Source organism: Haliotis rubra, unplaced genomic scaffold (genome assembly GCF_003918875.1).
Source record: "Haliotis rubra isolate DU_JTF1 unplaced genomic scaffold, ASM391887v1 Scf50, whole genome shotgun sequence".
Taxonomy (NCBI): Eukaryota; Metazoa; Mollusca; class Gastropoda; order Lepetellida; family Haliotidae; genus Haliotis; species Haliotis rubra.
In genome coordinates this window covers 691,958-836,136 of record NW_025767191.1, presented here as the reverse complement: position 1 = coordinate 836,136, position 144,179 = coordinate 691,958, and the positions used below count along the sequence as shown (strand labels likewise).

General features: G+C 41.5%; 2 protein-coding genes and 1 long non-coding RNA gene across 4 annotated transcripts in view; 2 read left to right on the top strand and 1 right to left on the bottom strand.

The window, feature by feature from the left end:
• LOC124291860 (sialidase-like) overlaps positions 1–8,536 on the top strand; it is an 8,618-nt gene extending 82 nt beyond the window's left edge. The window contains exons 1-4 of the mRNA XM_046728927.1: positions 1–69; positions 6,207–7,009; positions 7,253–7,766; positions 7,968–8,536. The exon at positions 1–69 is cut by the window's left edge and continues 82 nt beyond it. Coding sequence (XP_046584883.1) covers positions 1–69; positions 6,207–7,009; positions 7,253–7,766; positions 7,968–8,536 — 1,955 coding nt within the window. The remainder of the gene's footprint in view (positions 70–6,206; positions 7,010–7,252; positions 7,767–7,967) is intronic.
• Positions 8,537–53,791: 45,255 nt separating this feature from the next.
• LOC124291854 (hemicentin-2-like) lies at positions 53,792–81,917 on the top strand. Of its 2 annotated transcripts, XM_046728923.1 has the most exons (8): positions 53,792–54,215; positions 69,674–69,807; positions 76,099–76,312; positions 76,734–76,763; positions 77,258–77,299; positions 78,450–78,740; positions 79,115–79,138; positions 79,411–81,917. In XM_046728923.1, exons 1-8 carry the CDS (start codon positions 54,158–54,160, stop codon positions 79,524–79,526), a joined length of 909 nt encoding a protein of 302 aa, XP_046584879.1. In that variant the 5' UTR covers positions 53,792–54,157; the 3' UTR covers positions 79,527–81,917. The 2 variants fall into 2 exon arrangements, with proteins under 2 accessions (XP_046584879.1, XP_046584880.1); XM_046728924.1 differs by lacking the exon at positions 77,258–77,299.
• A 22,475-nt stretch (positions 81,918–104,392) lies between these two features.
• On the bottom strand, positions 104,393–116,343 carry LOC124291835. The gene is made up of 3 exons (XR_006902291.1): positions 116,332–116,343; positions 108,768–108,774; positions 104,393–104,483 (listed from the first exon to the last, which is right to left on the bottom strand). It is a non-coding gene; the product is annotated as an uncharacterized LOC124291835 (long non-coding RNA).
• Between the last annotated feature and the right edge of the window lie 27,836 nt (positions 116,344–144,179).

Here is a 144,179-nt window from a genome sequence, read left to right as displayed (position 1 = left end):
TATGGACGACGGTGATTGTGAGGATCAAACTGGATGAAATAGTTCCCGAAAAGGAGAGGAATGAAGATTGTATGTGTCCGCTAACTGTTTCACAAGCTTTTATAAGTGGCATTCTCAGAAGTTGGAGAGCCGGATGAGGACCAACTTTATGAATAAACAACTTCTTTATTCAGGTAATGCCACGTTTCGATACATATCCTTGTGTCACTGATAATTGTTTTCAACGATGCAAGAATCTGTATCGAAACGTCGCATCACCTGAATACAGAAGTTGCTCATCCATAACGTTTGTCCTCATCTATTAATTTTCTGTAAGACGTCTGTTGACGTTCCGTTAAAACAAATGTTCACTGGAATACTGTCATTAGATGATAGGTCATGTCAATAACCTAACTACCTTGGCCACAACGACATAATTATACATCCGGTACAAGACGTCACGAGGAACATATCGGGGGAGACAACGATATCCGACGACTATCTAGAGATGAAGACTAGCAGTTACACGAATTAGTCCTTAAACATCATTTGTTCGGTCATTTACAGGTGGTTGAAAGATCCCAAACTTTGTGTAGGTATTGCCAAAACACTCCAAAGATCGTGTCTAGAAGTTAGGTCCGCGTTGACAGGGTAATGTCATGCCCCGAGATGGTCCACAGGCCCTGATTCCGACAACAGGCAGTCGTCTCATCCCTGTGTTCCTCCTGAGCCAACGCTGTTGATACTGACGTCACTGTGTGGATCCGCAGGTGTGGTCATCTTGGGTGGTCACTCTCGGTCTTCCTGGTCTGGGACGGTCAGATGTCTAACCAGTGTAGCTGACACGTTTCATTAGGCTGAGCATGGCCTGCTTTGTACAGCTGAACGTGCTGCCAATATGACTGTTCTAAACCCTCATCTTCGACATTCCATGACTCGTTCTCGCTCCGGTGCTGATAGTCATGGCATTTTGATGTATGCCTTCAACGGGTATACCTCTAACCGTAGGAGTATATCATGTACGTGCGATTCAACAAAATCACCATTGTCAAGATATCGCAAGCACAACACCGTAATTGATATCAGTGATATAACGTTTGTGTCGTGTAAGTGACAACAAAATCATTTCGAAAATATTTACTTTGCTGTTCATTGAACAGCATGTAGAAGTGATACAGATAAAGAAGAGAGTTTGTATTTCACCTGATGGATGATTAAGGATATTCTCCGAAACGTTGTGTTCCTCACAATAAAGAAGTTGAGATCCATAAAACTCTTTTCCTTATTTACTTTGCTCTGTGTAAAATAACCCACCCACCCCCTAAACAGCTATGTTTGCATTGTATTTTGTACAATATTCATACAAAGGGCACACCTGCAAGTTATGCATGCAGTTTACATTCAATAGATTAACATTTAGAACTACATGTATTTTGCAACATCAAACATTTAAACAAGTCACGTTATACATTGTATGTTCCTGGAAGATAACACAAGTGCTGATTGAATATCACTACAAAGTAATTCTATTATTTAAACCGGTTCATGCATTTTATATCAGTTTGCGAATATTGCCTATAAAAATGAGATACAATCGAACATGCCCTTTCTGCCAACATTAAACAGATCGCAACTCGACACTTACTCAGCGGAGCTACTGCTGTCAGGGCCTTTGTACAGATTTCAAAACGTTGTAATGGTAGACGTGGGGAGGACATTTCCCAACTTGATACGTCAAGGGCGAAAATGATACCGCCTGATATCATTTATGGTTTACTTGTACTTGTGTGTTGACGGGGACCAATTGACTTGCCTTTGCACGTGTCTGTGTCGGCTGCGACAGGTCGGGTAGATTATGCTTAATCTTCGCTAACACCAGTAACTGACCTGGATTAATTAATATACACGACATTGTGAGTAACGTACAACAAAGTATTTTGTGGATTATGGAAATGGTTCAGATGTGTGGTGGTTGATATACTGAACACCTGCATTGTGTGGTGGTTAGTATACTGGACACCTGCATTATTCTTACTCTGATGTGTTGGGGTTAATATACTGGACACCTGCATTATTCTTACTCTGATGTGTGGTGGGTAATATTCTGGACACCTGTATTATTCTTACTCTGATGTGTGGTGGTTAATATACTGGACACCTGCATTACTCTTACTCCGATGTTTGGTGGTTAATATACTGGACACCTGCATTATTCTTACTCTGATGTGTGGTGGTTAATATACTGGACACCTGCATTATTCTTACTCTGATGTGTGGTGGTTAATATACTGGACACCTGCATTATTCGTATCTCTGGACACCTGCATTATTCTTACTCCGATGTGTGGTGGTTAATATACTGGACACCTGCATTATTCTTACTCTGATGTGTGGTGGTTAATATACTGGACACCTGCATTATTCTTACTCCGATGTGTTGGTGGTTAATATACTGGACACCTGCATTATTCGTAATCTAATGTGTGGTGGGTAATATACTGGACACCTGTATTATTCTTACTCTGATGTGTGGTGGTGGTAATATACTGGACACCTGCATTATTCTTACTCTGATGTGTGGTGGTTAATATACTGGACACCTGCATTATTCTTACTCTGATGTGTGGTGGTTAATATACTGGACACCTGCATTATTCTTACTCCGATGTGTGGTGGTTAATATACTGGACACCTGCATTATTCTTACTCCGATGTGTTGTGGTTAATATACTGGACACCTGCATTATTCTTACTCCGATGTGTTGTGGTTAATATACTGGACACCTGCATTATTCTTACTCCGATGTGTTGTGGTTAATATACTGGACACCTGCATTATTCTTACTCCGATGTGTGGTGGTTAATATACTGGACACCTGCATTATTCTTACTCTGATGTGTGGTGGTTAATATTTATGTTTAGTGGTCTGCTGCATGCAGGTTTTTCCATATTCCGTGGCACGTTGCACTGGTGTGATTGCTAATGCGTTAGAATCTCAATTTCCTTAGTGATTTCAATATCAGATTGAAGAAACAATAATTTATTCATGAAGTGATAGGTTGATATGTACATATGCTTTGATGAGGTTTTCGTGCAGTTGGTTGGTACAGTTGGTTGGTTATAATGGAAAGGGTTTTGTCACCTTTGATTAATGGTTCAGTATATGGTCCTCAAAACAATTAGCAGTTTCAATTCCCATTTGATATGCGCCCTGTAATACTCTGATTCAGTTCTATATCTAGGATAGTGGCGCTGATCTCGTCACACCAACGTGCGTGGGTTAGCATCAGGAAGTATAGGTGGACCTCACTGCTGTGACCATCAGCTGGGATACACTGACCACGGAACGACTGCCACGTGTTGAGGTGTTTTCTGGTGACACCTCCAGGTGTCGTGATGAAGTCACTTGATAGCAATGGGACATAGAAGCTGCATCATCGTGTGAATTACACAAAGTGCTGCCTAACTAGCGGTTAATATTTCGTTGTAACATATTTCAACCACAAGATAATAATTTTATCTTGACCAGCAATGCGGCCTTATCAGGTGTTATCCATTAAAGAAAACCATGTTGTCTCACTATACAAATACAGACTAAATTAAGTAGTATAGAAGAAGTATAAAACTGGCAAGCACACGCATGCACGCACATGCACGCACATGCACGCCAGCACGTACACACACGCTAGCGCGTAAACACACGCCAGCACGGGCTCACCCAATGAAAGGAGCTGCCTGCGCGTCCCTATTCAAGTGCAATAATGTTTAAGGTACATTACACCTCCTCTCGCCTCACTTCACCTGACATATACATTACCATGAACGAGACATTCTGAATGCAATTATTTTAAACAAAACTATATTTATTTTTTTAATTTCTGAATCAATCAACTAAATGCACCTACATGTTCTATGTAGGATTACTGTCGGCAGTTTTATGTTTATAACGTTGACATTAAAAGCGTAAAATGCCTACAACTTAACTTTATTTCCATAGACGTTTTGGCTACTTTTGAAGAAGTATATTCATTTAAGAGCAAAGAATTCCGGCTTGTGCACGGCGGCTGATGCGTAAATTATTTTCCCATACAATTTATCAGTGAACGGGAAGCATACCATCTCACATAAACCCTCATATTTGAAGGCTTTATAATATAATAAGTTGTAGAGGAAGCGGTTTTCCACGGTGAGTGTGGGCACGAGACAGCTAGACTGGAGTACTGTTGCCCAAACCGTACACCAACAATCACATGTCCGACTCGACAACCAAGACAAAGACGTCAGTACTTCATGTTCCCCCGAGGATTACCAGTTACTCTACAACCGCTCAATCTTTGCAATAACTAGTGTTAAATCGCCACAAGCAACCCAACTACGGAAATAAATGCTCAAATCAGATGACTGGCGGGAGAATATTTCTCAAATCATTTCCATAGCGAACCTTATCTGTACAAAGAGAAATTACATAAAGTGGGTCTGAGATTTATGTGTTTTATCGAACGTTTGGATGCAGGGCTTGAATAATGACCATCTCCACACAGTGTGGCTATACCAGTGCTAACGGACTCTATTGTCGGGTACCAAACATAACCGCCATTACTGACATGTCCCGTGATGGATGCTGGCACCAACGATCTCCTTATGGATTTCCTATACCAAGTTCCTCAGCTCGACTCGTCTGAAATACGTAACGGTTGTATACATCTTAATACTCCATATAGACTGATTTGAGCTAGACTGAAAATAATTGGGTGACAATATCTACACGATAGAGAGAAACACGTTTAAAGTACGCCGTGCGATGATTTAAATTGTACCCGAGATGGACTCAACATTCTGGTAATAGCTGTACTACAACCAATCACGTCCTAAAGTGCGTTTTGTGAGGAGACGTTTTAAATCAAGGATTGCCTGACAATACGTGGGTGATACCATCTAGACTTTAAACACAACAAATACTGCACTGTGTGACCCTCAGGAGCTTCCTGCTTATGGGCATGGTGTGTGTCCTGGCATCTTCCGATACAGACAGGCTGACTATTTTATCGAACACCTGGTGTCGTTTTCATGTAATCCATTCATTTTAATTTTCAACACTGTTTTGCCTTTACCCTACAGAATCGGACAGAATTATTTATACTACAGACTCTTCAGGGCCGGATACAGCTTTTTGAGAGAGGGTGTGTGCACAGTTCAGAAAGGAGAGGTGCACAGTTCATTTTCACCCGTTTTCATGAGAGTTTCAATGGTCATTTAATTAACTTTCAGAACAAAATGGGGTAGGGGTGGGTTGGCGCACCCCTGCACCACCCCTCTGGATCCGCCTATGCTCTTGGAACAATGTGTCACTCAGACAGGACATATGAAACATGTAGTGATCCCGTGCCTAGCCTGATCTAAACTTATTATAACTATCTGTTTACATATCCTTGGAAAAGTCCATATCAGTTATGTACAAGTCATATATCCAGGTGGTCCCTGTATCAACACTTCCTGTAAGGATACACCCCGTGAAATCTATGAACGGCGCGACTTACAGCGCTTGTCAGTATGTGTGAAAGCTGCATACGGTTCTGAAAGGACATCTTGAGATATTTTTGAAAGTATACCACTTAAGGCTTGTGATCACCACAAATAATGTGTATGATCTGAAATAGCCAATAACTATGCTGTGTGTAAACGTGGCATGTGACACACATGCTGGAAGATGATAATAAATAAATACTTACACTACAAGTAGACATTACTGAATGTAAGTTCTGGTCCATAAATGCATTATGGCCCAATAATTTCCGGAATGTAATTTAGTGAGTACTAATTTATTAGCTACGATATATATATTGACAGCAGCGTGTGATCTCCCCTAGATGAACGCTATCTAGCCAGCTGTCGTTCTTTTCCCTGATCAACATCAGTATGTAGCGTGATTACATATCATGAGATACTACTTTGTCAATCGAGCGGAGAGTTACAGAAATACACTCGAGGAATTCCGAAATGTCTCATAATAACGTCCCATCGGGACGGTATCATCCAACCACATTTAGACCGATCGTGTATGAATCACCAAACTGTTAAGCGTGTATTTATGGTTACACAGTTTACTCTTTTCACCAAACCTAATCACACATCTACACACTGTCGTGGGGCATCGGGATATGCACCCGCACCGCCTCAAGTAGAACCTCCGTCCTCGCCAGCTCATCTCGACCCCCGTCCTCACCAGCTAATCTAGACAAACGTCCTCACCAGCCCATCTCGACCCACGTCCTCACCAGCTCATCTCCCGTTCTCACCAGCTCATCTCGACCCCCGTCCTCACCAGCTCATCTCGACCCCCGTCCTCACCAGCCCATCTCGACCCCCGTCCTCCTCATCAGATCATCTCGACCCCCGTCCTCATCAGATCATATCGACCCCCGTTCTCACCAGATCATCTATACCCCCGTCCTCACCAGCTCATCTAGACCCCGTCCTCACCAGCTCATCTCGAGCCCCGTCCTCACCAGATCATCTAGATCCCCGTCCTCACCAGCTCATCTCTACACCCCCGTCCTCACCACATCATCTCCCCCCGTCCTCATCAGATCATCTCGACCCCCGTCCTCGACCATCTCGAGCCCCGTCCTCACCAGCTCATCTCGAGCCCCGTCCTCACCAGATCATCTCGACCCCCGTCCTCATCAGATCATCTCGACCCCCGTCCTCACCAGCTCATCTCGAGCCCCGTCCTCACCAGCTCATCTCGACCCCCGTCCTCACCAGATCATCTCGACCCCCGTCCTCACCAGCTCATCTCTCGAGCCCCGTCCTCACCAGCTCATCTCGACCCCCCTCACCAGCTCACCTCACCAGCTCATCTCGACCCCTGTCCTCACCAGATCTCGACCCCCGTCCTCACCAGATCAGATCATCTCTGACCCACGTCCTCACCATCTCATCTCGACCCCCGTCCTCACCAGATCATCTCGACCCCCGTCCTCATCAGATCATATCGACCCCCGTCCTCACCAGATCATCTATACCCCCGTCCTCACCAGCTCATCTAGACCCCGTCCTCACCAGCTCATCTAGACCCCCGTCCTCACCAGCTCATCTCGAGCCCCGTCCTCACCAGCTCATCTCGACCCCCGTCCTCACCAGCTCATCTCGACTCCGTCCTCACCAGTCCTCACCAGCTCATCTCGAGCCCCGTCCTCACCAGCTCATCTCGAGGACCCCGTCCTCACCAGCTCATCCTCACCAGCTCATCCTAGACCCTGTCCTCACCAGCTCATCTCGACCCCCGTCCTCACCAGTCTCGACCCCCGTCCTCACCATCATCTCTCGACCCCCCCCAGTCCTCACCAGATCATCTCGACCCCCGTCCTCACCAGATCATCTATACCCCTGTCCTCACCAGCTCATCTCAGACCCCGTCCTCACCCCTCATCTAGACCCTCACCAGCTCATCTCGACCCCGTCCTCACCAGCTCATCTCGACCCCCGTCCTCACCAGCTCATCTCCTCAGACCCCCGTCCTCACCAGCTCATCTCGACCCCCAGCTCCTCACCAGCTCATCTCGACCCCCGTCCTCACCAGCTCATCTAGACCCCTGTCCCCCAGCATCTCATCTCGATCCCCGTCCTCACCAGCTCATCTATCCTCACCCCTCACCAGTCCTCACCAGCTCACCCCGTCCTCACCAGCTCATCTCTACCCCCGTCCTCACCAGCTCATCTCGACCCCCGTCCTCACCAGATCCCTCGTCCTCCTCCCAGCTCATCTCGACCCCCGTCCTCACCAGCTCATCTATCCCCGTCCTCACCAGCTCATCTCGACCCCGTCCTCACCAGCTCATCTCGACCCCCCGTCCTCACCAGTCCTCACCAGCTCATCTCGACCCCCGTCCTCATCTCAGCTCCTCACCATCATCTACCCCCGTCCTCACCAGCTCATCTCGACCCCCGTCCTCACCAGCTCATCTCGATCCCCCGTCCTCACCAGCTCATCTCGACCCCGTCCTCACCAGCATCTCGATCCCCGTCCTCACCAGATCATCTCGACCCCGTCCTCAGATCCCTGTCCTCACCTCAGCTCATCTCGACCCCCGTCCTCACCAGCTCATCTCGACCCCCGTCCTCACCAGCTCATCTAGACCCCCGTCCTCACCAGATCATCTCGACCCCCGTCCTCACCAGATCATCATCTCAGATCATCTCGACCTAGACCCCCGTCCTCACCAGCTCATCTCGACCCCCGTCCTCATCCAGATCATCTCGACCACCGTCCTCACCAGATCATCTCGAGCCCCGTCCTCACCAGCTCATCTAGACTCCCCGTCATCACCAGCTCATCCTGACCCCCGTCCTCACCAGATCATCTCGACCCCCGTCCTCACCAGCTCATCTAGATTCCCGTCCTCACCAGCTCATCTCAAGCCCCGTCCTCACCAGATCATCTCGACCCCCGTCCTCACCAGCTCATCTCTCATCTCGACCCCCGTCCTCACCAGATCATCTCGACCACCGTCCTCACCAGATCATCTCGAGCCCCGTCCTCACCAGCTCATCTAGACCCCGTCCTCACCAGCTCATCTCGACCCCCGTCCTCACCAGATCATCTCGACCCCCGTCCTCACCAGCTCATCTAGATTCCCGTCCTCACCAGCTCATCTCAAGCCCCGTCCTCACCAGATCATCTCGACCCCCGTCCTCACCAGCTCATTTAGACCCCCGTCCTCACCAGCTCATCTAGACCCCCGTATGACTACACCACGCACCAACGTTCACAGACCGTTTTCAGTTTCAACCGGGTCTATAATTGAACCTTTCCATTCCAGTTAAAAACTGTACTGGGTGTAATTGGAATTTCAGGAAAATGAGGTAACGTTTGTAAGACCAAGGAAGGTAACTCCGACTATTGGGGACGCCGAGATAAAAGTAACACTCCACGTTTATATAGTATATATCTATATTTACGTTTGGTGCATGAATGGAAGGATTTGTAATCATTCACGTATCAATATATGCTCAGAAGGTGTATTTATTGACGTTCACCAGCTGAAGACAACAGTGCCTCACGTGAGCAAATAATATGTTTCAATAGCTAAGAGTACATTAAATGCCGATACTTATGTTCCATTAACCTACATAGCCAACATACGTACACACTGTAGGAAGCACACATCGTGATATCGCTTGAAATATGCAAGGAACGGCGAAAAATGATAGTCATTCTTGTATAACCTTATACACGATTACACGAAACACCCCCTGCAATGTGTGCCTGGCACCCAACACAGAGGAATGCCTCTGAGAAAACAGTCAGCCGCGGCAGTATATTTCTGTCTTTACGGTTGATTTGTGGTTTACAGTTTACATAATTAGACTTCTCTGCTGGTAACGAGTTAACTGTTAGTGTAATATGCTATCAGATATTAACATGACGCATATTCCACAGCGACCGTTACTGCCAAGATTCTTCTTCCAGAATAGGAAGTTCCCCAGCCATCACTCTCTGGAGATGAGTGCGAGAGTAAGCAGGGATCCCTATCTTCACGATATACATCCGTCAGTCCGACATTTGTAATACATTCTGCATCACACGGTCAAACGTGGGCCGGGGGAATTAATCCTTGTTCGGAACTGGGCTGATTTATCAAGTTATGTTCCTCCTTCATCACGTCAAAGTTGATGTCGTTAACACACACTACGCAGCGTTGGAACAGATGGCGGAATGTCGAACAAGTCCCTGATGCTGTGTCGTCGTCGTACAAACACTGCTGCCAGTCAGGTGGGCGTGAGACAGCTCCACCCGCAATCATAATTTCCCCACCCACAAAGGTACGCGTGAACTTCATAAAGCGACGGTCGTGATGTTACTACTTTTTCATTTATCATGATTGTATCCTTGACTGAGGCGTTGCATCTGATAAAGAAGACGAGACATTATATCAAACCGGCTGTCCTATACGGTTGTATTATAATCCTCACGTGTGAACGCTTTGAGTTATGAATCAGATGTGGCAGACAGATTGTATGGACGGGTCTGTACAACAAGGGAAAAAGCAAGTGTGTTGATGTGCCTGAAACATCAATCTTTCTTCATCGTTTAAGATTTTGAATATTTTTTTTAAATGAAGAGTATCGCCATTCTGTAGAGACTAGACTGTTCCTGTCCAACTTCTTTGAGTGGCATTTAGAAGTTGGTGTGATGAACAACAAGGAGAGTTCTATGGATATGCAACTTCTTTAATATAACATGAGCGACGTTGCGGTGTAGCTTCTAACACCGTTATCAAGCAAGTGTTCCCATATAACGGTGTTAGAAGCTACACCGAAACGTCGCTCATATTAAGAAGTTGTATATCCATAGAACTCTCTTCTTTGTTGTCCCTGTCCAGTAACATGTGTGTTTCTGGAACGTCAATGTCAGCAATATCCCAGCCATATGTCGCTGGTCTGGATAAAGTCGAGTCTGGACCAGACAACCCAATGATTGACATCATGATGAGACGACGACCATCAGCCAAGTCAGCAAGTGTGTACGTGGTGTGGCAATGAGTCTAACATTTTCACCAAACTGAGGAAATCTGGAAATAATTCTAATTGTCGTATGTATTTACACATGAGGAAATCTGGAAATAATTCTAATTGTCGTATGCATTTACACATATACTGATTACCACAATGACATTTAAATAAAAAAATAGAATCATATCGAACCCGTAGATCACCCTTACCCCAAGAAAAAGCGAGCTTTACTACGTGTAGTTGTAAAATACTTCACGTCATAGTGTTCTACAATTCGCTGACCAAATAGCTTTAAAAACATCATCAGACAAAAACTCCTGTCATGTACACGTTTATTACGTACAATTCAGTATCTGCCTCCCTGTCAAGTAAACAACGACGGGCTTCAAATTTCCATCAGTTGTAAACAGATATCAACAAAGGGCTTGACTCGATGCCGCCTGCAGCAGACAAGTCAGAAGGCAGGGTTGTGTTATACTTTTGGTATAGTGCAGTCGACATTTTCCTATTTTTTAAAGTATTGATTCCTATTTATTGTTCTCGACTGAAAAATATACCATTTGAGACATACATTTTTACAATAAGATATTTCATGCTGATAACATGCTCATGACTGTGTAACTGCACAATACATACTATGTAAAGGTGAGGTGAGGTGAGGTGAGATTGGGTTTAACGTCGTGCTGGAGAATATTTCGCTCATATGACGACGTGCATGCGTGTGTATGTGTATGTGCGGCTGCTTGTACTAGCCCAGACTTAAGCTGGTTTTATAGTGCTAGCTCACTGAGATGCCATACCGCAGTGAAGCATGAATACCCCACTCAGACACAGTATACTGACTCGGAGCCGACCAGTCCTTGTTGTACCCATTAATGCCGAGCGCCAGGCAGGGACCAACAAGTACCATATTGTAACGTCCTTTGGCATGTCGCGGTCGGGGATCGAACCCGCGACCTTCCGCTCTCCGGGCGGACGCTCTAACCACTACACCACGGAGGCGGTCTACTATGTAAAGAATGTGTAGAGACGTTCTATTAGGATCAGTTAAAACGTTTACGTGTCGTATAGCTCTTTGCACAAATAACTATCAGCAATCGTACTGCAATATTATTCCCAATTCCAAACTCAAAGGATATCATTTATGTTATTCTGTATAAAGTAAATTAAATATTTCTCAAGTTGCGCTATTTCCCTGGCTACGTAAGTTGTTTAGTTGAACACAGCTGGAATTACATCGGGACAGCGATTGCACACATAGATCGACATAATCTATGTTTTTACCACACAACGGCTGCTCTCAAGCCTGAGTCATAAAACCCTGCGATATGATTTGTGAGAGTGATTTCCGATTATGTCTTAGACTCCAAATTATGACAATAGTTGGTTAAGATATAATGAGAGTTTTGAATAAACAGCCTGGTAAACTGAAGGTTTTTATTTGATCGTCGGTGATTGTGATGTCTCGCAGGTGTACTCCCCAATGCAAGTGTATTCAACAACATCAGTGGTAATCATATACAGTGGTGCAAAATGCATCTCCCGAAACAGGAACGAGCACTTAGTTCATCACACTGAAAAATCTAACGCTTTAGAAACAGCTGTTGAAACAAATCTGAACTGCTCGGTAAATGTTATTGGAAACGGGTTTTAAAATTCCACAAAAGTGTTCAACATGCCTCGGGATAATATCGGCAAAAAGTGTTGAAATCCTCTGATACCGGTCATGAGTTTGAAGCCGGAATTACCCTTGTGAAGAAATATATCACGTAAAAAGCATAAAACATGAAGGAAATGGTAGCAATTAGCAGTGATCAATATCACATTATGAAGGGAGTCAGCTGACTCAATCGACCTGCGCTACGACAGACAAAGACATGTGTCTGTTCCAATGGACAATCTTGGCCATAAAAAGAAAACTTGATTACTTTTCTCACTATGGTGTAACAAAACCCTGGAACCCCTTTGACTCCATGTCGTGGGCTAATTACAGTGGTATTGTCTGCAATCAAATAGTGTCTATCTGTTATCAGCAATAGAACGCAGACTTTAATCCCGGTCGCAGTCATACAATATACATGAGCCGACAGGGTGCAATGTGGGACGTTTTACGCCATGCTGTTTTGCAGGTGGACGAGATCCGCCGATATTGGAACACTCTCAAATTTAAAAGTGAATGTGTCGTTTTAATTAGTTTAATTTTACTTAATTTAGATGCGAGAGGTCATGTTATCTACCTTTCACTGAATGGTTCAGATAACTCCAGTATAACACAACCTATCACAGCGTTATGGAAGAATATGTTATAGGTCATGGTGATTCACTGAATTACGTTAATCGTCGCTGTTACCAGTGTTTTACCAGTATCGCGAAGTGGGGTCAATTCATCAGCAGATGGAGTGATAAAACCCGCATCACTGGGGGCTAGAAATTCACTTCAGCACATTGCTTTTTTAGAATCATGACTACAGTGTTAAAGATCACATCAGCAGATCGAATGTTAGGCAGTCACGACTAAGTTGAGACTGCCGATTAAAGCGAGTTGTACGGCGAAGTCAGCCAGTCTCATATTGTTTCACCCACTCGCCTGGTTTGTTGGATTGGCGTTGTAGGCCCACGTTTCTACAATCTTACCGCATTAATTCATATGACTTATTTAAGCAGCGTGGTGGCTGTCAGCGTCTTAACGAATATTTCGCACGATCGTTACAAATCAACACGACCTGGCTGAAAGAAGTTTAATACGGTGGGCACAGACGGGAAGAGACACGAGATCTTCTGTCAGACATTACATGTACATCCAGCCCATATTTACAACCTTTTCTTTGTAGCAGTTGATTCCACTCTCCATATGGTATCTCTTATAGATTCAGTGTGTTAAGGCTTATCTCAGCTACATATGGCGAAATCACACGCTTCTAATTGAGAGACCAACTAGATTTGAAGTTAATTATTCATCAGTTATTTAACGACAACGGTTGACGAATAAATTTATAAAGCTTAATCCATTGGGGATATTTCCAGCACGTTTTGTAATTGCATGTCTCAGTATTAGAAACCGGTGCACTTACTGGACAATGGTCAATCAGGAAACCAAGCAAACACGTTGTTGACCCCAGGTCGCCTTCATCTTCGGACAAATATCAAGATCTGTCATTGATTCGAAATTAGCGGTGTAGTTCACAATTCCAGCAGACCCATCTCCCCTTACATCCCCGCCCATCTCCAACCTTTAATTAGAATATTGTGGTCACAATATCACTGGGGGCTCTTTTGACCGATAGAAATGACTTGGATGTTGAGAGTTCTCCCAAGCCACCCGTGGTCAGCGAGATTAGGCCTGAATGTTTCGCGCCGAGTCCAGTCTGCGACGTCATTGACAAGTTTCGTTAATCACAGCTACAGCAGGGATGTCTGAGAAGCAGAGTCCCCTGTTTCATCGTTAACGCTTTAAAAAAACGGCTAAATTCGCCATGGAAATGATTGCCGATTTGATCCATATCTCAAAAAACTTCGTACAACGTGTGTCAGCCAAAGGTGGTCACGACACAAACTGGGATGTTGATATAACACGATACCATGTATAGAAGTTGTGCGTTATGTTTTGTCCAGCTTTGCCATGTCTTGTTTCTTTTGTAAATGTCAACTAGACAGTTTTTCAACTAGAGTTTCAGTTTCAAGCTTACACGCAATGCTATCTAGGCCAATACCGTTGTTGTGGAAGTCAGTTACGCATTAACATGTTCTGAAGTAAACAAACCCGCTTCCCCCCCCCCCTCCCCCCTCTCTCGCCTGCTGCCACTCTTAGGTCGTCAGAGGAATTTAGGTATAGGTAAAGGTACATATGCCTTGATTTCTTGACCTCTGGGATTGAAACACTATTCATTACTGTCTTTCCTTCTGTCTGTCTATCCGTCTGTATGTCTCCCTGTAAGGTCGATGAGGTTGGCAGGGTGGATTTTGTAGTATGATGCTGGCGAGACAAGGTTTGTGGTGGGGTGTTGAGGTTTGTGGTGGGTGGCCGCACTCCCCGGAACGTGGGGTGAATGTCGTCGCTGCGTGGAAATAGATCTATAATTAATTGTGAAGTCACATCACACCTCCGAGAGGGAAGGGAATTTATAACGCCGATGCAGGTATTTTCATCACACCATATGTTTCTCTTATTACCGCTTTGCGACTGAAGATTGTAAACCTGACTGCTTTTCTAAATAATGTACAAACTAAATACACCAACACATATATACCGTAAAATATTGAATAAACAATCAAGCCAAGATGCCCAGTTATGAGACAGGTTACTTTCCCCCAAATATCCCATCCAAACACCCGGTGTCAATGGGAATACAGGCTTTCAGGCACTCCAAACAAACTGTCAGTACAACCACACAAACAGTACAAACAAACTATCAGTACAGCCACACAAACAGTACAAACAAACTGTCAATACAGCCACACAAACAGTTCAAACAAACTGTCAGAACAGCCACACAAACATTACAAACTGTCAGTACAGACACACAAACAGTATAAACTGTCAATACAGCCACACAAACAGTACAAACAAACTGTCAATACAGCCACACAAACATTGCAAACAAACTGTCAGTACAGCCACAAAAACAGTATAAACTGTCAGTACAGCCACACAAACAGTTCAAACAAACTGTCAGTACAGCCACACAAACATTGCAGACAAACTGTCAGTACAGCCACACAACTGTCAGTACAGCCACACAAACAGTTCAAACAAACTGTCAGTACAGACACACAAACAGTTCAAACAAACTGTCAGTACAGCCACACAAACAGTACAAACAAACTGTCAGTACAACCACACAAACAGTACAAACTGTCAATACAGCCACACAAACAGTTCAAACAAACTGTCAGTACAGACACACAAACATTGCAGACAAACTGTCAGTACAGCCACGTAAACAGTACAAACAAACTGTCAGTACAGCCACACAAACAGTATAAACAAACTGTCAGTACAGCCACACAAACAGTATAAACAAACTGTCAGTACAGCCACACAAACATTGCAGACAAACTGTCAGTACAGCCACACAAACAGTACAAACAAACTGCCAGTACAGCCACACAAACAGTACAAACAAACTGTCAGTACAGCCACACAAACATTGCAGACAAACTGTCAGTACAGCCACACAAACAGTACAAACAAACTGTCAGTACAGCCACACAAACATTACAAACAAACTGTCAATACAGCCACACAAACACTACAAACAAACTGCCTGTACAGCCACACAAACAGTACAAACAAACTGTCAGTACAGCCACACAAACATTACAAGCTGTCAGTACAACCACACAAACATTACAAACAAATTGTGAAAACAGCCACAGACATATTGTAGATAACCTGTCTACACGGTAGCACAACATTCCTAAGAAACTGTCGACAAGCTGCTACTATAGTCCTACCAACATTACATACAAACTGCATTTGTCAGTAGCATGACAAGTGAAAGTAATTGTGATACTGATGTATCTATGGTTCTCCGTGAACTAACGATGGACTGGCTATTGAGTTAATGTCTAGTACCCTCTCCGTATCCGTATCTGCAGTGTCAAACACGGCATTACAGAGCTACCAACAAAACTGCCAACAGAACTGCCAACTTTCATTTCACTGTCTACCCCGATATCACCGGTTATACAATGCTTTTCTCCACACTCATCACAGGAATCAAAAAACTGTAATAGAGATTTTTGCGATTGAACGAGACAAAACTGCAATCTGGATTGTTTTCACAACACTTGTATAATAATGGCTCTAAAAGAGTAACCAGGGTACAGTAGGAAGAGGCGACTGATAGACACAGTCACCGAGGATCTTCTATCACCGTATGTTGCTATGTGCTAACTGTTTGCTGACAACACCAAGGAACTGCTCATACAAGCGCAATGTAAACTTTGATATACAACCGAGTCTGTGAATTCACTCACCTTGGCATCAGCGGGCCAGGTGGCAGCTCAACACATCAACAAATGTAAGATGAGTAGGCGTGGTTAAATGGTCTTTATTATCTACATATTGACATTTAATTTGCGTTTATTCTAATGCTTTGTGTAAGACGAATTACTATAGATTGGCTCCTTGAATGTAACGTGTTCTGAAGAGTCAATGTACTGAGAAACTAACACCAGGAAGCCCCCCGACGTGCAGCCCAATATAAATATCTGCATTGCGTCACATATATGTTGTGACATGCGCACTGGGCAACGGAAATAGCTGCAAAGGAAGTTAATCCTCCATCTTTGGTGTTTCCTGTGATCTTAACAAATCAATGCGTCGACTTCGTTGACATTTTACTTCACAAAAGATGGTATTTTTAGATATAATTACACAACTAGGTCTAGCTACTCAGGGAGACATCCCGAGAATGTGTGGTTTCTGACTTTCTGACCTCACTATTCACGGCACACAAAAAGCCCCAGATAAGCATTCTTCAATCGGTTCTCTGTGTATCAACCATTAAACTCGTTTCATTTGGAACTGTCATATTCACCTCACTGGTAAGGTGATCTAAAGTAGGGCAGTTTATGTACCAATAATACGTCCAAAACTGCTAAGATATTATCTGTCCACACGAGGCTGAAGTTTTCAATCTCTATCTACACAAATATGTATTTTAACTAGCAACTACTCTTATATCTACTGTTTCCCGATGGGTAGATGCTCCAGACCAAAACAAAGCTTACCTTCAACAGATGCAAACCGAAACAGACAGACAGACAGAGTTTATTTGCAGTAAAAGGCCATAGGCCCAAAATACATTCAAAGGAAATTTCAGTGTAGTCAGGGGCACAATGTGCATTCATGTGTGTTTATAATAATCCTTTTAACATAAAATAGATACAAGGCAACATATTTTACAGTGTCTACATTAGTATTCTTGAAAAGATTTGCTAAAGAATATACAGTATGAGGCTTTTTAACACATTTTGTAATAAACCTCTCTCTTAGGTGTGAATAGGACTCACAAATGAACAGTACATGGAATTCATCTTCAATATAGGTAAGACCTTTAGATTTGCATGATATACAAAATCTTTGATTATAATCAGTGTTGTTATAACGCCCAGTTTCTACAGCTATTTTAAAATTACTACACCTAAATTGTGCTAAAACAGCTCTTAAATGTGATGAAAGGTTAAACGATAAATAACATTCAACATTTAACGCTGATTTAAAATACTGATGATAGTTGCATTTGGAAGAATTACTCATGGAAGAGTACCAGGACTGTTTTAAATTATCTGATAGTCTTTGTTTAAATAAGCTTATAAACATCCTTACATCACCAACATCTTGGCTCAACCAAACATATCCAAAACCAAAATTAAACAGAAGATTTTTAACTTTTGATGCCCATGTAGTTCTACCACTATCATCTAAAGACTTGAGCATAAGGTAGCTTTGAAAAGGTAATCTGTCATGAGGAAGTTGTAACAATCTACACCAATATTTGATTACACGGGTCATATAATTAAGCTGCAGGGGCAATCTGCCACATTCACCCAGGGCCATGGAATTACAAGATGACCTATTTATTTTCAGATACTTTTTACAAAAATCAAGCTGTACCGATTCAATACTTTTACAATAGGAAGTTCCCCATATTTCTGATCCATAGCATAATATTGGTGTGATCAGTGCATCAAAAATTTTGAATAGATCTGTACAGTTAATGTTTCCGAAGGGCATTTATCTTTTTCTGCAGTTGAATACAAGTGTCCGAAAGAGCCGAAACATCATCAGCAAACATAAGGGCATACACATTATTGAAAACAGCATTGACAACTATTCCCTTTCCACCTTCATTTTGCATAATTGTGCATAAATGATTAATAAATATTATAAATATCTGAGGGCTTAAAATGCATCCCTGGCGGGTACCCACATTACAAGAAAATTGCTTAGAAAGTCCCTCAGGGGTTCTAACGCAGGCACAGAGTGAATTATACATACATGTGATAATATCTAAGAACTTCCCATCTAATCCAACCTTATGAAGAGAATCTATAAGTATATCATGTTTAAGAGTATCGAAAGCTTTTGAAAAATCGATAAAAAGACAATAAAATCTGCCCCGTTTTTTACATGAATATTTCTGTATGACAGCCTGAAGTGTAAAAATGTGGTCTGTTGTAGAATAGTTTTCCCTAAAGCCAGCCTGATATTCACAAATGACATTATTTAAATCACACCAGATTTTTAATCTTTTATTTAGAATTGATGTAAATAATTTACAAAGGGAATCAATGGGGGATATACCACGATAATTATCGGGGTCGTACTTGTCGCCGGATTTCAACAAAGGGCAAATAATGCTCTTACCCCAACTGGGAGGGAAATAGCCAGAGTCATAAATTCTGTTGAAATAGTTAACTTCATCAGGTGTAGACTAAAACAACAGTTACCATAATCAGGTGCAGATTAAAACAAGTTACTTTCATCTGGTGTAGACTAAAACAACAGTTACCTCGATCAGGTGTAGACCGAAAAAACAGTTACCTTCATCAGGTGTAGACTAAAACTACAGTTACCTCCACCAAATGTAGACCGAAACAACAGTTACCTTCATCAGGTGTAGACAGAAGCGATACTTACCTTAATCAGGTGTAGACCGAAACAACAGTTACCATAATCAGGTGCAGATTAAAACAAGCTACCTCCATCAGGTGCAGACTAAAACAACAGTTACCTTCATCAGATGCAGATTGAAACAACAGTTACCTCCATCAGATGCAGACTGAAACAACAGTTACCTTCATCAGGTGCAGAATGAAACAACAGTTACCTCAATCAGATGCTGACTGAAACAACAGTTACCTCCATCAGGTGCAGACTGAAACAAAAGTTACCTCCATCAGATGCAGACTGAAACAACAGTTACCTCCATCAGATGCAGACTTACACAACAGTTACCTCCATCAGATGCAGACTGAAACAACAGTTACCTCCATCAGATGCAGACTGAAACAACAGTTACCTCCATCAGACGCAGACCGGAGCAGTAGTTACCCCCATCAGGTGCAGACTGAAACAACAGTTACCTCCATTAGGTACAGACCGAAACAACAATTACCTTCATCAGGTGCAGATTGAAACAACAGTTACCTTCATCAGGTCCAGGCCGAAGCAATAATTAGCTTCACCATGTGCAGATCAATGCGTGGTCACATTTTTGTTTACAACTGACACAAATATCAGAATATAACTTTGTGTATAAGAGGCCCACAGTATTTGCAATAAGGGCACATTATATAGCTGTCCCAATTGGTGCTTCACTCTTTTGTCTGAGGAAACCGGGCGACCAGTCACCGTCGACATGTAGCAGTCTTACCTTGGAAGGTACCACTTTGGCCTATCAAGTATTGGGCGTAATAAATAATAATTCCGTGCACAACCAACACCGGAAATCCAAGGTGAATCCAACCCGTTGAGGAAGGTCGATATGCTTGTACTTGCCCCTCCCAGGGAGATAGATTAATTGGACGGGATAACACCCACGGAACATGTGATTAATATTATGTTATCAACATGTCAGCGTGTGTATCATAACAATCGCATACCTCTGTTTTAACTTCATAACTAAATAGTATCTTCACTGAAATATCCGACCGGAAAGATATGATCAAATCTCTATCCGTCATACAGTCTCTATGAATCCCGTCTGACACATTTCAAATTAAACTTCGTGTGGTGGGATAAACCGTTATTATACCGGGTCCCAGGGTGCTGGTGGTGGAGTAGAGGCCAGGAATAAACGATATGGTAATAACACTCTCGCGCTTGGCTACATGGAATACATTATAGTTCTCATGCAAACATTAGGATTCCATAACCGTCCCATGTTCTGTCAGAGATGATTTGTGTCTAAGATACAATATCAGCAGTAAGCCGTGTAGTAACTAGTCATTCTCTCCAAGCGCTAAATATTGCTAGTTGTGATAATGAACGCGTGCAGTAAAGTAAAATGGAATCTTTCTTGTTCTTAACATTAGAGATGAAGTGGCAGATCATAGAGTGAAATATGTGAACGCTCCAATCAATAGTTGAACCGTGCAGCATGCAGTAAACAGATTGTAACATTACCACGACTATGACAAGCATGGTGTTATAACATTACCACGACTATGACAAGCACGATGTTATAACATTACCATGACTATGACAAGCATTACCACGACTATGACAAGCACGACTGTTATAACATTACCACGACTATGACAGCACGATGCACGATGTTATAACATTACCACGACTATAAAGATGGTGTTATAACATTACCACGACTTATAACATTACATTACATGACTATAACAAGCATGGTGTTATAACATTACCATGACTATAACAATCATGGTGTTATAACATTACGACGCCTATAACAAGCATGGTTACCATGTATATGATAACATTACGCCGCGGCTATAACAGGCATGGTATACGCCTATAACAAGCATGGTGTAATGACATTGCCGCGGCTATAACAAGCATGGTGTTATAACATTACCGGCTATAACAAGCATGGTGTTTTATTACCACGACTATAACAAGCATGACGTTATAACATAACAATAACTATAACAAGCATGATGTTATAACATAACAATAACTATAACAAGCATGATGTTATATCATAACATGACTATAGCAAGGATGGTGTTATAACAGCAGCACGACTTTAACAAGCGTGATGTTATAACATAACAACAACTATAACAAGCATGGTGTTATAACGACTATAACAAATGTAACAAATGTAGGATTTTAACAAATGCAACACTGAAACATTACTACAAGTATAGCATCGCATTATTATGGCCAGTACAAAGTCCCAACATTTGAACAAACAGAATGAAAGAGAGAGAGAGAGGGGGGGGGGGGGGCAAGAGCGAGAGAGATAGAGAGAAAGAGAGAGAGTGTGTGTTTAAACATGTACGGTTGTCGTTGAGTATATTTAATTGTATTTATTTATTTCATTATTTAAGTATACGACAGGAGTACCTTGTTCAATGCGATAACAACAGTCGTGTTTAGAGTACAACAGTTACCTTCTTCAGGTGTGGACCTGTTCCACTGACATACGTCATAATGAAAGTCATGTATTATATGTTTGGCAGGAACCAAAGTGTATTACAAGTGTAAGTAAGTAACACTTTACAACGGAAGTTTACAGTTCAGACCTCATTAGCATAAATATACTCCGCAAAAAGAAAAGCAAAAGTGGTTTTCAGACTTATATTTATGTATTGTACAAGTATTCGATCATAAGTTGTTCACATTTGCACACATGCAACAATCAAATGTCAAGTTGAAGGTGTTCTGTTTTCAATATCGTGCATGGCCCCCATGAGAATCCAGAACTGTCTGGCATCGTCGCGAACTTTGCCTTTGGGGAATGTTCACCCACCCTGCCTGCAGTGCTTGTGCCAACTGTTGGAGATTGGAGGAGACCTTGAGGGCCATGGCGTACTTGGAGGTTGCGGTTCCTCCCAAAGGCCGTTTGCCACGTGAGGTCGGGCGTTGTCGTGTGGAAATATGACGTTAGCTGGTTGCATAACTGGAAGGACGTGCGGCCGAAGACTTTCATCTGTGTAATATTGTGAACTTAAACTGCCCTGGTTGTGTCTCAAGTCTGTTCAGTGGGAGATGGCGGCCCACATCATTGCACTCCGCAACCAACACGTCCACTTCCTATATGCAGTTTCGAGCATAACCATCCCCATGACATCTGTAAACACAGCGTCTTCCGAACCAAACACGTCTCAATCTCTGGTGTGGCCATAATCTGTGTGCTTGACACCATTGACGACACAGCCCAAGATGCTGGTCAGTCAGAATTACGTCTCGAATTGGTCGTCTCGGGCGAATACCTGCGGCACGTATACTGTCTGGACCGAAATCCTACGCAATCATTGTATTCCTGTAGCTGAAGAGTGGCCGTGCCGAGTCTATCACGTAAGTGACGCACCCGTATGCACCCGTCCTGCGCTGCAGTTGTGGCACGTGGTAGAACGGTTCTGGGTAGGTCAGGTGTTGACGCATGCGTGATCTTGTAATGGTGCTTGGCGATACATGGAAAAACCTAGCAACGGTCAAAGCCGAGTCTCCAGTCTACAGTAGGTCGACGGCGTTGTGGCTTCGTGGCGTTGTGGCGATGTGGCGTTGTGACGTTGTGGCGTTGTGGCGTTGAGCTTCTGTCAGTTTTGGCTTGTTTCCACTTTCACTCTGCTGTACAATATTGCTGACAGACAAATGAAAACGATTGTTTTCATATCCCAACAATTCATGTTGCACACTCATTTCATAACGGTGTGTTTGAAACAACGGTCCTACGTGGCTGCGTTTTTGCGGTTCCCCCACTTGTTCGATATATTTTGGCCATTAATGTACTCTACCCGCACAAATCACTCATGACATATGAAGTATGTTGTATGTATATCAGCAAAACTCTGCCAGATGTTTCCAATGTCTATACTTGGCGTTTCTTGTCGTGTAAATGACCTGCAAAAAAGAAACAATAGTCCATAATACTATCCCAACTGTATCAGAGGCACGTTTTGCGTTACATATACTGTACAGCAAAAGAAACGCAAGTTTCGAAAAAATGAAATCTCATGAAGGTAAGCGTTTATGTTTATGGAACGTTCATGGTAAAGTGACGTAATGATCCCAGATGAGATGATGTCATGCAATTTGACGTCGATACGAAACATTCGCTCCAACAGACCAACAGTGCAGCAAAACCATAATTTTAGCACGTGCATCGATGGTTATGGATGAAAAGCATGCATTTCACTCTGAGGTATCCTTTATAAAGGTTTGTGTCAAAAAACAGTTAAGTATTGACGCTAGAAGGTGTACACGCCACACAAACGATGCCTAGACTAACGACTGAGCAGAGGGGAATGGCCACTGGAAAGTTACACGGAGGTAGCACTGCAACCGCTGTAGCTAGACAATTGTGCTGTCACCTTACCACCATTACACGACTTGCTCAACGTCATCAGCAGTGCGGGTTGCTGCTGATCGTCCCCGTACCGGACGGCAACGAGTGGCATCTCATGCGCAAGAACTGTTCATCCGGGTCACTCATCTAAGGCAACGAACTCAAGCAGCAACAGTAACAGCAGTCTTTGTTCTTGGGTCAAGGGTAGCAGTGCCAAGCGATACGATTAGGAGTCGTCTTCGGGCTGCTGGAATCCACTGCCGAAGGCCATATGTGGGGCCAATTTTGGCACGTCAACAACGCCAGCGACGTTTGCAGCCCTCACACAGCAGGGGTGTCGATGGATTATCTGGCTCAGAACAACATTAACGTCTCTTTCCCCGGATATGGCTCCCATTGAACATTCTGGGACGAAATTGGACGGAGGATTGCTGCAGGTAGACAGCCACTCACACTTGCACAGCTGGAATAGAGATTGGTGTTTGAGCGGAACCAGTTGCCTCAGGCATTCTTTCAGACTCTAGTGAACTCAATGAGGCCACGTTGCACGGCCTGTGTGCAAGCTCAAGGTGGCTATATGCGCTACTAAAGAGATTGTCACTTTTCGCATTCAGGGGTATCTCCATTTGTCGGACTGTGATCAATTTGAACTTATTGCAATTCAATGTCAACAGCAACTTTTAGCTGTTACATTGACAGTGTTTTCTATACAATAAATGATTAGACATAATTTGGGTTGTTTTCTATTCAAAAACTTGACAAAAAGCCAGACTTGCGTTTCTTTTGCTGTTCAGTATATATTTCCCAGGAGGTTGAGAATTAAACTCGAGTATACACGGGTACTGTCTGACATCATCCAACATGTACTGGGTACTGTTTGACATATACTTGGTACTGTTTGACATATACTGGGTACTGTTTGACATGCAGTCGTTACAGTAATTGAGAATAGCAGAGCTAATTTCGCAATTCCGTGGTCGTATGTCACAGCCTGCATGAACGTGAAGGCTTGTATGTGTTGCTGTAATCATGAGCACTTGCTAATATCTGCGGCAATCACAGACTCCAGAGAAGTCGGAACCAGCTGGATGATGTTGAGTTGATGGTATTTTCTATGTCCCCATCCCCACGACCACTCCATGTGTAACCATGTGCAAAGATTCCAATAATGTTTAGGTCTTAGATAAATGTTATTCTGGGAGAGGGGTTAAAATTCTATTCAAGTCTGGGAACGTTTCCTGGCTAAAGAGTGATATTGTCTTGTGCAGTGTCTCCGGTGTTTGATCAGCGTTAGAGGAAAGCCTGGTTCTATTTCCGATATGAATCTGATCAATCCATGAGCATGAGGTCTATTACAGACCATAAAAAAACATCATCACAGATTTATGAATTCTCGATGAAAGACCCTTTTGTGTGCCGGTATTGCCGTTCAGCATATATGTTTTCTCATAACATCTCAAAGCTTACCCAAGTCTTAGTGTTGTGTTATAGTTTTATGCTCCTCCATCCCTACATTCAATCTCCACCGGTGCAGTGTTCATAAAGATCATATATCCCACACATTGTGCATCTAGAGCATCCATATCGCCTCAAATGTCTGAAACATTTTGTAATAACACCATCAGACGCCACAGCTCGTAGTAAAGTACACGATTCCCAATACACTACAATAAAAGAACCATAAAAGAAAAGCTTATTGCTGTGTAGTTATTGTCCATTATGGATACTCTCATTTCCAGCTTCAGCGATTTATCAATATGACATTGTTCCCAGCAATTTAAACGTCAAACTTTTATTACAATCTCCAAAGTAGGTGGTCTCCATCAGCGTAACACTGACGTCGAATTGTTAGGAGGAAACATTCATCCTTCATCCCGACCTGATTGTGACAGCAATAGATATGAACTTCCGTTACTTATCCAGAGTACTGCCGTCTGGGAAGCAGAAAAGGTCCTTGTTTTGGATGTTGCTTCCACTATATCTTAGATGCTGTCCTTAGTTGCCTTCTGCTCTGTCTCACTTACTGACTCCATAGGTTAGTACATGCTTTCCATAGGTTACTACATGCTACTCCGCAACGAGTCACAGTAAACCCTGGTTACTACTCCATCTAGGCTGCGCCTAGTCCTAGTTTCTACATTACGTTAACGATTCCCTAACCACTAGATGATATAATTAGTGTTTGAGATAACATCCTTTAAAGGTCACATGCAACGTAAAACACAACTTTGCAGATTCTGATACCTTTCGGTATGGACGTACCGAAACAAATCATCAAAATGCAAATTCAAGTTATAAAGTTGAAAAATAACGCGATGAAAAAAAACGCGCGAAATCAGAGTTCAAACGTTTCACTAAATTTCCCCCGACTTTTCTGGGGAAAACGGGTTTCAACAGCTGGGCTGCGCTCAAAGCATGTGCGCAGTGAAATAGGTTCGCGCAACTTGGAAGCGGGCTGTCTGGTGAATACTCGGTGAAGGCTTTGGTGTGAGCTATTTTCATAATGTTTTGTTGATATCTCACAGGCGCGAGCTTTTTATATGTTATGACAGTAAATAAACTGTTTATATAATTTCATTTGACTATTTCACCACAGGTTCTTCTTACCGAGTCACTTTCTCAGTTCGATACTTAAAAGCAATGTCATTATTTAGCGTTGACGAAATTTCTAACTGTGATATAGATATGTCGTTGTCACAATCAAAACTCAATGTCTTGTTTTATTGACACCTGTGTGTCTGCCTGCCTGTCTGCTAATGACAATATTCAATACACAACTGCGATCACTGACCACATGCAATTTGAACTTAACACCAATCAGGCTATACACCATAAACAAAACGCATTGATTTATAGCCTGAGTTCGGTCTCTGTCACATTATGTAATTACACAGACAGGCAGGTGTGATACTTGAACACATGACATGTTATGATGTCTGTTGATTGCAAAATGTTACACACAAAAAATGAGCATGTATTTACAAAACCCAACATCTCTATATATACACACACAATGAGCTGTGAGGGCGGCATCTGCAAATGAACCAGCCGTTACACTTGAGTGCACACCCACCCGCTCTGACTGGGTTCGGTATCCCGGCTGCTTCGTTTCGAGGGAGGTAAACCCAAGTAGAAAATATTGCACTTTTGATTGGCGATTATACGCTTATAATTTTGTTTATATGTTTTTTCATAACCAGCAATGTATATTATATGTCATGAATAAGTGATAATTGTGTTTTAATTATGTTTGATGTTTTGGTTGCATGTGACCTTTAAAGTATCAAGTTCATGTTACTACCCCTCTAACCCCTTGCTATTGCAGGATCTAAACATTAACATGGCAGTAATAAAGCCATGGTACGACATCATCTACTTCCTGTGGGATGTAAACAGTCCAGTCAAATGTACTGTCTTATCATTTCAAGGTACACCAGGCTGAATACTTTCGATGTGTGTGTGTACAGATCTGAGTATGCTTACAAACGCTGAGTATTGAAGATAATTCTATAGTTCTTTGATTGAGTAAGATTAAAATGAGTAAGATGAACGAGATACAACAGACATACTGTCCAACATGTTCATGGCGGCTGCCATCCCTCCCACTCGCTTGACCGTGCACATTGTTTGGGTTCAACACTAACCGTCATTTTACACCACTTCTCCACAGCCTCTGATGTCTGGCTCGTCGAACTCTGAAGAACAAATAACATGAGCCGTTAGATTTTCCATCAGATGTATTCCTCGCTTATCCACACAAATGTAAATGTTAGGAAGCGAAAACGTTCTGCCCCTTTACACAGAGACACCAAGCTTGGACAGAATGAATATTTCTTAAATCTGGTACGTCTTTGTTGTATTCTTTATATGTGTGAAAGGATATGTACCTCGTAAAGGGCTGGAATATCGGTTGCATTACAAAAGCAAATTTGAAGGCCAAATCAGGTCTTATAGCGAGATTGTGATCAGATACCCTTTGATGAGTATAATTGATCACAAAAATACACAGAGGAACGTTTTGTGAATTCACGCAGAAAGCTTACTGGCGCAGCATAATACCAAAAACCATTTGAATGCAGGCACCAGTGAACATACTCCTTTTATTCATTTCCTAGGCTATTTTCAGCTTATTATTGTGTGATACTGCTCACTTCCAGACGATACCCTGACGTGTTTTAGATATGTTTCTCCACGATAACTGTTCTTTGGTGTTGCGGATTTCGACACTTACCGATCAATGAAACAATACCATTACACTACTGTAAAAGTTGCACTGTGTGTTTTCAGGGTTCAATACTAGGTATGGTGACACTCTACAGAGTGACATAGATTGTCATTGAGATGAATTGCCGTCAAGCATCTTGGCCAACACGTGTTTCAGACATGCGGAATATGGGACAGCTCTAATTGTCAGATGTTTGACAGAATTACCACATGATTTATAGCACTCTACCAGTGCTTGGCATCGCCAACTTGTCAGTCACTGTCATATTAGCGTGCTCAGCCGATCAAATGGGATTTCAAACCTTGTCTAAGCAGGAAGTAGCTTTTACCCAAATTGGCTGCCATATTCCCACCGTGCATCGGGCGGCGTGTCGACTTCCGGTGGACTACTTTGGTTATCCCAGCACCCGCGAGCGACATAAGTCATAACATTTGTCCACTATCAACTGTATTTTGTTTATAACTAGCCATGAAGTTTGGTAACAATATATCAACGGCGGAACTGTTTGTACGTGTTTCTGGTTATTAGGGACCTTATCATATCGCACAGGACGGAAGTACTGAGTGCCACCAGGCAAAACAATGGTACATGGTGAGGTGATTGAAGGTTTGGACAGCCAGGTCTGACACAGACATCCTAGCTTAATCTCGGGAAATCTTGATATGTCAAAGAGGTAGTACGCTGACTTAGGTCAAATATAAGTCTAGTTTCGATGTTACCTTGACAGATTCAGTAGTCTTCACATATAAGAACTTAATGACCTGATGGGCAGTGACCTTTGATAGGAATGAAAGAAGTACTGTGTAATCTTTGATCCACCATACACGCCAGTTGCGTGACAGTCACCTGGCAACCCACTAACGTATGTACATTGCAATAGGGACCTGTTTACCGTCAGAGGTCATCTTAGCTTTCAAGTCGCCATCATTATAATCTTATTTTATCAATATATCGTTAAAAGGTAATTTTGTGGGGATATATGCACCAAATATATATTCATACTAATTATATTTATTTACATACTAATCGTACTTATGCATTATTATTATTAACATAGTATATTATTGAATGTGTATTGTACCACAATTACAGTTCCCTTGAATTAAGTTGTTTTCATTTCTCAGTCGAGGAAGTTCTGCAGCACAAATGCTTTTGTATTTCATTGTTATTTGCTCGATTCACAAATTCTTTCGCGTATAGGTTTCTGGATTCACGTACTATTTCAGTTTGGAAGCTAACATTATGTAATATTCCGGATATGTCAAACTTTAAAACGTTTTTATGTGTCTGGAACAAAAGTCCTGAAAGCTGTATATCGTTGTTGAATTCTGTAACCCTGAGCAAACACCTTTGAGCAAGAGTCATAATATATATCGATTCCCGGAAACATACGTGAACAACAGTACATGTGAAAATAGAGAATTTCGGGCTCCTATTTTTATTGGAGTACCAAATTTGAACATGTCATCCCTTGAACTATTTGACGACTTCACTGAGTTTCTGAAAAGATAACCTTTATAGAATAACTCGTGCGGGAGCTTTGTCTTTGAAACCTTTGTCCCATTGAACCTCCTATATATACGAGCTGGAATATTGGTCGATATGAGGGCGAAGAAATGTTTGCTAAAATCCACAGTACAATTCTAACTATATAAAGATCTGTTTAGGAATCAGACTTCATTGCTGATTCAGACAAACCTTGATCGACACCACGGCCTTGGTAGATGTACCAGGATATTACCGCTTGAACATTCCATCTCTAATCGGCCGTCTGGCTCAGAGCCGCGCCTCATGAAGACAGTTCCGCACTGTCTGGTCAGACATTCTAAGATAAACTGGAGGTGCTGTCGTTATAGAGGATGCCGTTAGACACATTGCCGCAAATGGAATGGTCGCACAAAGCGGTTCCCACACTGAGTCGATGACATGCACAGTCAGGCGACATACCATGCTGGTGATACCGTGGCACCTTGTTCTGCATCACATGAAGCCCAGACAGGCGACATACCATGCTGGTGATACCGTGGCACCTTGTTCTGCATCACATGAAGCCCAGACAGGCGACATACCATGCTGGTGATACCGTGGCACCTTGTTCTGCAAGTGGCACCTTGTTCTGCATCACATGAAGCACAGACAGGCGACATACCATGCTGGTGATACCGTGGCACCTTGTTCTGCATCACATGAAGCACAGTCAGGCGACATACCATGCTGGTGATAGATACCGTGGCACCTTGTTCTGCATCACATGAAGCACAGTCAGGCGACATACCATGCTGGTGATAGATACCGTGGCACCTTGTTCTGCATCACATGAAGCACAGTCAGGCGACATACCATGCTGGTGATAGATACCGTGGCACCTTGTTCTGCATCACACGAAGCACAATGCTGGTGATACAGTCGCTACAGCCGAGCGCGTTAACCTCAGTCGTGGTCGCCCTAATACGTTGCTCATTTGTGAATTAGTTAATCGTGCATGGCATTACAGTCGAATTGTTGCCAACAGACAAGCGAGAACCATGGCGTTGTCCACGAACTTTCATATACAAATGCACGGGCGTCGATCCCGTTGATCTCATGTGCGGATATAATGTCCAGCAACGTGGGTCATGCATCTGGTAGTCGAGTAGACGCTGCTTATTGATGAGGCTGACGATGACAATATTGACGTATCTACATATCTGCGCGGACTATGACAATTGATTTTATTTCCTTTTAAAGATATATGGGTTTAAGATGGACTCCAGTTATTTCTGAAAATGTATATTAAATTCAAATCGATCCGAATCGAAAATGTTCCCCAAAGCTGGTGCGTTCTTCACACAAGTTATGGTGAAATAACTGGTTTATTTTCCTCTTCAGTGAGGGATAACATCAGTTTAAAAGGGAATGGAAATATGACATGCATATATCGTTTTGACCGCAGAAAGCCTTTAAATGGCATCATCCAGATATCACGATCTTTCGTGACAAGCGGCACGTTGTGCGCACAGATAGAAAATTATATAGTTCGTATCAATATAATTACGGTACGTTCCATGTTCAGAGTCGTTGGTTTAGAGTTTCTTGTTTCAAGACGGATTCCGGACAAAGAAACAAAACGTGGGTTGATGTGTACCGTTCACTACCATTTTTAAATGTTTGTTTTGGATGTGTGGAAGGTGAAGGGAGCGGTAGACAGCAATATGAGCATGGATGTTGATACTGAGGTTTCGTTGGTAGAATGAAATTGTGTTAATATAATAAAATGCATTTTACAGCATTTATTTAATTGTTTATTTAATTCACATTAAAGTTTGATGCTGATAGCGGCATTTCATTGCCACGTTTATTGTCAGTGCAGTCTTTACAGTTAGGGAAATAAAATTTTGTTGCCATTCTGATTTTTTCCTCTACTGAACTTTCGAACCTTCGGCGGACCTATAAACCAAGCAGAAAAATATAAGGCTAAAGAGGAATCATCGGGTGATTGTTATGGTGTTTGCTATTTGGAATGGTTGACGTAAGGCAACTTGACATGTTCGAAAAAAGACTTGGTGAATATTATTATGCTAAACACTGGACACTTTTCACTCGCCTTCTGCTGGAAAAGCGATCATTTTCAGTTATTCATGCTTTCTATGTGCATGGATACTGTGGGTCTTTATTCAGACTGAATGTAGTCAATCTAATTACCGCATCGCGTAGTTTTCATAACATATCTTGTCAAGTCAGCCAGCTGACGGAAAGGTTAATCCATCAAGAACTAGGTGATCAAACACAACTTTTCAAAGAACAAATATTTCATTCTCATATCGATTCTTTCAATAATACTGTCCCCAGCCTTGTTGAAAGATCATTGACTGACAAAATTTGATTTTCGTTTAACAATATCCTAACAGAAATATTTTGAATTCATTTTCTTGGTTATTCCAAAGAAAAAGCTATATTTTGCAGTCAGTGATTTCGTGCACGTTTGCTGCTCACGAGCAGACAATAAAAATAAACCCAACCCTGTGAACAATTGGAAACAGAATGTGTGTTGGTGTGGAGTGTCTTTTATTGTGTGACAATACAGAGGAACGGTCGCTGCGTGGAGATGGACACAGGGACAATGACAGCGTCAGGCCATTTCTTCCTGGTAATAGATCACCGTGACCCATTTCGTGTTGCAATGCTTGAAACCATATTGGAAACAATTTGATTAGTAGGCACTATTTTGTGTGAATGTTACCAAAAACACTAAAATACTGTTTAAGTGAATTCTAAGCAGTGAGAGCAATGTACGAGCACTAAGCTGATTCACACATCATACCAACGTGGGGAATATAACCCGATTCTCAACCACCTTACCCACCTCAGCCACTATTCTATCCCCGCCCCTGTTACGCCATGGCTTTTAATGGTGTCCGAAAGGCGATGTGAAAATAATAACAATAAATAATGTCAATAGTTTTGTATCACATATATGTTACATATTGCAAGTCAAATCAGATCCGAAGGTACTGATGCCGAGGGAAAGATTTGATCACCACGCTGACAAGTCTTCAAACATTGAGTTGATACAAAGCCTTGCTTCCAGTTTGATGTCGCCTAGCAATAGAAATATATATGTTAGGTTTCCGATGACTGTGTCAAGTGCTTCCCCTACTGGTGCACAGTCGTCTGTGTTGAGTGTCTCCCCACCGAGTTCTTCGTCATGACGAGTCAAGTTGACCTTTGGTCATTGGCCCAATCTAATCAGCAAAGTTCAAGTCAGAGGTAATGGTCATTTTAATACCTCACAGCAGACTACGTGACAGGTTCTTTGTAATCATCGCTAATGGCGACCACTAAATGTGACATGTAATCAGCTGACTCAACCCAGGTTAAATGTATTCATGATTAAGGGAATGGGAATGCTGGACATATGTCATGATCAAAGTCCGTTGTGAAGTATTTTTCGACAACTAATTGTCTTTACTGAGACGTGTAGGAGCGAGACAAAAGACATGGTGTTTCGCGTTGTATGTTATAACACTGACACTGACTGTGTAGAACAAACCTTGTACACCGTACACTGAATGTGTAGGACAAACCATGTACACCGTACACTGAATGTGTAGGACAAACCACGTACACATTACACTGACTGTGTAGAACAAACCATGTACACCTTACACTGACTGTGTAGGACAAACCATGTACACCTTACACTGACTGTGTAGGACAAACCATGTACACCTTACACTGACTGTGTAGGACAAACCATGTACACCTTACACTGACTGTGTAGGACAAACCATGTACACCTTACACTGACTGTGTAGAACAAACCATGTACACCTTACACTGACTGTGTAGGACAAACCATGTACACCTTACACTGACTGTGTAGGACAAACCATGTACACCTTACACTGAATGTGTAGGACACACCATGTACACCCTGACACTGATGACTGTGTAGGACAAACCATGTACACCTTACACTGACTGTGTAGGACAAACCATGTACACCTTACACTGACTGTGTAGGACAAACCATGTACACCTTACACTGATTGTGTAGGACAAACCATGTACACCTTACACTGACTGTGTAGGACAAACCATGTACACCCTACACTGATTGTGTAGGACAAACCATGTACACCTTACACTGATTATGTAGGACAAACCATGTACACCTTACACTGACTGTGTAGGGCCAACCATGTACACATTACACTGACTGTGTAGGACAAACCCTGTACACCTTACACTGACTGTGTAGGACAAACCACACTGTACACACTACACTGACTGTGTAGGACAAACCATGTACACCTTACACTGACTGTGTAGGACAAACCATGTACACATGTGTAGGACAAACCATGTACACCCTACGCTGACACCCCATGTACACTGATTATGTAGGACAAACCATGTACACATTACACTGACTGTGTAGGACAAACCATGTACACCTTACACTGACTGTGTAGGACAAACCATGTACACCTTACACTGACTGTGTAGGACAAACCATGTACACCATACACTGATTATGTAGGACAAACCCTGTACACCATACACTGATTACGTAGTACAAACCCTGTACACATTACACTGACTGTGTAGGACAAACCCTGTACACCTTACACTGACTGTGTAGGAGAAACCACGTACACATTACACTGACTGTGTAGGACAAACCACGTACACCTTACACTGAATGTGTAGGACAACCCATGTACACCTTACACTGACTGTGTAGGACAAACCACGTACACATTACACTGACTGTGTAGGACAAACCACGTACACATTACACTGACTGTGTGGGACAAACCATGTACACCATACACTGACTGTGTAGGACAAACCTTGTACACCATACACTGATTATGTAGGACAAACCTTGTACACCATACACTGATTATGTAGGCCAAACGATGTACACCTTACACTGATTATGTAGGACAAACCACGTACACATTACACTGACTGTGTAGGACAAACCATGTACACCATACACTGGTTATGTAGGACAAACCTTGTACACCTTACACTGACTGTGTAGGACAAATCATGTACACCTTACACTGACTGTGTATTACAAACCATGTACACCTTACACTGATTATGTAGGACAAACCCTGTACACCATACACTGATTATGTAGGACAAACCCTGTACACCATTTACTGACTGTGTAGGACAGACCATGTACACCCTACACTGATTATGTAGTACAAACCCTGTACACCTTACACTGACTGTGTAGGACAAATCATGTACACCTTACACTGACTGTGTAAGACAATCCATTTACACCGTATACTGATTGTGTAGGACAAACCATGTACACCTTACACTGACTGTGTAGGACAAACCATGTACACCCGACACTGATTGTGTAGGACAGACCATGTACACCCTGCACTGACTGCATGTGGCCTTTCTGTCTGTACCACTATCGTCAAAGTATGCTTTTAAGGGTGGCTGCCATTACTTGTGCAGTACGGTTAGAACTGATCCCAATCAACAGCTGCGTTTGATACGAGGTAACTTACTGATGGAACGGTCAGCTCACTGAGTTGGCTAATGGATGCAGACTCCGATCACAGGGATCGTTGCTTGTAATATGAGTCACTGTCAAAAGAGTACAGTGTGGCGTTAAACCAAACATAATCACATCAGTATTTGTGTGGACGATAAGTTCAAGGAAACCTCTTGCTCATGGTTCTGGTCAGCTATTTCAAATTGTATCTGATTTGGATTATTGAGCCAGACATCTACGACCTGCTTCGTGGAATTGATGTACCGTTCAAACGGTATACAATCCTATTCCAAAGTAACACCCTTTTGATATAGCTGTACAAGTGGTATACATCCATATAAGTAACACCCTTTCATATAACTGTACAAGTGGCATACAACCCTTTTTTTAAAGTAACACCCTTTGATATAGCTGTACATGTGGTATACATCCATATAAGTAACACCCTTTCATATAACTGTACAAGTGGCATACAACCCTTTTTTAAAAGTAACACCCTTTGATATAACTGTACAAGTGGTATACGACCGATTAAAAAGTAACTAACTGTATAAATGGCAAACCTGGTTAAAATAGCATCGTGTGATAAGTGTTCAAGCCGTATACACCCATGTTCACTCACTCAAATACAATGAGGGACATGTCATCTGCCAAAGTAGCTGCTACAATGACTAGGAACGTGTACAGATCTCAGAGGCAAATGGCTAATTCACGTCCCCCAAAGCCATGATTAGCGGGGAAACATTTAGATTAAATCAAATTCCTTACTATTTATCAGCCAGATAAAGTAGCATTATCTATTTCACCAGACTGGATGTGATCTGAAGCATCACAGAACGCAACAATCAACGCGGCGTAGTTTGAACATACTTAAGACAATAAAACCAGCGAAATGTGTAATCAGTGCACGTCGTCTCCATCGCCGTTGTCGTTACATTAGTGGAATGTCCAGTAGCATGAGTTAAATAACCAGAAGTAATGCCTGCAGGTCAGCTACCAGCTACAGTTGCTGGACAGATGAAGAGACCATGGTAGGCTGTAGGCTAGTTGTAGGCTGTAGGCTGCAGCCAGTGACCTGATACTTCCACGATTTGACCTACAGTCTACTCTGACCCAAATGTATGATTAGGTGTGTAGGCAGTCTCTCCTAGGTAAATATCATCTCTTCAATGAGATTACTCAGTGCCATGTGCTGCCAGTGGGTGTCGATCACATTATGGATATACCCTATATTGGTCATAATCAACGTCTGTCCATGAAAGCTTTCTGTAACTGCCCTGAATACGTACACATTCTTTTGTTCATTTTTGTCCAATCTACCTCACTGCAACACATCAAGGAACATTGCCGGTATAACGGTATTTGTCATTTTGCTTATCTCTTTGTGGGAAAACGGTAAAGTTCTACCTAGTCGATTGCCTGTTCTGACTTGTCTCACCAACAGACGGACACAGACACCTCATCTCTGTCCGTTTCAACATGGTTTCAATCTGCATTTCACTTTGATGGGTTAGTGATAGTGTTTGGGTATATGTTCCTATTGTTAACTTATGGTGCTGCTTCTGCACATCTGATCAGGATTAAAGTGAGTGAGTGAGTGAGTTTAGTTTTACGCCGCACTCAGCAATATTCCAGCTATATGGCGGTGGTCTGTAAATAATCGAGTCTGGACCAGACAATCCGGTGATCAACAGCATGAGCATCGATCTGCGCAAGTGGGAACCGATGACATGTGTCAACCAAGCCAGCGAGCCTGACCACCCGATCCCGTTAGTCGCCTCTTACGACAAGCATGGGTTACTGAAGGTTCATTCTAACCCGGACCTTCACGGGTCAGGATTAATGCGTATGTCAAGGAACGCATCATCCTCACGTTTGTGTGATAGTAAATGCTTCAGCAACAGGGAGAATGAAAGCAATGTTGAATATGTACATCATCTGTGGAGCATCATCATATAGACAGTACCTCAGCTGAAAGATACTTTACATTACCTTTGTACAGAGTCGCAACAAAGAAATACACTTACGTTGAGTAAGGTTTTATTGTGAACGGTGAAATCAGCAGTTCTTTGATGTCGCCCATGATCTAGAATGGACCAGATGAATGATGCACTCAGATAGACTCGGGGCACAGTCGGCTCCTTCTAATTGTAAAGAGACACTCCATGCCTCCTCTTGTCTAACATTTCTTCAAGCAATGTTAGCATCCTAATACCATTGTTGCATATAGTTTTGATATACGTAACACTAAGGGACCTCAAAACTCAAATTCTAACATTATCTTGATTCTGCAAACAAACTTTCGTATTTGATTGATACCATTCCAATTTCACCTTTGTCGGTAAATTCAATTTTATTACGCATATCAATCAAAGAGGTTTGTGTCGATCCTCATTAAACAGTGACAACGAATGTCCCAGATGGAGATAAATCAATAATTTGGTCATGCCAAAGGCAATAAATGATGGCTGATGATGGAAAGGTGTCCATCGTTTTCGGCAGCTGTAGCTGGTATCGTGTGTGATACTGGGACAGTAAACAATCGGATGGATATATCTGCGTTGATACAGTCATGTTTCCCAGTCAAACAAACCACCAAACACAAATATCCAGAAACCACCAGCAAGCGTACAATACATTGACAACTTTATATATTCTCAGTTTAGAACTGAAAATCAAAATAACAAAGGCTACAACTTAATGGAATATAACTTCTTGGTTAATGCATTGAGCATATGTAGATTCTGACACCGTTATCAGGCCATATATTGTAATCTCTGTTATTGACTAACCAACTTCTAGAATACCTATCAAACATTTTGAAAATTAAGCGCATCTACTTTCAATTGGACTACTTTCAATTGTATAATAAACACAATGTAATTAACATAAATCTCGAACTGTTTGAATGCTTTCCCTCAGACACCGACTGCATGCACTCCACGTCAACCAGAATCTCCAAGATCCACAAGCGGCTTGATGGGGGCAGCCCTGTAGAAAGCCAAAGCTGAAGTCATTCTTAAAGACGTCACGGGATAAAAAGTCAGCAACAGTTTATTATTTCATGTTATCTCCATTATGATTCACTTATTCCAAATTATGTTGAACGTGTCTTGGCTGAAATGTTGCTAATTACTAGTCAAAATACCCTGTTTGGAGGTTGATGGACACAGTGAAGATCGATGTTGATAATGCCACCAGCTAATAACCGTCAATACATGATTAACGGAAGCTACATTGAATGTTGCACGCCTGACTAACTATACAGCTTCGTTATGGAATTGCTGGAGACGATAACCAAGGTGCCACGGAGTGCAGACAAACACGCCAAGACTTGCATACCCCTTTACCCCAGGAACTACATGTCTGAAACCTCCTGTTAATGAACCCTGTTAATGAACCATTAAAACTAGCAGATCAGTGCATGTGCATGTGAAGATACGCGTGCGCCTCATTCTTGGGCATGACAGAGTCACTAAAACACGTTCCTTACTGGCTTTCTGTATCAACTGTATTATGACGAAACTCTCAGTTCTAAACTCTCTTCATCTGATCGCTCCCGGAGAGTTTCGTCTTACCTGGGAAAAGCTACAATAATCATAAATATCCTTATTCCCACTTGATGCTGGTTTACAAACAGCTTACTGAGGAATTACCAGAAAATCCGCGCATCTGATACACGATAATCTTTGCCCCGTTTATAAATCGCTTGATATGAGCGACCGTTGGGTACCTTTAATACAACGTAGGTCTACAAATATAATCATTTTGTAACGACACGTCTTATAGAGATACTAGTTTATCAACGTGTAAAGGAACCAGCTATACAATACAGTATATAAATCCCTCTTTCGCTTCCCAATATTCCCGTTTCCAATCAACTAATATGTCTCGGTACGGTTGGGTTATATGGTCGTCAAAGAAGACGTCGGGTCACGCGCACTCAGTTGTTCTCGATAGATCACACGAGACGTGCAATCACGTATAATACCATGTAATAAGAAGTGACATTCACATTGCCCGTGTTCACTGGACTGGGAGGCTTCCGGTAGGACGAGCGAGGAAGGGGAAGATAACTCCTCCTCCCAACTCATGCCACACATTGTATAAACTATATACATCCAGCAGATACATCAGTAGGCCATGTTAACACATGCATTGGAAACCCATTCGATGTTATAAGGGAAGTATTGAGGTATTTGCGTGTTGCACATTGAATGCAATACCTTTCTACAAGAAATACGAAACCGTGCGTCAGTCAACCCCAACTTCCACAATCAATGTATTAAATGACTCTAGTATAAATGCCGCTTTCAAAAAAATGTTTTTTGTTTCTTTCATGAAACAAGATAATTGTGATCACATGCGCGAAAACTTCATAATCTAATTCCCTGTGCGGCTGTCCGAAATTCAATTAATGGTTTTCAAAACCCTTCGAGAACGCCTGCGGAAGACTATATCACATTTTGGCGAGCAACCATTATCATCAAAATTTCATTGTGATTCATAAACGATATAGTCTGAATCGTACAATGGTTTAGCGGAGATTTCCTTCGATTAGCGGAATGGTTTTGACGCATTTTTAGATGTGCCAACTTTTTAACATACTTTTATTGTTTTTATAATGTAATCTATAATACTGGACTCTTCGGTGAAATCAGAAAACTATCGATGCTGTGTGTGTCCGTTGGAACAATTAAGTTTGTTGTAGGTTTCAATCGAACGAAAGAGAAGCCTTTATCGTTAATTTTCGCTTTGATGTGAAGCACCTCATATTTAATGTATGGCTTAAAATATGAAGTTGAGCGATAACTTCTTGAAACTGTGTCTTTTACAAAAAGAGTGATTTGGGTTGACTAAAATGTCATCTTCATCTCTATAATAAGGTAATGTCAGTCGCCAAGAAATACTGTAAAGGGACAGCTGATATTGCTTTTAGACACAATATATTGTTACTGTGTGACCCATCACTCTTAAAGATCACAGTAGCTTGTGTTTTCAGATGCACGCATACGTATAATTGATACAAGCGCACACGTTCTGCATCACCACTGACCTCACTGTGTGTCCTTGACCGCGAAGTGACCACCGGGAACGGTACAGCTGTCGACTCGTACCCTGCCGCCTTGTAACCCTACACTTGAAGCTGTCAATAAATACTCAAAATCATCCAAAATCACTCCGCTGTTGTCATTTCTTTATTAAATAGTCAAGAAGCCGGTGGGAACACTCTGTTGTTTTATCAAATTATGTGCCACTCATTTCATTAACAATAGAACTTCTGATTGAAGACAGCAAGCTTCACAATATCCTCATGGTCTACCCTTTCATTATAACCAGCGATCGCATTTAAAAGCACGGATTTTAGTTCTGTTGTAATTGGATGTCATGGTAAGTGTCATGCTGGTCACGTGAATTAATGACAAACATTTAAAATGGCGTTGTAAACATGCCAGATCGTGCCAAATGTAATGTTTGGGAGTGGATGCTGTCATCGTTACCAGGGTAGCTGGCTTCTTGATTAAGACTAATTTCAGTGTATGGAGCTGAGCTGAATAGATCTTCACATTGTACACAAATCTTTATCAGTTACGAGGTCTCAGAATACGGTTAAAACGTAAATGAATTTCAAAAAACGTGAATGAGAAACTATAATTCAATTTTGGTGTCGAAAGATCTGACTTGAGCATTTGAACAACATTCATTTCAGTTTTAAAAATCAATAGTAGTTAGTGTTGTTAGACAGAGGTGAAACGCACTACAACGCTGCGGAGACTGAAACATGAAGCACATGAAGCACATGCAGTACTTCAGCGCCGTGATTAACACAACACAATATGTGCGATTACACAAACAACAATTGTGGTGGGAGCGCTAAATACCACAGCCTTTAGTGGACTTAAGGGATTTCGCCACAGACAATATCAAAGCACCAACACGTACCTGTTTCATCTCATTTCAATATCAGTGCATATGGTTATTCTTACTCTACCCCTATTCCCCGAGGCATGGGGTTTGATGTGAACTAGCTTCACTAGTGAGAACACGAGGAATATATGGAGACAGAGACAAGCACACACAGAGATGGTCCTATATTTATTTCTATTTCTCCTGTTTTCATGTCCAGTGAATTCTTCAACAGTTGACCATGCGTTCGTGACACTTAAATATGCTTTTTGCTTTTATGTAGAGGAACATAGGCCTTCTTTGTTGCTTGAAGTACTATGTCGATATGCATAATTATATCTAATGGAGGTCACGATGCTGTCTGAGCACTTACACTTATATCATACAGACAGTACGATTCGTCATATGGGCATTGCTGGCGATAAACTTTTGGATCTATTTGATGTTTTGTTTTGTTACTGAAACCTTTTACGCAGATGTGGGTTTATATTGATAGAAAACGTTAAATGTCCTGCAAATACCTCGTATTAGCTGGTTGACTTAACCAGGAATACAAATTGCTTGAAATTGGGATGTAGAAATCGATGGCATCTAATAACGCCGTTCCCATCCTCCACAAAGGCATTCTTACACAACCGCCAGGGTTTAACAGCTGACCCCTGTCTCACCTCATTCATGCACCTTTTATGCGGTTGTGTCAATAGTGAAATATGCGCCGTGGTCACTGTCAAATTTGCATCAAACATCTCTCTTTGCCATCGAGTCATTATCGATTGCTTTCATAATTGGTGCTAGTTAGGAAAATGTTTCTGTCCATGGGGTTACCATAGATAAACATTTCTTTGATACACTTTACCAACAGCATAAGACACCTTCACGGTAGTGACAGGAACTTATCTCTGTGGGGGTCAACGTGCATCGCTCGATGGCTCTAAAAGTCATAGCACCACAGTGAACAAACACGTGGCTTGAAAGGAAACGTTCACTCTGGTATTGTGCCAAATATCCTGAGATAGTTTTTAAGGGTAATTGAATAAGTTTGATGACAATGCGGACTCCCGTCCCTTATTCTGTAGGTCATATGTTATCACAGAGATTCCCAGTGCAGCACACTGTCAATACAGTAAGAAGCACTACACACTGAGCCTTAAGGATCGTCAGTGGTTCCTGTTCCCTTGTGCCGCCTGTGCTTCCTGTGGAGTGGACGTCAAATATTTAGGTCGTTTCAAGCCTGAATGACACCATCGAAAACGCAGGTGAAATATACTGCAGTTTATACTAAGTTTAATTACTGACTGAACTTCAGACTCAACCCTATTTGTTACAGAATGTTAAAACTACGTATTCCAACAACAACTCTTATCCTCCCAAAACGTGCGTTTAAAATGTTGCACTTATATTATTCCTAACCAGATTGGATATAAATATCATAACAACGTTTATCTCCCATCACGATGAAATGCACTCTCTTACGGGCTCCCATTTTTCCGGAACAACATCGAAGCCAATCGTTGTGTCCAGATCTTTCAGGAAGGACTTTAGGTGATTCATCGTTCAGATTACAATTCTTGATCGGAAATTAGGTTTCCTTGTCCGTAATTAGAACAGTTGCAATTGTGGAGCCTTCCGGCTATAAATTGGCAAGTTTGAAAATATTCTTCAACTAAAAGGCTTAGAATAGGTGCGCCGTCATTAAAGTTTGCCAGCTGTGATGAGACCCAGACCACCAGTAATGTGTCGTTTCAGAGCGAAGCCTAATGTACGAGAGAAAGTCAGGATTCTTGTAGGCTCACCTGTACAAAACCAACGCGAGATAACATCAGGCCCTGTGCGTTCGTAGATCATCACCATAGCATGCAGCTGACATCTTCGTCACTTGTACTGAAGAACCGATGTAGCTGAAAGATCAGCATCTTCTGTATACATGACGACAAGTTTGTTTTGATGTATTCATTACTGTTCTTAAGATTGTTCTCTTACATAAGAAACTCAGATTCCCAGAAACAGCAACATATCGGAGGCAGAGCCTGTATTAATGATAATAATCTGGAGTAGATTCACATGTATTATACCGCCCCATGTCTCATCATTCTAAGTTCGTTTTTTCGGCAGATGATATGTGAAAATTTGAAACTTTGGTCGCAAATAGTCTGCATAAAAAAATCGCTAGACAGATAAGGACATTAATGGCCTTCAAGGTGTCAGTATCGAAAGGGCACTCCGGTCGCCCAAGTCAACATTTGACAAAAACGCTTCGTCTTTTTCAAGGTTGTTTTCGAAATCTGCTGGTTCTTTTGTGTTAAAGTATGCATGGAAATTTGTCAACTTGTTCTAGGAGCATTTGTTATGTAAAGCTTTCAACCCTAATACATACTAACCTAATGCATAAATAGTACTCATCATATTTGAGTCTAAATCTGACATTTCTCATAATTGACATCATTAACATTACATGTGCCACATCGTCGTTCTCGTCGTTCTCGTCACCTGGTGGACATGTTGTTACAGGGTGTTTTACATACAGTTGTAGCATGTCTATATTCCACAGTTACAACATACATCATCAATATTGACAACACGACACTCTCAGATACGTCATCGTGTTAGCTCCAGCCAGGCCATTATATGAATATGGATTCCCCATGTTCTAATGTCAAAGTTTCTGTATTTCTGAACTGTAGGCCAGAGGCCCGAATTACAAGTAAAATCGGTTATAATGGGTGAGTGGTGCAAGCACGTTTGCGTTTAACAGTGCGTTGACGTGGTGTATAAACGAAGAAACATTCTGCAGAAACTGGACATTTTCAGGAGACATTAGTATACAGAATGTGTAACTTGTGGGACGGTACGTATACTTAGATGGGATATAATACCACCTTTTAACTTCATATTGCGGACAGATGTGGAGAACGTGATTTTGATTTTCAATGTAACTATTGTCACACACTGTCACACATACTGTCACACACTGTCACACATACTGTCACACATGCTTTCAGGACTAGTTCTCAGTAGCATGACATAATGTTTAATACATTAGATCATACTAACCACATGGACAATGTTATAGTGATACTCTTAATTTTCTTACAAGTAGTTAAATACCTTTTACGGATGAAATGATATTAAAACAGAGAAAACGAATATGAACATTTTCCAGTTTGAATATTCCTTGTCCACTCTTGCTGAAAGCAATCTTAACATATTTGTTGACCAATGAATAAAAAAGCTATAACATCCCCAACTCCCTGTCCATTCCATGCGTTCCCTGTGGTCAGTCCCTATATTAACACGGTAAAACTAGACAAAGTTTTACCAATATTTATGACAGTATATATTATTGAAAACTGGACATGTACAGATTAACTGACCACGGTTCACAATCTTCAAGCTGCCAAGGGTCACATTGATAATGAACATCCGAAACCAGTATCTGGTCCGGGTCTGCAGATAGCAATAAACTAATCAAATTCACTGTGAACTTCACCCATCAACACCGATGTCTTCAATACGTTTATGAAAATTATCATATAATCCGGTCAAGATAGAGTAGCTTAAGTGCGCAGTTGGCACCGTATCGTCAGTCGAGTTAGGCAATAGGATTTAGATATAGCAACTGAAGTTCACAACAACAACTTTATCGTCAGTGTATCAGTAAATGGGATTATCTAAGATAAATGGAATAGGTATAAAACAGGGACAACACACAGTCACAAATCGTTCAGTGACTGCTGTGTAATAAACTCCTTGTTTATTTACTCAGGTAAGAAACTTTACTTTCTTCTACTTTGACATATATACCATTGTTATTCTAGGTTATCTTTAATCTATTGTAAATACCTTAACTATAAGTTACAACCCTGGCAGTACCTTCAGGTTTATGTGGAACGAGGCATCCCTTAGTATGTGTCTCATATCTTCTGTATTGCAGTTTAGGATTGTGTATTCCATACTGATTGACACTACACTGTTTTGTGACTATTATAGAATGTATAGAGCGTGTCGGATATTTTAACTGTTGTATTACGTTGTGAATACTATGCTGTTTGGGACCGTTACAGAATGTAGACTGTATGAACCCCCACTGGGGTGATGTGTAGTGTACTGAACTATTGTTGTGTACATTGGAATATGTGTCGTGATTAATGTAGTATCTGTCGTGTGTAACGAATCTACATGTGATGTTTATGTACTTTGATATCTGATTGCATTGTGAACAAGTTCTAATAATTAATTGTAAACTATGCTATTATTGACTGATTATGTAAAATCGTTCAGTGACTGCTGTGTAATAAACTCCTTGTTTATTTACTCAGGTGTTGTGTTGTGTGTGGGTTGGTATGGGCAGACCTCTTGCCAAGCGAGCTGATTCCCCGAAACTCGCGTTTTAATACCTACAATGACCAGCTCGACCGACAAAGGGCATCTAACGGAGTGGAAATCCACGACCCTTACCCAACTGATGTGTCTGACATGAAAACAAGCGCTACATATCCTGCCACGTCCTTCAAATATTACATAAAAAGTAATATTACACAAAATGGGCGACATTAATGTTATGTCTTTGTTCAGCCCCAGTCCAGCGTGGTGTTTCCGTGCTGTCATTACAGCGCCAATGTCTCTGTACTGTGCAGTAGAGATTGAAGTTCAAATTCAACAATAGACCACCTTATGTCTCAGGATGCAACACAATCTTTTATATTCGTTCCACGTGTATTATTATTCGAGCACAAAGAGAAGAAAGGTGAAAACCGTGCTTGTTGTGTTGCAGTGGTAAACTGGAAATACCACGTCTTCTGTAAAGTCTTCAAAGGAATTCAAACTATGAATGTTTAGATCAAACCTGGTTAAAATTCGTCTTATCCATGATCATATAATATTAATTAAGCTCCTTGATATTCCAATCGTCTTTGAAAGGCGTATCTTTTGGGAATAATTCCAAGCGCTATTTTACATTTCTATTGACCTCAGTTTAACATGGCGAATAGCATATTACTAATTGACTGACAAGAGAGTAATTGACAGATTATTGGATTATTGGTGAATGAATTAGATTTGTACGTCCCTCCGTTAAAGACACATCTGACATGGCGACCTTGGTGGTATTGTGTAGCATCATCAATGAAGTAAGATATCGATTTGACGTTAGACAACAGACGCTACTCGTGCATTTACCGTATCACCTTCTGTACACATGCTGCCTTATTACATCCATGCATGTTTAATGCAGGGTGAAACTCTCTGTTACAGACCAGTTATCAATAAAAAGACCACAGCCACTGAAAAATGATTCAAGTTGATCGCTGCATCTCGGCTGGTTTTTAAGCGCTGTTGCCACGTTGATTCAACCTGACGGGTCAAGAAGGGATCTCGATTTTTGTCGGTAACCACAAGTGAAAAGTTAATTTTGTAAAGTCAGCTGCGAATTTGAAATTCACATGAGAATAAATTCGGGTGAAATGACCATGTGTTTAACTCTCCATAACGGTCTTGTCAAAACCCATCGAGAAGGTGGCACGTCACTCTAGCGGGTTATTCAGACAGGGAAGCTGCGGCTGTGGCTGGCTCGTTACTCAGTTCCGACGCGATTCCGTCACATCCTTAGAGCAAATACGAGAGTCAATAGTGGGGGCACAGTTATTGGAATGATAAACCGTCTTCATCCTCCCCAAACATCTGATCAACAGTTTGGGAATGGTTTTCAGATCCGTGTAATTTCGACACTGGTTTTATCAAAGCGTATTTCTTGTGAACTTCGTTCCAGAGCAGATAAAGCAATAGTACGGTCGAGGAAAGACCCGTGTGTTTATAACACCGCCATCGAACACCATTGATTGCTTGCTGGGAGAAACTCACAAGTTTGTGTTGAGATCAACACCGAGCCATAATGGAAGGAAACTGCATTGATGACCAGGCTACAGTCTCCATAAACTGACCAGTGAGCTAGACATGTGACCATGTTCCTTCAACTCGCCTGGGGTGCTTCAGATGTGCTCATGCACGTGCGATGGTCATTCCGATTGCATGTCAGCTATGTTGAAACGTTCGGTCTATTTGCCAAAGGTTGTTGTCGTGCTGATGTTGCTTGTATATTTTTGCCTTGTTATCATTCCATCTTTATAACAACAGCCTGGCCAGGCAAACCAGTGATTAATATCATGAGCCTGCTCCACTTTGTTTCCTCATATAACACATATATGTTGCTGACGACCGTACTCCACACTTAAGGATTCCGAGACTAATAACATTCACGATCTTTCAGCGATGTTGTCATGGCAATTCGTAATGTTCCAACACTTAGACAAATACATCGTTTGCAGCGCTGTGTACGTATGGGTGTAGCCGATAGTCGCACTGGGTTCTGTAGCTCTGGGTGGGCACTGACTGTAGCGTTAGCAGCACTGGGTGGGTACTGACTGTAGCGTTAGCAGCACTGGGTGGGTACTGACTGTAGCGTTAGCAGCACTGGGTGGGTACTGACTGTAGCGTTAGCAGCACTGGGTGGGTACTGACTGTAGCGTTAGCAGCACTGGGTGGGTACTGACTGCAGCGTTAGCAGCACTGGGTGGGTACTGACTGTAGCCTTAGCAGCACTGGGTGGGTACTGACTGTAGCGTTAGAAGCACTGGGTGGGTACTGACTGTACCGTTAGAAGCACTGGGTGGGTGCTGACTGTAGCGTTAGCAGCACTGGGTGGGTACTGACTGTAGCGTTAGCAGCACTGGGTGGATATTGACTGTAACGTTAGCAGCACTGGGAGGGTACTGACTGTAACGTTAGAAGCACTGGGTGGATACTGGCTGTAGCGTTAGCAGCACTGGATGGGTACTGATTGTAGCGTTAGAAGCACTGGGTAGGTACTGACTTTAGTATTAGCAGCACTGGGTGGGTACTGACAAGCGTTAGCAGCACTGGATGGGTACTGACTGTAGCGTTAGCAGCACTGGGTGGGCACTGACTGTAGCGTTAGCAGCACTGGATGGGCACTGACTGTAGCTTTAGAAGCACTGGGTGGGTACTGACTGTAGCCTTAGAAGCACTGGGTGGGTACTGACTGTAGCGTTAGAAGCACTGGGAGGGTACTGACTGTAGCGTTAGCAGCACTGGATGGGTACTGACTGTAGCGTTAGCAGCACTGGATGGGTACTGACTGTACCGTTAGCAGCACTGGGTGGGTACTGACTGTAGCGTTAGCAGCACTGGGTGGGTACTGACTGTAGCGTTAGCAGCACTGGGTGGGTACTTACTGGTACTGACTGGAGGCGTTAGCGTTAGCACACTGGGTGGGTACTGACTGTAGCGTTAGAAGCACTGGATGGGTTACTGACTGTAGCGTTAGCAGCACTGGGTGGTACTGACTGTAGCGTTAGCAGCACTGGGTGGGTACTGACTGCAGCGTTAGCAGCACTGGGTGGAGTACTGTAGCGTTAGAAGCACTGCTTTAGCAGCACTGGGTGGGTACTTGACTGCAGCGTTAGCAGCTGGGTGGGTACTGACTGTAGCGTTAGAAGCACTGGGTGGGTACTGACTGTAGCGTTAGCAGCACTGGATGGGTACTGACTGTAGCGTTAGCAGCACTGGGTGGGTACTGACTGTAGCGTTAGCAGCACTGGGTGGGTACTGACTGTAGCGTTAGCAGCACTGGGTGGGTACTGACTGTAGCGTTAGCAGCACTGGGTGGGTACTGACTGTAGCGTTAGCAGCACTGGGTGGGTACTGACTGTAGCGTTAGAAGCACTGGGTGGGTACTGACTGCAGCGTTAGCAGCACTGGGTGGGTACTGACTGTAGCGTTAGCAGCACTGGAGGGTGGGGGTACTGACTGTGTAGCTTTAGCAGCACTGGATGGGTACTGACTGTAGCGTTAGAAGCACAGGGTGGGTACTGACTGTAGCTTTAGCAGCACTGGGTGGGTACTGACTGCAGCGTTAGCAGCACAGGGTGGGTACTGACTGTAGCGTTAGAAGCACAGGGTGGGTACTGACTGTAGCGTTAGCAGCACTGGGTGGGTACTGACTGTAGCGTTAGAAGCACAGGGTGGGTACTGACTGTAGCGTTAGCAGCACTGGGTGGGTACTGACTGCAGCGTTAGCAGCACTGGTTGGGTACTGACTGTAGCGTTAGAAGCACTGGGTGGGTACTGACTGTAGCGTTAGCAGCACTGGGTGGGTACTGACTGCGTGGGTACTGACTGCAGCGTTAGCAGCACTGGGTGGGTACTGACTGTAGCGTTAGAAGCACTGGGTGGGTACTGACTGTAGTCGCATGTAGGTGGCTGGCTGTAGTTGTTTAAGCTCCAAACCGACGTCGAGAATGGTGTCACGCTACAGTTTCTCTTTTCTCAGTTGCAACACTGCGTGGCGTACTCGCGTGACGGGCGCCAACGATACTGTTATGTGCTAAGTGGATGCAAATGGGTTTAAATACAACGCTGAATAAATTATTTATCTAAGTAGGGTTATCAGTTTTCCCTGAATGATGCTGCATTCAGTGAAGTCAAGGCACATATAAGAGACGCCTAATGACCTTCTTGAATAGAAAACACGTTCATCCCCACAGTATCAGGTTGTTAGTGTTACTGTAGGCAACTGAATCGAACCTCCTGGAGATTGCTCACATGTATCTACTATCAGTGTTGACAGTCTATACCGTGCCGCGGGTAGAGGACTGCCACACTGTATACGTCAGGGAGCATGACTGCAGTGTGCAAAATAGCCACTGTCCCGCTAGCCCGTGGCTAGTAAATATCCAGTCGGGCCAGTAAATTTCAACAGTCTCTGGCCCGACTGGTGAGAGAATTTTGATGGGGTCATTTTTTAAATATAGCACTCTCTCCGACTTGTTGAGTTATAATACACTTTTAAATCCTGCAAGAGTATGGCCTGATTAGTCAGATGGTATTTTACCTTTTTGTTATCTTTTGTTTAGTTTCTACATTCAAATTTCGGGCGTGTGAATTATTTTGTGGGCTAGTAACTTTCAGGCATAGCTAGCCCGACTGGCTGGCAAAACTTGGAAACTATTTCGAACACTGAGCATGAGTGGTTCACATTTCTCAGGAATTCGTTGATTTCAGAAACCAATGATGGGTTCGAATCCCTGTTAGCCCTCGTTTCTGGGTTAGCCGGCACCATACCCCTAACAGTTTATCTAGCCTTATTTCTCACAGTGCGACATGTTACACACGTCTAAGAATCTACATCATATATATACTGCTCACGCTCAACCCATCTATTGTGTGTGTAAAATCTATAAACGCAAGTAGGTAATCTCGCGATACGTGATTGAATGAATGGAGGGTAATTCTGCATTCAGCATAACAACGGCACTTAAGTAATAACCTTTGGATCAGACAGACGAACTCTTCCTACATTATAGAGCAAATACACCGGGGCAATCAGCCCCAGCAGATCTTACGGTCCACTGACAGACGCCGGTTTATACACCTGCCACCCATCCCGCGCGTGTGAACGGACGCCAGGAATACACACAGTAATAGACTGTAATGTTTGGTTGTGAATGAACACACCTACAAGGCTACTACAACCTGGACGTCCAAAGTGTAGAGAGGCAGGCCAAACGGTGCTGTTTGCAGTGTTGAAGAACATTTGCTGTTGCGCGTGTTTGGTGTCTGAAATAGAGAAGTCACTCAGCAGGTTCGCACCATGGGTACTGAGGATTTTAACAGTTTGTGATGGTGACATGCTATTTATTATGGCCTTGATATGTAATACTATGTTTCCTTCTGATGCGGAAGGACCCGTGAAGGTCCGGGTTAGAATATTGGCCTTCAGTAACCCATGCTTGTCGTAAGAGGCGACTAACGGATCGGGTCGTCAAGCTCACTGACTTGGTTGACACATGTCAACGGTTCCCAATTGTACATACCGATGCTCATGTTGTTGATCACTGGATTGTCTGGTCCATACTCGATTATTTACAGACGGCCGCCATATAGCTGGAATATTGGTGAGTGCGGCGTAAAACTAAACTCACTCACTCACTCACTGATGCGGAGGGATGAGACTGATAGGCTGCGGGTCAGGATGACACTCAATGAAATGTTGTCCTCTGCTGTAGGTCATGAAGATGTGTGATGTTATTGGTGCTGAGAGGTGAAACTGATGAACACAACCCAGAAAGTGCATGAACTAAATGGACTTTCTGTCCCTTTTTAGTCGACCAGACAGCATTCTCCCTAGTCTGTCTCACAGTCCCTGAACAATATTATTTTACCTATTGCCTACACTATCTGCAATGCTGAAGCCCTAAATGAAGCAAGTCTAGATTTCCTCAGGTTCAGGTTCTTAATCTCTGGTCTCCCTTGGGCTCCTGTTCAATTTCAACAGGTTTGTTTGTTACTATCAAAATTATTTATATTCAGAGACTAAGCGTTAGTTTACATTCTCCCTTGCAATATTTCAGTTAAACACGACTGTAAAGTGTTGTATTGCATCTGAAGTCGGGATGTCACGATGTAAGCTATGCATGCGTGTATGTGATCTATGGAGAGATATGATATTGAAGAGATGTTACCAGAACGTCATTTAGCGCCACGGTACCTCACGGTATGACAACGACACGTGTCAGTCTCCCGGTGTATGTTCCTTCTTCGCTGGGGAGCGGAAGGTCGCGGGTTCGATCCCCGACCGCGTCATACCAAAAGACGTTAAAATATGGTACTTGTTGGTCCCTGCCAGGCGCTCGGCATTAATGGGTACGACAAGGACTGGTCGGCTCGGAGTCAGTATAATGTGTCTGAGTGGGGTATTCCTGCTTCACTGCGGCATGGTATCTCAGTGGGCTAGTACTATAAAACCAGCTTCAGTCTGGGCTAGTACAAGCAGCCGCACATACACACACACACACATGCACGTCGTCATATGATCGAAATATTCTCCAGCACGATGTTAAACCCAATTTCACCTCACCTCTTCGCTGGGATGTATGTCAGGAAGTACTCCCTCAATGAACCCAGACATGTGGTGTGGGCGTATGTTAGACTAACAACTAGTCTCTGAAATGAACATATTTTACTGAAAAAAGTTCCAATTAAAAAAAATATATATAATGAAAAGGAGCCCTGAAGCTGAGGAAATCTAGACTTGCCACATTTTCTAGACTTGCGTTGGCTTTCTTGGATATATTTGCTTCAGGGTCTGTACGACAGACTAGGCGTATGTGTGCATCTATCCCCAACCTCAGAAGTACCGTTATATGTGCTGCATCCGATGTCATCGATATCTACTAAAGTGGTTTACTAGATGTTTCTTGTTCTAAGCTCATAACGGCATGGAGATATCTGAGCTGGTGATAAAAGCGTTTGTCACGCCCAACGTCCGGGTTCGAAGTCCAGCATGGTCATAATGGACTATTATTTTGTTTTCCAATCGTCATATTGCAGGCGGGTGCTAGTACCAGTAACCAGGGAGACTACATAAGGTTGTAGAGTATCCCTGCAGTAACCTAAATACACACTTACTCACAGTATTTTCGCATGGTTTTAATTTAGTGAAATTGTTTGAGACAGGCTTTCTTTTCAATGAATCGACTCAACACCAATTTTTCACAAAATCTCTATTTTGTGTCATAAAAAGTGACATATCCCTTCCCACGATCATAACCTGTATCAGCTAAAGATGGTGTATGGTTTCAGCGACATCATCAGAGTGCGTTTATAGACACTGATGAGCGTATCTTTGTCTGTCATTGATATAGCACGCGTGTTCTCGTGTCCAGTATTGTAGACTGAAGAGTCACACTGTGACAGTAATCCTAGTTTCGACGTGACGTGTCGTATATACATACATGTAGGTTATTAAATCTTTGGTCACGATTGACGACCTGAATAACATTTAATCAAGTGAAGAATCTGAGAAGTGTCGAGAAGAAAATTTGAAAAACGAATTCCCTGCCAACAAACACTAAGACCGTCGCCTACCCGCTCAGACTTTCACGACCCGTGAAGATCCGGGGTAGAATAAGTCTTCAGCAACCCATCTTGCCACAAAAGGCGACTATGCTTGTCGTAAGAGGCGACTAACGGGATCGGGTGGTGAGGCTCGCTGACTTGGTTGACACATGTCAACTGTTCCCAATTGCACAGATCGATGCTCATGCTGTTGATCACTGGATTGTCTGGTCCAGACTCGATTATTTACAGACCACCGCCATATAGCTGGAATATTGCTGAGTGCGGCATGAAACTAAACTCACTCACTCACTCAGACTTTCACACGCACCAACCCAGTCATGCGGATACACGCACGCGAAAATACATAGCACTAACATACAATCGCCCATATTCGCACTAGTACAGGAAAATTGGAATATCCGGAACTGGAAGAAGGACTGATTCACTGAGAACACACCTGCTATAACAGTGGCGACCTTTACAGACTGAAATCCTATATTCTCGTAAGTATCATCCCCCCTTACACATCAGAGCGTGACACCACAGTTGTGGACAAAACTGTTGAGCTTGGGTAAACATTCGCTCGCCCATACAAATTACATAATAAATATAAGGCGTGCCAGGACAGGCATCGTGTAGGTGAGCCTATTTATATGTTTGATAATCTGAGAACTCCACTTATAATGACACTCTACTTATAATGACACTCTACTTATAATGACGCTCTACTCACACTAGTTGGACGAAGATTATCTAGAGATCACCATGTGCACACGATCAACACAGACGACATCCCAAATACACCTACATGTGCAGATGACACCGTTTAAGTAGAACGTAAATATTGAACACGTCCACTCAGGAGACTTTAAGACAGTTTGACTTGCTGGTCTCCCAGCCTCCTCTGGGTGAAGCCGGCTGCTTTAAATGGTCGATTCCGCTCGTCTGGGATAGTCCTGCCCGTAACGCCTTCGTTACCAAGCGTTGATTGATTCAATTCTCTTTTCACGCTCACTCGTAAAAATTCCACCCAAACTCCATCGTCCTTGTACTGTATTGAGGGACTTCATAGAGGATGTTCAACTCGTTACATAAATTAAAGGACCTCGTCATCAATCGGTGTTGACATTTCAACGAAAATCAGACCGGTATTTGTAAATGCTATGAGTCGCTGAAGTAACACCCCCGCATAAAAACTTGGACTCGCCTATTCTGAGATACGAACGATTCGCGCGAGTAACTTAGATCAGTCGCCACTTCGGTCCGACTTAAAAGGTCGCCGCTGTGAGGTATGGCCTTTACTCGATCGCTGAGCGCTATATCACTGGGCCACACTGCTCATAGAGTTAACCCGAGCAGTCGACGCTACACAAAACTGACTTAATTATTGGTGGCATAAAGTGAATCCTCGACTTACCGTTAAGAGAGGCTGCGAGGGAATGCTCACTCACCTGCCGGCGGAGCTACACACATGGGATAATAGACGCAGAGGAGATACCTGGGAGGGATTACCTTGGTTGCGTTTCTTGTGAAATTGATTTCTCAGTGTTGTTAATGATGATGATGATGATGACGGAGACGTGAGACTCACTCTAGAGAGTCACATCAAGATGGAATTACACTTTGATGGGTTGATACTAGTAATATATGCTCTGGAGCAAGTGACAGGTATGTTTGTGTCAATATCACTTATAATACAGCTATCTCACACCTCACATTTTGTCACGATTGTTCTCCTGTCAGAGTTCCAGTCTATTAAGTCCTATTAAAGGTTATGTATGTGTTTTGTTAACCTTATGATTGTCATTTGTACAGTGACTACTTTTCCGCCTGAAGCAGATATAAGTGAATAGTCATTATCTCGTGTTGTACACAGCTGTTGCAGATCAAACACGCGGGAAACGACGTGATATTGAAACAAACAAACACACGCGCTAATCGAAACTAAACTCACTCATCCCTGCCAGACCTCAAGTTATCCACATTATTAATATGCAGGCAGCTACACTAACAGCCATGTATACCTAAACCTACTTTCCATAATGAATAACGTACAGAACGGATGGTAATAATCCTCCTGATTATACGGACTTCCCAGCCATTCTACTCTACACAATACGCGAAGATTATCCACGTGGAGACGTCAACTAGCAGTCAATACCCACCACAACCCTCGCCCTCCTGTTGTCAGCTTTCCTCAACTGCGATCATTACGGTGACTGCGAGAGTACTCTTGTCCAATATTGAACTACAGACCTCCAAAGTAATCGAGAAATCGTTCAGGGGTTGGGGGACACTTTCCTTAGGTGATCGCCAAGCGTTAAGACGATCCTGTTAGCTTGTGTTCAACATCGCCAGCAACTCCGATAACGGATTTTGAATGTGACCGTATAATTTCCTTTCTATCCCAGACATGTTAAAGGGCCTCCTTGATATTACAACACATGAACTATGTTCATTTTCTACATTGTTTAGTACCGTAATATCATTAGTTCTGTCTAGTGCTGAAATAATAGGATTTCCTCATATTACCTTCTCGCTCAACATGCGAGACGTAAGCCCTAATACACCATTATCAGTTTACGGAAATGCCGAAAATATATCAGAGATAGCAGTTCTGTATCATAAGTAAACTTTGCAATATACTCCTACCGTCGCCGATAGGGCCACTCGTTGCACACATCGCTGTCATGAAGCAGATGTCAAGCGACACGCTATCATCGCCGTCACAGGAGCGTTCATAAAATGCTCATCAGGTTTATCAAAGGAGCTATATTATACCCCGTGCTTACTATCCCAGCCATAGGGCGTCGCAATGGGGCAATAACACCACGAAGAAATGCTTCATTTACTTCATTTACTTCTGAAGTTTCGAATGTATTACTTAGATGACCGTTTACCATGTCATCACAGATCTGAGAGACATCCTACTGCTGAGGAAATGTTGTACACTTATATGATGTCGGAAATCTCAAACTCATTGTTCTCATTTGACAAAATAGATCCATACATGTTTGAATATAAAATTTAACAAATATGCATGTTTTAATTAAATATATCATAATATAATATGTGTATATGATGTATACATATTTAATTACCAGTAATACTGCTCTTTTGTAAGCAATTTTCTCTGGGATAAAATAGCCTATGATTTTTGTGGTGAAATAGCGACATGGAATTGTATGCCTTTAATGTACGCACCGAATTGAGATAAGGCATATGCTATCATCGATATGTTGGAACTCGTCATAGACAGATGGCCGAGTACTGGCAGCCAAGAAGGATTGGATCATACAAGGGAATCCTCTGTAAGCCTGCAGACCATCAACCACGATGAAATATAGAGTTCTGCTCGCGTGCCTCTGTCGGCGCTATACATCAGTTTGTCAGGCTTACAGTCTTTGTTATTCAGTAATGACTCTTGCTTCCTGCAAATGAAAAAAAGATATCTGTCTAATGTGTGCAGATTGAGAGAAGATCAGGGAAATGAATGGGTTGTAGTCGGGATTTACGTTCATTTACAATTTGTCAAGTCGCCATATATTTGATTACGAACAAAAAACGACAGCCTTTTTGGAATTATGGACCACTGTGGAATGTTCATCTTAGTCCGAGGTGGGTAACAGAGATTAGCCGCCAAATGAGATGGTAATAGATTATCACGGTTTTATGTACCAGATGCGAGGTCATGTAAGTGAAGCATGTTGCCTCCTTCTCAATATATGTGTAACTAGCTTCTTGATAAGCGATGTACCTCATTGTGTCAGTTATCTCAAACTGACTGAAAGTTAAAGTCACTTTGATATGCATGAAAACCTTCATTTACATAGGATCTGTGTAGATTGGTGAAGGGGCATGGTTCAAGTATATATTAGTGTCGAGGGGACAATACATCACCTGGAAGTCCATTCCTTGTGTCTTGACATTTCGTGTAATTACCTACTTTAGGAAGTTGTTCGGTTTGCCCTGATGCTGTGATATTCAATTATTGTTTATTATGTTGAGCACGCTGTATAGGTTCTTTGTGTTCAAGTGAACATCCAGATGATGACATGATGGTAAGTGGAGGGGCGTTCTTGCTTTTCAATGTTGTTTCCATTTTCACAGACATGACTAATATTGGAGTAGCCGACCTACGAGTCTATGGTCACAATACACCAGGGTATTTCAGCAGAGCCAGTAGCCGACAATATATTACATGTATGTCTGTCCTGTCCTACATACAGATTGGTTATGTGGGTCCTGTAGACGGCTGCTGTTCGCTTCCATGAGGTGTTCAATGAGGCGACTTTATTAGCCTACAACCAGCAGCAGCTACTGAACACATGTGGAACACACGGATGAGCTGCTAATGAACCGAAGACGATTAATCATAGAATTACAGGAAGGATTTAAAGGTGCTCTCCCTCCCCGGGGCTGCTGTGTTCGGCAAGGGATTAACATGCAAATGAGGTCAGAGCAAACGCAAGGAATTGTTCTTGTCCATGGAACCCAGCGTATCTCAATACCAGCTCCCTGACTTTGGTGGTGAATGAGAACATGGTGGTCATTCTCATATAACCGATAGTACCTTGAAGGCGGTGGTCACTCACATTTATCATCCAAAACTGTGATCCACAGGATATATTGCTTGTTCCTAGGAGATATCGTTTTGACAGTAGATTTTGTACAATGCTATGACGTCATGAACTTGATGACGTCACAATGCTATGACATCGCTGCACTGCAAGTCTAATGGCAGTACCATGTTCAGGGATGTACACTTTTCATTGTAAAATTAAGGAGAATGATTTTTGATGATAAATAGCATCTCACCCTCGTGTTATTTGATATAAAATATATCAACACGTGGTGATATATATGATATCAAGAAGACACTCGTGTGAGATTCTCTTATCCCCGATGATACCTTGGAGGCGGTGGTCATTCTCATATCCCCGATGATACCTTGAAGGCGGTGGTCATTCTCATATCCCCGATAATACCTTGGAGGTGGTGGTCATTCTCATATCCCCGATAATACCTTGGAGGTGGTGGTCATTCTCATATCCCCGATAATACCTTGAAGGCGGTGGTCATTCTCATATCCCCGATAATACCTTGGAGGTGGTGGTCATTCTCATATCCCCGATAATACCTTGGAGGTGGTGGTCATTCTCATAACCCATGATGATACCTTGAAGGTGGTGGTCATTCTCATATCCCCGATGATACCTTGAAGGTGGTGGTCATTCTCATATCCCCGATAATACCTTGGAGGTGGTGGTCATTCTCATATCCCCGATGATACCTTGAAGGTGGTGGTCATTCTCATATCCCCGATGATACCTTGAAGGTGGTGGTCATTCTCATATCCCCGATAATACCTTGATATATACCTTGGAGGTGGTGGTCATTCTCATATCCCCGATGATGATGGTCACTTCATATCCCCGATGAGGAGGTGGTGGTCATTCTCATATCCCCGATGATACCTTGGAGGCGGGGGTCATTCTCATATCCCCGATGATACCTTGGAGGTGGTGGTCATTCTCATATCCCCAATGATACCTTGGAGGTGGTGATCATTCTCTTATCCCCGATAATACCTTGGAGGTGGTGGTCATTCTCATAACCCATGATGATACCTTGAAGGTGGTGGTCATTCTCATATCCCCGATGATACCTTGGAGGTGGTGGTGATTCTCTTATCCCCGATAATACCTTGGAGGTGGTGGTCATTCTCATAACCCATGATGATACCTTGAAGGTGGTGGTCATTCTCATATCCCCGATGATACCTTGGAGGTGGTGGTCACTCTCTTATCCCCGATGATACCTTGGAGGTGGTGGTCATTCTCATAACCCATGATGATACCTTGAAGGTGGTGGTCATTCTCATATCCCCGATGATATCTTGGAGGTGGTGGTCACTCTCATATCCCCGAGAATACCTTTGGAGGTGGTGGTGATTCTCATAACCCATGATGATACCTTGAAGGTGGTGGTCATTCTCATATCCCCGAGAATACCTTGGAGGTGGTGGTCATTCTCATAACCCATGATGATACCTTGGAGGCGGTGGTCACTCTCATATCCCCGATAATACCTTGGAGGTGGTGGTCATTCTCATAACCCATGATGATACCTTGGAGGTGGTGGTCACTCTCATATCCCCGATAATACCTTGGAGGTGGTGGTCACACTCATATCCCCGATGATACCTTGGAGGTGGTGGTCACTCTCATATCCCCAATGACACCTTGGAGGTGGTGATCATTCTCTTATCCCCGAGAATACCTTGGAGGTGGTGGTCATTCTCATAACCCATGATGATACCTTGAAGGTGGTGGTCATTCTCATATCCCCGATAATACCTTGGAGGTGGTGGTCACTCTCTTATCCCCGATAATACCTTGGAGGTGGTGGTCACTCTCATATCCCCGATGATACCTTGGAGGTGGTGGTCATTCTCATATCCCCAATGATACCTTGGAGGTGGTGGTCATTCTCTTATCCCCGATGATACCTTGGAGGTGGTGGTCATTCTCATATCCCATGATGATACCTTGAAGGTGGTGGTCATTCTCATATCCCCGATAATACCTTGGAGGTGGTGGTCATTCTCATATCACCGATGATACCTTGGAGGTGGTGGTCATTCTCATATCACCGATGATACCTTGGAGGTGGTGGTCATTCTCATATCCCCGATGATACCTTGGAGGTGGTGGTCATTCTCATATCCCCGATAATATCCTCCTTTATAAAGGTACTGCGTACTTATTTATGGTTTAGACTTTACAGATAGTCGGCCATGGGTGTTCCCTGGTTGCAGGGTAGACATGGTACCTGACTGTGTTTCAGTGTAGACTTCCTTTTGGTCTAGACCTGAGAGATAATCTCGACTGGATGTTCTCTGGTTGCAGGGTAGACATGGTACCTGACTGTATTTCAATGTAGACTTCCTTTTGGTCTAGACCTGAGAGATAATCTCGACTGGATGTTCTCTGGTTGCAGGGTAGACATGGTACCTGACTGTGTTTCAGTGTAGACTTCCTTTTGGTCTAGACTTGACAGATAATCTCGACTGGATGTTCTCTGGTGGCAGGGTAGACATGGCACCTGACTGTGTTTCAGTGTAGACTTACTACCGGAAGTGTACGGTCGCAGTCTTCAGACACGACACGTTGCAGACTCATCGCATCCACACGTGAGGACAATGTCCGTTGGAATATGGGGACAAAGCAAGGATAATGTAAGGTCAAGAAAACATGAATTCTTCAGCCAATGAATAGTTCCTAACCTGCCTGCAACATCAGTAAACAGTTAAAACTGACAACACCTGTCGTTTGTGAGATTAATCTACCGGTCGGTAACAATCTGTGTGCATGTGAGAACATTCTATACGGCCTGGAGCTCATCAGAATATTCTATACCTGGTCAGTAACAATCTATGTGTATGTGAGAACATTCTAAACGGCCTGGAGCTCATCAGAATATTCTATACCTGGTCGGTAACAATCTTTGTGCATGTGAGAATATTCTATATCCGGTCGGTAACAATCTATGTGCATGTGAGAATATTCTATACGGCCTGGAGCTCATCAGAATATTCTATACCTGGTCGGTAACAATCTATGTGCATGTGAGAATATTCTATACCCGGTCGGTAACAATCTATGTGCATGTGAGAATATTCTATACCCGGTCGGTAACAATCTATGTGCATGTGAGAATATTCTATACGGCCTGGAGCTCATCAGAATATTCTATACCTGGTCGGTAACAATCTATGTGCATGTGAGAATATTCTATACCCGGTCGGTAACAATCTATGTGCATGTGAGAATATTCTATACGGCCTAGAGCTCATCAGAATATTCTATACCTGGTCGGTAACAATCTATGTGCATGTGAGAATATTCTATACCCGGTCGGTAACAATCTATGTGCATGTGAGAATATTCTATACGGCCTGGAGCTCATCAGAATATTCTATACCTGGTCGGTAACAATCTATGTGCATGTGAGAATATTCTATACCCGGTCGGTAACAATCTATGTGCATGTGAGAATATTCTATACCCGGTCGGTAACAATCTATGTGCATGTGAGAATATTCTGTACCCGGTCGGTAAGAATCTATGTACTTGTGAGAACATTCTATAGGGCGTGTAGCACATCAGCCTATTCTATCACACGTCAGAGTGAGTGTCGCACCCAGTCGCCAGCATCAGGTTTTGTTTATGTGTATGACGTATTTCATTCACAGGATGAGCCAACGTTATCATTTCAGAATTGCAAATTACAAATAAAGACTCTTGTCAACATGACCTCTAACCCTACTGTAAACGTTTAGTACGTACGCTGTACGTGACAGCTACGTTCAGACTATAAGATGACCCGTTTTGGTTAAATAATATAAATGGACTTTCACTAAAAAAATAAGTTTCACAATGGTTTCCATATCGGCAGTTTGGATCCTCGTTTATGTGATGTAACTTCATACCTTAACTTTGTAACAAGTTGTTGCTTTCAGAAATACAGTTAAACCTGAGATGTGACAAAGCTCATCGTGTATTTCAATCGATTAACATCCTTTTCTTGCTGCATGTTAGGCGTTTATTCGAGACGTTAAAATAGAGGACTGATGACACAGATCCTGATACACAAATCTCTGCACATAATGAGTGAGTGAGTGATTTAATATTTAACGTCACACCGGCAATATCGCAGCCATATCGTGACGAATGCACATAAAGAACAGGTACCGTTATAATGTGGTCACAAGTTGTGGTTTATGCTTCACTCAGCACAGGGAGGTACCCTAACCGTCGGTATCATAGTTACGACGGTACCACGTTGTGAATGACTTTTTAAGATTTGAATTGTTTTCCTTATTCAGAGATAAATTCTAAATTCTAAATGCAAAAGAAGTGCTCATTTTCTTCTGTTGATTTTAAAAGAACTATTCAGTCTTGAGACCCTCCGTATATTTTGTTTAAAGTGCAATATTTGGTAGTTTCAATCACTATGTTAAATGTATGAGATGACGTCATCAAACCTGTATTGTGGACAGATATTCTAATGGTGTTGAAACTGTTTGTTCACCGGTGACTGATACGCACAAGAAGAGGATCAAGGCCCAATCGTGATTTTTGTGTAAAACCAGATTTCAACTCTTCATTGTAGCCATTCGCCAAACCATATTGCTTCAGTTTGAATAAACGTCCTCCATGCCATAATACACTATCAACACTGTTTCACGGAATGCCATACACTATCAACACTGTATCACGGAATGCCATATAAACATGTCACTAACTACGCTGCCCATCGCGAGTTGGTTATGTAACATTCAATGTACGTATATTCTACCCTGTCGTATCACCCGTCGTGTGAGTGAGTATATTTTACCCTCTCGTATCACCCGTCGTGTGAGTGAGTATATTTTAACCCTGTCGTATCATCCGTCGTGTGAGTGAGTATATTTTTAACCCTCTCGTATCACCCGTCGTGTGAGTGAGTATATTTTAACCCTGTCGTATCACCCGTCGTGTGAGTGAGTATATTTTACCCTGTCGTATCACCCGTCGTGTGAGTGAGTGTATTTTAACCGTATCACCCGTCGTAGTCACCCGTCGTGTCGTGTGAGTATATTTTTCACCCTGTGAGTATTTTAACCCTGTCGTGTGAGTGAGTGTGTATATTTAACCCTGTCGTATCACCCGTCGTGTGAGTGTGTATATTTTACCCTGTCGTATCACCCGTCGTGTGTATATTTTACCCTGTGTATCACCCGTCGTGTGAGTTTTTTTAACCACCCGTCGTGTGTGAGTATATCATCACCCGTCGTGTGAGTGTGTATATTTTACCCTGTCGTATCACCCGTCGTGTGAGTGAGTATATTTTACCTTGTCGTATCACCCGTCAACCCTGTGTGGTGAGTATATTTTACCCTGTCGTATCACGTACCCGTCGTGTGAGTGAGTATATTTTAACCCTGTCGTATCACCCGTCGTGTGAGTGAGTTTATTTTAACCCTGTCGTATCACCCGTCGTGTGAGTGAGTATATTTTAACCCTGTCGTATCACGACCCGTCGTATGAGTGAGTATATTTTACCCTGTCGTATCACCCGTCGTGTGAGTGAGTATATTTTAACCCTGTCGTATCACCCGTCGCGTGAGTGAGTATATTTTGCCCTGTTGTATCACCCGTCGCGTGAGTGAGTATAATCTACTCTGCCGTACAACACGTAGTGTTAGTGAGTATATTCTACAATATAGGTATCTACCGACGTGTGTGCGAGCATATTCTACTTTTCTGGCATTTGTGAATACGTTAATACATATCGTACATTCATAATGTTGCAATGCATGTGATGGACTGATGCTTACCTCAATGATACAGTAAGTTAGCTCAGTAGGTACGCGCATGACAATGTTGAACTCTCTACCCAGGTTCAATAAACAAACCTGTGTTTCGCGCCCACTGCTATGTATCGGGCTGCCTCACTCACTGTCTCGGGTTAAATACGACGGTCGTGTGTGAACATACTCTTCATGAACATGTCCACATTCGTATCCTTAATGTTTGCAGGATCATCGTTATCGAACCACTTAGTTTCCAAAACCATCGGAGTTAAAGTTTGAGGTATTTGTTAAAGTAAATCCCTCCACTCAGAAAATAAAACATTAATCGTTAAGTCTCTGCTGAAGTATACAAAATTAGAATAATATGTTTTGGGTAGGGTATTTTCGTTTTGTGAAATAGTATCAACGTTTGACTGTCATACGTAAAATCTTTTGTGAAGTGCATGATATGGGATGAGTCCTATTGTAATCAGGTGCCCATTACACGTGACAATGTGTGACGTCATATTCTATGCTTCCCTGTTGAAGATCTTTGTTTCACTTGAAAGTTCAGACAGTCGGTTCTACGATGTGTTGTAACGTATCAACTTCTTGCTTACAGCGAACCAGGAAGTATGTCAATTCAGCTGACTTTAGCTGTTTTTGTAGGCACGTGTTTTGTTCTTTTTTAAGGAACTATAAAGTACGTACTAAAAAGTTCCAAAAGAAGTTCAGGTTTTATGGGTTTTTTAAATAAACCGTCCTTTCAACTGTAGTCAAAGATCAATTCTCACACTGAAACATTGATCAAATCCCGCTGTATGCTGCAAGTCAGGTGTCTTCTGATTGTGGTGATGCCCAGAACATGCCTGGTTTCAGAGAGGTATGTTCAGTTCTGGAGGAATGCCTACTGCACGACTGGAACTCCGAGATAGAATTAGATTAAGTCGAGCATAGAAAAGAATTTCAAACTAATTTAACCTGGTAAAAATAACTGCACAATCGACAGAGGTGCATGTGTGAATGAATGTATTAGTCTAAGACGCGTGTGATAGCGGGTTTAAACACGCACACGCACATATGTAGGGTTAAAGCTACACTGCGAGTTTTGTAATGGGATATTGTGTTCTGGAGTTCCCACAGTGTAATACCAATAACAGTGATGCATATTTAGACACACCACTCATTGCTAATGTTGTGGTAAATGTACAGTAACTACTCCTAAACAAATACAATTACGATTAGTACCAGGTATTGCACTAACAAGGTGAGATGCTTGGCTTAAACGAGGATTCAAAGGCTCTACAAAAAACCAATAACATAGAATAACATTTTATAGGTTGTAGATAAAAACCTCAACAAATGCATTAACGCACGTATTATACACAACAATCAATTGTCGGTCTGATTCTACACAAGCTTTTACTCTATTGAGCTCATTAGATTTGGTCTTGTCACTCAGCACAGTTGGAACAACACCAAGCACTGTGTTCTATGTTTCGGTTTCGTTGGAATTGTGTGTGAAGGCAAATCGCAATGAGTGCTAAACCATGTCTTGGCGTGTGATATTGACAAGTTGGGCTTTTGTTATCATGCCATTAATGTCCGATTTGATCTCCGAAAAAATGACATTGATAAATCAGACATTTCAATTACACACCCTTTGTCCACACTGCGAGTGTATTCTCCGTTTACTGCAAGACCACTCATCCTTCGATACGTAACGCAGTCGGTAGTATGAAGCTTACTGAACGAATGGGCGGGAAGGCACGCTGAGCTCGTTCCCTTCTGTATGTAAACCAGGTCGCGGACTTTGTACGGAAGTCAACACATGTGGCCGTAATACCTTGGAATGACACATCAGAATGTATGTCATAAGTGCGTCGAAGCTCGTTTACTATTTTGTAATCCCGTGTTCTGATTGAGAGTAAAATGACATATTATTATATTATAATGACTATATAATATGCTGGTGACATTAAACATACAGTCGTCATTCGTCGTTGATTGTCTAATCCGGAAGTTAAGGGTAGCAAAGGTTATTCAAGGAATGATAAAGAGGGTTTGAAATATCCAGAGACGGGGTCCGTTTTAGAATTGGTCTGGATGGTCATACTCTTTGACTTGGTTGATGCATGTCATTGCCGTAAATAGATGCCCATGATGTCATTCACTTGATTGTCTGGTCCAGGCGCGATTATTGCAGACTGCCCTCCTACAACTTGAATGATGCTGAATGATACTTTAACCAAGAAGCAGACCAATTCCAGAGACAGGTTTCTCCAGTATATTATGTTTACACAATTAAAAACACTGGAAACTTGAAACATTGTATACTTTTGTATGTTCAGTCATTTTCACTGAAGAAGGTTTCGCTCAAAATGATAAATGGGATTTCAGTTAAAGAAAACACTTGTAAAAATATATAATCTTTACCCACCTCCATCGTGCCCTCTCTTGGCATGCAATGGTATGTTCCTTAACGTGATTGCGTGTGTTTTGCTCCATAAAGACCAGAAACAGTTACGGATACCCTGCTATTCTTGTAGTTAACCTGACCCGCGAAGCCTTTCAACTTCCAAAGTCGAGAAAGCGATCCATATTCTTGCCCACAGCGGGGTTCAATGGCGGCGAAAAGCGAAAACAAACACCTCGAGAAAAACGGTACCAAACTAACAAAAAGAAGTTTCTTTATTGCAATACGAGGCCCAGTTTAGGGACCCTTCTTTTTATCCTCCTTGTGAAATCAATAACAGGCAGTCAATTGCTCGTGGTAACCCGAAACTTTATATCGGAGGTGCTCGAATGTCTGTGGACACTGACTAATGCCTCAGTTCCACAATTCGTCTTTAATGAACTATCAGCTGACTTGTGAAATTAACACGACTAGATTTCAAGTCCCCTCTGATCTTTGAAGAGAGAGAGCAAAAGGCTAGCTCTCCTTCCTAACGGTATCGATTGGGGTAAACGGCTACGTCCTCCCTCGTGGCCAAAAGAACGGCGTGGCGGCGGCCGCGCTACTGTTTCTCAACACTGCAAGAACATTTTACAATTGGTATTCAATTTTGTCATTACTGAAATTGAGAGCCGGGTTTGGGGTCGGCGAGGGAACGGTTTTAGGCTGTGGATTTATAGACGCGTTGTTTTTTTCTTTTCATTGCTTCTGGCAGCGTGGTGCTGCTGCAGGTATCCTAGGTGAGAGTTTACCATTTCCTCGCGGCAACAAGGCCCGTACATCAGTCATATATACGTGTAGATCATACCAACGGAGGTCTTCATAATGATTACTGAAACAGGTGGAGCTTGTCAGTTTTTCCACAACAGGAGGGAATTCGGCTTTAAATTGAATTTCTACACACAACTTTACAGTTTGATTTACCCACATGAAACTCAGGCCCTGTCTTGAGCGGTCCTAACTGTCGGAAATAGAAACAGAAGATCAAGTTTTCAGTTGCACAAAAAATAAATTAGAATTGATTTTACAACAAGATGCCAAATCCGTTTCGTTTCTAACAGTTTATCATGGGTCGGTTTTACAGACGATTAGCTCTCAGACCGCGCTGTATTGATTCCCTCTGGAAAATGTTCCTTTAATATATATTCATAAATACAGTCTACTTTATTTGAATATGTTGTTCATTATGTATTGTGAAGACATTCTTCCTTTTTCTCTTTAAGAAAAATACACGTATAATTGCAAACATGAAGAAATAATCGCAATACATTCAGGGGGCTCCCGCTCAGTATGACGGAACGTTACCGGACCATATATCGCCACTGACATCGTTGTTAAACGTCCAGGACGGTGCTACTTTTGTCCCGACCCTCAAACAAGCCCGCAGAGACTTGCCTTATTGGGAAGTTTGTTGTTATTCAACTCTCAACTCAGAACAAGTACAAACATTTTGAAAAAGAGGGATTTCGAAAAACTTAATATCCAGCGCAAAAAGATGTGCACTCTATACTGAATGCTGAATGCATACACGATACGTTTTGTAGTTACAGACAACGGTAATGATAATTTTAATATATTTGCCAATATCTAACTACTACTTCACAGGTGGAGGAGGGAGAGGGGGTGGTAGATTATAATCACTCGAAAATTGTGGACTTGATTAATGTTTCTTTGAGCAATGTGTAAACCATGTTCTGATATTCCAACATTCTCATGCAAACAAAAAGATTCTTTGTTCATTATCGGATTCAAATTTATTCCATGCATGGTGATCAGCGCGTAACAAATAGTGTTGGGTCCTGTGATATATGAAAATGAGTTTTGCCTATTTTCTCTGAAACACACATCGAGATGGACGCACCTGCTGATCATATATAACCCCAAGCCATACACAACCCCGTCTCAGGGAGATTCGTCAACAGAACAGGATTACAGGGGTCGTTATCTCTACCATCAACCGCTGGTTTATCTCACCCAGACTTCGTTCATTACAATCACTGTAATATTGCTGATTGCAGTATAACACTCTCTCGCCCACACATCAGTGTTAACTGTTGTAGAGACAAGAGATGGGTCTTCCTGTATGTAACCTGTATATCGATCTTCTTTCTTAATTAGCGGTGATTGTGTTTCATAAAGGCTCGACATATGTGGCAGTGTAATTGTAATCGTGACATAAATCGTGTTGAAATATATTATAAATATTTGAGATTATGCTACTTTGTTCAACAAGCTATCTGACTGTGACATGGTCAATATATGTTATTGTCCCTATATATACTTCTTATCATTTGACAGTTTAGACTCACTACTGTAAATATAGCCACTTACTTCAGGCAACTGTTCTAAACTAAATTTTGCAAAATATTCCATACTCTTTAAAGGTACTGTTTACACATGAACTGATGTATTGTAAAACCATTCATAACGTTGAAAAAATTATTGTCATGAGTTCAGTAAATGATGAAAATCAGTGAAAATTGGCGAATTCTTAACAAAACTTTACACCACAACGCAGCTGTTCACATGCACGATAGCTGCACATGCTTTTCAGCAATTCGATGCATGATCCTCATGCAATTAATCTGCATACAGTTTGCAGTTGGTTCCCTCAAGTTAGTTGAGAAATCAATCTTCGATGTAACCATATACACATATATAACATATAGTGAGTTTTTAAGTAAGTCTAAACTTTTAAAGAGAAGTATATAAGAAGGGATATTATAGACAAATATAGGGGATTCATTAGTGTGTGTTATTAGGAAGATTTAAGCAAGCATATTAAATTTTCGAACGTCCAAGAGGGCTAACTGGAGAAATATAATTCCCAAGCTGGCTCCAGACGGAATAACTCCACAGTAGGCAACATCTGGGTAGTCTCCAGAAACGTGTTTCCAACAGGAAACGAACATTGTTTGTAGCTTTTGTAGACGATAGAACAGTGTTCGAATCTGTAAACCGTCGTGACCTTTGGAAGGTTTGACATCAGCTGGTCTTCATGGTAAAGTTATAAGAATCATTAAGAACACTGTATGCAACTGTAAAGACTTGTGTGTAATAATACCTACAATTATTACTTCCACTGTCCACATCATGTAAAGGGGGGCTGCATGTAAAGTCATTTGGGGTTCTTATTTTTATTTATTCGTAGCCAGTTATCTACAAATAAATGATTGAACATTCAGAGTTCAGCTCTTTCCCGATGTATGAAAGAGTTTGTTGTTTGTTGTTTGTGGATGATGTGAAGCTGTTCTCTGGTGCAGTGACCGGTTTACAGAAACAATTAAACATTTAGGAAACAAATGCTGATAGACTGTTAATCTAAGACCAGTATGTCGTTTTTAGACTGGTAATCGTTTGTCTAGTGAAGAGGTTTGGTTCTGCAAGAACAAAGACCTTACAACGCTTAACTACTACAGATACATGAGGCTGATTATTTTAGTATACAGGTAAACTGGCTAACTGCATCAGTGATTTATTCAGCAGGGGTAAGAGGGCAGGTATAGAAATATTCACAAGTCTGAATGAAATTGACACGGTAGACATTTCTGTTTTCTTTTAGATATTTGATACTCACATACAACCAATGCTGCTATATTATTCTGAGATGTGGTGTGTAAACAGATATAAAGAAATTGAAATTGGTAAGCTTTTTGCAAGTATAAGATCTTTAAATGTCGGGCGCCAGATTCCCAATGTAATAGTGTACGGTAAGAGTGGACGCCATCCTCGGGACATATGCGCATGTCGTACATTCTGAAATACCGGTTAGCTTACGGAGATGCCTGCTGATCGCATGACATGCTGATGTTCTTAGACAATTGTAGCTACAATAACTGGGTGTCCAATGTAAGATCTTTTATGTTTTCACATGGTCTTGGGGTTGTGTGGCTGTCTCAAAGTGTAGGAGACAAAGAGTTATTTCTTAATCAATTTAGAATTGTTGCTGTGAAGATGGGAGAGCCCAATGTGTCATAGTTCAAGATAAAACATATACAGAAACTGTAAACGTCTACTAGAACCTGAAACATAGCATTGTTTCAACATGGATAAAACGTATCGAAGTATTCTTTTGAAGGACTGCTAAGATTGAAAATATACGAAGGAAGATGTCTTAGTATTGATTTGTACCAACCTATGAATTCAGTTATAGACGACGAATTTCATTTTGATATAATGTGCACTTCATATAGTGATATAAGGTCATGTTATCGTCCCAGTGTCCACCGCAACTACCCAAACATGTACAATTTTATATTGATTTATGATTTATTTATTCATATATCGCATATTTCGTATTCAGTCTTTTACCAAGTTTGTTCTATTTTGCAGCGATCGGACTCGATTATATCGGGACCACACTTGTGCCTCTTCCGAAATTCATCCCAACAAAAAGTAATTTTACGTTTAAAGCTGGAGAACTGGCCCGGCTGGAGTGTGCGGTAGATAACCTCAGCACCAAAAAGGTAAGTGACGACATGTGTAGACATTGCTAATTACAATATTTACACACATCCTGCAGTCAATGCTATAGTGTTCCAACACACACACACACACACACACACACACACACACACACACACACACATTTTTTTAACACAGATCTTACAGACGATGTGCTTCATTTCTTGAGTCCCTTTTTAAGTCAACATTATTAAATTCGTTTGACATATAGACTTTACTGCAGAATTTGCGAACATCTTAATATCCTATAAATGCACAATGTCATTTGGAAAGTGGTCACATGTAACACCTGTTATATTTGGGATTACACTCTCAGTAAAGTACAGCTTCTTCCAGTATTTTTGTTGGGTTGAGTCTCATCCTGGATTCGAACCCCCACTCTCAGAGTCCGGCACCTATTCGCCAGCGCACAAGGTCAGCCATCTAACCCACTAAGCCAAAACGACTTCCCCCTTACTGCAAAATTGTAATCCAAAATGTAACATGTGTTACATCGTTAAGCCCTTCATATCTGTCATACCAGAAATTGGTTCGTGGCAATGAATGTTGTCACAGGTGTTTTCATCAGAAACCTCCAACTTCTTCACCGCAACGAAGCCTACATTACTTTTTTGTGATCATTATCAACGTAACATAAATCTAAAAACAAAATTAATGTAAGAATATCTATCAACATATATCTCTAATCTATCTTCACAAAAAGTAAAAATCGTTTTCACTTTCCTTTGTCTTAATTGGCAGTTGTGCAAGACTGACATGCAACCAAACGCTCCTGATACGCAATAACGATGTTGTTATACAATAACTGTAATCATCCTCAGTGTCTGTTCAAGGCAACAACTTGCCAAATGTAGATTGGATTCTATCAATACTGTTTGAATGTGTTGCGCATGACATTGTTGCCATGGCTACGCATAACCCATCAGTTTATCATATCCATGTTAAAAACATCCATAAATATTTCTCAAGGAAACATAATCTCTCAAATCTACATATGCATGCACTGAAATAGAATGTGGCGTTTTTATGTGTATAACCGTAATTTTCAAATGAAATTTGAAACCGACATCATAGCTATCAGTGTCGTGCCACATGATGCGAGGCTTTGAAACATTACAAACAGTAGCAAATGAGACGACGCCGGCTGTTCGGGAAAGATCCTCATTAAATTTGCCCCGTTATATTTCGGCGATAGCCTGTTACCTACAATGGTTACATTTTGCATCCAAACTTCCAAGCAGCTGCTGAGCCACTTGGTAGTACTTAATGGCCAGTTCACAAAGTAATAAAATGAAGCAATGCGGGCGACCCGTTTGAAATACAAATATAAATTATACTAGATCATTAAATCTCATTTAGAGTTGATTGTCACGTGACCTGGTTTTTAGACGTTCTCGTTAACATGAGATCGATAGCGCACTGTGGCAGTGTGAGCGGCCGTATGCATAACATTGTTCACGGGTGTAAATTGCCGTGACTGTTTGCTGCTTTGTTCTGCTGCATTAATCTATCAACAACTTCGGCGTCACTGAAAGGTTATATTCAACCATAATGTGCTACTTTATACATGACTTGCTTCAACACCACAAGTCAGGAATTCTGGAAGAAAGTATTCCATACATGTTCACTTCAAAACCACAATTCAGGAAAACTGGACGAATGCATTAATTTCCATAAATGACTCGCTTCAAAACAACAGGTCTGGAATACTGGAAGACAGTATTCCATAAATGACTCGCTTCAACACCAAAAGTCAGGAATACTGGACGTACGTATTCCATACATGCCTTGCATCAACACCACTGTCAGTTTAGACCGTGACACAATACCGTCAGTTCATACTGGCAGTGTGTCAGTGTATACCACAGTGCAATACTGTCAGTCTATACGGTCTAGAGCACGATGGGATACTATCAGTCTTGATCATGGTCCAATATTGTCGCTCTCGACTACGTTCCAATACTGTCAGTCTATACGGTCTAGAGGACCATGGTCCAATATTATCGCTCTCGACTACGTTCCAATACTGTCAGTCTATACGGTCTTCAGCACGATGGAATACAATCAGTCTTGACCATGGTCCAATATTGTCGCTCTCGACTCCCTTCCAATACTGTCAGTCAGCTATAAAGTCATTTTAAACCACACACCCATCATGTCACTTAGACCAATGTTGATTAATTACCAGGTGGACCACTTCACCATAAGACCCCTAAAGCTTGTACAGGTTCGCTTACCAATATCTTCAGTGACTCGTCAGGAAGTCTGGTCATTCTGAGCTCGAGACAATGATATGGCCATGTCTATTAACCTATTGCAGGTCACGCGTTTTCCTGATCTACACAAATGAATGATTGGATGCGAGTTTCTCGACTGCCATGGACGTTTTGGACCTCTTAATAGCACTGCCTGGTCATTTGTGCCCCCGTGTTGTTTTATTGGCAGTCTGTGTTTGTCTTTTTGATAGAAGCAGCGGCTTGGTAAATGTTATTAGTGTATGCAAAGATTTACAGTGTCGTGGGTCATGTTACCTTGGAGGGGAGAAATGATTTGATATTGATTCATTTAATGAGTTGTCAATTTCAAGACAGATTTTAGTTCCATAAAACTGCTATGAGTATTCGACTAGCGTTTAGATTCGCTTGACGACCATGCGATGCTATAAACGGAAGTAGTGCTCAACCGTGTAGTATTACATCGCTGACGATGGGGAAAGTCGTACAGATCACCACTGGAACTCGGGCTGCTCTCCCTGTCAGGGTGCAGACAATTTCATTACAGAGGGGACTGCGTCGTTGATCTGTTTGAGTGTAGATCACTGGTAGACATGTTAACAACATGGCTATGAGAATGCCCATCGTCGCATATTACGACACGAATGTTGAATACTTTCACAATATCCAGCTAAAGTCCTTTGTTCTCTTCACCGTGCAGCACAGACGTATACGTAGTTCATCCATCTGTAAACACACATTGTTCCATGTATCTAGCACCCCAGTGCTCCATGTATCTAGCACCCCAGTGTTCCATGTATCTAGCAACTCAGGGTTCCAACCATCTAGTAACCCAGTGTCCCATGTGTCTAGTAACCCAGTGTTCTATGTGTCTTGCACCCCAGTGTTCCATGTGTTTAGCAACCCAGTGTTCCCTGTATCTAGCAACCCAGTGTTCTATGTATCTAGCAACTCAGTGCTCCATGTATCTTGCAACCCAGTGTTCCACCCATCTAGCAACCCAGTGTTCCACCAATCTAGCAACCCAGTGTTCAACCCATCTAGCAACCCAGTGTTCCACCCATCTAGTAACCCAGTGTCCCATGTATCTAGCGACCCAGTGTTCTATGTATCTTGCACCACAGTGTTCCATGTGTCTAGCAACCCAGTGTTCCATGTATCTAGCAACCCAGTCTTCCAACCACCTAACCCAGTGTTCTATGTGTCTTGCACCCCAGTGTTCCATGTGTTTAGCAACCCAGTGTTCCCTGTATCAAGCAACCCAGTGTTCTATGTATCTAGCAACTCAGTGCTCCACCCATCTAGCAATCCGGTGTTCCACCCATCTAGCACCCCGTTCTTACACACATCTAGCAATCCGGTATTCCACCCATCTAGCACCCCAGTGTTCCACCCATCTAGCAACCCGGTGCTTCACCCATCTAGCACCCCATTCTTCCACACATCTAGCATCCCGATGTTCCACCCATCTAGCAACCCCGTGTTCCACAGATCTAGCTAGAGCTAATTTTACATCAATGATACAACCACACCGCGTTTCAACAATCTCACTGGCAGGAATACAATTGTCGTGTCAGCTTGTATTAAGGTGTCATTTGCTTCAGGTATATATTCAGTATCCTATTTGCGTGAATGAGGGGTGGCACACATTACAGGGAAGATAACCACCAGTCAGTGTCACGACTGGAGACGTCAACAGATTAACCAATAAACAAAACTGTATTGACGACACAACTTACAACACTGTTAAAGTGGAATATGTCTTGTAAAACGTACCTGCATGGGTATACCGTGAGCACCCGGGAAGTGTTGCATCACAGAGGGAATTGCTTCTTGAGTCATCCACCACGTGGCATGCAGGTGCATTTTCGAGAGGCATGTCGCACGAGTTGTATACCTTTCACATCAGGATGTGTCCGCGCACGTTTGTTTTTACACATGTTTTATTCTTGTTGAAGTGTGTCACAACCGAATTAGGACAGGTAGGCAAGAGCAGTCATGGGGTCCAAATACCATGTTATTCTGCATTCATTCATCCGACTGGTAAATTTGTTTGAAACTCGATTCCCTTTCAACGGTTTCAGTAGCACCATTCCTGCAGGTAATTGGGTTTCACTGTCCAGCCATTCAGGTCAATAGGTGATTTGGTGTGAACACTGCACTGCGTATGGTTTTGAGTTGAGCGGTGTTATCGCTCGTGGTCCGACACCAATACACACAGCACCTGGTAATTAGATATTATGAAACTATGTAGCATAGGTCTTACTGAACATGAAAGGTTAATACATGTTATCATCCCTCATGTCAGAATGTCCATCTCTGATTGGTTCACGTCACCTTGAACAAATTACCCTGTATGCTCGGTGCACTGGCGTACATCGGGTATAAATCTTTGAGAGGGAGAATAAATCATTTATACCCCGTCCCATGGAAAAACATTCATCCACGGCATTCAGTGAACCGTGAACCAGTGGTTCGGATCGACTTATCAGTACCATGTTAGTAAAATATATGATTGAATTTCTGTTTGTTTTAATGTTATATTTACATAATGAGAGATTTAAACATTCGGTAAGATAAATTGGTTGCAGCATTATGATTCGGAGTATTTGGGGTTTTATATGTCCCTAACAGCGGACCCATAAAACCCTAGCTCGGTGGATAAAACCTAACAAGGAACGCATAAAACCCCGTATACCCCTCATCACAATGCTTATATTGTAGATTAAGACTCACATGTAGATTCCCTTATCTTTAAATGTTCACAGCTATTTATGACAGTGACATTTTCTGTATGTCTGTTTGACTTTTCTTGGCCAAATAAGACGGCACCGGAGCGTGTTATATGTTTGCTGAACATTACTATCTGACTGACTGAGTTTTGGTTTTACGCCGCTTTTAGCAATATTCCAGCAACATCACGGCGGGGGGACACCAGAAATGGGCTTCACACATTGTACCCATGTGGGGATTCGAACTTGGGTCCTCGGCGTGACGAGCCAACGCTATAACCACTAGGCTACCCCACCGCCCCGAACATTACTATCAGTAGATTAGTGTTATCTCTGCCGAGTAGTACATGAGTGTGGAGTGTTACTGGTCGGAAATTACATTATATATTTAAAACTATTCGTATAAGTATAAAATATTTAAAACACACAATGACCTTTTGTTCGGTGGGGAGACATGTATACATTAATATACCCTTAAGAAAGTAGGGAAAATCCAGTTTGGGGTGGTATTATTTTGGATACAAGTTGTATGATTGTATATCGATTAGAGAACGATTAACGTCCTTGACATGCGCGATAGACTGTGGCGTGGATGGAATGAGCGTTTTCATGCCGTTAACGTGGAGAGAACGCTGGTCTTGTCTCCGAAGCGGTGTGGGGTGGAATTAATGTGACAGGCAGAACACCTTTACTTGTCATTCAAGGACGTGTCACCAGACAGTTCTACCGAGACAATATTCTGGAGGCACGCATGGTGCCATTGCGCGCGTCCCTTTTGTGTTTCAGGATGACAACGTAAGGGCACACAGGGCTCGTATTGTTGCTCAGTACTTCCAACAGGAGAACATGTCCAACTTACCATGACCAGCACTTAGTCCAAGCTTGTCACCCATCAAACATGTCTGGGGTATCCTTGGACGGCATACATGTCACTGTCTACACCCCAACCACTCCCTTCGAACTTGGCGCTGCCCTTCAGGAAGAATGGGATCGAAATAACCTCGTTGACATTGGACGTTTGACCAGGAGTATATCTCGTCGAATACGCGATTGTCCCGAGAATACCTGCGGATTCTCGCAATATTAATGAGTTTGATTATTCATAGTAAATGACGTGATGGACACTAGGACTCTCTGGCTAATCATTTTACAAATTCTACGGTCATCCGACAGTCAACAATGCAAGTTGTGATTCATAAAACGCGTCGTATATTCATGGTCGTTCAACTTCGAAATGCCTTTCAAGAACTTTACTGAGTCTCCCCATTAAGGTTGTGTAGGTCATAAATCGATGAACTGAATCCCATTTTTCCGTTTTCAATTGCAGGTGATTTGGCGACGAGGCTCGGAATCCAACCCGCTGACGATTGGTAAGCGGACATTTGTGGACGACAAGCGGGTCATGATAGAGCACACACCGCTTCATCAGAACTGGAATCTGTTGATAAAACGTGTGCGTGTTGATGATGAGGGCATGTATGAGTGCCAGGTGAGCTCCCAGGCCCGCCATCTCCGTCATCATGTCTACCTCACAGTGGAAGGTCAGTCAGCTACAGCGACGTCTCTATCTCTACGTTAACCGTCCCGTCTACATCAGGCAATCTGGTTCATCAGGGACATGCCATTTCTGTAACCATCAAAACATTTACACTTAATTCCACTTATTTGCCTCATACGATGATAAATTCCAAAGACAAAGGCGTTTATAACTTAAATATAATGTGGAAACATGTATGCTCTACTTTATCGCCGTGCCTTGTACAATTGTAAATAATATCAATCAGATGTAAATAAAACTAGGGACCACTTTCCTTAAGCATCAGATGGCCGTTACTAAGATAATTTCATTGGTAGTTAACATTTTCAGTGTCTATTATCGAGGACTACTGCTTACGTAAACCAATAACATGAACACTTTCATAGATTTCGACATAAAGTTTACCTCGGAACATTATCTTTCAGTGTCGGAGAACCCACACAGCGGAAATCCTGGTAAGACAGCATTTAACAGTGTACTGTATTGCCAATATTTCGTATTTTAGTTATACTAATAAGCATTTATCTAAACACTGTTTTAATACCAGTGGAATAGCCTCAGAAAGGTATACATGGGAGTTAATAAGATATATACTAATGACAAAAACTAAAGGTACGTACGCTTATGTCGGGATCGTGTCTTTGGCCATATCTGCCTGCGCTTGTTTTAAACTGTAGTGAACACAATGCCACTAAGTTGTCACCTAGGGATTTATGTTAAACAAGCAATATTGTAACACTGCAGTAACAAATAGTAGGCCAATACATTGAGAGTTCTCTTTGGTTCCATCAGTATGTAATCAGAGATATTGAGAATAACGACAGGAGACTATGGGAGACAGGACACGCGTCCTCCAATGAAAGCTATCGCATAAGTTATGGATTCATGTGTCAAGAATCAAGAATGTTGTTTAGCAAGATGACCACCAGTAATTTGACGCTGATTTCAGATGAAGCAAGAAAACACCGAAACACAAGTGGTGTTATTTACGGTAACTCTCTCCCATGTTAAACAGTAGTGGAGTATCTCTGGCTATGTTACTGAGTAGCTCCCATCGCATGGATCCCCACAGTGGTATTATCTAATGCATGCCATTACGCATGGCCTCTAGAGGGCATGGTCTCCGTCTCTGTGTTTCTCTGTGTTGTCACATTCGTACATGCGTGATCCGTGTTGGATCATCTGCTTGTATACGACGTAGAACGTTATAGAAACTACTGTACCAATCACATTCTTACCAGCAAATATGAATTCTGAAAGAGAATAGTTCATTTAATCGTTTTCCTAAAAGACCGCATAACGTTCCTCCTCTGCTCTCAGCCGCTATGTTACTGTCACCTTGAATGTATATGGTTTCACGGTACGTGACCAGTCACTACGACTCACGTACTCTCAAGTGTTAACTTGGAGGATATATGGCAGTTAGATCAACTCTTTTACAGTTGTACCAAACACGAATGTGCTCACGTTCCTCCACTCGTTCTTCCCCACCATGACTCTATAGCACTGGCAACCTTGGTTCTTTTCTCTTCAGTGACTCCCGTATATCTTCTGTCCCACGTGGTGTCCAGTAGTATTTGCATGGCTAGTACTATATACTGAACCTTTCCTCCATCGATTACCATCTCTGCATGAATACGCATACCCTTTCCGTTGATAGCGTGTTCGTGAGACGAAGTAATCCTCTTTAGCGTAGCGACGTTAGCGACCCAGATCTAGGGCTATATGTCCTGTAGTATCAGTCTCTGTCCTGTAGTATCAGTCTCTATCATGTAGTATCAGTCTCTGTCATGTAGTATCAGTGTCTGTCCTGTAGTATCAGTGTCTGTCATGTAGTATCAGTGTCTGTCATGTTGTATCCCTTCATACTGTTGTTGTGTACAGTGTTACACGAGCTAAGTTCTGTCAGATATACACTGTACCTTTACATCAGCCTGGCTTTCAAATGCATTACTTGCGAACCTCTGTGGTGATCAGGAAACCAACGAGCATCAGGTACCTTCATAAGAAGCATGGTTGCGGTCGCTTGGCTGAACGAGGTCCAAGGAGACTGACCATTATATACTTAGGCCATGACACTTATTGCATTCATAAACGGTTGTCTTTGGTATTCTGCATATTCATGATACCGGGTTTTTCAGACATCCGCATCAGCGGGGACAAGTACGTGGAGAAAGGCCAGAAGATAAACCTCACATGCAACGCCACAGGCGAAGAGCATCCCCCCGATGACCTGGACTGGTTCAAAAACGGGGATAAACTTTCCACAAATTATGGAAACGGAATATTTATTCAAAAACGCGTTTCCTTGACAACAAAGACAATTGTGAGCATTCTTGAGATCAAGAACGCCGACATGAATGATGCCGGTGTCTACATATGCCGAACCTCTGGGCTACAGATCACGAGTTTAAGGGTCAATGTCTTGAATGGTAATATACCTATTGTCGTGTACTTGGCGGGCATTTGAAAGTAATACGTGTATCTTAAGGTCAATGACAAAGGATAGCCAGTCTACATTTTCTTCCATAACATATTCTACTGTCAGTAAACAAGGCAACACAAAGGTGAAAACGCACCTTAGATTTATTTCTAAACATACGCCATAACAACGCACACAACTTCCTAGATGAAAATAATGCAAGTTTGAATTTCAAATGGTGGATAATATTAAATGTCAAGTGTGCCATTTACTTTACTCTTTATTAAATGCACTTTTCAATTCCAAGCCCCCTGTTATGTGGTGTTTTGTTACTTGATCATTATATATATTTCACTAAGCAGTGTTGCTTTTTTCTTCTTTCAGCGTATACAAACAACGTCAAAAGACGTGAGTATTGACGTTAAAAGCTCTTTAGCAATGAAAGTTTTAATTTTCAATGTGGTTCTTTGCATCACCTTGTAAATGCCATGTAAGGATGGGAATGTGAGTATTGTGACTGACTTACAGAAGAATGTCGTCATTAATTACTTAACTTTGCGTGCTGCTATTACAACCTGAAGATAGCCCCACTAGTGATGGCTGTTAAACCATATGGTACACCTATCGTTGCCTTCAATCTATTGTGTTGATTGATTCAACTACTGTCATTTCCGTTGCAGACAAATCAGATAAATACAATTGGATTGGATCTACGGGAGATTCGACAGCTCCGGTTATGTGTGGTGATTTGATTACTCTGGTCTACTTGCTAACGCTGTGGACGACAGTAACGTGATACCGACAATAAGCTGCACTAGAGACGTCGTTGGTGGAACTTGTGCCGAAGATGGTTTCACAGTCTTGTGAAACTTGCGCTACAAAACAACTGGATGTATAATACAGTGATATACTCCGTGAAAACTGTTCACACGCTCGATAGTTTCTCTCGTCATCAGCAGTGCCTGAAGTGACCGGTCTGTGACGTCATGGAAGATTAACACGCCATGTTCATGAGACGTTGACTGCCAGGACATGAGACGTGGTTGGCTGTCGTCGTCGTTGTGAATATGTAGAACTTCCAATATTGAACATGAAACATGAACACTGTGCCTTCCTGTTTATCACTGTACAGTTATTGATCAAAACGTGTCCCGCATCAGATCAGTGTGCCGCCATCAGATCAGTGTGTCCTGCATCAGATCAGTGTGCCGCCATCTCTATATTACAAGACATGCGACTGACATGAAGCCAATATTTGAAATACAACAGAGAGGTTTTTGTCAGTGTACACATATTTACGTTTGCCATCTACCAGACAAATTTTGTGATGGTTTCGACATGAAACTTGGCATTATCTTAGACAGAAGGATTGCAGCCCGACGCTGATTGTCAACCAGGACGTCAAGAACAAGCGTTCAAATTATATTATATTCGGCCATCTGTTGAGAACTTATGTTTGCCGTCGAAATGTCATGACTTCGACTTATGACCGAGACGGCAATATTTCAGACAGTGGAAGTCTCAGTGTTTTCGTGGTGGTCCTCACGCACCAAGACTTAAATGTTAGACATGATGACTGTACACAGTCGTGGTGTAGCTAAGCTACAAAACATGTCCATATCAAACACATGGAGGTCACCTCGCAGACTCCTTCATGGAGTACCCGATGTATTTATAGCATATAGAGCTTCCAATAGCTAAATCACGACCTCTAGTCTAGTCATAAACAGTGCCGCTGCGAAGGTGAATAACCAAATCAGAAATATAGAAATCTGACACGCACACATCACCCCGTAAAGCCGCTGTTACGCTGCATCACAATCTGTCATTATGGGGTCAAGGTCAAACACAAATTTGAAATATACTGTAGACAGACAAATTACGTTTCTCTTTCCTATTTCTGCCCATATGCTGACTAACACGTGAGACATATCAATCCTATTTTTTGTTATTTACAAAGCATGTCAAGGGGCCTACAAAAACGTTTGTTAGGATAGTTCCAGAAACAGTTGCTTACAACAGAAACAAACACAGACATTTCGAGATAACAGATGTCGAATATTCTTACACTGTGACAACAACGTTGCTGTCGACGCCATTTGGAGTTTTTCTGCCAAAGACAAAGTGCATATTTGTGTATATAGACCTACTAGTGGTTGAACTGTCATATACCTTGTGTCTGTCTTTGAGTCATTACATTTCCTTTCATTTTTCATTTTTTGTATTTTTGTCATGACGCCGATAAAATACCACAGTATTACAACGTAGACAAATCTGTGTATATCAAACTACGGACTTGTCTGTGTGACCTATGGTCAGTAATCATAATGACAATGGGCACAGTGAGGCTTACAAAAGGTACAGTCGACTTTATCAATTTTCTGACCAGTGGTATATCCGGTGCTGTCGGTGCATCAGTTGTCGAGGATGTATTATATATCGTGATATTTATTATTGATGCGTCTCTTGAAAAAATTCAAACATGACCATCCAGATATGAACAACACTTCCCGACGGTGTCCCATTTCCTTATATCTTACAATCGGCCGCCAATAACAGACTGATGTGGTGTGTGATGTGGCTGCGAGAGCTGACGGTGTTGCAGATGCAGAAAACAGCAATGAAACAATGGCGCGTTCGCTGTCAGAAAAAAATGTTGAAATGTCACAGGTATCGGCTTTGGTATATGACATTAATGCTACATTATGCTACATACTGTATTCGTTGGATGGTTCGTATGTTCCGATACAGTTATAGCCACTGACATTGACAACTTAATAATACTGTGCTTGAATCCTGTTTCTCTTTTGTTAGAATATTCCCCTTAAATCTAGGATTTCACATTAAATGTATGATTCGCTCAAGGTGATCGAATGGTTTTCTTTTATATCATAAATATCTCGAATAATGTGTCGTTAAAGTTTTAAAAGTCAAACAATGCCTTTGTTTATTACTTGCCTGTGAGCGTGATTCTGGAATCTCGTCACATTTGAGTACTGGATGTAGATGGACTCTAACAATACTCTAACTTGTAAACATGCAGCTGAAACAGTAGTCCACTCAATGCTCAAGAAGTATGCATTGTGGCATTCACCCTCTCTGTTGTCACAGATGCTGCTGATAGAAACAAAATATCCTCATCAAAACTTGAGTCGTCATAAACTGAAAATAAAACATGAAATGGACAGATGTTGTTTTGTATGTCATTGTTGTTTCTGTTTTTATCCAGCGTGTGTGTGTTAATGCCTTCATGCGAGGCAGCAACGTGCCTCTGTTTATTCAGCTGTATGTCTCTGCATATATACAATCTACAGCGCAGTGTACACGTCACACGCCGATCTGGAAGTGCCACATTGTCACTGAAGTAGTTAACCACGGTCACATGACGTTGACAATGTTGAGGCTTGATAATGCTAAGCCCCTTGCCGTAATCGGTTAATATTACATACAATGGAATTATTCAGGAACTCTTTATATTGTGCATCTGATGACAATGTTGATGAATGTCCATCCCGGGCATCTGTGGTGACCTTTGGTCAGCAGTAGTTCCGGTCTGGATATATAAACGTCAGTTGTCTTATTTGAATAAAGAACTGCAAGTTATACAAATCATAGTCTCGTGGTGCAGACGCAATGCCATTTACATTCTGAACTAACTAACCTCCTGACGATCTTTGCAAAACCGATACCTATAGTACCCTCCTGTGCCTAATGCTGTTATAGTTTTTAATGTATATTTACTCGGTTGCATACCCATGAGAGCAACTTTGCTATTGAATACAGTCACTTCTTGAAAATCTATCATTACTCAAGCCATTACCGCCATGCCACACGCGACGTCCGGTAAGGTACACTTCTACAGCAGCACGCTCGAGCATTTGCATGGGAAGCAAGCTTATTTGATGACAATTGGATCGGAATTAAGCAGTATGTGTTCAGCACATGCTTTCGATGTCTGTAAAACTAATTCACCCGCCGGGAATATGTGATCTTGATGCATAGACTAAGAGATGTCTACAGACACAAGATACGTGGCCCGTTTCTAAAGGGGTTCTGCAAGGTCGAGGTGTGCGTCTTCAATCATTTGTTACAACTGTCACCGAGTCGCAACCGAGGCTGTGAGAATAGTAATGATACATGTCTGCAGTGTATTGCCTAAATACATCCAATGAGGCCTGTAGCTTTAAATTGGAATAGAACAGTGTATATGGATAATGAAAATAGGATCATACATAATGGTGTTTTGCAGAATAGGGTGATAGTCAGCTAGGTACCTTCGTTCCTGGAAGGAACAATGTTTATGATGCGTGAATTGTGTCGGTGTGGTTTACAAACGGCACTAGTTAACATATGTCTATACAGTAGACAACACCAATATAAACCAGGGTACTTCACTGGCTGTCCATGAATTTTTGAACTTAGTTTAAGACTCTTACACTGATTTTCAAGGCCGAGCATGGACTGACACACGCACCTGTTACCTTAATAAAGATCATCTCGATCTTTTCGATCCAGTAGCCAACATGTTTTTGTCACGCAACTGCGACTACATATCGAAGTGGATAAGTGACGTCGATGAAGCCAACGGTCACTATCCGTGGTCTGGGGTTCTTGATGCCCACTGTCTGTCCGAGCCATGTCCTTCTTCCTTGTCGGTTTCCCTCCCAGTAGTACATGTAAGTGTTGGGTTGCGAATACCTAGCTTTACCATTCATTTCTTCTCTGGCCAACTCCAGTTTTCATGCATTGATGTATTTACAAAATGTTCAAAACTGCTTTAAACCTAAACTAACCGCTTGTATGGGGATTCCTATGTCATCATTCCATGCATGGAGTTGGAAGCCATTATTCACCGTATGCAACGTTAAGCAGACTCAGCTGTGACAACCCTGTCACCCTCTCATCCATTTCGCCCTACACTCCAGGTGGTTGCGGAGAAACTTTAATGTTGGGTATCAGTATGTAAACATTTGTTTCACACATAATGTGTGATGTTGATACTCCCCAGAACACACGGTTAACCGTGTCAGCCACTTGGCAGGGATCATGAAATATGCCTGACGTTGATGCCGATGAATACCAAGTGGTCATTACAAGGAGTGCTCAAAGGTTTTTCGGCCATTATGATACAACTGGAATTGCAGGATCTGTACAGAGAACTGTTGTTTCTGTGAATTATTCAACATAAAAGTGGTGGCAATTCCTGAATGTATTGCACACATGTCTCATCGCAACATGCGGGGATCGCAGTGTTTGCTAAATGTGATTGACATGTGTCGTAGAGTTGGCGAAATACCCGCCCCAAGGTAATGTGCCACCATGGTTACTGATGTCGACCTCAAATCAGTTTCATTATGTTCTGGCTTAGGTAACTGCAGTTCGGCGATAGCATTTAGAACACAAACAGAATTTGGAAGAAGTAAATCATATGTTTCATTACGATGGTATCATTTTACCAAATTGGTATTACCCTTTGGAAGAATAGTTTATATCACCAAGACATTACAAACACAACCTAGATGGAGCCCTGGTAGGTGAGGTGAGGTGAAATTGGGTTTTACGTCGTGCTTGAGAATATTTCGCTCATATGACGACGTGCATGCATGTGTATGTGTATGTGCGGCTGCTTGTACTAGCCCAGACTTAAGCTGGTTTTATAGTGCTAGCCCACTGAGGTACCATGCCGCAGTGAAGCATGAATACCCCACTCAGACACATTATACTGACTCCGAGCCGACCAGTCCTTGTTGTACCCATTAATGCCGAGCGCCAGCCAGGGACCAACAAGTACCATATTTTAACGTCTTTTTGGTATGACGCGGTCGGGGATCGAACCCGCGACCTTCCGCTCTCCGGGCGGACGCTCTAACCACTACACCACGGAGGCGGTCCCCTGGTAGGTGCAGCGAGGGTGTAGGTGAGGAGTTGTGGACACGGAAACAATACAATATTGTACTTGTAACATGTATGTTTGTGTATACAAATGACATTGCTCGAACATAGACACACAAGGATTCTGACGTGTGTGTGATCACAAACCGACAGACTGACTAAGTATGGTTTTACGTCGTTTTTAGCAATATTCCAGCAATATCACGGAGGGGGACACCAGAAATGGGCTTCACAAATTTTACCCAGGTGGGGAATCTAACCCGGGCTCTATGTACAGGGATAGAAAGATATATACAAAAGGATATATACAATACAATGAATACATGAATTATTTAGATTATAAACATTATATCCAATTACTGAACCTTTTGTAGTTTGATATATATTTTTTGAAAAATTGAATATTGTCACTGTACGGAAGATCTGCACTGCCATTTAATAATAAATCTAGGTTTATTAGTGCTCTAATGTTACAAATTCTGCTAATATTTTGAATCATTTCCTGTCTGATATTAGAATACAAAGAACATTCCATAAAATAATGATGACAATTTTCACAGGTAAATTTACAATTACATTCGGGGTTCTCTATAAGACCAATCCTATATAGATCACCGTTACATCTACTATTTGTATAATATCTTAGCTGGGTATGGATTACATCGAGTTTTCTATTACCAAATGAGAAATATCCTGGTGCTTTTCGATTTAAAACTGTTAAGGGAAACTGAGTCTTTAACATATAAAGGGATATTATTCTAAAGTTGTAAAGATGATGGAGAAAATGATTATAGAGATTTGTGCGGGAATAGGACAGGGAAAGATCACGAATGTTTCTAAGATTATAATTTGTCCTAGATTCAACAGTTTGAGGCATAAGATCACAAAGGTAGGATGGAGCATGTTTGTTGTAGATGTTATAGAATAAAGACAGTTACGACATCTTCTTCTTTCTATTGACAATTGCCAACCTGTTTCATACATTAGAGTATCTCTAGTAGCATTTTTTGGTAAACCGGTAACTATCCTGGCTGCTTCAAGCTGAACTTTTTCAATTTTATCGGTTAAATCTTCCGAACAGCCATCCCACAATTCACAAGCATATTCAAGATGTGGTCTTATAAATACAATATAAATCTTATTTAGAGTGTCTCTGTTTAACATGAACTTTAATTTTCTCATTGATGAAACTGTCAAGGACGTTGTTCTTACAATGTTATCAATATGGGTGTTCCATTTACAATCAGAAGAAGAAGTTACTCAAAGATGTTTAAGAGATTTTTCCAAACGTACACACTCTAAATTTAGAATTGTATTATTATTCTTAAGACTGAAAAGAATTACGATTACAGCTTCTGTTTTGTTAGGATTGTATGTCACAAGCCAAAGTTTTGCCCAGCACGATAAATATTGTAGGTTCCTATTGAGTGTCTCTTGCATAAGCCTGTGATTGATAGATGAAAATGCCATTGATGTATCATCTGCGAACAAGCGTGCAGCACAATCTAGTTCATTGGCAATATCATTAACATATACTATAAACACATGTCTGTGGCAGCTGGTGTTGAGTGAAGTGGTTGATAGCGGATCATCCTACCCGGACGTCCTGGGTCGTTGCTCATTGTACCAATCACTCGCTTGTCTAATTCAGAATCTATAAGATCACTGTCATATTGGTGGGGTATTGTTAAGTACGGCGTTACAGAAAAATACCCCCGCACACTTACAGGTACATTAGCCGTGCGTGCCGTTCAACAATATCATATTCACGGTTGGTAGTGTACGCAGATGCTAACGAAACATTGTCTCCGTTTAGTCGCATAACACTGCCGAAAGTAATGAATATAACCTTCTTATCTTTAATTTAGATTTAAAGCAGGACAAGGCATGTTAGCCTTGACGATTATGTTTGTTTCTGTAAAAGCAAATGAACTAAATACCCTACATACGTAGCAGAAATATTTTATTAAAATCGAATCAAAAGAAGTGATGATATAACCTCGTTACGGATAATCCGTTGGGTTTACAGGTGATGAGCGAGAGTACGTTTAGTTACCGTCGTCGTCTTCAGACGAATCACACAGTGCATCCTCCCTACACAGTGCATCCTCCCCACACAGTGCATCTTCCCCACACAGTGCATCCTCCCTACAATACAGGTCAAGAGACCATGCACTGGTTACAATTTCAACAAAACAGAACAGAATTCATGATCGCCCTGCCGATATCCAACATCATCTAGTACAGTGATTACAACATAGAAGTCTCGAAAAGTGGTTAACATATGCAGTGTTAGAGTTTTGTTCATCGATATGTTACAATATGAATAGTTTTGACCAAAATGATTTTTGGGGTTTTTTTTAGTGGCATTCTAGAAGTTGGTGGTATAGAGATGACAAAACTTTGTGGATGATCAACTTCTCTATTTTGCACAATAGCGACATTTCGGTATAAATTCTTATACCGTGTTCAAACATAAATAGTTCTGACTAAAATGAACTTTTCAATGTTGAACTGAAAGGAACATCACCCGTACATGTGCATGAGTCACCATGTCGACCAAAATAGACGGAATTGTTTCAATGTAAGAAGACATTTAACAAAGATGGAGTATGGCAAGATACAAGAATAGATAGCCCAGCGCAGTGTATCAAAGTTGTGTAACGTACAGAGAGTGCATGTGATCTCATGTGTTTGCTCGCAGAAATATCTTAATAATTGTGGAGGGTTTGTGGTTTTTGTACATCTAGGAGTTGGACGATCCGGTCCTTAAATCAACCAGTTATACATATACGTACGTCAGTATATAGAAATCAACGCACAAGATATAAACTTTCGAATACCTCCGGATGTTAAAGAACATTCTGGGATGCCCTTTATGTGTTTTTTTTTATCATTTCTAATGTATCTAATGTCAGCTATAGTTTGCAGTAAACATAGTCGACTGTGGCATTAAAGGAGGTTGTGTTTGATAAGAATTTGGCCATGGTGTGATAAAAGGTGGAATTTGAAGTAGTGCTGGCTATGGTATGATAGGAGGTAATGCTTCATAGTGGTTTGTTGTTTGGACAGAATAAAAGACTTTTCATATGGGTCTGGCTGTTACAAGTTCACGTTGAAACAATAATTTATAATGTTGATTAAAACTCTCACGGGAATACGGTGTATCTTGCCTTATGCCAACTGACAATCGAGTCTCCACGTACAATCAAGACATTAACGTTACATTTCGTCATATGTAGAACACACGTCAAGCACTACATTACTCATTAGCCAAGTTGAGGTCATTAACGACATGGCACATGGCTGTACACATCATACACAGGCATCCACCACATTCAACCTGTATGCATGTAGATACTATTTCCTTAGTGCGCCTTTGAAAATTGCTACGAAGGCAAAACAAATCACGATAAGCAAACGAACCGTGTGCGTAGTTGAAAATATACAGTATACATGTACTACTCTATTATTCTACTATAGATCACTGAACACACGATAAAGCAACCCGATCTCTGTAACTCTATGTATAGGTTATTGGACACATGGTGAAGAAACACGATCTCTGTAAACTAAAGTATAGATTATTGGACACATGGTGAAGAAACACCATCTTTGTAACTCTATGTATAGTTCATTGGTTACATAGTGAAGAAACAGGATCTCTGTAAACGCAATTATACATCATTGGACACATGGTGAAGAAACACGATCTCTGTAAACTAAAGTATAGATTATTGGACACATGATGAAGAAAAGCGATCTCTGTAAACTAAAGTATAGATTATTGGACACATGTAGAAGAAATGCGATCTCTGTAAACTAAATTATACATCATTGGACACATGGTGAAGAAATGCGATCTCTGTAAACTAAATTATACATCATTGGACACATGGTGAAGAAATGCGATCTCTGTAAACTAAATTATACATCATTGGACACATGGTGAAGAAATGCGATCTCTGTAAACTAAATTATACATCATTGGACACATGGTGAAGAAATGCGATCTTTGTAAACTAAATTATACATCATTGGTGAAGAAATGGATCTCTGTAAACTAAATTATACATCATTGGACACATGGTGAAGAAATGCGATCTCTGTAAACTAAATTATACATCATTGGACACATGGTGAAGAAATGCGATCTCTGTATACTAAAGTATAGATTATTGGACACATGGTGAAGAAACACCATCTTTGTAACTCATTGGACTACATGGTGAAGAAATCTCTGTAAACGATCTCACATGGTGAAGAAATAAATCTATAAACTAAAGTATTGGGACACATGGTGAAGAAACACGATCTCTGTAAACTAAAGTATACATCATTGGACACATGGTGAAGAAATACGATCTCTTAAACTAAATTATACATGGTGAAGAAAAACACGATCTCTGTAAACTAAATTATAGATTATGATGGACAAACTAAATTATACATCATTGGACACATGGTGAAGAAATGCGATCTCTGTAAACTAAATTATACATCATTGGACACATGGTGAAGAAATGCGATCTCTGTAAACTAAATTATACATCATTGGACACATGGTGAAGAAATGCGATCTCTGTAAACTAAATTATACATCATTGGACACATGGTGAAGAAATGCGATCTCTGTAAACTAAATTATACTCATTGGACACATGGTATATCTCTGTAAAACTAAATTATTGGACACATGGTGAAGAAATGCACCTGTATCATTTGTGAACTCTATGTATTATTGGACACGTGGTCATTTGAACTACATGGGTGAAGAAACAGGATCTCTGTAAACTAAATTATTGGACATCATTGGACACATGGTGAAGAAATGCGATCTCTGTAAACTAAATTATACATCATTGGACACATGGTGAAGAAACACGATCTCTGTAAACTAAATTATACATCATTGGACACATGGTGAAGAAATGCGATCTCTGTAAGAAATGCGATCTCTGTAAACTAAAGTATAGATTATACACATGGTGAAGAAACACCATCTTTGTATTGGACACATACATGTGAAAACAGAAACACCATCTTGGACACATGGTGAAGAAACTCTCTGTAAACTAAAGTTTACATCATTGGACACATGATGAAGAAACACGATCTCTGTAAACTAAAATTATACATCATTGAAGAAACACATGGTGAAGAAACATAGTGAAGAAACACGATCTCTGTAAACTAAATTATACATCATTGGACACATGGTGAAGAAACACGATCTCTGTAAACTAAATTATACATCATTGGACACATGGTGAAGAAACACGATCTCTGTAAACTAAAGTATAGATTATTGGACACATGGTGAAGAAACACGATCTCTGTAAACTAAAGTATAGATTATTGGACACATGGTGAAGAAACACGATCTCTGTAAACTAAAGTATAGATTATTGGACACATGGTGAAGAAACACGATCTCTGTAAACTAAAGTATAGAGTATTGGACACATGGTGAAGAAACACCATCTTTGTAACTCTATGTATAGTTCATTGGTTACATGGTGAAGAAACACGATCTCTGTAAACGAAATTATACATCATTGGACACATGGTGAAGAAACGCGATCTCTGTAAACTATAAATTATACATCATTGGTCACATGGTGAAGAAACGCAATCTCTGTGACTCTATGTATATGTCATTTGGCACATGATGAAGAAACACGATCTCTGTAAACTAAATTATACATCGTTGGACACATGATGATGAAATGCGATCTCTATAACTCTATGTATAAGTCATTGGGCACATGATGAAAAAAACACGATCTCTGTGACTCTATGTATAGTTTATTGGATACATGGTGAAGAAACACGATCTCTGTAAACTAAATTATACATCGTTGGACACATGATGAAGAAATGCGATCTCTATAACTCGAATAGGTCGTTTGACACATGATCAAAAGTTCTCCACAACCAGGGAAAGGGTGAGCTCGCATCCAAATTGTAAGATTAGTCATATTCCTTCCAAATGGTTGGCTTCTGTCGGTAAACATGTTCACCTTTACTTGTCGAGGAACTAGTTGATGCTAACTCGGTTAATTATCGAAGGATACCCATGCTTCCTCTGTAATAGTCCTCTGACCATAAAACCAAAATGTGTTTATGTTGACTATAAAACCAAAATATGTTTATGTTGATTTTAAGGTCAACTTTAGGGTATAACTTACTTCAGTGGATCCTCTTAAATTGTTTGTTTTACTCAAAGTGTTCTACCATAACTTGCCTCTACTAATCGAGATGCTGAGCCCTAGTAACATCACAGCAAACGTTGCTGCTTCAAAATACTGCAGAGTGTAAGAAAGGTTCCATGTATGACTTTCAAGTGACGGCATCTTAACAAATAGCAAATAGCAGCACAATAAAAGAACTGACAAATGAATTGCTGTCATTCGTTTCTTTTTATTCTGGACAATTCCACAGCACCTAGTTGACAATGGTAACACCAGTTTGCATGCTGTTGTTGACCTTTTCCTGCTCGTGTAGGTGGTCCCGTTGGTGGGGCAAGACGTATCCAAGAGACCAGGGGTCGTGAGTGTCACCCCAGTGGTGCCTCGTGTCCCTTGTGTCTTTGCGTCAACTGTCTCTGTCCTCTGTTCTTTCTCATATGAACTAAATGTTATTACGAAGGCCCCTAAGGCATAGACCTTTTTAGTCTCATACTTTACTTTACACTTTACACCATTTCACATTGAATTGTTATAGTAAATCGTGATGTCATGAAGCCTTCCCACCGGGTTAAGTCCATCAAACAAGTTGAACGAAAGAAAAATCGATTTTCATTGCGAGACGTCAATCTTCACACAAAAAATGTGTAACACATTTATCAAAGTCTTTGTTTCGGGCATAGATCAAATTAACAAAAAACACAAAGTCTCTCCCGAAATTACGATACGTTTGAAAAACTCAAGATTTTCGTTTTTTAAGATTTCTTGACATCATAACTTCCTGAGGTGGTTTTGTATTCGTATGTGTTGGAAGGTATGCCGGCTCCGTAGTGATGGACATTTAGAAATACGAACAATATATAGTAATCAAATTGTGTAATAATCATGACAGTCACATGTCCAATGTTAGCAACATGAGATAAAAATCAGGATAAATGTCGTTGATATTTAAGAAAGATAGTTGAAGATGCTAAAGAAACATACGTCCAGTCCTCAGTGTTCCACAAATAACTGCACACATCACACGACCAACGCTTGGTGCTGTGGTAACAGTGAAAATATAACAGTGATTTTTCAGTTCTATAATTTCCATGTGAGATATTTGAATGAGATCCAACTCGTTCGGCTCGATTTGGATGTGTGAAAAATATGTGAACAACCTCCAGTCGGAATCAGACAGGAGCTCCTAAACTTCTCAAATTGCTAATTATTCAAATTGTTATTATCATAAAAAATGAGTTATTATTCCTAGTGGGTAATTTCGCTCATTTAAATACATCTGACAAGTGGAACAGTGGATATTATCAGCTTTGACAAAGAGTGACAGTTCTGTTTTGTCACGTGATCGATGGAGCGTGCACTTGAATTATCCCCATGTCAATGGCCTTGCAGCCGCAGTACACGGCATATTGTTTGGGGAATTGGTAATTAATCCTTTCTCCGAGAAATACCCACGTCTGATGATATTGAAATGTGAGCTCGATCGGCATCAAGGGAACCACGTTTCTCCAAGTACTCGCCAACTGACGTTCCACTTGGTGTCCGGCCGACAACTAACTCAGGCAGCCAGGAGTGATCAGCTGTGAAACTAGAGTTATAAACAAGTGACATATATCTGTAATCGAAAAGAATCAAATTCAAAAGCACATTCGATCGTATGATGAACCACGAGTTTCTGAATCATTATCAAATAGTGATTACACCAGGTGCTCGCAAAAACGCGAGTGTATTATACCCCACCGCTGGCACCCGTCAAAACACATGCAACGCCAGGACAAGTGTTCATGCACAGACAACGGTCTTATGGGTCAACATACGGAATTGCAAAAGAAAATAATAACTTTCAATGATGTTCCAAATTTGGAAATGTCTTCAGATCATGTCTACCTAAAATCTTCTAATTGTGTGTCCCTGATAGTTTGTGGCAAGAATCCAATGACTTTCTTTTTCAGATAACATCCCTTCAACACACACATAAAGCTACTATGAGAACAAACTTGTTAATAGAAACATATAGTGAACAAGATACATGTTACTGAAATACTTGACACGGGTGATTTAGGCATCTAGTGTTTGAAGAGAATAGGTCACAATAGAAAACTAATGGTATAGAGGTTGGTGTCAAGAATTTAAGCTGTTTATCAAATTGGAACACGTGGCAGAAATCTTCATTTAATCTTTATTTCAAAACGTTTCAACTTTGAATTTGAAACCATGATTTTTGTGACAGCACACAGTATCCAACACTTGAAGGGAACATGGAGCATTAACCTATAAATTACAGTATACATTAAATATTAGATCAAAAGCGGCACAGGAAAAAACCAGTACATATAAACAGATCTCTCATTACAACGTGGAACCTTTAATGCGACGTTAAAGATGTATAGGTGTTATTTTACGAAAGGGGTGATCAAATGTTTTTACTTTGATCAACATTCTTTGAACAGCAAAACATTGAACCAATCATCTATCAGTACATCAAACCTGTTCTAATCCTGCGACACTGGATTGTCGAGTGAGGACTGGGCTACAGTGATATTCTCATGGCAGCTATATTCAAATATGGATCGATCGTTTTCAGTTTTTTTATTGGCTTGGTTTGTTGGATATTGCATGCACAGCTTGAGCTTCATTTACTAAGTGGATTCAGATGAGATCTATTTCAATGCTACTGGACCGAGTCGACAAGCACATGTCAAATGGTGTAACAGTCGTTGACAGAGTGAGTGAGTATGGTTTTACGCCGCTTTTAGCAATATTCCAGCAATATCACGGCGGGGGACACCAGAAATGGGCTTCACACATTGTACCCATATGGGGAATCGAACCCGGGCCTTCAGCGTGACGAGCGAACGCTTTAACCACTAGGCTACCCCATCGCCCCCAGTCGTTGACAGAAATATACATGGTCGTGAAGACCTTAACTATACTATAAACACTAAGCCGACATTACTTCATAACTTCATTCTTATAACTTTCAGGGGTTATCTAACTATGCGCACATAAAACACCGTATATATAAGAAATAGTTCAATTCAATATTCATCGTCTTTTTTGAAATAAATACATGAATATATTTGTAGGCAGCAAGGACAATCGCAGGTCGTAACACCTGATAGAGGGACCACTTTCTGTAACGCAATGGAATACTGGAAATAACCATTTGTATAGTTTTTATTTGGCTATCCGCAGATTGAGTCATATTGACCTTGCCGCCCTGTAGTCTATGTACGTCACCAGCAGCAGCTGTCCTGGTGTGTATACGAGAACAAATCACGTGAATTGCGGTTTTAAATCCGCCCATCCTGAAATTCCCGTGAGGAGTTGATGGCGGGATTAAGTATTAAACATTTAACGAGAGCAATACATACCGTGTATTGATAGCTACGCATGTCTCCATATCAGATTACGTACAATCCCTCATTGGCGGACTAAGACACAATTGAGACTGAAACAGTGGCTCTTGTGTTTAAATCAATTCCAAAATGATTTGATTTACACCAAGATCGAAAACGTCTAACACGCCATGTCATGGACGTTAATGGCAACAATAAAATAATTTGTCATTATGCGTACCAGGGCAAATAAAATGTTTCCAAATGCCTTCACGACCCGATGTGTTATCACGCGCCAAATAATGCGTTAACATCATAACGTTCAAGCAGGTCAATGAACTATTAACGACGGTGATACTTTGAAATGCCTCCACCACCCAAGGCAATGTGTATTCTATCAGGCGAAGTAATCATGGACCTTCTCTCTAGGCTACACTGCTGATGCATGTACAACTGCTCTGAGATCGAATCGAAACTCAATGTTAACGGATTGCAGTTGTCGTCAACTAGTCTCAGTTGTTGCGTCTCCTGTTTACTGACTATGGTGTTGGTGTTGACGTTTCCCGAGCTCGGCTGTACATACCACACAAACATCTATGTGAAGCATGCCGACGTATATATTCAGAGATGTCAAAAACCCTGGAAGGGAATATTTGCTGAATCTGACTCCGTATGTCGTTTTACAAATCTGAGACTATTTCCATGTAACACTTGAGGAAACACTTTTTGTAAAGCGTACACTGATGCAATGCTGTAGCAGTTGCATCTCAGAAACACTCCAGATTACAATTCTTCTGTCATCCTTGAAATAGAATCCTGTAAGAAATATGCTGGTTTGATGGAAATAGCCAATGTGATACTCATGAGAGTCCTTCCGTGCCCAGCTGATAGTTTTGCAAGACGATTGATTGTGCCCAGAAACAAGATCCTCAATTACATGGGAACACACCGATACATCATTCAGAAGAAAGACAAAATTACAAGCTGCAAAAACTTGAAGTTTTGGATAGTAAAAGAGGGCGGCATGATTTGCAAATAATACGTGTTTTTACATTCTTTTACATGGAAAAGTATAATTACAAAAATACCCTAAAGAGACTCAATGTCTGATAACCGAGAGTGTGCCTTGTTATTTCCTGTCGAGGGGTAGTCTTTCTTCACTTAATTATGTTCTCAAAATGTGCCCCACAGAAAGACCAACAGCGCTGAGTGAAATAAGTTCCAGGCATGCAGTTAGAATCTTGACGAAATACTGGATGCAAGTCACCGCGAGACAAGATACAGGCAGGTTGTGCTAGGTACCGAGAATAGGACACAATATGGACGTTAAGGTGGTGCAAGAGAACCAGGAAGGGGACACAATATGGACGTTAAGATGGAGCTAGACACCGAGAAGCGCACACATTATGGACGTGAAGAAGGAGCTAGATACCGAGAAGGGGACACAATATGGACATAAAGAGGGTACTAGGTACTAGTCAATTTATTAGACAACATTTATCTTAACAATTTCTTTCGCTCAACCAAACGCGCTTGCCGTCATTCATCTAAACACGTCAGTTATCACTCATCTAAACATTTCAGATACAAATCATCTAAACACTCTATATATCACTCATCTTAATACGCCAGGTATCCCTCCAGAATGCACGCTTCACTATACGCTAGCTATCACGTATCTAAACGCGCTAGCTATCACCCATCTTAACACGATATCTATCACCCAACTTAACACGATGGCTATCACCCATCTTAACACGATAGCTATCACCCATCTTAACACAATACCTACAGTGTATCTAAACATGCTAGCCAACAGTCACCTTACGATACCAGCTATCACTGATCTAAATACGCTAGCTATCACTTATCTATGGTCGCTAGTTATCACTCATCTAAGCAGTGGTTATCAGTTCTTCAGTTTTTCTAAAATTCCGAAATTCTGCCTTTCTTGGAGTGCAAATAAGGTCCATATAATGCCTTGACAAATGCCTATATTATGTCCCTAAATATGTATCGATGATATCAGCAGTCGCAATATTGCTGGCAATAATATGCTGGCTCTTATTTATGTTCTATATATGTATGTTCCCATCAATTCCAACATCTGCCCGACTTTATGTTGAATGTCATGTTTATGTCCACCTCCTGTGCCATTTACTAACCCGTCGATTTCAAGTATTAGAATCACGCAGGATTCACTGTGAGTCTCACCTGAACACTTGAAAACTTTGTGGAATGATTTTGCTTCGAAACACGTAATCTAGAGAATCCCATTAACGTTACAATAGCCTCAGATTGTGCGTGTGGATTTACCCTGGTATAAATGTCAATGACAGCAACAGTAAACAACCATCCAAACAAAGTATCGTATCTCATACATCAAGACGGGGTGGTACAACTAGCATCTTTTGCCATCTTAACTAGCATGGTCAGTGGCAGAAGGTCAAGACAACAGCGTTGCTGACCTCAGTAGAAATGGCTATAGTGAGAGCGAAGATCAATCCCTAAGGTAGCATGGTAATATCGGCGTGTTGGAGCTGGCCCCCTCTGGACGGTAAATAGGTCTGGGTCTGTCACTCTTATCCCCTGTAACTACTGATTGTCGGTGACTTGTCGATATCAAACACTTGGTACTACCTTGGGAGGACGTGTTGTAAACCTGCACGTTTCACAGATAATCTATTTCAACTTCAATTTGTTCTAACACAGGCATCTTTGTATAATAAAGAACCGGACTAGAAAGAGCAGCTTGCCTAATTCAGTGTGAAGGAGCACATTCCCTCGTTGATTCTACTGGACAGAAACGTGGAGATCTAATCATCCGAACAAAACTATGTCTGCAAAAAATAGCTTTCAAATTGGTCGTGAAACAAAATAAATGGATTCCAGATGCGTTCACCAAAACACGGTGACAACTGTGTTGCGTGCTTTTATAACTAGCTCAGGAACATTTTTTCTTAAAAAAATTCAGAAATATTAATCAAAACTGAATTAGTGATACTATATTCTATTAGGTACACAAGCTCCTGTTAGTTGCCAGAGGTTGGTCCCCGGCTCCTGCTCTAAGGCGAGCCAATATAACAATTGTTCGTGAAAACCGCTTCTTCAACATCTCCTGATCACATTCTGAGCGCCACCGCTGTAAATCTGACTTCAACACTAAACCGACTCACAAATATGCAAATCGATACTTGCTTTTTGATCGAGGCATCAATGCAAAACGTCTCGACATTACGAAATGAAGTTGAGCAAAGAAAACAATCGTGTTGAAATGTTCCCTCTGAGAACGGGTATGAGCCTCTAACGCTAGGCTCTACACCGACCACTCTCAACACCGCCAGATAAACGGCTGACGACAGGGCGGGTTACGGCCCATCTAGCAAATTGCATCCTTTGACTTCTAAATGTAGCCCAAGTCTCCAATTCTCGCAATCAAAGGTTCATTTCGTGTAAGTGAATTACACGTAAGCCACTTAACCCTTTTCGAGCAAGAAATTCGTCGCCATATTCAGCCGATATTATCTCCGGGTGTTTAAAGGTTAAAACGAAACTGCTCTGCAATTATTTATATTGATGAGATTCAAAACGTCTAATTTATGGAATGATATTATTAAATTTTAACATTCATGTCATGTTACATCGGCCTATTTTATTTCTTGGTTCAGTGATGTCACAGTGGCAGCACAAGATACATGAAGACCCACTGACCCACGATGGAGCCTGAACACAGGACACCATTTAACGTCGAGACACCACCAACACATGAACGGTGAAAAACGATTGTCGTGTAATGATAATCGCGTTTATCAAGTCTAAAAACACACGTGTTACAAGTACCAATACCACACTGGAGATATGTTTAAGTATTTATGCTGGGTTTAATTACAATAGTGTTTGAAGTTTGTGGTACATACTGAGCCTCCTTGGAACCTTAAAGTGCAGACTTCCGCCATTGTGAGGGAAGATTGGAGCTACTCCTTCAGCTTTTAATGTCCGTCTAACACCCTGACTCTCCTCCGATGATACTAATCACCAATCAAACTTATCGCCATTACAAACATCAGATGTGTTGTCGATTCTTAGCCTATAAAACCAGCGAGGGTCCGGGTTAGAATTGATCTTCAGTAGCCCATGCTTGTCGTAAGAGGTGACTGACGGGATCGGGTGTTCAGGCTCGCTGACTTGGTTGACACATGTCATCGGTTCCCAGTTGCGCAGATCGATGCTCATGCTGTTGATCACTGGATTGTCTGGTCGATTATTTACACACCGCCGCCATATAGCTAGAATATTGCTGAGTGCGGCGTAAAACTAAACTCACTCACTCACTCTTAGCCCATATTATATCTAGGACTTTGCGGATCTCGGTCTTCAGCAACCCATGTCTGTCATAACAGGCAACGAACAGGATCGTGCGGTCCATGTCACCGTGTCCCATTTGAGTAGATCGATGTTCGTAATGTCAATCACTCGATTGTCTCGCCCAGATTCAGTAGTGTACCTTTATGGTCTCTTATACCAGTAAGGTAAGGCAGATGACATCAAATCAACATACATAGAAATGGTGCCATGTTTACACTATTACCAAACCATGGCATCTTTATTGATTTACATGTGTCATCCGTATGGTTGTCCCTCCTGTTTTGCCTTTACGCCTGTTTCCTGGGTTCAGCGAGTTGTATACACATGGGAACAGGCCGCATATAGCATCATCCTACCATTGACATGAGTAGTCCTTGTGGAGATATGTTTCTCAAACTCTGTGTTATTCACGGTGTATATATGTTACAGTCAGATTGGGAAATCAGTCATTTCGTGAAATGACTAAAATTTTCAGTCATTTCGTGAAATGACTAAGAGGATCAGCCATTTCGCTATTGGCTATATAAATAGTTTGGACGTTTCCATCAGATTTGATGTAAATGTTCTTGATAACGATTGCCAATGTTCGTGATTCACGAAACAAATCGCCAAGACGCATTTTGTGGCCCTGACACTCAGAAACACGAAACACATGTCTTAGTCGGATACATGGGAAAGATCGTGCTAAAAATCAGTATAAATGGCCTGTCCAACACTGCAACAATAGCACTACACATAAAGTCACACAGCGAGAATGCCAAGGTTAACCCAGGAAGAAAGAGAATGAGCAGTCGGGGTAGTTGAATGGCTGACCCTCTCAGTCATTTCACGAAATGACTGATTTCACAATCTGACTGTAACATATCCACAGTAGACGATTCAGCTCAAGGTATCTGTTAGCACAAATCAGAGTGAGGAATGTAACAGCAGGATGGACTCCTGAAACTTCAAACAACACATATGCCATGCTCTCTGTATATGCATGTACATGGATTCGGAAGTTCAACTTGCAATTTCAAAACAAAATACTTTTGACAAGAAGTTTAACCGAAGCCTTATGTATATCGATGATGTCTCTATCACCAAACAGCTAAGTCCCTTCCGCTGATCTGCCCACCTAACCTTCAGATACACGAGACCAGTGATGCCTCATCTGTTTCATAGTTAGATCTATGCATAAATAATTGATTGACAGGACACTCTCCACAAGTCTCTATGACAAGAGGGATGTATTCAGCTTTTCAAAAGTTAATTGTATCTTCATATCGAGCAAGCCTAACTGTCAGGTACACTCGAGCATGCTGTTTTGAAGTGATATACGTGTGTCAAAAGATTCTTATTCAGAGGCTTAAGCAACGCTTCGGTTTCAAATGAAATTTAGAGACTATGAATTAGGTCCAATATTCATTTAATTTTCAGACACAGTACGTTTATCTCCTAAATGAGGACATACCCAAATTTGACGTACCAGTGCCCAGATTGATGTCCATCTATATTCCCTATGTTGACATTGCCTTGAGTCTGCATGTGTTTGTGACAGATGCCCCAGGTGGGCAAAATACACTCACCATTTCCTTGTGTCATCACTATTGATAGGTATCATGCTCATGATAATTGTTTGATTCGTATAATCGACTCTGCTTATGGCAGAGAGTTCATGTGGTATGGTATTGGTTGTTGTATCTTTTAGTGAAAGATTTTCCGGAACGACTCGACCTGCTAAGTTGGGTTTGTAACCAGCTAGCAACGTAAGGGTTAAGGTATCGAATAAATATATCTCGGTTCATTTTACTTCGGTCTGTTGCAATGATGGTACTTAAAGAGAGTCACTTCTTCGATAATAGCAGTCTCACTAGGGACAGTCCAGCTTGACGAGATGGGGGTATTGGCACGTCTAGCCATGCCGCTTCAGCAGATTGTAGACATGCTGTAAGTACGGCTACAGAGAAAGTCTGTGGAGACCTATTTGCTTCAAATCTGCAATATGCTGGTACTTAATATATATTTCTATATAGACAGTTTGTCAAATAACGTGTAATGACATGTTCGTATGAAATATATATGAGTATTACTTGTACGTGTTGATGCTGGCGGGCGGGGCATGAAGAGCCATGCAACTGGGATATGAATCATCATGCTAATAAAAAGGGTTCTAGTTAGCACTGATCACCACCATCATCATCTTCATCATCATCATCATCATCATCATCATTTTATCAACAACAAACAATCAATAGACGAACGAGTTTCTCCGATTATCTGATAATGTTCAATAACAGATTGGTGCTTAGCATTCCAGCTGCTCCGGCCTTTGATGCAAACATTTCGTAACTACTGTGGTACAGACGTGCACGTTCTTTCTACACATATTTCAAGGATTATCGAAAAAAACTCTTCCTCAACATTTTTTAAATCAAGGTTACATTATTCAACGGCTTAGCAAAGCTTTCAAAAAATTGTACGGAAAACATGTGGAACATTTCCAAATATGACGCATGAGTGACACAAATCATGTCTGAAAACCTGTTGTCTGCAACATCACTGTCTGTTGCGGTTAATGAACGAAGCTTCCACTGGTCCAGACTGAAATTCGCATCAACAATCCCTCTATTACGTCCATATTCGTTTTGCTCTCCAAACCCGAGGTCGTGATGATGACCGGAGGCTTCCGAAGACGGACGGGCCAGACCAGCACTTCATCTAAATCAGAAGACGCACATTAGCTGTTCATAGGCTAACACCATCATCGACAAGGGAATCAATCAGCTGAAGTCAAGCACGGGTTCTTCAAACACCGAGGTCATGTTTTCCAATGTCTGACCAAAGGAATGACCTTGTTCAGGTTCCGATAAAACGGTTGAAAAAAGATCGATATCTGTTTGATATTGTTGTCATTTCTACAACTCAAATCACCTCGGGAATACCTCATTAATCATGTGTCCTTGTACAAATGCTGGTCGTTATTTTCGTTTGACAGAATTGTTGGTAAAACTACCTGTCACAACAATGAAAACGTGGCCACAAGCAAAACAAGACCCGTTGTGCCAGCATTATTCAAGCAGCCCTACAACTCCACACCCGAACTGTCTACAGCTAGGTCCACTGTACATCCCGTACTGGTACGGTTACACGTACGTCGGTAACTGCAAGAGAAATAAAACCATTAAAACCACGGTTGTGTTGAAGTATGAGATTTATGACGAAAAGAGCTCATACACATCATATAAAAAAATTCCCTACTTTCATAATACTTTAGGAATAGATTAGCAGATTACAAAGCACTTCTGGTTCTGATGTCAGTGTACATGACGCTATCGATTACACACCAATATGAAAACTTTCGAATTAAATTAATTGACGTGGACGCCTCAAAGGTGTCGTTGGGAAGACTTCAAAGCCGTAAACCAAGAAAGTGAGTTGATAGAAAAAAAATCGGTTCTAGTCAATGCATCCAAGTTCTGTCCATAGAGAGATGAAGTATTCTAACTTTTGATCGAAGATGCTGCTTGTAACTGTTGACATGAATTAAATATGAAATTAGTAATGGCGTAGCGCCGTCCTTGACATTCAAGTAGTAAGTCGAGCCATATATTTATCTAAAGCCTCCCCTAGGGTGCTAGCACTCTACCGTCAACTGTAATTACAATCTTGATCACGGGGTGACCGGTGGATGTAAATACTAGGCGTCAATACTCGCCAGACATCCCCAGTCTGTTGATCATGTCTACATTGGCCTTTCATTGGTTAAAAGTTGGAAATTCGTGGCACGTTCTGGAGCTGCACACAGTACGATGATCAACAACATCTTCTGTGTTCTGATTGAGTGATTCTATAGTACTGGTAATGTAGGAAATGTTCAAATCTGACTGCAACCTCCACCAACAAAAGCTGTAATTATACATAAAGATCAAAGATTCTCAGCGCAGAGCCAAATACTGAGGAGTTTTCACGTAAAAATTAATCTACAACTTGAATGACACTCATCGAGAAAAGTCAACTAAAGCGACACGCTAGATGGAAATTAAATTCTGCGCCATGATGTATTTCTGTACTACTGATGGACAGTTCCCGTGCCAAACATTGTACCGAGACGATGCTAGTGGGGACATGATATAGTGTTGCCTTAGTCTCATATAAACCAGTTTGTCAAATAGTAGATAGAAACAATTTTTCAAACTAACAGTCATTTCGGACAGGTTCACTCGCACCTCTGTTGGAGTCAATTTCATTCCATCGTGACCACGACGCCTAGTCTGGCGACTGCTCAAGAGTTTCCCTCAATGTACTCGAACAGCTATATTAGGTCAAAGTGTTCCCAGAAGATACCTCTTTCATCAGCGCTGCCTGTTATACAGACCTTTACAATGAAGTTGAGTGTTTTGATAGATGTGCGTTTGACTGTATAATGCATAGCTCAAGCCATCCTCGCTGCTTGCACTTACCACGTTTATTTGGAATTGAACACTGCATCGCCATGTCTTAACTGAGTATTCCTACAGAATCGTCATGACTTCACTGCGTATTCCTACAGAATCGTCATGACTTCACTGCGTATTCCTGCAGAATCATCATGACTTCACTGCGTATTCCTACAGAATCATCATGACTTCACTGCGTATTCCTACAGTATCGTCATGACTACACTGCGTATTTCTACAGAATCGTCATCGCTTCACTGAGTATTCCTACAGAATCGTCATGGCTTCACTGCGTACTCCTACAGAATCGTCATGACTTCACTGCGTATTCCTACAGAATCGTCATGTCTTCACTGCGTATTCCTACAGAATCGTCATGTCTTCACTGCGTATTCCTACAGATACAGTTAGCGTTGTGTTTTAAGAGGTGGTCACAATCACTAGCCGTCAAAACACACGCAGGTAATACTGCCCTTATACGTCTTTCTTTACAAACTAAGTGCGGAAGAAGTCATCTCACTCACTGAATAAAGTTTAGAAGCGTTTATATGTCATTTATCATATAGGTCAAAGATTGCAGCCATGTTTAAATTTGCTTGCGTACACAGTGGTACATGTATAAACCCCTGCTCACACTGATTAAGAACGTTGATTAATGGTTTAATGAACGATTTGATGAATACGTTACACGGGAGTATAAATACGGGACATATATGTTCCTGAAACTGTAATAGGATTGCAGTACTAATGCTATTTTTTGCGGGTGTACCTGTATAACGTATTACTACGGTTCTATTCTCTCTGTGTGTGACTATAACGTATAACTACGGTTTCATCTCTCTAAATGTACCTGTATAACGTATTACTACGGTTCTATTGTCTGTTCGTCACGCCGAAGACCCGGGTTCGATTCCCAGCATGGGTACAATGTGTGAAGCCCATTTCTGGTGTCCCCCGCCGTGATGTTGCTGGAATATTGCTAAAGGCGGCCTAAAACCAAACTCAGTCAGTCAGTCATGAAGTGGTTTTGTCAGAAGGCTCTCTCTTTCACAGCCTTTGCGATACAATCGAGCATGCTCTGCTCTGCGCCAAGGAGCGTCATACCACTCTTGCTCAGAATTTGTTTGATCAAGGATACAACATTCAAGGCCTCAGTAAAGCTTTAAAATATTATAACTGTGGAGGACATTTCGAAATTTAGCGCATCAGTGACAAAAATGATGTCGATGCAAGTTTGTGTTTTGACTTGTACCATACGTTCCCATTTCTGGTGAGCAATGGACTGGATTTTTGCTGGAATATTGCTAAAAGCGGCATAAAACCAAACTCACTCACTCTATTGTCTGTGGGTGTACCTGTATAACGTATTACTATAGTTCTAATGTCCGTATGTGTACCTGTATGACGTATTACTTAGCGAGCTAGCCTATTCAGCGACTGCGGCTTCCACAAAAACTGGCAGTCAGACAACTGAGAGTCTTGTGTACCCCTCTGCCAAGTGTAAATTGGTACGGCTCCCACAGCCGAAACCTATGAACACACAATGTCATTTCTAAATGGATGGGACTCAACCTAACAAGCGTACTAGAATCTGTACTCACTGAGAAAGTGAATTCCAGATATAACAAATGGCGTTGAGTATTTCCAATGTCGAGAATGAAAGAGCGCAAGAGTGTTTTATGTATGTGTCTGTTGTACCCATATTCGTATTGTTCTGACAAAAACATCGAAACAGCCATGGGTCAACCTACTTGCAAGATCATCAATTGTTTCATCGGTCGTTAAATAGTCAATTGTGCGTTGTGTGAAGCCACAATCGTCAAGTGACGTCACTCTATTATTCAAGTTATCGATATTTTTACGAAAAGCCAGATGGTTATCAATTATTCATGCCAACATTCCCTTGAACCCTTCAATTAATGTGCACCTGGATTGTTTCCAATTGCCAACCATGTGAAAATAATCAAATGCTGTTCGTTTATGATCTGATTCGGGTACTGTAGAAATTGACCATCTCTCCCGTGTGTGGTTTGATAATTCAAATAATCGCAGAAAAATATGGGCATGTGAAAATGGGCACATGATAGATACAGTAACAATGTAAGGACCAGGGAATTTGGAAACAGTCCTGTACCATTCACTGCAGCGATCCAAACCTCAAAGAAGCTTCACGCAGGCGCATCCATAGGAACAATACCATTGCGCGTGCATCTCACACAACATGCATACAGACTAACAAGAGATCCGGTATCTCACACAGTTTAATCATAGACTCCCCAAAGATCCGGTATCTCACACAGTATACATACAGACTACCCAGAGACCGGTATCTCACACAGTATACCGACTACCTAGAGATCTCACACATATACATATACATACAGACTACCCAGAGACCGGTATCTCACACAGTATACATACAGACTACCCAGAGACCGGTATCTCACACAGTATACGTACAGACTACCTACAGATACGGTATCTCATTCAGTATACATACAGACTACCCAGAGACCGGTATCTCACACAGTATACATACAGACTACCCAGAGACTGGTATCTCACACAGTATACGTACAGACTACCCAGATACGGTATCTCATTCAGTATACATACAGACTACCCAGAGACCGGTATCTCATTCAGTATACATACAGACTACCCAGAGACCGGTATCTCACACAGTATACGTACAGACTACCTACAGATACGGTATCTCATTCAGTATACATACAGACTACCCAGAGACCGGTATCTCACACAGTATACATACAGACTACCCAGATACGGTATCTCACATTCAGTATACGTACAGACTACCCAGAGACCGGTATCTCACACAGTATACATACAGACTACCCAGAGACCGGTATCTCACACAGTATACATACAGACTACCCAGAGACCGGTATCTCACACAGTATACATACAGACTACCCAGAGACCGGTATCTCACACAGTATACGTACAGACTACCTACAGATACGGTATCTCATTCAGTATACATACAGACTACCCAGAGACCGGTATCTCACACAGTATACATACAGACTACCCAGAGACCGGTATCTCACACAGTATACGTACAGACTACCTACAGATACGGTATCTCATTCAGTATACATACAGACTACCCAGAGACCGGTATCTCACACAGTATACATACAGACATATCTCAATCAGACTATACCCACAGACTACCCAGGTACGGTCTCTCACAGTATACATACAGACTACCCAGAGACCGGTATCTCACACAGTATACATACAGACTACCCAGAGACCGGTATCTCACACAGTATACATACAGACTACCCAGAGACCGGTATCTCACACAGTATACATACAGACTACCCAGACTACCCGGTATCTCACACACAGTATACATACAGACTACCTACAGACTACCCAGTATCTCACACAGTATACATACAGACTACCCAGAGACCGGTATCTCACACAGTATACATACAGACTACCCAGAGACCGGTATCTCACACAGTATACATACAGACTACCCAGAGACCGGTATCTCACACAGTATACATACAGACTACCCAGAGACCGGTATCTCACACAGTATAACACGGACGACCAAGAGTTCCAGTATCTGTAGTAAACTAAAACCAGTATCGAGATTACCTGTTAGTAACAGTCGTGACAGTCTCCGTCGTTAATCTATCAACTGTACATCACCTATATTGTTATGTGGTATTTGTGTTCAGTCAGGAGCATTGTTTCAGGTGATCTACACTGTAACATTTAATATTCAGTTGGGTGCAGTGATGCACTATTTTCAGACATGTGCTATATTTAGACGGACAGTTTCTGAGGGTACAAGGTACGACAACCGCATGGGCCGTTCCAGCATAGTCTATCCTGGAATGTTATAGACAGTTTCAGAACCATCACATTATGCATAAATCGCACAAAGACAAGCATATGTGTTAAGATCCCTTCTCACCCTGGGTACTCAGCTTAGTAATTTGGAAACTTGCACAGTGTTGCAGGGAGGTGAATATTATCGCCGCTGACTTTATTGCTGTAATCACTGCATTTGATATGATATTGACAGCGGATTTTACTGCCACTCTAGTTTGTACTGCCATTGTAATTATTTTGTAGTTATTTGTAAATTTAATTAAGTTTAGAATACAATTGTTAATTATCTCACAGTCTCCGTTGTTCGTTGGTTTCATGTCGAGATCTTTCATGACCAGTTTCCAATTAATTTGCAGCTTCAAAATTTGTCAATCAACACATACTATATTCTTTAGTAACATGCGTGGAACGTGTAATATATGCAGAAAAAAGTGGTCGATTGTAAAAATAATTGAATATCTCTGTTACACAGATATCATGATACATCGTGTAAGAGAAAGTCATTAATTGCCAGTGATATCGGCATCTGAGGTGCAGCATTACGTTTTATGCCTTGTTTTATTGAGGACTTAATAAACAAATAGGCCATATTCATGGAAACTAGTTTTAGCAATTTCCACTGCTGAACTTCTAACGCCGTCACTAACTTCTGGTCAATAAACCTTTCATAGATGTGTTAATAATTATAAGAAATGCAGATTTCTTGCTAACGACCCTTATCGAACAATGAAAATGTCGCCATCACTCTCAGTAAGATGCGATTAAAATTCAGTTATCCCTCTATCGACGCACGATGATGTCTGATTGCGGCATGTCGATTAAGTCACCGCCACACGCCCTGCACATAACCACACAGACAAAATGGGAGGCTGTCTTCAAGTACGGAACTGCTGCAGAGCGGAGAAGAAAGTAATCATCTTCTCCTTTTTACACTAGCAATGGTCAGTGGAGCGGACTCCGGACAGCAAGGCCACAGTAATCACTTGCAGATTGGTTTCTTCTACCACGTTCTCTAATTAGCTATCGACCGATGTATTTGCTGTCTTTTTTGTAGGCGTTCCTACTGTTTTCGTGGGAATTACAGTTCATATTGATCGAGTACTGATAACACTTATTTCAGATTTGTCTAATATGTCTAGGTTGTGAGATACATATCCCGAGACTACTCCTGAGGACATGAGTATATAATACTCCACTGATTACACTATGCGTTGAGTTGGTCCGTGTTCGACTTCAGTCCTCACCCAGTTTGATTAGATTTGACTGAACCGCTTGCCCTGAAGTCTCGTACCCGACTCTCTGTCTTCTCCCACAGTACCAGGAACCAGGCAGTTCTAGCACCCCTGACACATCGAGAACATCCCCCCAGCCACTGGCGTACAGTAACCCAGTGAATTAATGTTGAAACAGCCCCAAGGACTGGTGCATTAATTCTTTCGGGAAGGATGATCGAACGTGTAATAGGTTATTCTCTATTTACCAATTGTCCTTTTATCACAAACCACAGACTTCAACACGCTACTAGACACCAGTTAGAGGATCTGTTGTACCGGCCTCGTCATACATAATCTTCAATGATGCGAAAAACAACTGGTGACATCCAATTACTGATCATTATCATGTATTCATGTTCTGTTCATAATGTCTCCCTATCTCCCACCGCTTTACCCTGTAGTCGTTATGTTTCTCCAGCCACTCAAACAGCGGCTTCGAGAAAATTGCAGACCAATGAACGTCCGGGTTACAAAAGCATGGTGCAACCTATAGCAACCGCCAAGTCCCCACTGACATCACTATGTAATCATTTGTCTTCTGTAATTTGTATCTGACATCATGTTAAACCACGACCTTCTCAAGACTAACTTACACATACCGCAGGTAGGCATTGTGCGGACAGTTCCGGATTATCTTTGCACATTTGTCACCACCACGACGGGCACGTGTTTTTTACCACAAAATGTCTGACATGTCCATCACTACGGGTTTGTAGATGAAATGCTGTATCCAGTGCGGCAATATAAGTTGTTCACTGGTCTCGAGGGGCCCATGGGTTGATGTTTGTTTATCTTGTTTAACATATAGAAACATGGAGGGTACATCAACCCATGGGCCCCGAGGGACCAGTGAACAATGTATTTATCTTACCGAACACCTCAATTTTGAACTGTTTGAAACACGGGTATTGGATCATAGTATGGAGTACCAGACGACAAGAAAAAACAATTGAGAGTAATCTCCCTTACATTGATTTGCATTCGCAAAACATCGGTAATTTCCGTACATCATAAGTGATTCAATGTTATTCGAGATAAAGAATTACTACTACGAATTACCAAATGAGTTGTAAGCGGGGTACATTGCAAATAATAGAAGAGCACACAGGCAATCAGAAAGCGACATTTATGTGTGCGGCAAGATAAATGTCAGTGTCGCTAACACCCCTACACATGCATCATTCAGATCTACTCCCGGGAAACAGACATGCTGCTTGTCCTTCGGAGATTTCCACCCTATGAATAACTTTGGCACTGAAAGGAAATACGGTCTATATGTAACGATTCCGTAACGATATATTTTTTTAATATTCCCCAGATCTGAGTTGGCATAAGTAATTCTATTTATCACGTACACACGAATATGTCATTCCATTCATGACTTTCCCGTATTTGATTTTATGTATTCTCTCTGGGCATGCCATGTGGTACGATACAACGAATTCCATTGCTGCATGCCATTTCGTTAAACTCCAACATATTATTACAATGAATAACACTAATTTAAACCAGCAAACTATCACTTTCCACCGATCACTTTCGTAGCCTCAAGCGAGCGACACTTGGTGCAGAAGTTTGCACACATGATTAGATCACTGAATTGATATACGTTTCAAACGTTAATAAACTGAGACTGTTAGTCTACCAAACCGGATATGACGTTATGGACAAAGCCGTAGGCGTAGTTGGTTATGTGTTTTCGGTGGTACTGACCAGATTATCGTCACTGAATCAAGTATCATCAGATTAGCTTTTACCAACTTTTGCGGTACAAGAAGGCGTATGGGGCGGTGGGGTAGCCTAGTGGTTAAAGCGTTCGCTCGTCACGCCGAAGGCCCGGGTTCGAATCCCCACATGGGTACAATGTGTGAAGCCCATTTCTGGTGTCCCCCGCCGTGATAGCGCTGGAAGACTGCTAAAAGCGGCGTAAAACCATACTCAGTCAGTCAGTGAAGAAGGCGTACTCTTTCTTCGAAGTTTTCAAAGAGTCGCACGATTTTCCGATCAAAAAGTCATCGGTCAGGGCTATAAAGCTCTCAAGTTTGCAGACATGTTAAGTACTCTGTGATGCAACATTGTAAGGAATCTATGATGGAGCAGTGACCAAAGTGATCATGACCGATGCAGTTCCCTATTCTGTTTCCATGTCTGTTGAAGTGAATGCTTAATCACGAATTGCCTGTGCATGTATTTGTGATGAGAGCTGTCCATGCCCTCAAATGCCTCCAACCAAACACCATACACACAGACTCTGAGTAAATCGTCGATGTTTTGAGTCAAATGTAATTTGGAATGTTCAAGGACAGTTATGACTAATACTGCATCATAGGGAACATTCCAGATGGTGTTAAGATTATATATGTGGGCAAGGGTATGTCTCTGTCACCCCATATTACCTCAAGCCTATCAGGTGTGGGGCTATCTTATTTTCACCCTGTTATCCCGTAAAGGCTTAACCACAGTTACTGCTAGTTAAATATTAGTATCTCTAACGTGACTTTACTGTAGTTTGTGTTGATTTGTAAGTCGACGTTAATGTTATGGCACACCTATGAACTGTATAACATGTTTTGTCATTTGCTGGTTTCACTTTGAATTTGTTTATCCCTATTGTTTCAATTTGGACGATCAAAACAGACATCGTCATTATGTTTCAGCAACCCACCCGTGCACCTGGGTTTTACCACCGTTATACACCTCGCACACTTGCATCCCCTTCCTCTAACGACGTCAAATAACAGATATACCGTACTGAACTCACTCACTCACTCACTCACTCACTCACCACCGGGACACAGACTAACTTTGAGCACATTTCATTTCATTTTCATGATTTGTGCGATGCCAGTATCTACAATTAAATATTGCTACGGGGCTGGTATAAATCATTTCCAACTCAGAATACCTCCACACAAAGAGTAATGTGATTTATTTTTCAAACACACATGTTAATGGGGAACATTTCCCGATCAACGATTTTCCAATATACACGAGTAGCTCGCAGATCCTTGCATCAGTGGTGAACAACTCCTCTTAATGAGAGCTGAAGACGAAGCAAGAACTAGCCACATGACCGTGGAGAACTTGACACGCTGTGTCAGATAGATCAAAGACATTGCAGTTGACAGTGGTTGTAATTGAAGGTTGCGAGTCAGTGGCCTTTGGCTCCTTACTGAAGGACTCCGAGATGGAGGAGAGCATGCAGGTTCCCTAAACTGGCTTCATCATAACCACTAAAGTGAATAATTATGGTTGTAACGCAACACTCGTGATATTGATTTTATTGTTGGGCGATGTCTTGAAGGCTCTCATTAGCACCACCGTGATGCAATTCCTCACCAGCATGTCAACACTACCATGTTCAAACTGTATTACACATACCATTCAGTTGTCGCATTAAATTGATGTAGAAAGCATAACTGAATACACATCGACTGACACTTATTCAGTTTAGCGCTTACATCAGATTAAGTGACAAAGTTGAATTTATTGCCTGACGTAGATTATGTAAAATCGATTTTTGTGATCCTTCGCCTTGTTCACAGATAGCCCCCGCGCGTGATATACAAGTGACATGCCTGTTTGTGGTGCCGACAACTGCATGTTAGCATTCTGGTCCATTAGTGTAGCATTGTGGGAGATGTGGCGAGTAGTATCGTGGTGTATGCGTCTTCGATCTGTGCGAGTCTCATAGGTCCTCGTGGTGCGTTGTTTTGTGTGGCTTCCTAAAGGAAGGACGTATACATTTTCCCGCGTTCAGTAAGGCACATACACGATCGTTACAGAGCTATGAAATCAACAGATTGACTTTCAACCACATCACGCTAAACAACATACTAACAATACGTGCCCATATACTGCTAATGTGGGTAATAGGTCGCGGTAGGAGGTTACACTGGGTCAGTACTGACAAGGTGACCGAAGTCTATGACAGATACTTGTTACCACCCCTTCCTGTCGTGCTGTTATTGACTGGAGATGGGAAGTTGATGATAGGGATGGATCACCTTAGTTGGGTTATCGAACACGCTGCCCCAGGGGCTAGATTTGGTGTTGATTCCCTATATCTCGAGCCTCAACTCTAACCTGCAATCTCACATATCGAGTGAACTCCCGCTGTACGAGCGGTATTACCGTGGATTGGGGGATTGTCACTTAAGTAGTCTGGATTGGTCTGTACACCGAGACGGCATTCTATCGACCGTGTAATGTAATATAGAGGAGACGGTAGCTGAAACCTGCTCACATGGCCACCACTCAATACAATATATATCCTCAACACTTCAAGATTAAAACCTGTGACACTAAGTATTTAGATTCCCCAGTTTGTCATTTGGTCACTTAATAACATCGCTTTTGTTATTACCCTGTACCAGCTACATAACATACAGGGACACATGTTCACCATACACACGGGTGTTCACCATAGCATACTGGCTTACGTGTGTTCACCATAGCATACTGGCTTACGTGTGTTCACCATAGCATACTGGCTTGCGTGTGTTCATCACAGCATACATACTGGTATACGCGTGTTCACCATAGCATACTGGCTTGCGTACGTGTGTTCACCATAGCATACTGGCTATGCGGCGCGTGTTTCACCATAGCATACTGGCATACGTGTGTTCACCATAGCATACTGGTATACGTGTGTGTTCACCATAGCATACTGGTATACGTGTGTTCACCATAGCATACTATACGGTATATGCGTGTGTTCACCATGGCATACTGGTATGCGTGTGTTCACCATAGCATACTGGTATGTGTTCACAATAGCATACAGGCATACGTGTGTTCACCATACCATACTGGTATACGTGTGTTCACCATAGCATACTGGTATACGCGTGTTCACCATACCATACTGGTATACGTGTGTTCACCATGGCATACATGCTTTCGTGTGTTCACCATACCATACTGGTATACGTGTGTTCACCATAGCATACTGGTACACGTGTGTTCACATAGCATGGTAATATATGTGTGTGTTCACCATAGCATACTGGTACACGTGTGTTCACATAGCATGGTAATATATGTGTGTGTTCACCATAGCATACTGGTATACGTGTGTTCACCATGATATACCGGCATGTATGTGTTTTCACCATGTCATACGGTATATATGTGTTCTCCATATCATACTGGTATACGTGTGTTCACCATAGCATACTGGTATACGTGTGTTCACCATATATACGGTATACATGTGTTCACCATGATATACCGGCATGTATGTGTTTTCACCATGTCATACGGTATATATGTGTTCTCCATATCATACTGGTATACGTGTGTTCACCATATCATACTGTATACATGTGTTCACCATGATATACCGGCATGTATGTGTTTTCACCATGTCATACGGTATATATGTGTTCTCCATATCATACTGGTATACGTGTGTTCACCATGATATAATGGCATAACTATGTTGTAACATGCTCATAGGCCGGTACCCGTATGTGACGGATGACGTCACGGGTGATCTTCGTGTTCTTTATCATGTAGGTATACGTGTTTCACCATGTCGTACGTGTATACACAGGTGTGTAACGCACTGCATGATATGTACCACTAACGGGGTCTTATGTATATAAAGGGAAAGGGATGTTTTCACCATGTTCATTTCAGGGCAGATTCAATATGCTCACTGTGTTTTCAAGCCATATCATACATGGTATAAATCGTGTGTTCAGACATACAGCATACATGACAAGCATACTGTGGGACCTTCACCATGATATACCGGCAACCATGTCTTATATCCTGTTTACCATATCATATACGGGTGTGTTCATCATAGCATACTGGTATACTGTGTTCACCATAATGGCAAGGGAGCTCATTGGCTATAAATAAAATATGTCCCATCAGATCGCTGACTCTTTTCAGTGCGGGGCAGGTTAAGGCCAAGGTCGTCAATGGCGAACGGGCACGACACAATTCTGTTTGCGATGAATAAATGTACGTAAACTCATTATGACAGTGAGGTGTAAGTGTCTCCGAAAGAATGGCAACTAGCGCGCTGACAGGTGCCATCAGATCAGCATGCCTTGGTGCATAAACAAATAAACGGGTGAGTAACCACTACAAATTCTGAACAGGGATTTTGGCTCGGAATCGAGAAATCACGATTTTTCGAGCTTCCGAAGACCCTAGCTCCCAAAGTACTGCTTCGATTTTTGTGCTGTATGACTTATTTTGTAGGTAAATCTATTGGCTTGAAATGTGTGCATACTTTAAATGGGATAAATACAGTGAGCATTGTTGAATTCGCCCTGAAACGAACTTGGTGTGTTGACCTCTTTACATCCCTTTCCTTTTATATAGTGCTAAGACCCCGTTAGTGACAGTACATACCTTGATGGCAGTTTTTAGCGTTACAAGCCCCTGTGGTACGGTCTTTAGTGGTCGGAGTCTGAACCGTCTGATAGAGTGACCCCATTGATATTAGTGGTGGTTCGTGCAAAAAGGTGACAACCACTGGTGTAAGGCCTTGCTCCTGTATTCTTGGGCATGAATGCTGACTAACAGATTATTTTGTTGCTTAGAAATATCTCCCCGAAGCATTATTCCACCACCTCCGAGAGGATGCCCTTCCTGGACATGTCTGGGCTTGCCGGTCACCTTTCCACCAATATACCCCTCCGCTACTTTTGACATGACTGAATTAACATAGCAGTTCTTCTTGCCGAACACTGTGGGTTAATGCAATATTTCTGTGTCAGTGCCATCCCAAGGAATGGTTTGTAGGCCCATATTCCTGTCCGTCGTAAACGTCTCATCACTGTGGTCCTGCTAATGTGATCACCTGATGCTGTCGCTGATGATTGTGACGTCATGTGGAACCTATTACGGGGGCCATATGTCCTTCAGTTCTGTTTTTCAGCGTTGTGACCCTTGCCTCCTCCATCAGGTTTGTTTCAGCCGTTCTAAAGACGACGGTTTGTCGGTTGCAGCCGAAAGTTCGAGCAATATACCTATTTGTTTCCTGATTCATCTCTCTGGATGCCCTACGGTTAATTCCGGCGTTGTTTTTTAGTTCGTTTCTCCACAATAAGGCTGTTCAGCTCTATCTATATGGTTAATGCTACATAGATCGCATCCCAAAGCTGAAAACAATATTTTCATGATTTTGCTATGTATATATGAGCTATATGTGTATGTAGCAATTGCTTAGAATATTTCTTAATTGCTAAATACCAGTGTGGTTGATTTTTGATGTGATAAATTGCCGCGTTTATAGTTTTATAACGTCAAGTATGTTTTGAACTTCAGTTTGTATGACAATAGCCCTGATCAAAGAATAAACGCGACAAAACCCTTTCCACATTCATATGAAATCTCTGCTAGAAGCAGAATCTATTGTACACTTGTGACTATATCATGAGCATATATTTGTTTCAACAGTATTACAGCTGTACGATGTTGTTTGTAAACAAATAGAGTTTAGACAAGACAATCCATTGATTGTCACCATGCGATACGACCACAGAGCATGTGCTTATTAATCATTACGAAATAGTGATGGTAACAGATGTTCGCGAAAGGTGAGCGTATCCTGCCCCACATCATAAACATATGCAAAATCCAGTCCATTGGTCACCTACTTTGGACAACGTATGGTACAAGTCAAAACACAAAATTGCATCGATATCATTCTTGTCACTGATGTACTCAATTTCGAAATGTCCTCACAGTAATAATATTTTAAAGCTTTAATGAGGCCTTGAATGTTGTATCCTTCATCAAACAAATTTTGAGCAAGAGTGGAATGACGCTCCTTGACGCAAAACAGGGCATGCTCGATTGTATCGCAAAGGCTGTGAAAGAGAGAGCCTTCTGACAAAACCACTTCATGTTTATGCGTTACTGTTACGTACGTCCTGACCGTTCACTGTTTGTGTGTGCTTTAGAGTGTACGACAGCGTACATCCAGGGTGTTATATGTCGCCAACTAGATCGATCTGCATTCCCACAATTTGTTATCAGAAACAGACTGTTTTATTTTACATGTTTTCGAACAGGCAATGGACAATGTAGCATTGTTCAGTTGAGACTGTGTCATCCATCCGCTTGTGTTTCAGCATACAGTGAGGATGAAGCTAAGTGTCCGCAAAATGTGAGAGTTTGCTGCCGCGGTGTCACCGTCACAAACACATGCCAAGGCAAGTTAAGTGTTCAGCCAAACAAATAATATAAGTTGTATGCTTCTCTCGAGGGTGAAACGGTCTGATGTACACTGCTACAAAGATGCGCACATCAGACCGTATTACCCGATGGAGATATTTACAACGTACATGTATCTCTTTACCGCCATGTTAAATTATGTACAAAATATCATTTTATTCTATTTTGAAGATCGATACGCTCGCTACCGACTATAGGACATGTAAACAAAATGGCGTCTGCCTCTCGACTTGATTTATATTATCAGTGAAACGTATTGTGACAAGCTTAAAACTGCTATATAAATGGTTGATTATGTTTAAGTTGAGCGTGCAAACGATACAATGTATAAAATAGTTTAAACAAAGCACTGGAAGTCGGTAAAATAAATGTGTACATAGTGAACTCAAAAACAGCTGATCGAACGGTTTTCGAACTCCGTGCACTGCATGCGTCATACGATTGTTAGCAATACAAGTTCTCGGTGGAGAGTTTGGCGGTTTCCGTGGCAGCAGGTAATCTTTTTTCCAGTTTTCGCCCTCCTGGGAGGGGTGACAATGAAACTTGTTACAGCGTCATTGACCACTGAAATTAAAGTATTTTACATGAGTGAGTGAGTTTAGTTTTACGCCGCACTCAGCAATATTCCAGCTATATGGCGGCGGTCTGTAAATAATCGAGTCTGGACCTAACAATCCAATGATCAACAACATGAGCATCGATCTGCGCAACTGGGAACCTATAACAGGTATCAACCAAGCCAGCGAGCCTGACCACCCGATCCCGTTAGTCGCCTCTTACGACAAGCATGGGTTTCTGAAGATCAATTCTAACCCGGACCTTCACGGGTATTTTTACATGAAGGTAAGATAAGAGAAGATAACGCTGTATGTACAAAACAGTAACTGCATAATTAGGTGTATGTAACAGAATTTAAATATACATTTGTTAGGTCGTTTTTCGAGTTAGAATTATTTTCTTTCTGATTCCCCTTTGAAGCATGTTACTGATACGCCAGACCACCAAAGAAGCTATGCTGTATGTCTCAAGAAATGATTTTGAACACGTCCACTGTGCGAGTAAATTAGACATACAGGGACTGTGTTCCTCAACACACTCTCCCCTATGAATCCTAATAGGCAACATTGTAAAACATTGTACTAAAATATTTACAAATAACTCCGTAGAACACAACACATCAAAGATAGTTTCCCTGTCACTGCTAAAAGACATAACATACCAGTTTTTGTTGACTTCGCTTGTCTACATTACTCGTGTAAAATGTACTACAAATGATATTGATTAACATGTTCATGTCTGTCTTCTTCATGCCCTTTGTCCATATTCAATAAGTTCAAACATGGAACAGCAGACACTTTGAAGTTGTATTCACCTACACACGGACCAATTGTGTGGTGTATCGAGAGTCCGGTTCCTGATTACCTCCGTTCCCGTACTTCAGACACAGGAGCACCCCCTCCAAACAACACCACTACGTATGTTATTTCGCCAGGACATGACAACGTGCTTCATGTTAATCCGATTGTTTCTCCTCTCGTGCCCACTTGGAGTTCAATCTCCGGACACCTGGAGCTGATTCTCCGGACACCTGGAGCTGATTCTCCGGGCACCTGAAGTTGATCTTGGACACCTGGCTTGCGTGTCCGCAACATGCCACTGGTCAGTGAGTCAAGGTACGTTTACACTAGTGGATATATACACAAATAAGTTAGTGAAGCACCCCCTGACATCTCTCACGATTGAATGAGCCCGGATCTGAACCCTTTGAGGCATATCTGGGACAGGATTGGTCGTCGCGTGCATCAAAGGGATCCTCCTGTACAGAACCTGGCCCAATTGAAGTTGCTTTACAAGAAGAATGGCATAGACTGCCCCTTCAGAGGATCAGGAGACTGACAGAGGGTATACAGTCACATGTAGGTTACACACGATATTGACGTTCACATTCACCAATAAATTCAACGTTAAACATTCCAGGGCCATACTTGTACAGACATGCTTTTGTATGAAAATCAGATTGGTTTGGGTTTGTTGTTTTTAAATGAGCAATTATCATCATAAAATCAACATGGATTCCAATAATTTGTCGTTTTTTATGAGTCAAAGGATCATACGGGTCAGAAAAACTCATGGATTTTCCATCGTGGTCACCACGAAAAGGTTTATGTACGTGTTGAACACCTATCATTGCAAAAACACAGGAGGTGCTTAATTAGGTTCTTTGTGTATATAGACGCTAATCCGTTTGAGTTTTCACAATGCCTATTTTATAGAATCTGTCCGTAAAATACTTAATGTTAACTGTTTCGTTTCCACTTTATCCTAACAACAATGTGTTTGATACTTAGGACCAGGAAGAACATGAGGACATCGGACTGTTAGATGGATGATAACACGTGCATTCATGTAACCGAGCTTATAACACGTTCGTAACAGAATTAAATAAGATTCATCAAAGTCGCTGACTACAATAAGGCAGTTCTGATTCATGATTGTTCCAGTCATAAGGAGAAATGGGTATAGAGTAATGTCATAATGTCATAATGTCAATGTCTGTCACAGTAACAGTCAACAAGGACATGCTTCTGGTGACTAGAGGGCGTTATTTGCACCGAATTTAAAAACATTAACAATTTTATATAGGTTGCGTTCTACATTGATGCATAACATGAATATAATGAGCTCTATCGACCTTCACATTTATGTGACATGATTCATCATGAAGCAGCCCAATGATTTGTCGGAAAGTGTGAGTTTAGAAAAAATAAATATGTTATTTATGGTGGTGAGGGAGTGTTTACACTGTGGATATCGTTAATGTACTGGACTATCATCGGGGGTGGGGGTTGGGGGGATTCATTGGTGACACATGATGTGATCACCCAGATATGATTATTCACCAGTACAGTTAACACTGTCAGTGCTGTGACTGCCATCCCACCCCGTTGAGTTGTCTTCCGCAGTGAGTCACCATCCGGATTGCATGTGAATACGAAACCCGTTACGGCAACGCAGGTATCAATATTTTATTAGCATTGGGCAGTTTTACACATGAAAAGAGAGCGCTCAGTCACTAACAAATCGAAACAGAGCAGGGCCCGGCAGTTTGTCAATGATTTAAGCTCCAAATTCTTTATTCACTTAATAATGTATAACTGTATCAAGAGGATTTCCTTTGATGTTGCATATGACTTGAATCAGATGTGGTCTACATACAAAGTACAAAGTACATCCTTCAATGAGGTTTCAACAACACCAGTAATCATTTTGCTACTTCAATAGGTATGAACAGTAAAATTGTTAATACTTAAAAGAGCAAACTCCACATATGAGCATTGGTTATTTCAAACTGCATAGGCAACCACACATTTACCGGTGTTTGTGTAGCTTCAATGTGTAGTACATAATATACTGTTCAAAACAATTACATCAATGCCCAGCCGGATGGTCATGAAGAACAACGTACTCATCCTCTGGGTATCCGCCCTTTCTGTCCTATACCTAAGAGCAATCATTACCACTGACAGTTATTACCTGCGTGGGCTTTACAGTACACGGAACATGAGTTGGTTTAATTCTACGTTGATTGTCTATAACAGCTGGCCTGAGATAAGGCAGAGCTCGGATAAAACATTTTAACTTCGTTTTTCTTCCGAGTCAGTTCTAAGGAGAATCCAGTATCTATATATCACGTTTATACAACCCGACGAGACCGGCAACATAGCCAACATTCTATCCTTGTGTAACGATTTACTTCTGTAACATCTGTCAACAAAGTTTCTGATCTGCATGTCTGACTGTCGGTCGTCTTTATGTCTGTCAGTTCTACATTGTTTCCTCCCGTCAGTTACACCCACCTGCTCCACGGCCGTTCTCAGTCGGTACCTGACCAGCGGCCTCGCCAAGAAATGTTACAAGCCAGCCATTACCCGTGTTTGTTTGGGCCTGTTATTTTGGGATCAGGTCAATTGGTGTATAATCAATCAAGTCATGTTTTGTCAGCCATAACATGTTTGACATTTGTCAGTTTAAAATGTCAAACGCAATTGTACCGACATCAAAGCCAACGGCTGTTTGAACGTTGTGATGCAACGGTTAACTCGTAATGCGGTTGTTACATGGGTCTAAACTGTACAAAAATCAATGGCGGTGACTGTTCTGTATATTACATGTTGATGGAGCCCCGTTGAACACGAGTACACCATTCATGTGATCACATCATGTGTCACCATGCGGACTGCTTGCATTTCCCCCTGATGATAGTCCACTACATTAACACTGACCTCAGTATAAACAACCCTCCCCCCCAAAAAAAGAAAATATTGAAAATAAAATAACCCCCAAAACAAAAAACCCCAAAAAAAACCAACAACAACAAACAAACATACAACAACTAAAAAAAAAAAAAAAAACAAAAAAAAACAAACAAACAACAAAAAAATAAAACAAAACAAAAAAGAAAACATACAAACAAACATATATACTTCAGTAGTGAGAGTGGATTTGGTTTAGCGTCGTTAGATATGACATAAAAGTCTGGTGATGGTGTATCTTGGATTCGAACCCCTGCAGACCATGACCATACATAGCTAAATGATCCCCCCACCACTACAAGATGGTAAATTAATAGAAAGTGTTTGTTTTCTGGAATTTAAAGTCTACATTCCAGTATTTGGTATGGCATTTATTGAAATGTTCGATGCCACTGTATTCCATAATTTCAAACCTTCCTTTAGCCATGCATGCAATATGACATATCGAGTTTAATCTATTTCAGTATATTTGGAAGACAGTATGCACATGAACCACAAACAGTCCCTGTCACATAGATAGACTCACATAGAAAATTTGTTATGCGCCATAAACTGTCCCAGCCTACGACTTCATTTAAATGTTTATTAAACCATTAAATATCGATACATGCTCCTCTAGTTTAAATTGAAATACGTTACGAGTTACCTGGTCTGTTGGAGTTCATTATGCATTGTGACAATGATATCGGTGCAATTAATTCCAGTGCTTCTCAATGAGCATTACTATGTTCTCGTTACTGTGATTGGTCAGTGCACACCAATTGTATCACTGTTTGAGATGTTTCCATGGTAATGCCTCGTCATGTCAATGTCAACAATAGGCTGACTCAGGGACTGCTTGTGATCGGGAACACATATGTTTTTACTCCTCTTTTCTATTCCCCTTTCTCTAAGAAAAAAATAGAGTAATATGGAAAAATAATTGTAATGATCTAACCGTAGCTCGGAATTACATCGTATCTGTCCTACACAATGAAATGGTTCCAGTTAACAACAGTCGTTCTGTGAATCTGTTTAACGGTTAAACCATTTAATCGTTAATCAAATTTGGTGTAATTAGGAAATAATTTCGAAACCTCGTGTCTTTTTAAAATTTGATGTAGTCCTTCTGTGGAACAGATATACCTCGTATGTGAATATTGAACCCGAGAGCTTCAGCGCCTGTCTGACATCAACTGGCATGTTGAAGTTACTTGGTATTACTCCTATCAGCTGCCAGTGTTGTTGTTGACAGTCTCCGTTGGTCAGAAACGTTACACGAATCCTGATGACAACCTCAAAATACAACCTTGTCTGAGACCTATAGCTGTAGCTAGACAGGCCGGCATTCTATGACAAGAGGGATTCTTCCTTTCATCCATTTCATGATGTCACGGCATTCTACACCCCGTGAAAACATCATGTGTCGGTGGTGGCTCGGACTCAAGGGTTCGTGTATGTTTTACATGATAGTTTGCCTTGAGAATCTTTAAGAACGTTAGCTTTTGTTTGCCAAAGAAATAAGTTTTGACATCAAATCAGTAACGTCAAAGTCATCGCCAAACACAACAAAACAAACGTATCGTCTTTCCTCTGTTAATCAGCAGGACGTCCAATAATGTCGCGTCTGTAAGAAGCCTGTGAGTGAGAGCCGATTGAGGAAATATGGTATAAAGTTCTAAAGGGTTCCAGCAGCCACTTTCTATGGATTCATATGATGGGTATCGATGTATTCGTACGCACGGATGTCCTGTGAAAAGGCTTGAATTGATAACAGTTTTCCAATGTGTAACCTCTCTATAACCTATCAGAATAAAACATTCTTCACTGTCCAGGTAGAATATAGCATCGAATAATTAATCAGATTTGGAAATGCTATACTTCTTACTATAAAAACAGCAGTTGAATAATCAAAAACAGACGTTATCGTGACACAAAAACAATAAACACTACCAGTGTTAAACTGAATGACGTGTTGTTGAATGGAAAGCCACCTGTTTCACAGTATTCACACGGAAGTCCACACGGTCAGTAGAAGGTGTGTCCGCCTAGTGCATTGATGGTCACTAAACGTCCATGTTAGTCACGAGGAAGACAGGAACATCTAGAAGCTACTACAGGGTACTACAACGCTAACGATGGTCTTTTATTATGTGCACAAGGGGAGCTAACTATGAGCTCTCATTTCACATTACATCGCAAGCTACAAGAAGACCCGCATATGTGACTATTGAGGGGGAAACAACTGTTGTGATAGCGATAGTCTATTGCAACATGCTATTGTGATAGCGATAGTCTATTGCAACATGCTATTGTGATAGCGATAGTCTATTGCAACATGCTATTGTGATAGCGATAGTCTATTGCAACATGCTATTGTGATAGCGATAGTCTATTGCAACATGCTATTGTGATAGCGATAGTCTATTGCAACATGCTATTGTGATAGCGATAGTCTATTGCAACATGCTATTGTGATAGCGATAGTCTATTGCAACATGCTATTGTGATAGCGATAGTCTATTGCAACATGCTATTGTGATAGCGATAGTCTATTGCAACATGCCATTGTGATAGCGATAGTCTATTGTGATAGCGATAGTCTATTGCAACATGCTATTGTGATAGCGATAGTCTATTGCAACATGCTATTGTGATAGCGATAGTCGATAGTGCTATTGCATAGCGATAGTCTATTGCAACATGCTGTGATAGCGATAGTCTATTGCAACATGCTATTGTGATAGCGATAGTCTATTGCAACATGCTATTGTGATAGCGATAGTCTATTGCAACATGCTATTGTGATAGCGATAGTCTATTGCATTGTGATAGCGATGCTATTGTGATAGCGATAGTCTATTGCAACATGCTATTGTGATAGCGATAGTCTATTGCAACATGCTATTGTGATAGCGATAGTCTATTGCAACATGCTATTGTGATAGCGATAGTCTATTGCAACATGCTATTGTGATAGCGATAGTCTATTGCAACATGCTATTGTGATAGCGATAGTCTATTGCAACATGCTATTGTGATAGCGATAGTCTATTGCAACATGCTATTGTGATAGCGATAGTCTATTGCAACATGCTATTGTGATAGCGATAGTCTATTGCAACATGCTATTGTGATAGCGATAGTCTATTGCAACATGCTATTGTGATAGCGATAGTCTATTGCAACATGCTATTGTGATAGCGATAGTCTATTGCAACATGCTATTGTGATAGCGATAGTCTATTGCAACATGCTATTGTGATAGCGATAGTCTATTGCAACATGCTATTGTGATAGCGATAGTCTATTGCAACATGCTATTGTGATAGCGATAGTCTATTGCAACATGCTATTGTGATAGCGATAGTCTATTGCAACATGCGATAGTTGTGATAGCGATAGTCTATTGCAACATGCTATTGTGATAGCGATAGTCTATTGCAACATGCTATTGTGATAGCGATAGTCTATTGCAACATGCTATTGTGATAGCGATAGTCTATTGCAACATGCTATTGTGATAGCGATAGTCTATTGCAACATGCTATTGTGATAGCGATAGTCTATTGCAACATGCTAATATAGTCTATTGTGATAGCGATAGTTATTGCAACATGCTATTGTGATAGCGATAGTCTATTGCAACATGCTATTGTGATAGCGATAGTCTATTGCAACATGCTATTGTGATAGCGATAGTCTATTGCAACATGCTATTGTGATAGCGATAGTCTATTGCAACATGCTATTGCGACCAACATTTTTTTCATTGAATTGTCTTGTTTGAAGTCATTTCCTAAATGAATGTCTAGTCTATCTGAAATAAAAACGAGTTAAAGTGGCTTCAGCCTCTTTTAATAGCTGACAAGAAACTTGAAAGCCAGATCACGTAAACAGTAAAAACATCAACTCAATGAAGCTGCACCCAAACATCCTGTATTTTGCGCTGCGCATTTATCAAAGGAAGTCAATTACTAAACTATCGATAGTCGCACGTACTATTGATGCATCCATATAACATATGTTATATTTGGGATTACACTTTCTCAGTAAAGTAAAGATTCTAGTACTTTTGGGGGGTTTAGTCCCATCCGGGATTTGAACCCACCCCCTCAGAGTCAGGCACCTAATCGCCAGCACACAAAGTCAGACGCCTAGACCGCTCAGCCACCGCGGCTTCCATTGTACATTGTGTATTTCGATGCATCGATAGTTTTTCGTTTCTACCATCGATTAACTGCTATGGGAGACTCAACAATCAATCCATCGATAGTTCGATTCATCGATCGTTTCAGTCCTACTCTATACCCGGGATATTCTGAGACTGTTGCTACAATCACTGCCCTTGTGATATATTACCTTTGAGCCTGCACTGCCACTCTATTTCATCTGCCTCAGTGACACCAGTTTATTGAGTCGTGCACTAAGTGAATTATGGAATACAGTTGCTAATTACAACTCACTTATTTGTTGTGCGTTGCTGGCCAAAGTTCGAGCAACAACTGCTTGCTTGTGTTTCTTGGAACATTTTAACACAGTCAACATTTCTCTGGTTCAAATCCACACATACATTTACTGGATTACCAATGAAAACATCTCATGTCACAGTAACATTTGCTTCTGATTATATGTATGATGCACTGAACTCCAGAGATGTTCAGTGTCTGCTCAAAGAGCTACTTCGAAGCAAGCAGGGTTAGTCTTCTTTTTTATCTTAAAGATGTTTATTTTGGATTTGAAGAAGGTTGGAACCTAGAAATATCACACATCTGTATCATCTTACCTTTAACAATTCATTCTTAATTAAAAACTTAAAACATATCAAATAAATAATTAGGTATTTCGACCTTTAGTCGATATATTTCGACTGACATTAAATATTGCTCCTTACGTTTCAAACATACCTTCAAGAGCAACAAATGAGCTCACATTAAACGTGCGTTTAAATGTAAACTCCTTATGCACAGTAATGTGTGCACTACATGTGTAATGGTATATGGCCTGTAATGTAATGGAGTTTTGAATTGATTTCAATAAAAACTGCAAAACACTCTTCAGTGCATCAAAACCCTGTGCTAAAAGCAGAGTCGTCATTACGCTGTATCACATGTATGTATTTGTAAATCAATATTTTCTGGTTGTCACGTTCTTGCGAAAAAGTGAGTCATCACACATGAAAACTAACAGAAAAAGTTGGTCAAAGTGAAAATAGGGGATTTCGTTGGCCATCATTTTGTCACTGTTGCGTCTCATTTGGAAATGACCTCCAGATGTTTTCAATTTAAGTGTTATACTGTGAACTTGATTGATAGCATCTCGAATGTGGTGTGACAGAGAGCACAACAGATCTGCAAGCTATGTACTTGATAAAATAGCGGCAGCCGAAGGATGTTATTATCAAGATTAGCAGACTCCTGTGGCCTTGCGGGAGTAGGCTTTGATAGTATCTAGCAAGTGTAGTTGTGGTCCATTTGAAGACAACACTGGTAGGTGAGTGAAACAATCTAAAATTCGATTCTCTCCTGGCATACGCAATCAACGCAATGATTGCTATGCTGGTGTTTCAATGACCTCTTAAGTTTTCTTTTTGACAATTTTGAATTCGGTGTACCTTTACACGTTTGTTCTGAAGTGTTTTGTGCAGAACACATTAAATAGATATTTTTAAAGTATCTTATACGCCCTTTTTAAAAAATTTAAAATGCAAATTAGAAAGAATCTCATGAAACTTATTCGAACCCAACGGCAGGTTCCAGATGAAAACGCACTTGTCTATCTCTCTATGAATAGAAGATTGCATGTGTGGTCGCATTTGAAACCGAGTTCGGTTTGAACCACCTGCAAACAATATGTCATTTCCTAGTAGCGTCTTTTGTAGATAAAGTGGTTTACAGGGTTCTGATGTGTGAATGTAGGGTGTATCAATAGCTGATGCAGGTGGGGGGTTTAGAGCCAGAAGGAGCCATGTTTTCATGTAGAGCATCTCATGTACACACAGAAGGAGGAGCAACACTCCCAAGGAGATCTACGTAACTCGAACCCCACTTCACCAGCCATCATAGGCAACAATAGATCTACATTATAAATAACCAGAGGTCGGACATCATCAGATTTGAGTGTATGAGGAACCTCACACTCACTTGCGGGTCGTGCGGTGTATATATATTTATAAATAGTTTGGTACAGAACCATTTTGAGGACTTTGCACCGATGCTTGTGCTGAGATGAAGAAAGACTTGAGTGTTGGAACTCCCTGCGTATTGACTATCAGAGGCCTTGTGTTGCTACTGTCACTAGCACAACTGTGTTGTAAATGTCAGGTTTCAGTATTTTGTAATCTATCATAAAACATGTCTCGTGTTGAAGCAACACTGTCTGGAGGACTAACAGCTGTAGGAAGGATAAGCATCTTGACGATCCCGGGATAACAAATTGCTCCAAAAGGAATTAAAATCGATTCGCCAGAATGACTGGAAGAAATACTTATTTTTTGTGCTCCTAACGAATGAGATAACAAAATCAGCACGGAGTTGGCTTGTTGGCAAATAACGTTTTTATTACTGTAATATTTTATTTTTCCCTCGAAAACTGTTGAATTAGGACTTTGTTAAGGAAACCCAGTTTTCACTTCCGTCCATCACAGTCATTCATTTCACGCATGAAACAGCTTCATAAGAAACACAAATTCCAGGAAGGAACATGCAAAGCAATTCCCACCCAACTTACAAATTATCCGTACCTGTTTCCTTACACCAGATGCGCATCTGACATATCCTCATAGCACTGGCAATAGACTGTGGCATGAAGGCTCTTGCTGGGAAACTCCGGTGCAGGGTCAGGAGTTGTCGTCACTGCAGGCAACATCACCAGGAACCTGTCACTAAACCTGATGAAGGTGTCCATATTCACTACCGTCACTGTCGTTCTTGACACGAATTGCCCGTTAGAAGAATACATTATATATTTGGCGATGTAGTCATTATCTAAATTAACGGGAAACAAGCCCCACTGAGAGTACCAGATCCTGCTGTACAGAGACTGTTTCAAAAGAAAGTATATTTCTAACGAGCGTATGTTTCTGTTTCTACAGAGTGTCTGTATAAGTGAATGTTTCTACAGAGTGTATGTTTCAAGTGAATGTTTCTATAGAGCGTATGTTGCAAGAGTATGTTTTGCAGACAGTTTGTTTCAACAAAATGTATGTTACAGAGAATGCTTGTGCAGAGTGTATGTTTCTACAAAGTCTATGTTTCAAAAGTATGTTTCTACAAAGTGTATGTTTCAAAAGTATGTTTCTACAAAGTGTATGTTTCAGAAGTATGTTTCTTCAAAGTGTATGTTTCAAAAGTATGTTTCTACAAAGTGTATGATTCTACAAAGTGTATGTTTCTACAAAGTGTATGTTTCTACAAAGTGTATGTTTCAAAAGTATGTTTCTACAAAGTGTATGTTTCAAAAGTACGTTTCTACAAAGTGTATGTTTCTACACAGTGTATGTTTCAAAAGTATGTTTCTACACAGTGTATGTTTCTACAAAGTCTATGTTTCAAAAGTATGTTTCTACAAAGTCTATGTTTCAAAAGTATGTTTCTACAAAGTGTATGTTTCAAAAGTATGTTTCTACAGAGTGTATGTTTCTACAAAGTGTATGTTTCAAAAGTATGTTTCTACAAAGTGTATGTTTCAGAAGTATGTTTCTTCACAGTGTATGTTTCAAAAGTATGTTTCTACAAAGTGTATGATTCTACAAAGTGTATGTTTCTACAAAGTGTATGTTTCTACACAGTGTATGTTTCAAAAGTATGTTTCTACACAGTGTATGTTTCAAAAGTACGTTTCTACAAAGTGTATGTTTCTACACAGTGTATGTTTCAAAAGTATGTTTCTGCATAGCGTATGCCTCTGCAGAGTGCCTGTTTCAAGTGTATCCTATTACAGAATGTATAATTCAAGTGTATCCTATTACAGAGGGTATGTTTCTAAGAAGAGTAGGTTTGAGGCATCCCCTTCTCTATGTTAACTAAATAAGTCTTTTGTTTCCTTTTTTACTTTGAACGGTTTCTAAATCAATGAATGTATCATTTGGAATACCGTCACTCAGCATTATCGAACTGCTGGTGTGATTACCATCACATATGAACGTTATTAAATAGATAAAAAACAAATTTCATAAGCCGTTATATTGCCATAATTTTATATTGATCTTTCTTTGCTGTTCCGCAAACTGACATGAAGATTTACAAGGATGCTCGCAATATTAAACGTGTGTCAAAGTGTCAACTTTGTGTTGATAAATACTTTGGGTTTTCCTGCAGTATTCGATCAAACCTGTTCTAAAGGAACGCTAAATTAGTATGAAAACAATTTGTGTAGAGTTGCAGTGCAATTCCATGGTGACGTCTGTGTAGCAATGTGAAAGATCACCAACGTGCTGTTAAAATGGATTGAAACTTATATTCATCCTTGAAATATCGCTTTTTCATCTATCAGTGTTTCAATTAAGTTGCATTGGAGTACATTTCAATCTTTGTTGTAAATATTTGTTTCTATAGTATTAACATTTGTTTAATACATTTGACGCCACGAATAACCTCACGCCTTTTTCCTGTTGTGAAAGCGGCGAGAGCTGTATACGAACATAAATATATCTTACTGGAGATTTGATACAAGGGATATTTGACGCTCTGAATAACATGCAACTGACAATATATGGTTGGCTACTCACAAGTCAGAATTATCTTACAATAGTCATGCTATCTCACTCTGATTAAAACATGTTTGTTCTACCCCCAACCTAAGCAACCTCATGTGCACCCAGTGTATTTCTCCTCCATATCTCCTCCATATTATATAGTTAATGAGAAATGAAACGATCACCAATTTCAGGCTGAAGATGAAATAAAGAGAACGGATGTATTAAAACAGAACAAAGGCTACTACAAAGCATGCGTCTTTTGCGACACGCAATTTCCTCTCCTGACCGTTTATGGCAGAACGTTTATGGCCTTAGCGTTACTGACTCAGAACAGATGCGGGTCTCAGTTTACAGGAGCTGTCAGTTTCGCGTAGTTCTGTTCGGACTAATCGCTCACTTAGAGGCATAAATACCATTATATGAAGGCAATGTATAAAGCGTAATAGTTATTGAACCTTAATTCTGTACGGAATAGAGAGCATTTAAAAGACATTGCTATAGAATCTCTGTGATGACCAGCTTCAAAGTAGGTTACTTGACTCTGCCTACCGAACAGTTATTTACGGCAACATCAAACCTGCCTTTATCAAATAAATGGCAAAGAATGTAGCATGTCTAAGGCGTAATCATATGCTCAGTCAGAACAAACAGCTTTGCAGAGCTCGCACCAGTCTCGGCAGCTGTTATAGGGCAGTATGTTCACTGACCTGTACGATATCGGTCACCAAGGTGGTGTATGACTCGATCACCAAGGTGATGTATACAACGGTCACTAAGGTGGTGTATGCCACGGTGACCAAGGTGGTGTATGACTGGGTCACCAAGGCTGTGTATGACTCGGTAATCAAGGCGGTGTATGACTCGGTGACCAAGGTGGTGTACGGCACGGCCACCAAGGCTGTGTATGACTCCGTCACCAAGGTGGTGTATGACTCGGTGACCAAGGCGGTGTATGCAAAGTCACCAAGGCTGTGTATGACTCCGTCACCAAGGTGGTGTATGACTCGGTGACCGAGGACACCAAGATGGTGTAAGCAAACATGCAAACATGGGGGACAATACTATCGACACTCTCTCCATATCATTAGGGGGTTGAGAAGAGAACGGGGAAAATGTGAAGCTAAGTATTTTAACATTGTTCAGGCCACGTTGCTCTAATATTAATATGGACTCTGCTTTCCCGGAGTGGATAAGGTGTAGGAAAATATAGTATTCTCTTCTACATGTATCAGCATGCATATAGAAACCACGTAATGTCAAAGGGGATGATAGCCAAACCGGCTGCAGCCCATGTTGTAAAACTAGAAGTGTTTATGTAGCCCGTTTCGTAACGCTACAGCATCTGGTAGGCCGTATTGTAACGATACTGTTCATGCAATCCATGTTGTAAAACTACAACTTCCTGCAGTCCATCTTTTAAAGTTACAACTGTTCATGAAGCCCGTGTCGTAATACTACAACTGTTCCTGCAGTCCGTGTTGTAAAGTTACACCTGATCATGCAGTGCGTGTTGTAAAGTTACAACCGTTCATGCAGTCCATGTTATAAAGATACAACTGTTCATGCTCCGTGTTGTAAAGCTACAACTGTTCATGCAGTCCGTGTTTTAACGTTACTGCTGTTCATGCAGTCCGTGTTGTAAACTTACAACTGTTCATGCTCTCCGTGTTGTAAAGTTACAACTGTTCATGCAGCCCGTGTTTTAAAGTTACTGCTGTTCATGCAGTCCATGTTATAAAGTTACAACTGTTCATGCAGCCCGTGTTGTAAAGTTACAACTGTTCATGCTCTCCGTGTTGTAAAGTTACAACTGTTCATGCAGCCCGTGTTATAAAGTTACAACTGTTCATGCTCTCCGTGTTGTAAAGTTACAACTGTTCATGCAGCCCGTGTTTTAAAGTTACTGCTGTTCATGCAGTCCGTGTTGTAAACTTACAACTGTTCATGCTCTCCGTGTTGTAAAGCTACAACTGTTCATGCAGCCCGTGTTTTAAAGTTACTGCTGTTCATGCAGTCCGTGTTGTAAAGTTACAACTGTTCATGCTCTCCGTGTTGTAAAGTTACAACTGTTCATGCTCTCCGTGTTGTAAAGCAGCAAAATTTATGTAATGTCGATAAATTCATATCAGAATTTGTTTTTAGATTAAGAGCAAGTTATGAACAAGAATGGCACACATCGCTTTTAAATAGTCCTAAATTTTCACTTTATTCTTGTTTTAAAATCTCATTTAATGTTGAATTTTACATAAAAGACTTATCAATTTCAAAATTCCGATCGGCCCTTGCTAAATTCAGATGTTCTTCACACCGCCTCCAAATTGAAACCGGTCGCTATATTAATCAACCCAGATCAAATAGATTATGTTTTGTATGTAAAGATAACTTTATTGAAAATGAATTCCATTTTATTTTGGTATGTAAATGTTATCAAAATCTGAGATGTTTGTATTTACCACATAACTTTTATTCGAATACCACTATTCATAAGTTCAATATGCTCATGTCAACTGGCAATCCATATACTGTAAGAAACCTAGCTATTTATATACACAATGCAATGAAACTTAGAGATTCACTTCTTTGCCAATAATTTCATACTTCCTTTTGTATACTTTGTAAATTAACTTATTGTCTTCTAAACTATATATGCTCATATGTACCGCTCTGAAATCCTGAAGTGTAGCCTGGGCCTATGGCCTCCACTACAAAGAAAATAAAGATTCAAAGGAACTGTTCATGCTCTCCGTGTTCTAAAGCTACAACTGTTCATGCAGTCCATGTAAAGTGACGGCTGATCATGCAGTGTGTTTTAAATTTACAACTGTTCATGCAGTCCGTGTTGCAAAGTTACAACTGTTCATGCAGTCCGTGTTGTAAAGTTACAACTGTTCACGCAGTCCATGTGGAAAAACTACAACTGTTCATGCAATCCGTGTTGAAAAACTACAACTGTTCATGCAGGCCGTGTTGAAAACTGTTGAAAAACTACAACTGTTCATGCAGTCCGTGTTGTTGCACAACTGTTCATGCAACTACAACTGTTCATGCAGTCTGTGTTGTAAAGTTACAACTGTTCACGCAGTCCGTGTGGAAAAACTACAACTGTTCATGCAGTCCGTGTTGAAAATCTACAACTGTTCATGCAGTCCGTGTTGAAAAACTACAACTGTTCATGCAGTCCGTGTTGAAAAAGCAGCTACAACTGTTCATGCAGTCTGTGTTTTAAAGTTACAACTGTTAATGCAGCCCGTGTCGGAATACTACAACTGTTCATGCAGTCCGTGTCGTAATACTACAACTGTTCATGCAGTCTGTGTTGTAATGTTACAACTGTTAATGCAGCCCGTGTCGGAATACTACAACTGTTCATGCAGCCCGTGTCGTAATACTACAACTGTTCATGCAGTCTGTGTTGTAATGTTACAACTGTTAATGCAGCCCGTGTCGGAATACTACAACTGTTCATACAACCCGTGTCGTAATACTACAACTGTTCATGCAGTCTGTGTTGTAATGTTACAACTGTTAATGCAGCCCGTGTCGGAATACTACAACTGTTCATGCAGTCTGTGTTGTAATGTTACAACTGTTAATGCAGCCCGTGTCGGAATACTACAACTGTTCATGCAGTCTGTGTTGTAATGTTACAACTGTTAATGCAGCCCGCGTCGTAATACTACAACTGTTCATGCAGTCTGTGTTGTAATGTTACAACTGTTCATGCAGCCCGTGTTGTAAAGCTGTGACTGTTCATGCAGTCTGTGTTGTAAAGTTGCAACTGTTCACGCAGTCTGTGTTGTCTAGTATCGCCAACAGTCCACCATCTGTTCCAATACCATACAACTCTAGGCCTCAAGACGAGTACATCGCTATGGACATTATTCAGGTGCAGTATTGTTTGCCGAGAAATCTGAAATCTCAGCACGACGGCGTTCCGTTCTCCAACAAGAGTCAGCGATTGTGTTATACTACTCAAAAGGGCAGAAATACGAAAAATACGAGTTACGTATTGTCACAATAGTGTTCATGTGTTTACAGGCATTAATCTCTGAACTGACATTCAGATAGTATTCTTTCCTACACTGTGGGTAACGCAGAAGGCTACAGTGATGGGGTGTAGGTCTCCGATAAGCTATAAATGGGTTGAACGAGGGAGGGTTCCATTCCTTCTCTGTTTTGTCCGTGGAGGAGCAAGGGCTGAGACCCAACTGGCCTGACTGTGACTCACGACCCCTTGTTGCTGTGCAATCTGTGAGTAGTACTAACCAATACACAGCAACAACGATATTTAACGATGATTCACGCAATGTTTATCGAGTAAATCCAAACCTTAATAAGACAACTTTCTATGACCTAAGTGACTTTTCTCGTCTTGTAGTAAATTGTCTTCGTGATCATACTGATGCCTTTTTCTATTGTCTTCAACATGAAGATAGCGCTATACATACGTGGGAAAGCACTAAGGCGTAAACTTACGAATACCGTAAGCGACATTTCTGCAATTTAACGTTTTTATGAGATTTCGACGAGAATGAAAGGAATGTTGAAAAGGAAAACGTACCAAGAGTTTTCACAAAAGACTAAACAAGGCTGAACGAAATGCCTGTTGAACATCCGATCAAGCGCTGATTACATTTTGAAACAGCTTTGGCTACAGGGACTAAGTGAGACTGTAAGTTTACAATGTCTCCGACTTAGGGTGATGGTGGCCAATGGATATCTACCAATGTATAATGTGTAACTCAGGACGTAGTGCACTTCACGGCAGTCCCATGGCGTATTTATTGTGGAAAGTCTTTCCATTGCATGAATAGTGGAGAGCACGTGTACTATACAAAAACAACAAACGCCATACACGAGAATATAATATAAAATCGTGTTGCAGCAGGTGTAAGTTCATATTAAATACAGATGAAAAACACGTAGGCTTTGCTCATTTCTGGTATATCACCAGACTGGGCTTTATTACACTGTAACTGTACCAGGACTGTTCCGTGGCACCACTTACGTGTCTTGAAGATGCGTGCCAGAATCACATTACGGTGGGTACGAATCCCAGATTCTACATAAATATGATTCTTGGCAACATTGGGTCAACAGTGTCAGTGGTTCACCAAATCAGTAAACATTTAAGACCCTGCATGACTTCAGGATTTCTTCTGATGAGGTGGGGCACGTTTTAAAGTCGTCTTCAAGTGATTATTTCAGTTATTTATCGATGTGATTGTGTGGGGGTGAAAATGATCCCCCTGTATATCTCACCGCACGCACGCACACTCACATACTCACTACCCTTCGTCACAATATCACACAATAAGTTCAATCCGCTACTGGTAATAAATGTCCTGGGATTGTAATTTCTTTTCAAATTATTTTTTTTCTCAAATTTCATGGACACCCACATGTACACAGACTTCCACCAACAACTACTACAGACACTTACACCAACAACTACTGCAGAGACATCCACCAACAACTACTACACAGACTTCCACCAACAACTACTACAGAGACTTCCACCAACAACTACTACAGACACTTCCACCAACAACTGCCACAGAGACTTGCACCAACAACTACTACAGAGACTTCCACCAACAACTACTACAGACACTTCCACCAACAACTACTACAGACACTTCCACCAACAACTACTACAGACACTTGCACCAACAACTACTGCAGAGACTTGCACCAACAACTACTACAGAGACTTCCACCAACAACTACTACAGAGACTTCCAACAACATCTACTACAGAGACTTCCACCAACAACTTCTACGCAGACTTCCACCACCAACTACTACACAGACTTCCACCAACAATTACTACACAGACTTCCACCACCAACTACTACAGAGACTTCCACCAACAACTACTACAGAGACTTCCACCAACAATTTCTACAGAGACTTCCACCAACAACTACTACAGACACTTCCACCAACAACTACTACAGGGACTTCCCCCACCAACTACTACTACAGGGACTTCCACCAACAACTACTACAGGGACTTCCACCAACAACTACTACACAGACTTCCAACAACAACTACTACACAGACTTCCACCAACAACTACCACAGAGACTTCCACCAACAACTACTACAGAGACTTCCACCAACAACTACTACAGAGACTTCCACCAACAACTACTACACAGACTTCCACCAACAACTACTACACAGACTTCCAACAACAACTACTACACTACTACACAGACTTCAAACAACAACTACTACACAGACTTCCACCAACAACTACGACACAGACTTCCACCAACAACTACTACAGGGACTTCCACCAACAACAACTACACAGACTTCCAACAACAACTACTGCAGAGACTTCCACCAACAACTACTACACAGACTTCCAACAACAACTACTACAGAGACTTCCGACACCAACTACTACAGAGACGTCCACCACCAACTAGTACAGAGACTTCCACCAACAACTAATACAGAGACTTCCACCAACAACTACTACACAGACTTCCACCAACAACTACTACAGAGGCTTCCACCACCAACTACTACACAGACGTCCACCAACAACTGCCACAGAGACTTCCACCAACAACTACTACAGACACTTCCACCAACAATTACTACAGAGACTTTCACCAACAACTACTACAGAGACTTCCACCAACAACTACTACAGAGACTTGCACCAACAACTACTACAGAGACTTCCAACAACAACTACTACGCAGACTTCCACCACCACCAACTACTACACAGACTTCCACCAACAACTACTACACAGACTTCCACCAACAACTACTACAGAGACTTCCACCAACAACTTACACAGACTTCCACCAACAACTACTACACTTCCACCACAGACTTCACAACTACTACACAGACTTCCACCAACAACTACTACACAGACTTCCACCAACAACTACTACAGAGACTTCCACCAACAACTACTACAGGACTTCCACCACCAACAACAACTACTACACTAGACTTCCAACAACAACTACTACACAGACTTCCAACAACAACTACTACAGAGACTTCCACCAACAACTACTACACAGACTTCCACCAACAACTACTACACAGACTTCCACCAACAACTACTACAGGGACTTCCACCAACAACTACTACAGAGACTTCCACCAACAACTACTACAGAGACTTCCACCACCAACTACTACACAGAGACTTCCACCAACAACTACTACAGAGACTTCCACCAACAACTACTACAGAGACTTCCACCACCAACTACTACAGAGACTTCCACCAACAACTACTACAGAGACTTCCACCAACAACTACTACAGAGACTTCCACCAACAACTACTACAGAGACTTCCACCACCAACTACTACAGGACTTTCCACCAACAACTACTACAGACACTTCCACCACCAACTACTACAGAGACTTCCACCAACAACTACTACAGAGACTTCCACCAACAACTACTACAGAGACTCCACCAACAACTACTACAGAGACTTCCACCAACAACTACTACAGACACTTCCACCAACAACTACTACAGAGACTTCCACCAACAACTACTGCAGAGACTTCCACCAACAACTACTACAGAGACTTCCACCAACAACTACTACAGAGACTTCCACCAACAACTACTACAGAGACTTCCACCAACAACTACTACAGAGACTTCCACCACCAACTACTACAGAGACTTCCACCAACAACTACTACAGAGACTTCCACCAACAACTACTACAGAGACTTCCACCAACAACTACTACAGAGACTTCCACCAACAACTACTACACAGGACTTCCCACCAACAACTACTACAGAGACTTCCACCAACAACTACTACAGAGACTTCCAACAACAACTACTACACAGACTTCCACCAACTACTACACAGACTTCCACCAACAACTACTACAGAGACTTCCACCAACAACTACTACACAGACTTCCACCAACAACTACTACAGGGACTTCCACCAACAACTACTACAGAGACTTCCACCAACAACTACTACAGAGACTTCCACCAACAACTACTACAGAGACTTCCACCAACAACTACTACAGAGACTTCCACCAACAACTACTACAGAGACTTCCACCAACAACTACTACAGAGACTTCCACCAACAACTACTACAGAGACTTCCACCAACAACTACTACAGAGACTTCCACCAACAACTACTACAGAGACTTCCACCAACAACTACTACAGAGACTTCCACCAACAACTGCCACAGAGACCTCCACCACCAACTACTACAGAGACTTCCACCAACAACTACTACAGACTTCCACCAACAACTACTACAGAGACTTCCACCAACAACTACTACAGACACTTCCACCAACAACTACTACAGACACTTCCACCAACAACTACTACAGACACTTCCACCAACAACTACTACAGAGACTTCCACCAACAACTACTACAGAGACTTCCACCAACAACTACTACAGAGACTTCCACCAACATCTACTACAGAGACTTCCACCACCAACTTCTACGCAGACTTCCACCACCAACTACTACAGAGACTTCCACCAACAACTACTACAGAGACTTCCACCAACAACTACTACAGAGACTTCCACCAACAACTACTACAGAGACTTCCTTCCACCAACAACTACTACTGAGGACTTCCACCACCAACAGCTGCCTGCAGACTTCCACCAACAACTACTACACAGACTTCCACCAACAACTACTACACAGACTTCCACCAACAACTACTACAGAGACTTCCACCAACAACTACTACAGAGACTTCCACCAACAACTACTACAGAGACTTCCACCAACAACTACTACAGAGACTTCCACCAACAACTACTACAGAGACTTCCACCACCAACTACTACAGAGACTTCCACCAACAACTACTACAGAGACTTCCACCAACAACTACTACAGAGACTTCCACCAACAACTACTACAGACACTTCCACCAACAACTACTACAGACACTTCCACCAACTACTACTACAGACACTTCCACCAACAACTACTACAGACACTTCCACCAACAACTACTACAGAGACTTGCACCAACAACTACTACAGAGACTTCCACCACCAACTACTACAGGGACTTCCACCAACAACTACTACAGAGACTTCCACCAACAACTACTACAGGACTTCACCAACAGACTTCCACAGGACTACTACAGACACTTCCACCAACAACTACTACAGAGACTTCCACCAACAACTACTGCAGAGACTTCCACCAACAACTACTACAGAGACTTCCACCAACAACTACTACAGACTATAGACTTCCACCAACAACTACTACAGAGACTTCCACCAACAACTACTACAGAGACTTCCACCAACAACTACTACAGAGACTTCCACCAACAACTACTACAGAGACTTCCACCACCAACTTCTACGCAGACTTCCACCACCAACTACTACAGAGACTTCCACCAACAACTACTGCAGAGACTTCCACCAACAACTGCCACAGAGACCTCCACCACCAACTACTACAGAGACTTCCACCAACAACTACTACAGACACTTCCACCAACAACTACTACAGAGACTTCCAACAACAACTTCTACAGAGACTTCCACCAACAACTACTACAGACACTTCCACCAACAACTACTACAGACACTTCCACCAACAACTAATGAATGAGCTGTCTTCCTCGCGTTATGGCGCCCACCTTCGTACCTGTGGATATCTGTATCTGTTCCGATGGTTCACGTTTACATTTCCTCCCCCGGTAAATTTCTGCAGGTGAATGTACATTCTCCCGGCCAATTAAACATGGGACTTATTGATCCCACACGAGTATGTGTGTTTTGTTTATTTGTGTTTGCTGTATGTGTGTATGTTTTGTTTGTTTGTTAGTGTTTGCTGTATGTGTGTATGTTTTTTGTGGGTTTTTTTGTTTGCTCTCTCTCTCTCTCTGTCTGTGCGCGCGTGTATGTGTGTGTATGTTTTGTATGGTTGGTTGGGTTTGCTCTGTGTGTGTGTGTGTGTGTGTGTGTGTGTGTGTGTGTGTATGTTCATGTATAGAGAGTCCTATGTGGTCCATGTATGTGTGCATGTATGCGTGTGAAGTGCACATTGTTATATATGTGTATATGTTTGTGTGTGTGTGTGTGTGTGTGTGTGTGTGTGTGTGTGTGTTCTTGTAAAGGGAGTTGTTCTGCGCAAGGAGATTGAGGTCCATGTATGTGTGTGTGTGTGTGTGTTTGCGCGCGCGTGTGTGTATAAATGGAAAGTTTGTTGGGTGTGTGTGTGAGAGAGAGAGAGATAGACAGACAGATAGACAGACAATCTGTAAGTTACTTCAAAAAAGCTCTATAAGTTTATTATAGATATTCCTAACAGAAAGAGCAGTGGTGTTTTCTGTAAAATACATTAAGCGATAGACTTTTTTTCTGAATTCATCACCGTGTTTTTCACGATCCATTACATATTTATCACAATGTTTGGTGCCAGCTGGCATTTTGGGTCAAGCATCACTTTGTAATTCTGCAGATGAAGTACAGATATGAATAGTAAACAAACAGAACATGATGCGGCACCACCTGTGCTTACAATGTGGGGAAAACAGACATGTACTTTCTCTCTGTGACTACGTGCTGACACCAGATCTGTATAAGACGCGTAAGAGCAATATAAGATGGAATGTGGAGTATTTCGTTACACCAGCATGTCAGTAAATAGCATACATGTCGCCACTCCGATAATGGGGATCCTAGTAACTGGTAGTGAGACAGTGAACTGTTCGTATATACGACATCTGTGCATAACGAAATGGTAAATGCGAAAGATTGATATTCAAAGAATACATTTATGTCAGCGCAATGAATGTAGATGTATTTTACTTGTGTATGTAACGACCCTTTGTGTCGTTTAAGCATACTTTAACGCTGGTATTAATGGCGAAACATGTGTCAGCTATTATCCCGGAGGTATAAGGTTGTAAGTTCCTGAAAACAACCGGAACAGAGAAGTAGTGCAGGACATGCACGCAATGTGTGAGCATGATCTGTTACTAGTATTTAATAATAAATGTGCATTTGTAACGCGCCTTTTCCATGTACAAGGCACATGCTCAAAGCTCTGACATGTTACAATTATATACATATGCAGGGGGAGGGAAACATAGATAGTTGTAATGAGAGGAAAACAGGTGGGCTTTCAGCAAGCGTTTGAATGGGGTAAAGAAATGTAAACATTTAGCTGGAATCTAATTAAATAGTTTACAACAAAAAAATGATGTATAAATGTATGTGAGAAATTTTGACACATACCGTTGCGGCAACGCTGACTATAATGGCAGTGAAACTCATTGAATCTACGCGAGAGACGTAGTCCTACATCTACGACTAAGACACGGGAAGATTTTAGAGTGCAGTAACTCCACTGACATTGTAACCCATACAGGCAGGGGAGGTCTCAATCCACGTTTGATTTGAGAAATTCAAATTTCAAATTTTAATTGTTTGTTTGTTGGGGCGCAATAAATACGCCTGATACGCCTGCATATGCATACTCGACATGTGTTTGTTGTGAGACTGTGGACTCTATATATACTACTTTACTGCGGTGATATTCAAACAATCGTACAACAGAGTCTAATATCTCGGTACACAACGGACGGGTAAACTCTGGTGAAAGGACAGAGGCCTACCGTCACGGTCAGGATGTGCAGTCGGTGCTTGAAAATGTGATTGAATACAGACATGACGAATCATTGCACATCGAGGTCAACGAAATATTCTTCGGAGCATTGCGCCAACTGAATGAACGTATGCCAAGGCAGCCTCATATATATTAAACAAAAACATAAACTCCGAATGTCCCAAACATACTCATGTAGAACAAAGTGTATTAGTGGATAAATCTAGTTTATGAACGTAATGAACGTACACTAAAACAGGCTTATGCGTTAAGGTGCTCTTGGTGCACCATCCACAGTCAACAGTATCACGATGGGCCATGTTTGGATTTCACGAGGACTAACCATCTGTAGTGCAGCTTGTTCAGTAGCGTGTATGTCCCCCTCTCGCATTCACATGGCAACATTGTCTCATGATCGCCTAACACTCAGGAACACAGCATTAGGCAACCTGCGCTATTGCTGTGCCAACATGGTGCCTGGCTCTTGAACATTCTGGGCTTGACGTCACAAGGCACGAAGACGTCTTCCAAGAGCTAGCATTCCATACGTGTTCGCTTGGGTGATGTGATCTCAATGGCCACTCCGTGATATCAATACCCGCATTTTTCAGGAAATGTAGCTAACTGCTGGTGCAATTGTGCACAACGTAATCGTTCATAACGGTTCACCTGTTCATTGGTCCAACATGAGGACGTCGGGTACGAAGATTGGCAGAGTTCAAGCGGTTTCGTATGGTAGGGGCAGTTACGCGACCCCTAAATAGTTCCTTATTGGTTGATGTTTTGGTCGTGAAACGATATAACGCAAATGACGGAGCCGGACTTGATAGTCCTCCGCATGTGTTGTCCCACGTGGTTGTCCTGACCTGGGGAGATCAGATGTCATTCTCGTTTGCTCAGGTTGTGAGTTGTCCATTTACTGCATCTCATGGCACGTGCTCCAGCCACAGTAGACTGGCCAGACTGTAGCATGGCAATTCCAAGTTCACATTCAACAGTTGTAAGGTGTGAGAATCATTTACCTCTTAAGGATTGTGAACGTGTTGGTAGTTAAGGACACGAAAGCGTAATCCAGCGACCTGCACATGCAGGTCGCGTTTTCAGACAGGAGCGTGCTCATGCCCCAAAGTTGAGATGGGCTGTTGCGTCAGGTTAAACCTGGTTATTATGGTATTCGCCCATATTAACTATCTTGTACCACCCATTTTCGTTAATTTCTCTGGTGTGACGTTTCTGTTTGTGTCCAGTATACAACTGAAGAATTAGGCAAATACATAGGTGTAATTGGAACTGGTTCAACACAACGTCACTTTGCACGTGTCTTTGTGTCAGCCAAAGTGTGATAAGCAGGGCACGGAATCGTTACCAGACGTTTCGGTCAGCTCCCAGATGACATGCAGATGGTCGACAGCATTCAACTACATAGGTTGAGGACAGGTTTCTCATCAATGCAACAAGACGTCATCTCGCCCTGAGTGCTTGCACACACCGTAATGACCTGCTGAGGAACATCAGCGTCTACTCTCTGTAAGGCTCTGTTTCCGGTTCCTGTAGTTGCATCCCACACACCCGTCATCACAGGCAGACGCGTTTTGATTGATCAGGATCCCACATGACTTCTATTGAGAGGGATCAAGCCTCATAGGAATTAGACGTACGACTGGAAGGCCCGATCTTTGTGTCGTACAGTGGAACCATATGACAGATACGCGCTACATGGGTAACATTGTACATGTTTACCTGACTCCGCCTGTTGGTGGTGCAATCAGATTGTACTTCATCCTCCTTCCCGGCTAGTTGATGCCTACTTAGAGCTGGAAATTATTCTCCAGTGACCATTCGGGTTACTAAAACCTCATCCCCATCCAACACACGCGGCACGAGGTGCAGATCGTCTTTTTACAGGTTTTTGATCAGTTACTCTCATTTTGACGAGCGATGTTACTGATTGTAGGTCACGCGTTCTGTCTGCATTGTTGGGCACATTAAAGGGACCTTTTTTGGTCAGAGACTGTGTTCAGTAAGAAAACATTAGTATTGTAGACTCTCTGTGGTTCAATCAGAAGCCATAGTTGACCAAATGTTTAACTCTCATGATATTTACATATTTAGTGTCCTTGTATTTCCCCGATCTTTGGCATAATTTAGACGTTATGACTTTGAGAGTTGATGCATCTTGATATTTTTCGTGACATTGTTGATGAACCTGTATACCATTTCTAGAAATGTTTGCCAGATTAAGTGTACAATATTTTACTTCTCCCTCTTATATGTTATTCAATTGGTTATATGGTGACCAGTTTTGCCTTTTTAGGTTGGTTGTATTTAAATTGGTTTTGATCGAGACAAACGCAGATATTCCGCAGTCATAGTGCAGGACTCTCACGTTCTATCAGATACTCTCGACAGACCGCCTAGAAAAGCCACGAGCGTCACTCTATGAAATTCATGATACAATTTCTATGTATTTTGCAGAGCGCCTTGAAAATAGAATTTATACAGTTTTCGAGATTTAAACGGAGAGAATAGCCAGATTGAGTAAATAGTCGTATTCCATGTACACATCGATTCATCTTCAGTGTCTTATACTGGGATTATAATAGTAGTACTTATAGACCTAATTCGTTACGATTCTTAAATCAAAACCAAATATTGAATTGTATCGTCTATAGCAATTGAGGTCAAATAACTAAACAAAGCTACAATACATATATTATGGTCATCGCTCGTACGGTACATTATTTCTGTTGTAAGCAACACCCGCTCATCACACAACCGCGGTTGTATATTAAGGTAACGGCAGGGCAACCAGACCACGAATAGGTACTTGAGGAATCATTGAAGCGCTCTCCTTTTAAGTACGATAACTACAAACTACAAAATGGAACTTCTAAACAACATACAAGTAACGTATTTGCAGGATGCCGCGTCCACATCTCAGCGTGCTGATGATGAAGTGCCCACCTGGACAAGTCGCCGAATCCTCATCCAGGTATATGAGCGTCACGACACAGTAACATGTTATAACAAAGAGGTGAAACTACACACACTTGTACAAGAGCCCACGATGTATGGCAACACTGCAGCGCATGGCACTATCTTGTATGATTATAAAAACATTATGTAGCATGATAGAACGATCTGAAACATGATATTCAGTTTTCTGTGTGCAACAGCAAAATAGAACATCTTACAAATAATTGATGTAGTGGAATAATTATAACCGGTCTCCATCCAGGTGA

Bases quoted from the DNA above. Each gene is read 5' to 3' on its own strand.
- LOC124291854 (XM_046728923.1), top strand. From the start codon at position 54,158: ATGGAATTACACTTTGATGGGTTGATACTAGTAATATATGCTCTGGAG. The intron at 54,216-69,673 runs GTATGTTTGTGT...TCTATTTTGCAG, and splicing joins TGCTCTGGAGCAAGTGACAG to CGATCGGACTCGATTATATC. The intron at 76,313-76,733 runs GTCAGTCAGCTA...ATTATCTTTCAG, and splicing joins TGTCTACCTCACAGTGGAAG to TGTCGGAGAACCCACACAGC.